This window comes from Neomonachus schauinslandi, chromosome 1, assembly GCF_002201575.2.
Source record: "Neomonachus schauinslandi chromosome 1, ASM220157v2, whole genome shotgun sequence".
Lineage (NCBI taxonomy): Eukaryota > Metazoa > Chordata > Mammalia > Carnivora > Phocidae > Neomonachus > Neomonachus schauinslandi.
In genome coordinates this window covers 202,695,087-202,819,149 of record NC_058403.1, presented here as the reverse complement: position 1 = coordinate 202,819,149, position 124,063 = coordinate 202,695,087, and the positions used below count along the sequence as shown (strand labels likewise).

The 124,063-nt window shown below is 52.4% G+C and overlaps 5 protein-coding genes across 6 annotated transcripts in view; 1 reads left to right on the top strand and 4 right to left on the bottom strand.

Moving 5' to 3' along the window:
• Window positions 1–834, bottom strand: part of CALR3 (calreticulin 3) — an 18,939-nt gene extending 18,105 nt beyond the window's left edge. Inside the window, exons 1-2 of the mRNA XM_021683157.1 lie at window positions 744–834; window positions 426–527 (exon numbers count right to left, since the gene is read on the bottom strand). Coding sequence (XP_021538832.1) covers window positions 426–527; window positions 744–834 — 193 coding nt within the window. The remainder of the gene's footprint in view (window positions 1–425; window positions 528–743) is intronic.
• Window positions 835–1,095: 261 nt separating this feature from the next.
• C1H19orf44 (chromosome 1 C19orf44 homolog) lies at window positions 1,096–16,179 on the top strand. Of its 2 annotated transcripts, none has more exons than XM_044921984.1 (9): window positions 1,096–1,177; window positions 2,314–2,498; window positions 3,811–4,576; window positions 7,108–7,417; window positions 10,428–10,501; window positions 11,223–11,625; window positions 12,670–12,765; window positions 14,149–14,315; window positions 15,699–16,179. In XM_044921984.1, the coding sequence occupies exons 3-9, from the start codon at window positions 3,812–3,814 to the stop codon at window positions 15,768–15,770; spliced, it is 1,887 nt and encodes a 628-aa protein (XP_044777919.1). In that variant the 5' UTR covers window positions 1,096–1,177; window positions 2,314–2,498; window position 3,811; the 3' UTR covers window positions 15,771–16,179. The 2 variants fall into 2 exon arrangements, with proteins under 2 accessions (XP_044777919.1, XP_021538953.1); XM_021683278.2 differs by having other exon boundaries at window positions 7,102–7,417.
• Window positions 16,180–17,010: 831 nt separating this feature from the next.
• Window positions 17,011–34,847, bottom strand: LOC110574566 (calcium homeostasis endoplasmic reticulum protein). The gene is given in 18 exon segments (XM_021683277.2): window positions 17,011–17,648; window positions 17,918–18,012; window positions 18,505–18,621; window positions 18,707–18,850; window positions 19,212–19,298; window positions 19,991–20,124; window positions 21,021–21,134; window positions 21,136–21,260; window positions 22,385–22,820; window positions 24,671–24,846; window positions 25,590–25,824; window positions 27,150–27,239; window positions 27,332–27,443; window positions 29,024–29,175; window positions 29,481–29,618; window positions 30,637–30,821; window positions 34,193–34,366; window positions 34,674–34,847. Coding segments are annotated over 18 exon segments (2,733 nt in total). The 5' UTR covers window positions 34,699–34,847; the 3' UTR covers window positions 17,011–17,454.
• Window positions 34,848–39,002: 4,155 nt separating this feature from the next.
• Window positions 39,003–58,733, bottom strand: SLC35E1 (solute carrier family 35 member E1). Its single transcript, XM_021683156.1, has 6 exons — window positions 58,316–58,733; window positions 57,853–57,923; window positions 55,620–55,757; window positions 54,272–54,397; window positions 42,547–42,792; window positions 39,003–42,112 (listed from the first exon to the last, which is right to left on the bottom strand). Exons 1-6 carry the CDS (start codon window positions 58,731–58,733, stop codon window positions 41,882–41,884), a joined length of 1,230 nt encoding a protein of 409 aa, XP_021538831.1. The 3' UTR covers window positions 39,003–41,881.
• A 2,413-nt stretch (window positions 58,734–61,146) lies between these two features.
• MED26 (mediator complex subunit 26) lies at window positions 61,147–114,487 on the bottom strand. The gene is made up of 3 exons (XM_021683155.2): window positions 114,370–114,487; window positions 64,488–64,562; window positions 61,147–63,861 (listed from the first exon to the last, which is right to left on the bottom strand). Exons 1-3 carry the CDS (start codon window positions 114,439–114,441, stop codon window positions 62,209–62,211), a joined length of 1,800 nt encoding a protein of 599 aa, XP_021538830.1. The 5' UTR covers window positions 114,442–114,487; the 3' UTR covers window positions 61,147–62,208.
• Window positions 114,488–124,063: the final 9,576 nt, after the last annotated feature.

Genomic DNA, 124,063 nt, shown 5'->3' with positions numbered 1-124,063 from the left:
GCAAGGGGGACCTCTGAAAATGTTCCCTATCTTGACCAGGGTGTACAGATGTAAACACTCATCTTTCTGTACCCCTAAGATCTATGCACCTGACAACACGTACCTTTTATCCTCATTTTTTCCTTCTTAAAGTGAAAACAAAAATGAGAAATATCCCTTAACTTTCTTTCCTTTGCAGGTCAAAGATCTGGGGTCTCCAAACTCATGCGACTAGTTGGTATACAATGGGGCAATCTTGGGCAAGTAAAGAAAGGAAAGAAAAAGTAGTGCCAGACCTTATCCAAGCCTTCCTTAGTCTCCCCATCGGTGAAACAGCTTTAAGAGATGTTGGGGTGTGCCACACCTACCTTGCAAGGTTGCTATGGTGGTGGGGGGGGGGGGCTGTGGGACACTTAGCTCGATTTCCTCACCATTCCTACACTAACCTTTGTCTTTCTCTTTATGACCATAAAACTTCCCCGACGAGAGTCTAAAATGCCCAAATTGAGAGTCATTGGTGGACTGCACCCATCGGTTCCTCCAGCGCTCTGTGGGGGGAAACAACACGGGTTAGGGCTGAAACTGTTCATTGGAGTCATGGAAGGTGTGTGGGGGGGCGGGTAGGAGGCGGAGGCTCGAGGCTTCGAAGCGTCGAGGCTTCGCCACCACCGATCCCGCGGCGATGAACCGGGGCAATGGTGACTCGGGCTATTGGCTGGGCAGCTTACGCCCCCACTCCACCACCACGGGCGTCGCCTCTTCACCTCCGTCTAGAAATTCCTCTTGGAAGTAGACCGTGGCTAGCGCCACCCTCAGCATGCAGACCGCCCAAAGCGGAACGTGAGCCACAGCCATGGAAGGCGCGCTGCACTTCTCGTAACCGCCCCTTTGCTCCCAGAGGTCTCCGCGGCGTGCCGGGCCGGCCCAGAACTACAACTCCCGTCACGCCTCGCGATTGTGACCTGAGGCACCATTGGCCCCCAGCGCGCAGTGCACGCCGGGCCCGTCCTGGCACTACCACTCCCATGACGCACCGCGATAGTGACCTGGTGTCCCATTGGTCCCCTGAGCGCGGCGCGCGCCGGGATATGTAGTCTCTTCCGCCCTGGCGCTGTTGCCGGGGGCAACGGTCCCATCTGGCCTGAGTGGCTGGCCGTATCGCGGTGGCGGCCTCTGCGGATGGACATCGTGGGAGGAGGTTGGCAGGGTTGGCTGGGCTGCCGAGGGCTTGGCTGGGCTGCCGAGGGCTTGGCGTCCGGACTCGGGAGAGGAGTTGCGGGGAAAGGGGAGCGTTCTGTGAAGCTGGGCTGGGAGGGCGGCGGGAGGGCGGCCCGGCGCCTCACGCCTGTTTCCCCGTCGGGGCCCACTTGGGAGCGTGGTCGGGAGTGGGTCGCTCCCGGCGGTGGGGAAGAGCCCGATGGTCTGAAGGGAGTCAGTGTTTTCAAAGTTAGCTTTACTTATTTTTAACAACTGGATTGAAGATTCGTTTACGTACCATACAATTCACCCCTGTTAAGTGTACAATTCAGTTACTTTTATTTATAAGTTTACCGAGTGGTGCGGCCATCACCACGATCCGGCTTTAGGACTTCTCCGTCGCCCCAAGGATATCCCTCCTGGCCCTTTGCAGTCCCTCCTCGCTCGCACTCCCAGCCCCAGGCAACCACTGAGGTGCTTTGCGACTGTGCAGATTTGCCTTTTCTGAATGATCCTTATGAATGGGATCATACAGTGTGGGTTTTTTTTGCATCCGGTTACTTTCCCTTAGCATGATGTGTCCGAGATGCATGCGTGTTGTGTGTATCTGTATTTGTTCTTTACAGATCGTTTCGTTTATGGATGGACGTCAGTTCTCATCCATTCATTAGTTAATGGACTTTTGGGTTGTTTCCACTTCTTGTCTACTACGAATACTATTATGAACGTTTGCATACATTTCAATCTTCTTGGGCTACGTGGGAACTGCCAGACTGTTTTCCAAATTGGCCCCTGTACCATTTCACAGTCCCCAATGACAGTGTATGAGGGTTCCAGTTTTCTCACATCCTCACCCACACTTGTTATCTGTAGTTTTGATTGTAGGCATTCTAGTGGATGTGAAGTGGGATCTGGTGGTTTCGATTTGCATTTGCCTAGTGGCTAGTGACATTGAACGTCTTTTCATGTGTTTGCTGGCCATTCATATCTTTTTTTTTTCAGTGCAATGTCTGTTCATATCTTTTGTCTATTGGTTTATTTTTAATTGTGTGTTTTAAAAATAGATCAGCTTGTAGTAAAATGGACTTGACACAAAATTTGCCTCTTTAACCATTATTGATTTATTTTTAAACCTAGGGAAACTTGCAGAAGAACTAGATGCCCGAAAACCTGGCCTGGTGGTCGGGCTTTCCCTCTGACCCACAGAATGGCCAGGGCCGAGTCCTCTCCTGAGCTTCAGTTACAAAAAAATAAAGCTGTCGATGTGCCAGTGTGCTCCACTTCCTCTTTACCACGTCCTTCCAGCTAAAAGCCAGTTAAAAGTATGTATTCCAAACATTACTATCTAAATCTTACTATTTATTCCTGCCCTACAATGACCATAGGAATCCTGTGAGGGTCATAGTTATTACCACCTTTTTAGGATGAGCAAGCTGAAGCACAGAGTGGTTAAGTAACTTGCCCAGTGTCACACAGGCTAGGAATTCTGCACTGTTTCTGCTGGGGGTGGTTTTGTATTCACTGACCCCTATGGTCAGGCCTGTGCTAGGTAGGTTAGTTAGTACTGTTAGTACCCAGCTCAGGCCTTAGTGCCCCGGTGGTTAAGATGGGGACAAGCAGGCCAGCACACTAGGCAGAGAAACAGAGAGTAAAAGAAAAATAATTCACTCTTATACAGAATCTTAGGGCTGGGTTAAATACTTTTCCTTGCACAAAACATTTGAGTTCAGGTTTGGAAGGCGCAGAAGACATAGGCTTGCCAGATTTAACAAATAAAAATACGGGACACCCAGTTGAATTTGAACTCCAGATAACCAATAAATAAATTTTTAGTCTGAAGGTGCTTGGAACATACTACTTTCTAGTATAAAAATAATCTGGGTCGGGGTGCCTGGGTGGCTCGGTCAGTTAAGCATCTGACTCTTGATCTCGGCTCATGTCTTGGTCTCAGAGTTGTGAGTGCAGGCCTGTGTTGGGCTCCGTGCTGGGTGTGGAGCCTACTTAAAAAAAAATTAGGGTTATACTCATATTTTAAAAATTATTTACTATTTATCATAAATTCAAATCACTGGGTGTCCTGTATTTAATTTGGCAATCCCAGTGAGCTCGTTTTCCAAGTGGACAGGGATGGGAAAAAAGGCTTTTTTAGGTCTCACAGTGAGTTAAAAAAAAATAATAATAACGCATGGCCTTGCTAAAACATTCAAACAATATGGGAACAAGCAATGGTTGAGCATCTTGTCTTTTCTGCCTCACATAGTATTATGCTGGCCACGTTATTATGCACAGATCTCCCTCATTCCTTTTAACGGCTGCATCGTATTCCCTCATCTGCATGCGCTCTTCTGGATCGCACCAGGTCTCTATGGATGGGTTGAGGTTTTTGACGAGTACAAACAATACTGCTGTGACATTCCTTGAACACACATCTCTGTGTGCGTTTCTGGGTGTAACTGTAGGTAAATTCCCAGACGTGGAATTGCCAGGTCACGGGGTCTCTGCCCAATGCGGGACTCGATCCCAGGATTCTGGGATCATGACCTGAGCCGAAGGCAGCTGCTTAACGACTGAGCCACCTAGGCGCCCTTAACGTCAGGTATTCTTACTCTACATTTTCCTTTCTTTACTCCCTAGAATGGCTTCCATAAGAAGAACCAGCCATCCCGTGCGCAATATTTTTGGTGATTTTAGTGATATTTCCTTAGAAGATTCAAAAATAGAAGAAATCAGAAACTTGAAAATCAGTAGAAGTCTTACCAAAATAGCACCCGCTCATAGCAGATTTCTAAAAGGAAACCAAACCATGGGTGTAGAACACTCACTTCTGAAAGAGAAGGCTGTTGTGGGGGGTGGGCACAAGCTCTCCTCAGGGAGACCCCCGACCATTGCCTCGAAGCTCAGGGCCAGCGCCGCGCTCACAAAGCTGGCTCAGATAGAAACCAAGATCATGAATCGGAAGGTGAAGATGGATTTGTCTGACATGGAATCTGACCTGAAGACCTCTGAGGACAGTCTTCCAAAGAGCACAGACACAGTCCTCCCCAGGAGTACAGTCAAACTTCCTTCACACAACCTGGATAAAACCTCCCAGAAACAAGCCCATGAAGTCTCCATGGCCAAGAGCAACACACGGAATGGGAAGGTCAGTAGGTTTCTAAAGAGGAGAGAACCACCCGTTGAAAATACCTTCCCAGAAGCACATTTTGGAAAAGAGAGGAATTTTCAAACACCCAAAGAGAAAAAACCTACTAGAAAACTAGATTGTCCAGACAGCGATGAGGAGGAAATGAAAGAGTTGCTGGGAAGCTTCCTAGAATCTTCTAGAGAAAAAGAAACACACACGAATCAGTGTTTCGGCAGCCCCAAAGTCAGTGAGAAAGAACAGACAAAACTGTTCTCGGTAAGGTTTGCGTGTACTTCTTATTTATTTATTTATTTATTTAGATTTATTTATTTATTTGAGGGGGGAGGGGCAGAGGGAGAGGGAGGGAAAATCTTCAAGCAGACTCCCTTCTGAGTGCGGAGCCCGACGCAGGGCTGGATCCCACGACCCTGAGATCATGACTTGAGCTGAAATCAAGAGTTGGATGCTCAACCGACTGAGCCACTTATTCTTTTTTTTTTTAAGATTTTATTTATTTTATTTTATTTTTATTTCTTTTTTTTTAAAGATTTTATTTATTTGACAGAGAGAGACAGCGAGAGAGGGAACATAAGCAGTGGGAGTGGGAGAGGGAGAAGCAGGCCTCCTGCCGAGCAGGGAGCCCGATGCGGGGCTCGATCCCAGGACCTGGAATCATGACCTGAGCCGAAGGCAGCTGCTTAATGACTGAGCCACCCAGGCGCCCCATGATTTTATTTATTTTAGAGAGAGAGAGAGATCACAAGCAGGTGGAGGGGCAAAGGGAGAGGGAGAGAGAGAGAATCTTAAGCAGGCTCCATGCCCAACGTGGAGCCCGATGTGGGGTTCGATCTCAGGAAGCTGAGATCATGACCTGAGCCGAAATCAAGAGTTGGACGCTTAGCGACTGAGCCACCCAGGTGCCCTGCATATACTTATTCTTACCGAAGCCTTGCGTCTGCTCTTCAGGTCATGGCGCTAGAGACTTGACAGCAGCCGTCTCCCATGGGCTACTAAGGAAGGGGTTTGACAAGGAACGGTTGGGCTCCAGCCAGTCTCGGCTGCCTGTTTTGGGGCCTGCTCTGTGGGTGACAGGATTTGGGACGCATTAGGCAGTTTATAACACCTGGAGGAAGTGTGTGCACCTCGGGTCAGCACTTGGTGTGACTGCTCGCCAGTGCCGATCCATACGTGCTCGTCAGGGGCCCCACACGGGAAAAGTGGTGGAGCTGCACTTGCATTTTTTTTCAATTGAGATGAAATTCACATAACCAAAAAGTAACATTTGTAAGATGAACAATTCAGCACCATTTAGTCCATTCGTGATGTGCAACCACCACCTCTGTCTGGTTCCAGAACATTTTCGTCAGCCCCAAAGGTGACCCTGTACCTGTTAAATAATCACTCCTCGTTTTCCCCTCCCCCAGCCCCTGGCAACTTCTAATCGGCTTTCTGTCTTTGTGGATTTGCCTGGTGGGGATGTTTCATATACATGGAATCATCCAGTATGTGACCTTCTGTGGGACTGGCTGCTTTTACTCAGCGTAATGTTTTTGAGGTTCATCCACATTGTAGCATGTGTCAGAGCTTAATTCTTTTTTACGACTGAGTGAGACTCAATTGTGTGAATATACTACATCTTATCTCTCCACCATCCATTGTCGGGCATATTGGGTCTTTTCCACCTTTTGGCTATTTGTGAATAGTGCTATTATGAACATTTGTGTACACATACCTGTTTGAGTCCCTGTTTTCAGTTCTTTTGGGTCTGTCCCTACGAGCGGAATGACTGGGCCCTCTAGTAATTCCATGTGTAACGTACTGAAGCAATGCCAAGCTATGTTCCACAGCAGCTGGGCCATTTGCATTCCTGGCGGCAGTGCATGAGGGTTCCAATTTCTCCACATTGTCACCAGCACTTGTGATCAGAGCTAACACTGGTGACTAGAGCCATCTTCATGGGTGTAAAGTGATGGAAAGGCTGCATTTTAAGGGGAAAAAATATCTGTATATACATTTTGGTTCTGTTGAAGGTCCAGGCTATCATAGACCATATACTCAGGGGACTTAATTAATTTTATTTATTTATTTATTTATTTATTTATTTTTTTTTTTTTTTTTAAGATTTTGTTTGTTTATTTGAGACAGAGAGAATGACAGAGACAGAGAGCACATGAGAGGGGGGACGGTCAGAGGGAGAAGCAGGCTCCCTGCCGAGCAGGGAGCCCGATGCGGGACTCGATCCCGGGACTCCAGGACCATGACCTGAGCTGAAGGCAGTCGCTTAACCAACTGAGCCACCCAGGCGCCCAATTTTATTTATTTTTTAAACGATTTTATTTATTTATTTGAGAGAGAGGGAGAAACAGAGCATGAGTTGGGGGAGGGGCAGAGGGCAAGGGAGAGAATCCTTAAGCAGACTCTGAACTGTGCACAGAGCCCAATGTGGGACTCGATCCCATGACCCTGAGATCATGATCCCAAGGCAGATGCTTAACAGACTAAGCTACCCAGGTGCCCCTCAGGGGCCTTAATTTAGAAAAGGTGTAATTAACAAAATTTATTTGAAAGCCAAGTGATATTTCTGATTACTTGTGGAATATTTCTGGTCCCAGTATTATCTTGTTTAAATGTGGTAGCTTGACTCCTAGAAATGAGGGGAGAGGGAGAGAAAGAGGCACAGAAAGAGAACTATTTGGTTGCTGATCCTTGGCCTCATGCCCCACTCCGGCCACATTGTTCAGTGGTAAGGACTTCATTGTCACCTGTTTGGTAATTAATTTCATTTATTTCCGCCAAAGTAGGATCAGATCCCAACGCAGCCAAGAATCCTTTCGCTACCCAGTGAGGAACTTTCCAGCCCAAAGTCATTTCGGACATCACCTCTGCCAGCCTCACAGTCCGCAGACGGGACCCTTCGCAGCGTGTGCTCGAGAGCTCACTCCTCACAGACTCACACTTCAGGGGACACAGCTGTCCACACGGCATCGCTTTCCATCCCTGGCCCCTCTCCAAAGTCAGCCTCGATGGTACGGCATGACAAGTTCTCCTCCCCTGGAAGGAGTGAGGCTGGGCCTCGTGATGAGTCGCTCTCAGAAGCTGCTGATGACAGCCTGAACGGTAACCTATGGCCCTATGCCCAGCTATCACCCTGGGCAGGAAGGGCGAGACCACCTGGAGGGTCCCTGGTGGGGTGGGGCGGGGGGGCAGTCACTGGGTATTGCCATGGGAAGTGCGTGGCTCACGCTACGCCCTCTGCTTCCTGACCTTCTTTCTTGGTGGAGGGGCCAAGTCAGATTTTTGTTCTATCTCTAATGTCTTCATCCAGTAACCCTGACCAGTGACAGAGCAATAACCCAAAAACAAAATCCTAGAGCCACGTACAGCAGAAGGGCGATTCAGTGTTCGTTTTGGTGAAAGAGAAATTTGCCTCCTTTCTTTTTTAAATTCGGAAAAGGAAGTAAATCTCTAACCAGTCACGCTTAGACATTTCTATTATTTCAACATTATTCGACATTGTTTTTATCTTTTTTAAAAAAGATTTTATTTATTTGAGAGGGAGAAAGAGAGAGAGCATGAGCAGGGGGTGGGTCAGAGAGAGAGAGAGAGAACCCCAAGCCAACTCCCTGTTGAGCACAGAGCCCGAGACGGGGCTCCATCCCACAACCCTGGGATCATGATCTGAGCTGAAACCAAGAGCCGGACGCTTAACCACCTGCGCCACCCAGGCACTCCAACATTATTTTTATCTTAATATTACACGTATTTAAAAAAGAAAGGAAAAAAATGTGCAGCCAACTCTTCCATCTTCTGTCTGGGGTACTACATCATGAGATCCAAGTAGAACTGTGTCCCGAAGGCCCAGCGGGCACCGGGAGGCACCAAGTGTTGTGTTTGCAGGAGGATGATGGCAAACCAGGCCCACGAGCGCCCTGGCCCCTGCGTGCTGGGGGACCTGGAACTTGTGACTCAGCAGGAGGGGAGGGAAAATCGCTTTTCCACGGTCCCGGCGGGGGCCCTGCATCAAAAGACAGATTCACAGAAGAAAAGCATGTTAAATAAATGTTAAATAAATATCCAATATTAGTTTTATGTGACACAGGAGCCTTCATAAGGAAATGAAGACCCGAAGAAACAGTTGTGTGTGAGCATTTTTATGTTAGGCCTGATGAGGAGTGGAAAGTTGTGGGAAAACGTGATAGGACAAAAGGCAATGAGCTAAGGGTAGTAAAGGGGCACACTTAGTGAGGCCTGCTGGGATTCCTCTTGGTGTCCCTCCATCTTGGAAAGAGGAGGCTCCTTTCCTGCAGGTAGAGGGAGGGCACTTCTCACTCGAGGGTCTTATGAGCTGCTTCAGGGGAGAAGGGCGGCTACCTCTTGCAGCACCTGCCCTTGCTCAAGTTCCTTCAGCCTGAAATATTCAGTATGCCAAGGTGCCGAGTGTCGGGGTAGTGTGTCTCGAACCCCATCACAGACTAACCTGGGTGTGAACGCCCCAGTAGGGGCAGCAGCAGATCTGCTGAGGAAGGGGGGAGTGTTGTCAACAAAGGTGCCCTCGTTAGGGCTGGAGAATGCAGGGGGCCCGGCCCCAGGCTGCCAGTGTGAGAAGCCCCTTTGGGCCCCCTCAGTGGCTGCCATCTGCTGGATGCCACGTGGCACCTCGCTAATCGTGGTTCTGATCCTTGGGCCCGAGAGGCTGGTAAGTGGGTGTCCTTGCCCTCCCTGGCTCCATGTCACCTCCCTCATGTGGATGGGAAGGTGGGCGTAGGCTGGCGGGGCAGCGACAGACCCAGGTCCCTGCCCTTCTGCCCTCTGTCCTCACTGCCGGCCTGGAGGGGCCTCTGCTGGTGGCCAGCCCCTGCCCTCGTCCAGATGTAGCCTCAGAGAGGGAGGCAAGCTGGGAGTGGTGAATACGTTCTGAGTTTAGGGTCTGACGTAGCTGGGGTGGACGTCCTGGCCTCACCTCTTACTGGCTGTGCAGTCTGGGGCTCTCTGTGCCTTGGTTTCCTCATCTCTGAAGTGGGGGCAGAGCCATGCCTGTGAGATCATGCCTGTGAAGCGCCTCGGCTGGTCCTCCGCAGGAAGGTTGACCGACGTGACAATGACATTGTTCCTCAGCCACTGCCAACACTGTTCCAAAGCCCTCAAGTCCAGAATCACCCTAGTGCCTTTGCTCTGGGCCGGCTGGGAAGCCTTTTAGTTCAGAGGCTTTTCCAGGGTTGTGTCTTTGGACCTCCCCGCCATGTGAACTGTGGTGACCGTCAGAGTAAGAGGGCTCGGAGGAGGGGCGAGCCCCCAGGACTGCAGTGATGAGGGGGAATCACTCTGGGGCTTAGGACCATCAGGTGTTGAGGGGCAGACCCCTCTCACCTCCAGCTCTGTCCCTGCTGCCCAGAGGGCCCTGCTCCCTCCCGTGCCCGCTGCCGGGCACTCTCTCCCTCTCCCTCTCTCCCCCTCTCTCTCACCACACCCCGCCCCGCTCCCATGCTTCAGGGCCTGAACTGAACTACATAATTGAGTTCCTGCCAACGTTGGCTGATGTTCACTGGCCGTCCGCCTAGAGGCGCGGGCTCGTTTTTCAGGTCCAGAGAAATCTGGAATACCAGAACTCCGCAGAGGACTCTGTGCTCCCAAGTCTCCAGCACTCACGTGAGCAGGCACTGGCGACGGGCCATTTGGCATGCCCAATGCTGGTTCACTTCAGGTTCCTGTGCCCTTAACTTGCTTTAAATGGGAACTTAGGACACTTCGGGTCTAGTCTTATGTCTGCCTGAGTTGTCCCCCATCCCCACCCCCCGTACCTTGAGCACACTTGACACCACGCATCCTTCACTGCGTTGCCATCATCAACTCATCTGGCCCAGGGTCTGTTTTTATAAATAAAGTTTTAGTGGAACACAGCCACGTCCGTTTGTTTTACACACGGTCTGTGGTGGCTCTTTGCACCGTAAGGACAAAGCTGGGTAATTGTGATACAGGCTAGGATACAAAGTGGAAAATATTTACTATGTAGAGAAAAAGTGTGTCAATCCTTGTGCTGGCTTATGAAGGACAGAGACTGCACGTTTCTGGTAAACACTGTGGAGGAAATAAATGAGTCAATGTTGCCATGTTGCATTTTTGATTACAGATTTTCGAATCAATCTTTTGTCCCTTGATGATCTGGCTCCAGCTGTCAGCGAGAACTCAGACTTAGAACAGAAAGTAAGTATAGCCAACTTCACTTTTCATTGTCGGTCATGTGGAGAGGCTTGCCATGGTGGTGCTTCAATGAGGCCCGTGGTTCTTAACCCCCAGGGGCCACTTGGCATGTCTGGAGACGTTTTTGGTCATGACTCGGGTGGAGGGCACTGCTGGCATTGGGTGCTGGGGCCGGGGCTGGGGGTGCGGTGGCGGCCAGGGACACTGCTCAGGGTCCCACGCAGCACAGGATGGCCCCACTGCGAAGAAATGTTTGAGTTTCAAATGTCAGGAGCGCCCCGGGTGAGAGATCCTGATTTGGGTGATAACAGGAGAAAGCTACTTGATGTAGCAGATGATTGAAGCAGGTCCCACTTAAACCGCCCCGAAACAACACCGCGCTGACCTGTGCTCAGCCCAGTGCCCCGTTGTGATTCTTGCCACATTAGTAACCTCACTCCCGAACGCACGTTGTCGTGATACAGAATGATGACACTTCAGCAGAGTTCGTCCATGTGCCACCGACACAGGCTGATGCCATCAGTGTTCAAACGGGGCAGCCCCGTGAGGCTGAAGCGTCTCCCGCGTTCCGCTCACAGTCCGGGGCCCGCCCCAAGCCGCCGAAGGACCAGTGCGGACCCTCACCTGCTGGGCTCCCTGGGGACCCATTCCAACACAGTGGTATTTTGAGCATGCTGATCAGGCAAAACCACTTGCCAGTTACCTCTGTCATTCTTTGTTTTAGAAAGAAGGCCAGCGGGAAAAGGCATCTAGCCAAAGCTCCCAGGCTGGAGGTCCCCCCACTGGAAGCGAGGTCTCAGAGTGCCTGAGTGAGCCGTCGGTCTCCTCCGCTGGGCCTGAGGGTGCTTCCAGCCCGAGGCCAAAGTCTCGAGAGCCCATGGCGAGCGCGGTGAGCTCAGCTTACTCGGAAGATTTTGAAACAGCATCCGAGTCGAGGGCCCATTCTGAGGAGTCTCCTGACAGGACGCCGGACACTTTGTCAGAATTCTCTGCAAGCCTGCAGCCAGACCTTCCCCTGCCAACACTCAAGCCTTGGAAGAAGCGGGTCAGGGATGTTACGAGAGTCCTCATGAAGGAGACGGCCGTGCAGACCCTCGAGCCCACCTTCACCTACCAGTGGGCAGAGGGTAAGCAGGGGGGGCCCCCCAAGGGAGGCGCAGGCTCTCGCAGTGTGCCGCGGGCATCCTTGGAAGCACGACCAAGAGCTGCAGGGTCTGGAGGTTCGGGTCATCATCGTTAGGCAGCTCAGGGGGCCGTGGGGCACGTTTCCTCTTCCGAGGATGAGGGGCAGCAGCCCCAGGCCGACATTTCTCTTCATGCCCGGTGTGACCTTCCAGACGTTTCTCTTGGCCCCAGCTTCAGTCTTGGCCCATCTGAACGGAAAGGTCCCTTTCTTTTAAACCTTCCCCCGCTCTCTTTTCTCGTCTAGGTGGACACCCACAGTGTCACCAGGGCTTGTTCCTGGGCTGCGCAAGGGGCTGTACCTCTCACCTGCGGTGTGCATTTTGATTTGGGGGCGCCTAGCCGTAAATCAGCCTGGGCTGCACACCGGGGCAGGGCATGACCATTCTCTTGCTTCTCGGGGAGGAAAGTCAGGCAGATGTGCCAAGTGCTAGAAGGCGTTCAAGGCACTGGGAGCCCGGTTCTGTGACTCGGAAACCTCCGCGTTCCTCTCCACAGCCTCGTGCTGCCTGACCACGTAGCCGGTTGTCCCATGTGGGCAAATGTGTGCATTTCTGTATTTTTTTGAAATTTCAAGGGAACTTTCATAAAACATAGCTGATGCCGTTTTCCTAGACTAGGCCTGACACTGAAAGGAGAGGAAAACACAGCCTAAATAAACTGGCTTCTTAGAGTCCAGGGCACATCCCTAAGCCTGCTCATGGCCCGTAGATGGAAGGCCGGGGTGGGGAGGGCCCGATGCCACCGTGACCAGCCGGTGTGACCGCGGCAACCGCTTGGGCCAGCTCAACTGACTTGTACCAGGAGAAGCCAGCAGAAAGATGGAGGCAGCCTTGGGGAAATTTTAAAAGGGAAGAGGTTGACAAAGCCAGAAGGGTGGCTGTCCTTCAGAAGAGAAAAGATGAGATTCGTGTAGCCTGTTTCATGTCCTGTCCGCTGATGAAAGGCATCCTGCCCACTCATCCCCTCCCCCTCTGTCGCTGGGACAGGGGCCGGCGTGGCGGCCATCGGGCCTGCCCTGGGAGGTGCCTACGTGGACCCCGTGCCCATTGCCAGTCACGTCGTCAGCGCGGACTCGATAGAAGGTAACAGCCCAGCTCAGTGGGTCCTGGCAGTGAAGGCGCAGATTCACAGCCACCCTGGGAGGGGCGGTGCCCCGCATTAGTGCTGGGTATGGGGGGGTCTGTTGGTGAGATTGTCGCCACAGGCAACTGCCACGGTTCCTAGGATCCCGGACGACAGACTGAGTGTCCGAGAACCTTCGGTCTGTCTTGCCAAAGGACACCCGTGTCAGATAAAACAGGGAAGTTGTGAGTAACACAACTCTGAGCCCTCCACCCCAGCCGGGCTATTCCTGTGTGTTCCCCCGCCCCCCCTGCCCTGTGCCTTTGTGTCCAGAATCCATAGTAGTTTTTCCCCCGAAGACACTGAGCCGGTACTGAGAGGCAGCCAGCCCAGCAGCCACGGGCCTTGGTGCCTTGCCGAGTCCGGGGAGTGCCAGGGTCCCGGGCGGCCTGGCCCGCGGTGGGGGAGGCCCCGGCAGCTGCCATCGGGAGCCCAGGCTGCGTCAGGTCCTCACAGTGGGCCACTGACCACTTGAGGGACACAAACAAGGGTCCAGCTAGTACCTCTTATGTTTTTGCCCTTTTCAGTTTTTTTAAAGATGAAGATACTAAAACACACTGGTTGTAACCACGGGATTGTTTATATCCTTTCAAAAAACTCTCCCGTTTAGCTATCACCCCCGAGCTTGTTCTGTGTTGTTACGCAGCCTTCCAGTGATCCTTTCGAACACTTACACAACTTCCATTTTTCAATATATTTTGAATTTAATGAAAACTTTTTTATTTTTAGTTTTATTTTTAATTATTTTAGTTTTGTGTTTAAAAACACAACATGGGGCGCCTGGGTGGCTTTTAGACGGTTGAGCATCTGCCTTCGGCTCAGGTCAAAATCCCAGGGTCCTGGGATCAAGTCCCTGCTCAGCGGGGAGCCTGCTTCTCCCTCTTTCTGCTCATGCTTTCTCTGTCTCTATCAAATAAATAAAGTCTTTAAAAAAAACCCACATAAGATTTACCCCCTTAGCTATTCCTTAGTGTCCAGTTCAGTGGCGTGAAGAAGGTTCCCGTGGGGCAGGTGTACCGCTGGGGATGCCGATTGGCTAGACTTCGTCCTGCGGTCGGACGTTAAGACTCAGGTTTCTGCCTGGGCGCTGAGCATCCCACATGAGCAGCTCCCGAGAGTCCCACGCCAGCCCTCAGAAAGCAGCTTGCTCACTCCAGGGTGGAGGCCTTTGGTACTTCTGGGAGAGGGCAGGACCTTCCAGAAAGCATCCGCAGTGGCCGCATGCGGGTGCTGCCGAGCACAGGGGCCCAAGCAGCGGACAGGTGCCCCCCCCTGCTCCGGGGGGCACCCGTGGGGAGGCGGGCAGGTGGGTGGGCCGGCCGGGTGACACGGAGCCGGTGTAGCCCTGACAGCTTACAGCCCGGCCGTGTTGGTGCTCAACGACATGCTGAAGCAGCAGCTGAGCCTGACGCAGCAGTTCATGGAGGCCAGTCGGCACCTGCACGGGTCCCTGCTGCAGTCCCTGGACCGGGACGCGTTCCACTACCACACCCTGGAGGAAACCAAACAGGTGACCGCAGCACACCGCCCTTCCCGGGAGGGGGCAGGGGCCTCGCTCGTGGAGGGGGACGGGGCTCAGGCCGGGCAGCGGGGACACTGTGGTCGCAGCAGAGGGAGCCTGCTTCTGACCTCAGGGCAAAGGCGGCGGGGGGGGGTCCTGTCCCTCCACAGACCCTTCCCAAGCTCTGTCCCCGCGGGGCTTCTCTCCTCAGTCCTGGGAGCTGAGGCACCAAGAATGTTACACTCACTTTTCTCTCCCCAAATTTAATTTTTGTCTGATTATAAAAAATTTGTGCTCGTTTTATAAAAATTTTGTTACAGAGAGAGGTAGTTTATAAAGCCTTCCATAACTTCAGAGATGATTATTACCAACTCGATGTTCTTTGGATTTTCCCCGTGCAAAACATGAACTGTATTATGTAGAGAATTACAGTGTTGTGTGTTATTGTATATTATCAAATACATGTTACAATGTAATAGATGTAACATTCTATCTAGTGTGTATTTCTTTATAGAAATGGCATCATACTATATGAGCTGTTCTGCATGGGGATTTCTGTCCTTTTATCTACGTCAGTCCGTAGTTCTCAAAACAAAGGACTTTTGAACAATATGGTCACGATACCATGATAATCCCGAAACCAAACGAGCTTTTCCTAATATCGCTGGATATCCAGCGTTAGATTTCCACTTGTCTCGTGAAGGTGTACATTTTGTTGTTTTTTTTATCAGAACCCAGACAAAGTCCATACATCAAGACTGTCCGGGGTCTTTTTGGCCTCCTGGTCAGAGCGGCGGTTCTCGCACATACCACGGGGGTGCCCACTTTGAGAACCGTGCTCCTCAGGTTTCCCCTGCACTGCCCCCCCCATCTCTCTGATGTCTCCTTGTAGTTTATTTGTTCAAGGAAACAGGTTGTTTGTTCGACGGTTGCCCCCATTCTGGACTGTTGATTGTACCTCTGCAGTCCTTTCACTTTGCTTGGTCCTGCACGTTGGTTGATGGGATGCAGCTGAAGCGGTCTGCCCACGTCGCCTGCCTGCAGCCCACCGTGGCTCCTCGTGCCCGCACTGGGCCCACATCCTGGGAGTGGCGCCCGGGCCCCGTGTGCTCTGAGGGCCCCCCGGGCAGTGCCCCTTGCCGGTCCCACCCCCAGCCACGGCTGCTCTTCCCTCTCAGACCCAGTCAGGGCTTGCCCCTTGCAGGGTGCCCTGCCGGGAGCCTTCTGGGCTCATCTCTCGTTTCTACAGCACTGTCACGTGGCATCCCGCCTCTTTTTCTGTCCGCCTGTCCAGGAGCCAATGGGGACAGGCGCCACCTCCAACACCCCAGGCCTCAGTAGACTCAGTAGACCGAGGCAGCAGTGGTGACGTCTCTGTCCTCTGCCCCACAGTACATCAGGCACCACAGGCCCGCGCCGCTGTCCATGGAGGATGCCCTGGAGGAGGTGAAGAAGGAGCTGTGAGTACCAGGAGGTGAGGCGGGGTCCGTGGGCTCGAGCTAACACGCTGGGCCAGCACGCCGGCTGTGACGCCCACACGTTGTTTTCCAGGGGACAGTGGTGGGAGGTGGCACCCAGGACTCACCTGAGTGGAGTCCTGGCTCCAGCCTTTCCCAGATGAGGGGCCGACCGCTCCCAGCCTCCTCCCCCGCCCCCACCCCGGGCTGCCCAGCGCCCGACCCTAGAGGATGCGCAGGCCGGGGGAGCCGGACCCACGGGCAGCTCGGTCCCCGCTCCCGGTGGGATGGAGGGTGCCCGCCTGCCTGGAGCCCTGCGGGGCGGCCGGACTGGCCAGGGGCTGCCTTCCTGGTGAGCGGAGGTAGATGGAAGGGCCGAGAAGCCCCGTCTGCTCCACAGGAGCCAGCACCAGATGCCCAGGCCGGGGACGCCGACGGGAGATGCCAGGACACGGCTTCCGACCAGACTGCACAACTCAGACTCGCACACCGGGCACAGCCCCTCCTGACTCGGCCCGAGCGCGCTTCTAACTCAAACACACAGAGAAAAAGGTCTTTAAAAAAAGTTTTTATTTGAAGGCAAAACAGTAAAATCCACAAGAAATCGTTAACAGCACGTGTTTACGTTTTATCCTGAATCAGACACGTTTGAACAATTCACAGCTACAGGAAATCTAGAACAAAATCAAATTATTTTATCACATCAGGTTGAAAAATTGGGAGAGGATTCTGCATTTTATTGAAAAGAATTTTTCAAAAATGTTTCTGTACAAAGAGACGGCACCGCACGAGCTGCCCACAGACGCCAGGCGTGGCAGTCCCCGCACCGTCCCCAGGGCGGTGTCTGCCGCCCGCCCCCCCCCCGCCCGGCCGGGCCCCCCTCACCGGCAGGGTGGGGCGGGCTCGCTCTCCCCACCCCAGAGCGGAGCGGGCCGTCCGCGTGAGCGCTGGTGTTGGGTTCCTCTAAGTGAGAAACACACGCAGAGACACTAAGAGTGCAGGCTCTCCGAGGGCGTCACTCCGTGACCTGAAGATGCCTCAGATCAGCTTCCTTAGAACCTTTGTTTCTGCAGGGACCGCGAGTAGCTAACGTTTGGGGACAAAATTTCAACTCAACTAAAGTAACTGAACTACGGGGCCGTGAGCACGTCTTAGAGGAATCAGGTTTCAAATTCTCACCTGGATCCTCTGAGACAACATTCCCTTCTCTAAAACTAAACATCTAAAGTAAAAATGAAAGCCCTGTGTAACTCTGCCAATCAGAAAGGGTCTGATTTTCTGTTTGTAACCGGCGCCTGGCCCGGGGCCCGTCCTCCACACGCTCCTCCTGGCCTAGGTGGCAGCTCCGAGCGGACTGCGGGGAGGTGCGAACAGCCGTGTCTTCAGGTGTCGGGAATTCGTATCCAGGGGTGGAGGGTCTCGGGTTTCTCACTTCTCCGTCAAGGGAAGGAGGCTTGTGGCTGGGCGGCCGGGGCATCTCCGGGTGGGTTCCGGCTTCTACGGGAGAGCTGGTTTGCAGGCGGGGCCTGGGGCCCCCCACGCTCTGGAGCACGGCCCTCTCCCTAGGCATGCTGTCGTCTTCCTTCTCTTCTGTCGCTCCCCAAGGATGGAGACTGGCCACCGAGCCGTCCCTACCATCTGTCACTGCCAGTAAGCCAGGAAGGTCCCAACGGCTCCTGCCCGCGGAGCGCCTACTTGCACTCGTCCCTGGCCTTCATGCGGGCAATGAAGGAGTAGCTCTTGTTCCGGCGGTAGTTCTCGTAGGGGTCGTCCAGGGCCACGCCCACACCCTTGTACTGGTCCCACTTGTCCCGGACGTCCCCCCCCTTGATGGGGTCCTGGATCCCTTGCTCTTTCACGCCGAGGCCACCAGATCCACTCCAGCCTTAAGAAGAAAGGGGGGAGGGCAGTTACAACCCACGGAAGTCGAAATTTGGCCCATTTATCCATGAACTTAAGCAAGACTTCACATGCAGAGCTGAATGACACGCGCCCGTGTGGTTTTACACACGTGAGGCGGCTGCAGTGAGAAAGAACGTGCAGCGAGAACTCGGCGGGTTCGCCCTTGCTAGTTCTGGCAGCGAGCCGGAACCTTCTCTGGCTCCCCAGCCCCGAAAGCCCAAAGCGGGTGGTGGTTCTTCCCAGGAACCTTACCCATTTTCACCAGCATCTGATGTCCTTTGTTCTCTTCCCCGAGCCTTGAATCAGGTATAGGAGGTGCTGAATTAGAACCCAGACCAGCCGAGGAACTAAAATTAAGACAGGTTACGTTTTTTAAAAAAGAGTCGATACATTTATTGGAATGAAAACTCTGAGAACATTACAGCGTGTGGCGGACGTGAACATTCACCAGCGTTAGAGGGGCACGCGGGGACACACACACATCCCAGCTCTCTAGCCGCCTTCTCCGTCATCTTCGGGTGCCAGGTAGGGGAGCTCCCTCCCCTGGGCCCTGCCCCACACCGAGCAGCAAGGGCAGGTCGCACGGAACCCCCGACCGGCTCAGAGACAGCCCGGCTGCTACCTCACGCTTTACGACATTACCATCAACAGGTAAGAGCGAGGTGTGAGACGAGGAGGCGCCGCTGTCACTGGGCTAGGACTCGGGGTCCCTGAGGGGCCACCTCAGCACAGGCCCCCGGGAGCGCATCTTCCAGCGACAGGTCTCCACACTGACAACAAAGCGTCAGAGGGCTCCGGCGCGACCAGCGGTCACTGGACAGTTAAGACAGAAATCTTACGGCGGGGTGGGGCTCCTGGACCGCGACCGACGTCTCCTTCCTGGGGAGTAGGACTTGGAGCGCGAGCGGGAGCGGGAGCGGGAGCGGCTGCGGGACGAGCGGGAGCGGCTGCGGCTCCTGCGGGGAGGACAGAGCGGGCGGTGGGCGGCGGCCACGGGCGCCCCACAGGGGCCTCGGCGGGCGCGCGCGGCCCCCCGCCTACCTGGAGCGGGAGCGGGAATAGGAGCGCGAGCACGAGCGCGATCTGGACCTGGAGTACGAGCCCGATGACTTGGACGACCTCGAGTTGGAGCGGGAGGAAGAGCGCCCCCGGCTTTTGGATCTGCTCCGGGACCGTGAGGGGCCGCTGCAGAGAGAGGCCTGGTGAGCGGCAAGCCCCGAACTTTCCGGAAGACCCCAGGTGGGCAGGGCTGGGTGCAGACCTGCCTGGTCCCCTCAGAGGACCAGGCTCCCAGCGCGCGGTTGATCACGCACGACAGCAAAGCTCTCCTGGGCTGGCGTCTTAGGCGTTAAGGGGGCCCTGCAGGAAAACCCACCGCAGACCCGAGCAGAGACAGGACCGTCCTCCCTCTGGCCCGGTGGGGGAGACAGGACAGCCCGGGCATGGCTGGATGGCGGGTCCGTCAGGGCGTCTGACGGTGGCCCGGGCAGGGGCCCGCTCTGGCTGGGGACGCGGGCCCACCGCGCGCAGGAACCCACGTGCTCACCTGTTGCGCTTTTCCTGGCCCTTCCTCCGCCGCGCCCGCATTTTTGCTCGGAAGAACTCATAGAGGCCGTTCTGCTCCCAGCCTTCGCTGTAAGACAGGGGCGTTTCCTGTGTGACCCTGCCCGCCTCCCTCCCGCCGGGAACTCAGGTGCAGGTCAGCAGGAGTAAACCCCAGCGGACACGTGTCCGGGCGTGCAGCCCCCCTTCCCTCCCGCCCTCGCTCGGATGCCCAGCGGGGTCCGGCACCGTGCGGGGAAGGAGAGCGGCAGGGTGCACGCCTGGCTCCTGTGCCTTTTCCACATCGATGTTTCCCAGAATAGCTCAGATGGCTCCTACGGCCTGTGATCTAACTAACTGGGGCAAGGAGCTCTAACTCCTAGATGGACAGGCCTGTGAGCCAGCACCAGGCAGGAGGCGGTTCTAGCCGGACTGGTGACGAGTCCGCTGGAGGGTGTCCTGAGGGGGGCTCGTGACAAAGCCTGGAGCATGCGGCTGCCAGCTTCTGAAACACGCCACGCCAGAGACGGCAACTTGCCCCAACGTGTCCCCACCAGAGAGGCCCTCCACTGAGAGCCGCCGTACGTGGGACACACGTTACCCACGGCCAGGGGAGCGACAGGCCCGAACTCGGCCTGGCTTTACAGGCCGCCCCCTTCCTCACCTGGGCCTCCCACCACCCCGGGTCCCCGGGCAGAAGGCACCCGTGGGCATGAAGCAAACTCGGGGGGAGGTCAGGCCAGGAGAGGGGACAGAGGCCGCCCCCCCCTCCAAGTGCCGTACCTGTTCCTGGGCCTGTCGTGGGAGGGGGGGCTGTAAAAGGCCTCCACGGCCGCCAGCAGCCTCTCGCTGGGCGGCATGGGGGGCGGGAGGCGGATGTCTTTTGGGTCCAAAGGCTTGTACTCGTGGTCTTCCAGCTGCAGTGGGGGAACACAGCTATCAGCGCCCCCCTGCCAGAGCCGCCCTCAGGCCCACCCGGGGTGCTGCAGCGACCGAGGAGCAGGGCCGGGGGCACACAGGGTTACCCCACGCCCATGATCTGACTCCTAAGTGAGGCGGCAGAGGACTTCCTTGGGGCCAATAAAGGCCTCTCCAGAAAACACGTGAGACACAGCCTCCAAGCTGAGGTGACGGAAAGACCCCTCGGTTTCCTCAGACACAATACGGGTCCCAGATGCCGCCACCCGCACACTCTGCCCCGTGCTCCCGAGTCCTACCCCGGGACCCCCACGCAGGGAATCCGCTCGCCAGAAGCCAGCTCAGCTCGCCCTGCTGCCCCAGCGTGGCCCTTCTCAACCTCCGGTCTGATGGCGGCTCCTCCCTCAGGTCTCCGGAGCTGCTCCCGATCGGCCTCGCCGCCCTCGCCGCCCCCCGGCGCTGCCCCTCCCGTGGCCCCCGTAGGCCCAGCTCAGAGGCCGCCCCCTTCTCTGAGAAAGCCCTCCACTGTCGGCCCTGGACACGGTAGCTTCCCAGGGCCAGGACCAAGAGGGACCCGCACCTCGCACCCGGCCCGGCCCACTCACGGCCACAAGGCGTGCAGCCCACCGGGAGGGACGTGCGGAGCAAGCGGAGGAGACACAGGCCTTGCTCATTTTGCCTCAGGAATTCAAGATGAGGAAGAGGCACCGGCTCAGACGCATTCCCACTGACTAGTCATGTTCGCTGGGCGTAGCAACAAGCGGGAAGGGGACCTGGGAAGCAGCGTCTGTCCCCTGCCGGGAAACAGGCGCCACGCACGAACTTCTCACGGGGAGGCCGAGGAACCGGCACGAGTGTGTGCTATGAAGCTGGGTGCTCGCCGTGGCGACGTTACCTTCACGAGGGGGGCCATGAGCCCCGCGGGCAGATCGAAGTAGGGCACGTTGGGCACCAGGCTAGGGTCGTCATGGTTGATGTGGGGAGGGCCCTGTCGCCGCATGTGGGGGGGGCTGCCCATTGAAGCCATGGGGAGGAGGGCCGAAGTCGGGGTGCTGGGGCCCACCCCAGGGTGGGTGCTCGTTGATCCCAGGATGAGGCATGCGGTGGCCAGGGTGGTGGTGAGGGGGTCCCATCTCTGCAAAACAGAAACTCCTCTCAGGCCTACCGGGCAGTCGTGCGCTGGGTGGTGCCCATGGCGCAGTCGAGATGTGCAAGGGGCCGAGTGCCCGGGCAGGGGGCTTCGATGAGGGGGCCCACACCTGCCTCTGGGCAGTGCTGTCCAGCACTCCTCTCCCGCTGCTGCTCGCCGCCCGGGGTGATGTAGCCAGGTGGGGAGGGGCCGGGCCTGGGCGGATCTGTCCTGCACCCACAACACGACCCAAGGTGGAAGGAGGAACAAGGGAAATCACAAAATCTTAAAGTAGCAACATTACGGGCCGAATCGGTATTGCCGTATTTGGAGAAAGGGCATTTTAAAAAGGTGATTCGCTTGAGGTGAGATCCCGCAGGTGGGCCCCGATCCGACGTAACTGGCATCCTGCTAAGGGGCACGGGAAACCGATGCACCCAGAGGGAAGAGGATATGAAGATGGGGAGAAGACCCCATGGTCTCAGATTCCCAGCCCCCAGAGCTGGGGGGAAGCCGCCCGCTGGGCGCTTTGTTACCACAGCCCCGGGAAGCGCGTACCGGCTGTATGTGTGCTCACTGGTCTCGGCTCAATTTGTAGCCGAGAACGGAGTTTAAAGTAAAAATAGAAGCAGCAAGAGAGTAGAAACGAATTTTTCTTGAAAAAAGAAAAATCAAAAAGTCTAGAGATCCTTCAAAGAAAAGCAATGAAAAAAGCTGGTGAAAACAGCGAGACAGGGAATGGGGAAGGGCCCCGCAGGTGCCGTGGGTCCTGAACCCCCTGCGCTGCCCGCCCGTCCGCTGCGGGGCTTGCGAGCGACTCTCCTTCCAGAGGGCCCTTATCCTTCCCCCTCCCCGGGTCTGTGGGCAGCGGGAACGGGACCTCACCTCTAAGGCCGCCCAGTGTGTGCCACATGCCTGCACCCAGACTGCCCGTCTGTCTCCCCACTTTCCCCAGGGCCCGGACGGGGCTTCTACACCATCCCAGGACCCCCCGCCCCACCCCGCCCCTGGCTTGTCACCCTGACTCAGGAGACCTCCCAGGTCCCGCAGCGATGACGTGAAGCAGCACCACCCGGGGAACAAGGGGCAGGACGGGGGCCGGTCCCCGCGGAGGGCACCCTGGCACTCACCAGCAGGGAAGTCCCCCTGGGGGTAGTCGAAGCGGTGAGGGTAGGGCGGCCGCTCAAAGGGGTGCCGCGGGGGGAAGTCGTCCTGCATGAAGCGGGGCGGGAAGCGGTTGAAGTTGTGGGGGTGCGGCGGCTGGTTGAACTGTGGGTGCTGCTGGTGCGGCGGGAAGGGGCCCCGGAAGTGCGGTGGCCGCTGCATGCGGAAGGGCGGCTCACGCTGGCCCCCGCCCCATGGCGGCTGCTCGTGCTGGCTGTTCCAGGGGCCCTCGAACTGGCTGTTCCAGTTGGGGTCAGGCTGGCTGTTCCAGGGCGCGTCGCGCTGGCCGTTCCAGCCGGGGTCCCCGCGCTGTTCGCCCCACATGCCCTCGTGGCTGTTGTTCCAGGGCGGACAGTGGGGCGGCCCGCCCTGATGGTGCGGGTAGGGCGGCTGCTCAGGAGGCTGCAAGGCAAGGGGCGGACGTGAGCCCCTCCCGAGGCCTGGCCGACCGCCGGCCACACATCCGTGGTGTGGCTCTCCAACCGTGGAGGCGACCTGGCCCCCGCCCCGGTGCTGCCTCCTTCGCTCTGCCATGCAGCAGGGGCTGGGGTGCCTGGGCTCAGACACCGAGGGTTTCCCGTGCCCACACCCGAGCTGGGCAGGCCCCCAGCGCCAGGGATCCCAACACTCCCAGCTCGGCTGCCTGATCCGGAAGCTGCCGGGCGCGCTCCGATTCCCGCGCCCCTGGGTGGCCGGTGCAGAGGTGCATCCCCCACGGCCTGCAGAGTGCAGGGAGGAGCTGGGCCCCAGGGACCCACATGACAGCCCCTTCCCTGTCACGTTCCCCCGTGCCCTGCGTGGTCTTCTGGGTCACCTCCCATATTGACTACTTGCTTTCAAATCCTGTCGCAGGAAATGTCTTTCTGTGGGTGGGAGAGAACATAAGCTCTGGATCTCAGCTGCTGCTATGAGACTTAAAACTGGGATTTTAACCCCAAACTCAGGGCCAGGGTGGGATATGCCTAGGAGTGGATCACTAGGGGACCCATCTTCAGGGTCACAGCTGGTTGGCCCTGTGGAATGCCCACAGAGGCGGGCCTGGGCCACACCACACCCTCAGGTCTTTCAAGAAGTCAGAAAGCCAGATTCTAAATATGGGAATTATTTCGGAGTGCCTGGGTGGCTCAGTCGGTTAGGCATCCAACTCTTAATCTCAGCTCAGATCATGATCTTGGGGCCGCTGAGTTCAAGCCCTGCACTGGGCTCCACGCTGGGTGTGGAGCCTACCAAAAATCTAATCAAATCAAATCAGTAAGTCAATATTTTAAAAATGTTACTTCAAAATGTGTAAGATCCCATGTGGGCAGGCCAGGCCAAGAGTACCTCTGCCCCAGGGCAGACCCTCAGCGAGGGCACCCTTGTCATCATGAGCCCATCCCACAAGCCCCCAGAAAGAAGGCTGACCTTGGAGACACCTACACAAGGGGTATGAGAACTGTTCCCTCATCAGACGGTGCCCATAAAATGCCTGATACCACATGGCTCACAACTGGCATTCATAGGTGGAAGCTGATTTTATGGGTATACCCAATCTTTTGTGAAATTAAGTAATCTCTTCTCCTGAAGCTCAGGTTTGGGGCGGGGAGGGGTACAATGGGCAACTCAAAGCCATAAGCCCCATTTGTCAGTCCAGAGCAGTCTCCCTCCCGCCCTCCCCAGTCACCTGGCAGGGCCGCAACCACTAGGCCCCGTCAAGGGGAAGGTGGACGTCCAGGAAAGGCCCGGGCTGTGCCCAAAGGCTCCACTGGATCAGATCCAGTGGCCAGAGAGCAAGTGGATGCTTCCAGCGTTTCCCAGTCATGCTAAGCTGGATGAGATGACCCCTGCCCTGGCCTAGAAGTTTCTGACCCCAAAGAACCAGAGGGAGTGACCAGCATCTCTGCCCCAGAAAGCACCGCCAGCCCTACATGTCCGACCTTCCCTTTCCTCATGCAAGCACAATGTTCTTTCCAGGGAGACAAATGTTGGCCCCATGCTGGCTGAACCAGTTAGAAAGTGGACGGAAACCGCTCACCTTGCTGTATTTGACCCTTTGAAATTGCCCATCCCTCACAGGAACACAGGAACCAATGTTCCTAAGAGGTCCGGGTGGTCAGCACTGGTCGGGTGTGAAGCCCTGACTGTCCTGGCCTGCCCCCACCCGCCCAGCCTGGGCCCCGCTGCAGAAATCTCCGTTTCCCCAGCAAGCCACTACCAGCCCGCTGACCCACACAGGAGAGGGTCCACCCGCCCCCACAAGTCTGGGAAAATACCTGCTGCTGGCCCCAAGGAGCAACGGGATGAGGCTGGTCAAACCACGGGGGCTTGTTGGGTGGGATCTGATCGTGGGGCCCAGGGCCCCGGGGGCCGCCAGACGCAGGATCCTGGACTCCTCCCGAGCCGTCATACTCCGAGGAGCCGGGCATCTGGATGGGAGGCTTGCTGTCATCTAGAGCCAGGCAAGAGGGTGGTTAACGGAGGCAATGGTCAGCGAGCACCGCCTGAAACCATGTTCGACAGCCATCCAGGACCAACCCAGGCTGGGCCTTTACGTCTCGGGAAATCCTTGCTGCGTGAGCCCACCCGAAATTGATGGCCTCCAGGACGGCGGCGAGCGGCGGGGAGGCTGACCTCACACGGGGCACGCCCCCTTCTTTGAAACCTTAACTTACTCTGTACCTATTCTAGCTTGCTCAAAAATTTTCATTACTGAATTTTATTAAAAACCCTTTCCGCGTCTACTTGAAAGATCATTCTTTCCCACCTCATTTGTCTTATGAGACTTCTAAGTGCTAAACCATCCTTGCACATTCCTGGGGCAAATTCTCTCTCATCATGGTGTATCTTTTTTAATGCTTTGCTAGATTTCAGGTGTGAAGTATTTCTGCATCTTTGTTCAAAAGGGATACTGCCTGATATCCATACTTCCTTTTCTTTGTCCATCTGGTATAAAATTAGCCTGGTCTGGAAAGCTGATTTGGGCAGCTTTTTCTCTGTGTTCTCTGGGATGGTTGTACAGGAAAGGAATCCCCTGAGCTGTAAGGTTTGGTGGCATTTGCCTATGAAATCCTTGGGCCTGGTGTTTGGGAACAGGTTAGAATCCGGCCCTAGAACCGGGCCCACAGAACCAGAGCCCTTGTTTGGGGGGGAGAAGGCTGCTTTCTTGGAGCGGCCCCCCAGGGAGCCCCGTACCAGGCTGGGTGGTTGGCGGGATGGCAGGAGCGGGTGTGGGGGCCGGCGGTGGGGCAGGTGGCGGCGGGGTGGCCTTGACCTCAGCCTCCATTTGTGGCATCTGAATTTGCTGCTGCTGCTGCTGGGCCAGGCTGTTGACAAACTCCTCGTGCTGCGTCTTCAGGGTCTGGATCTGCTGCTGGAAGGCGAGCTGCACCGGCTGGACCACCGAGGAGTACTCATTGATGAGTGTTGCCTGGCAGGGAGAGCGGAGAGCGGCCGGCACTCGGGATGGACTCTTCGGGGCCTGCTGCCGAGTCCCACCCCTTCTGGAGCCACTCAGGGAACAAGCCCTGGAAAGCCCGGGGAGCTCGGAGCAGTACAGTCTAGACAAGCACAGAGCATCTCACTCCAGCCCAAAGCTGGTCACGAGAATGCTAGATTCAGCGAGGTTTGGGAGTCCCTGCTAATGGGAAGGCGCGACGACAGCCACACCCTGTCCTATCACACGACCGTCACAGACATGACCTGGACAAGCGTTCCAGGCTGCCGTCACGGGCCGTGCCGCTCACTCGCCACCTGGCTTTGAGCAAGTCCCAACCTCGCTGAGCCTCGGTTTCCTCAGCTGTAAAATAGAACAGTAACAGGACCCCCCTCCAAGAATTTTGGAGGAGAACTCAGTGAGGTAACGAGAAGGGACCAGGGCAGCTGAGTAAACATGAGTGGCGGTCACCAACTCAAGAGGGACAAAGCAGTTCACACCACTGTGATAGGCTGCAATAAGTCTGCTGCTTTATTTAACAACAAAGGGGGGAAAATTTTAAAAGCATAACACGCATGTTCCTCGCTGGCCTGAGTATGAAAGCTTCTCCCCTGTGGGGAGGGGGGTGTTCCAGACCATCACAGAAAAACGGTCAACACAGCTTCCAACATTCAGCCAGATCCTTGCAGAAAAAAACGACCGCTCTCAGGCTGAGAAAAGGGAGCATGAGCTCTACCTTTTCTTCTAGCAGCTGCGGATGGGGCCATGATGCCGGCACCACAGCAGAAGTGACCAAGGAGACCTGGCCGGCCCCCCACCCCCGTCCTCTGAGCAGATGCCTCCCCGGAGAGAAGGCAGACGTGCACACGGGGAACGCTGCCTACGCACAACGTGACCGCGGCAGCCTAGACGACACCGAGGCTTGCTTACGCTTCCATCGTGCAGAAGCCAGCCCGGAGGACCAGAGCCGACGGGCCAAAGACACCGCCAGTAGCTGTACCTGGGCAGGGCAAGCTGGCCACAGGGGCGCCAGGAAATGCAGTCCGGCAGGCTCACCTGGGAAGGGCTCACTGGTCACGGTGGATGGGACAGGAGCCCCCAGAGGCTGCTGCTCACCACCAGTCCAGACACAGGTGGGAGCCTGTCTGGAAAATGCTACCTGGCCTCTGAGCTCACCAGCCCACCAGCCGTTCCCAGCCCCTCAGGCGGGGGCTGCAGGCCACCTGACTTCCGGGAGTGTGCTGTGGTGGTGGCCGCCACTCCCTCTGCAGATAGCCACCCCGGTCCCAGGGCGCCGTGCAGGTGGGGAGGGCACCCACCTGGTACTGGCCGAGCCCCAGAGCCGGGCTCTGTAGCTGCTGGATGATGGAGTCGTCAAAATAGCCGTTCTTCTCCCAGAGCTGCAGGAGCTGGGTGTGGGGCAGGAGGGGGAGGCCGCGTCAGCAGGAAAACCAGCATGCCCCGTCCCCCCCGCCTTCCCTCTCCCGGCTGCCCCACGTACCCGGGCGATCTTTTGCTGCTTGTCCTCCTCCACGGCCAAGAAGCTGGTGCAGTAGATGGGCACCACGACTTTCTGCAGGGCGGCCAGCAGCTCCCTGGCCTGCTTGCGCTGGCTGTGAGGGAGAGACCTTCCGCGCGTCAGGGCCCTGGGGCGGGACCCAGCCACGCGCCCGTTACCACTGCGGCTCCAGCCACAGCACCCTCTGCCTTCTCGGGACGCGGGCTGGGCTCCCTACAAGACCTGTGCTGGCGCCTGGGCCCAAGGGACAGGCCGACAGCAGTGGGAGGAGGCAAAGAGCAGCCTGGGGACCTTCAGAGCAAGGGCTATCACCCTGGTCTCATCAGAAAAATAAGCCTTCCCTCCCGGGGTGGCGCAAGGACGCACGAACCCACGGACCCGAGGCCTGTAGGAGCCCCAGCTGTCCACGTGGCCTCCCTCAGCCCTGTCACCCCCTGTGCACAAGACCTCGGCTTCAGCCCCGCTTTCGGGAGGCAGAGGGAGCGTGCGGGCACGCCAGGCAGCCTGCCCTCCCATCCTCCTGGGGGCGCTGCAGAGGCCCCTGGGGCTGTGCCGTAAGGCGACAGAGGCCGATGGCACGCATGTGGCCTCCTGGAGGAGGATGCGGGGTCGGAGGTGAGCAACCCAGAAGCCCTCCCAGCACCAAGCTCACCAAGGGTGCTCAGAGCCAGCAGTGAGTGCAGGGCTGGAACGCCGGGACAGGGAGGGGAGGGGGACAGGGTGAGCGGCACGTGGCTTCTGGGCAGAGCACAGCTCAAGAGCGGCATGGCTGGACAACTGCCAGCAACGGGCCATGGCCCTGCATAGCTGCCCTGGTCAGCAGAGCGGCTGGTGGAAGCAGGAGAGCCAAGAAGGTTCTGAGCAGCTGCTGACCTCCCAATAGCAGAGAAATAGAGGGACGAGGCAGGGAGTGGCCAGTGTGGCACAGGAAACGGGGAGCAGAGGGGCGGGGACCCGGGCTGCGCACACGCACAGCAGGAGATGGAGCAAGATGGGGGAAGGGTGGGGGAGAGGCAGAGTCCGTTTCTGCTGCTCTCACGGGAGCCGTCCCCTTTGGCCAGGCCAAGCTCAAAGCCAAACTTGACAGCCAGTCCGGACGGCTGAGCGCCAGCCTCGCGAGCAACGTGCGCTTCCGCCGGTCCCCTCCCCGGGCCTGCTCTGGCCCAGGTGTCTGGGTTTGTTAAGTGAACCTCTATCATAAGGGACCAGACGCGGCACAGGAGCAAACACCAGCCTGGCCTTGGGAGGGCTGGGGGGAGGTGGGCGGGGGGCTGGTCTTAGCGGGGTGGGACAGAGGGTAGCAGAGAGGACCCCATGGGGGGGGACCCTGCAGGAGAGTCAGGTGACAGGGCGGCGTCTGTGCGTAGATCACGCGAAGAGAAGCTGGCACTGGATACAAACGGATGCGGAAAGACACCCAGAGGCTGCCCCAAGGAGAGTGAGGAGGGGACAGTGGCCCAGGTGAAGTGAAGGGTCCAGGGAAGAGGCCAAGATGTACTGGGGTGGGCTGTCCTCCCGACGGAGAGCTCCTGGCTCAGACCAACCCTCCTCTAGGGTCTTTGGACAAGTGGCCCCCACAGTCCCAGGACAGGCCAGGCTACTGAGCACAGCACGGCAGCCCAGTAGTGGGCCAGAAAGAGCGAGAGGAAAGGCGGGGTCTGGCGGGGCCCTCACCAGTGGTGCAGGACATCGTTGATCAGGTAGATGAGGTGCAGCCGCAGCTCGAAGTGCGCCCCGTCGGCTGTGATGCGGTTCCGGAGGTGGCCCGCCATCAGCTCACAGTGCGGGGGGGACTTGGCATTGCTGAACATCCAGTTCTTCCCGGCCTGCAACAGCCAGGCTGACGGTGAGCCAGAGCGTGTGCAGGCGCCCGGGAGGGTGAGGGCACACCCCGAGGGCGTGGTGTCCCAGGGCTCAGGGGCACACCGAGGCTGCCACCTGCCTCCTGGCTCCGTCTCGGCCCCGCGAGCAGCACACCTCGCCCACGTGCTGTCCTGCCCACGGTGCTCACGAGGGAAGGGGAGGGACAGACAGGGCTCCCCTAAAGCAGTCCCAGCCTGCAGCGGGCTCCCCCCTCAACAGGAGCACCAAGTTCTGGGAGCACCCCCCCCCAGCCCCCACCTCCCCTCACCGAGATGGCATCTTTGGTACATGTGTCGATGATGGGTTGCAACAGGTTGTCAAACTCATTCATGTCCAACTGGGTCTCCTCCAGGAGCTTCTGCATCTGCTGCTCTACGGCGTGGGCCACAGCCGCGGTCACCTGCTCCTGGGAGGCCGAGCAGGATGGAGACTGCGTGAGGAGGGACCTCAGCCCAGGACTAGCCTGGTCCATCTGTGCCCTGCCTCCCAGCACCAGGAGGTCACACTCAAAGCCTGACACAGGTATCTGGGACAGTCATGGTCACGGCCATGGACACAGCAAGCAGAGGATAAAGCAAGACAGGACACAGCAGGAAATGACGTCTGCCCCGAGGTGACGGATAGAAAAACGAACACCCAGAAGAACGAGGAACCTCAGCAAATCAATTCAACAAAAACAAAAAAAACCGAGGGATAGGTGTGGACAGACAACATCACTGAGAGGACATCCAGACTGTCGCCAGTCAAGGGAAAGGAGAGCCACCGCACTAGCCATCAGGGACACGGGGCCCCGCACTAGATCCACGCACTGGGAAGTGGCCGTCGGGCCTCCCGGTCCCCCATGAGCTGTGTGTGGAAACAGAGGGGGAAACGGACGGGGAGCTTTCTAGAAGGTTTTCGGCAAAATCACGGTAATCTTACATCTGTATCCAGTAATAAAAGCGCAGCTAGTGTTTCAGAGATCTTATTTTTTACTTGTTTTGTTTTTCTGGCAATTCATCCTGTTGCACTCGGCCAAAAACTCAGACGATGACAAACCAGGACAAAAGGGTCCTTCCGCACGACAGCATGGGGCGACCTAGCGAGGAGCCGGAGCCAAGGGCACCAGAGGCCACCTGGACTTCACTGTTACACAGTTTCCAACGTGCGCCACCCCCCCAACCTTGGGTGTCCATCCCCGCACAAAGGGTGTCGTGCATCAAAGAGCTTGTGGCATGATTTCACCCACAAGAAGCAGCAACCCGTGCCCAGCATCAGGGGTCGAGCTGAACACACCACACGTGGCGGCAGCCCCGTCCTCCTGCTGATGAGTGGTGAGGAACTCTTCTGATGTACGAGGCAGGCTCAGGCTGAGCTCCAGGTAGCCAGCTCAGGACCCGGAGGGGAAGCGGGAGGGGAAGCGGGGAAGAGGAGCGGGCCCGTACCTGTCTGAGGGCTAACAGGTGCTGCTCCTGCTGCTGCAGGTTCCACTGGCTCTGCTGGATGAGCTCGTCCATGGATGGGGCTCCCTGGGCCGGTGGGATGGGCGCAGCCGGGGCCAGCGGGGGCTGCGGCAGGGGAGGCAGCGCCGCGGCCGGCTCCAGCTCCGGGGCCTGCTGCTTGCAGATGACTGGCAGGAGAGGAGGAAAGGCGGCCCCCATGAGGAGGTGGCCCCTCGGCTGCTGCTCAGGCAGCTCCAAGCCAGAAACTGCCCCTGCCGATCCTCGCCACCCACAAGAGGACCCCGGTGCCGCACTGCAGCCCCCTCGCTCTGCGCCCGGCCCCCCCACTCACAGGGCCCAAGCCCTGGACCCTTTCCGGTGGGATGTCACCTTGCCCCTCTCCCGCCCACCATCTGGCCTGGCCCAGCGACCTTCCAGCTGAGACCAAGCCCATCCCCCTCCACCCCTCACCCAGGCCGGAGCCTCGGCTGAACCCAGACCACGGCCACTGGCGGACAAACGGCCCTCCCCAAGGGTGTCTCTCGTGTCCCGTCCCCGCCACCTCCTCAGCAGCTTCTGTCTGTAAAAACTCTCCCTTTGCCCCCCGGCCCTCTGGCAACGGTCTTATAGCTGAGACTCATCTTCAATCCTTCAGCTCCCGTTTAGGTCGGCCCATGGCCGTCTGGCTGTGCATCCCCACCCCGGGTCACTGTGGACATCCTTCCTCAGCCCCGTGGCCCCGTCTCAGGTCCTTGTCTCACGTGGCCTGTGTGGCCACCCCCAGGCCCCTTTGTCTTCCTCTGCCGGACCCCTGAATGCGGGGATGCCTGGGCTGCCCTCTCCCCTGGGCCAGCCACAGGGCAGTGGGACACAGGAGCTGCGAGGCGGCAATTACTGTGTGCGAGCCATGCTCCTTCCTCTACCGTCTCCTGGAGTCCTCGCGCGATGGATCTGATCATGGACCAGACAGCCCACCCACCTTCCAGAGGCACCGCACACAGGCCCGCGTGTCCTCTCGCCACGTGCTCCCCTCCCCACGGCCCCTCCCGGCCCCCGTGGCTGGCACGGCTATGCCCACACCCGGAGCCCAGAAGGTCTGGGCACTTCTTTCTCCCTTGCACCTCGCACTAACAAGCCACCCCGTGTAGTGAAGTCAGGCTCCTAGATGACACTCCAGCCTGTGTCCCTGCCGTCCCTGCCGTGACTCTGCTGTCACCTGCATCACCCTTGGAACTGATCTCCCTGCATCGGGTCCCGCCCCTGTACTTCTCAACAGCACGGCCGGAGGCTGCTGTTTCACGTGCAGTCTGAGGGCCGGCCCTGGGCAAAACCCGGACCAGTCAAGTATAGACGTGCCAAGGGATCCTTCTGGCACCTTTATAGCAACTCGATGTTTCACAGATCATGTTTTATTGTATTTTGCAAAAGTGTACTTTCCACAACAGGTTGGAAGTTCTATAAAACGAAAAATAAAAGCTAGTCCTTCACTGGACTTTGCAAAGCGCCATTCTAGAAAAGCCTCGGGGCTCACTCTTCTCAAACTACCCAGGTGTAGCGCCAGCTACAGTGGATAAGCCCGCTCCACGACCCAGTCCTGAAATCCTCCAGGGCCTCCCCAAAGCTTCCGGGAGAACTCCTAAGTCCTTGGCCAGCCAGCCCTCCCTCCTCTGCACCCTGGCCTCTGTCCACTCCAAGCATCCCCCTTTCTCTGGACTTTAGCCACTCGGAGCTATTGCCCCCCACTCCCAGCCCAAGGCTCTTTCCCCGGCCTGAACACTTTTCTCTTCTTTGTTTCCATGAGAGGGGGGAGGGTCAGAGGGAGAAGCAGACTCCCTGCGGAGCAGGGAGCCTGATGCGGGACTCAATCCCGGGACTCCAGGATCATGACCTGAGCCGAAGGCAGTCGCTTAACCAACTGAGCCACCCAGGCGCCCCTCTTCTTTGTTTCCATCTGGCTAATTCGGACACATTCTTTAATCTCAGCTGAAACATTGTTGCCTGCAGAAGGCATTTCCTGAACCCCCATCTCCCCCTGCTAGAAGCACCATATCCTTCCCCCCATTACAGTACCAAGTCCTAAGTGGCGTCTGATTTCTGACCCTCCAAGGAGGGAGTGGGCTCCCCTTGCAGGGAAAACAGCGTCTTACCTCACGGTCATGCGAGCCAAAGTCTTCCTCTGCCCGGTTATGCCACCCTCATCAATATCCGACTGATGCCCCAGTTAATGAATTCTACCCCTTAACCCCACTTGCCCCCATGCCCACTCCCTCCTACTCAACCTGCTGACCTAATTCAGACCTTACCGTCAACGGCCCTGTTCATTCACCTGCAGACCTCCCCGGTCTGCAGCCTCCACTCACGCCCCCTCCAGCCTGTCCTCTACACTGGCCACACAAACCTGACCCACCTCTCCCTTTTTCAAACTCTCTTGTGGCTTTCCACCGCCTATAGCAGCAGTTTTCAAAGTGATGTGCTGGGGCTAAGGAATGGTTGCTCCAAAAACACTTAAGTGCATACAACAATTTGCCTACAATTTTAGGCAAATCTCCCCCACCCCCACCTCAAACCTAACTGGGCACCAGACGAAACCCTAGACTGTGGGAGAAAACCCGAACTTTCCCCCTGGCATTTACCACTCCAGATCAAACCCTTCCCCCCTCTACACACGTTCTATGCTCCAGCCATGCTGGGCCTCTCATGATTTCTCTTACCGCTCCCTAAACACATTGTATTTATTCAAACCACAGCACTTTTGCTGTTTCTCACAAACTTTTTATTGAACACCTACTAAGTCCCATGTAGTAGGGCACAACAATGACCCAAACAAGGTCTGGTTGGCCTCAGGGAGCTTGTAGTCTAGGAAAGATTCACCTTTCAATGCCCATCTACTTGGCAGCCCCCTGCTCATTCATTCAAACACTGTATCTAGAAATGTGGTATGGAACAAGGCAGATGTGGGCTCTGCCCTCAGGGACCCCACCACCTGGTGACTATCTATTATTCAAATGCCAGCTGTGATTCTTAAACCCACCTTAAACTCTTTGAGGGCAGGGCTGGCATCCTGATACCCAACCCGGTGAACATCGATAAACATCTGACAAAAACTAAAACCCAAAGAACAAGTCTTTTGGGTCTGGACTGCAAACACCTGAAATGCACAAAAATCTTGCTAGACCATCTACACAGAGAGCTCACAATGGGTGCTGGACAGTGCCTGCCAGGAGGGTCCCGGTCCAGCTTCTCTCATTTCCACCCTAGAAAACACCGAAACAGCCACTCTACTGCTGACCTAAGTCATCACATCTGCAAAAACTATAAAGAAATCCCTGATCCGGAGCCCAGGAGAAGGATCGATAACCTCATTCTCCATTACACTCGGGCCCAGCAGCCGCTAGGTGCAGGGCCCTGGGAACAGCGGAAGGCATCAAGAAGGCCCAGCTGCCCCATTTTCAGAGACAGAGCATGCGGCCCACAAGAAGGCGGTTTGTGGCAGAGCCCGAACTGGAGTCGGAGAAAGGAATCGCTCGAAGGGACGGCCTGAGAGCTGGAGAGAACTCACGCTGCTGCTGCTCCAGCGCCAGCTTGCACTTATAGTAACTGTAGAACTCGCCTCCGAACAGAAACGAGAATTTCGGGTTGTCCTTTTGCTTCTCCATCGTCATCTTCTCAAACTCGGGCCCGTTGCGAGCCACGAACTGGGCCAGCTTGTCGATGACATTTCGAAGTTCCTGGTCTGGAGGACGGAGAAAAGGCCACGCGGGTCGTCAGCGAGGACCGCCCAAATCCGGGGGCCCTGGTGTCCCAGCCCCCGTCCGCCGGGCCGGGGTCCCTAGGGTTGGGCTCCAGAGAGGCCGCCCTTGTACGGGTCCCGATAGGGGCCACACGCGCGCCGGGGATGCGGGGACCCGCGGGAGGCCGCAGGCGAACCCGGGAGGCCGAGCCCCGCCCCCTCCTAGGCCCGGAAACCCCGGAAGGCGGGGAGGGCCAAGAAGGGATTCCAGGGAGAGAGGAACGGTCCCCGAGCCCAGGCTGGGCCTCACCGTCGGGCGGCAGAGGCATCTCCATGGCTCCGGCCGCAGGGAACGTCCTCCGGCGCCTCACGATCGCCCACCAGCCCCGTCTGCGGAAGCCGGCCGGAAGTGGCGCGAGGGAGCCGTTTACGGCTGGCCTCGCGGGCTGCTTCCGCCCTCCACTTACGGCCGTCGCCGGGAAACCGCGGAAGTGAGGGCAGAAGGCCCGCGGGAAGAAGCCGCGCGAGGCCGGGCGCGCGGTAGGGGCTAGCGATGCGCACGCGCAGGGGCTTTCCCGCGCTTGCGCGGGGTGGGCCGATGTCGCGCTACGCCCCGGAACGGCTGGAACGGCGCAGACTACCGTTAGCCACGGCCGCGGCGTCGTCCCCGCCTCACGTCGTAGACGGAGGGCCTGGCAGGCCGCGTTCTCCGCTGGACCAGGACTCTGGGGAGATCCTCCCCGCGGGGCTGCGGTGAGAAGACTACGAGGTGAGGTGCGTCCGGAGAGGCTCCCGGGCCGCGACGCCGGGAAGTAGAACCGGGAGGCGACGGGCGTGGAGGGGATGGAACTGGGCTATTGAGGTTCCCAAGATCCTCCCGCTCAGTTTCTTTCGCTCGACCCAACGCTTTGGTAAGGAAGACTTTGGGGCGGGGGACCTCTCCACCCCTGTCGGCCTCACCCTGCGTCCCCCTTGGGACTCGCTGGGCTTCGGTGCAGTCATTTGAGCGGCGTGGAATGAGCGCCCACGACCTGCGGGTGCCCGGCCTTCTAGACTGCGCGCCCAGAGCGCACGGCGCGCCTTCTTCAGAGATGCAGTCACATTGCTTCTCAAATGACGAAGCGAACGTGTGCTCGTGGTGGGGAAAGAGAACGATGGCAAGCCGCAGTAAATGTTAGCGTAGACTGGACATCCCCGTAATCCGACCTTCCTGAGATTGCCATTGTTAACACTTGGTTGGCTATACCTCCCTATTTTTTCTACGCAAATAAATGTCCATATATTTCAGATACATTTTTTCTTCTTTTTTTGGCTCCAAACTTACTCATTTGACGCTTATGGATTGCCTCCTGTATGCAAGATAATGCCTTAGGCCAGGAATTGACACACTTATTCTATAAAGGGCCAGATAGCAAATATTTAGGCCATGTGGGCCAAGAGGCAAAATTGAGTATATCATGTAGGTACTTACATAGCCGAAGAGAAAAATACCCTTGATATTTTTTATTGGTGGCATTCAAAATCTAATAAGTAATTTTTAAAATACAGGCCTTCTAAGGAGAAGAACAGAATGCTTTTTTGCGGTTCTAAGTTGGTCTTTCCTGTCATTAATTGATTGCAAATGTTCACTAGTAAAGACTATTCTCGGTTCACAGAAAAGCAGGCGGGGTGTGGTTTGTGATGGAGTTGGGCCTGAGCTCTGCTCTCCTGAGCCTGTAGTCTTGGGTGGGGGGTGGAGACCTGTAAATCAGTAAACAAATACGTCATTACAACGGTGTTAAGGAAAACAGGTTTTTGATAAGGGAGGAGGGTGGGGTCTGCCCCTGGGAAGTGAGGTTTGCACTGAGATCCTAATCAGGAGCAAGCTACGTGATACTCCAGGCAAAGGGAACATGTGGGATTGATCTGTTTAGTATAAAGCTCAGTAATGTGGATAGTGTGGGTATTTTTCCATGCCAGTAAAGATCTATATCGGGGTTTTAATTTGTGATCTGCCTTGGGTGGAATTCAGAGATAGCACACTGTTGTACCTGTATGTATTTTCGTGAGTTAAAGATACATGGCATTTTTCAGATTCTTAAAAGGATCTGTGAGCCAAAACGGGTTAATGAATCTGTGTGGTCATTTTTAATGACTGCATAGGACAGTGTGGTGTGGATGTACAGTAATTCATCGAAGCCAGACTCTGTGGAGTTTCTGGGGTTGGTTCCATTTTTAGGCCGCTACTAAAAGAGTTTTAGTGTAGGATGTGCACATTTAATACTGATAATACTCAACTGTCCCTTCAAAAGATTGTAGACTCATGACCACTTTATATATTCATGTCTTAATGTTTAAAACACCATTTATCTGAGACAAAACACCATTTATCTGAGACTGAACATTTAAGCATCATGTGGCCTCACCCAGACTCATTTCAGTGGGCCAAATTAGAATCCACTGGTCCGAAGAAAGCAGTAGAGTTGCCAAAAGTAGAGGCTGCTGCACAGATGGTCTCCAAGAACCCGGAAACACAACTCTTAAGGAAACAAGTAAAATATACTCTCCTGGATGGGATGAACTTGCTGAAGTTCAAGAGGCAAAATGGAAAGAAGTTAAAGCCATATGCATTCCCGCTTTGATCTGCAAACATGCTGTGAGAAATTTATCCCAAATCAGAAGTATGGGCTGCACTGTGCATGGCAAAGTTATTCCATAAAATGGTGTTTAAATGTGCAGCAATAGGGGTTGGTTAATTACAGTGTATCCCTTTAGTAGATTACTACAATATCATGTACACAGACACACAAAGTCAAGAGAGAGTATTTAATAAGGGGAAATGTTTTTGGCACATTTTTTAAAGCAGATTATAAAATAATACGCATATGCCAGTTGTGAAAAAAACGTGTATATATCTTCAGGGGCAACTGCTGTGTCCAGTCTTTCGTGTGTCTTTTCAGAAATAAACTGTATTCACAAGCACATTTATATAGCAATATATTTTGGAAATTGTTCTCTCTATACATAGACCTAATTCTTTTTGATGTCTGTATAGATATGTCTTCTAGCTTTAACAATTACTTTCAAATTTGACAAATAGACAATAGACGTTGTTATTAGAAAAAGTCGTGGGTGACAAGGAACTCCAGGCCCATCCAGACCTGTGGTCTCAATAAAGGCAAAGCTTGGTGTGACTGTCACCTTGTTCCTACAGTAACAGAACCCCCTGTGGTCAACTAGCTGAAGGCACGGCGGAAGGAATGATGTGGGAACAGAGAAGGTCCTGTTCCATCCTGGAGCAGCACCATTTCTCGGGCCTGATCACGTCGCCGAGCAAGCCTCTGGTCACACAGGAGTTGCCCTGGGGAGACAAACAGGAGTATTCTCGTCCTTGGAGAGGACACTCCCAGGTATGAGTTGGGACTGGTGTCTGAACCATGGGGCCACACGCAGCGTGAGCTCTTACTCTCTGCAGGAGCAGGCCCTGACTTGTTGGAGCTGCAGGGCAGACTACAAAGCCACCTGGTCGCCCAGATAGGGTGGGGCTCCTTCAGGGTCTTAAACCGTAGTGGTGTGGCCCAGGCAACTGAAATGAAAGGATACACCTCGGATGGCACTGGCTCATCTTACAAATATATGACAAAGGTGAGGCTAAACAAAACCGCTCACTTTATCTTGGCTGCTTTGCAGGGCAAAGGGCCCTGGCTTGGGGTCAGACACTCCTGGATTGCAGCCTTGCTCCATGGGCCGAGCGGGACCTTATTCCCATTTCCCTCTAGAATGGAGCTAATATCTCAGGTGCTGATGGTTAAATGAGATGTATATAATACCAAGTATGCAGATAAAATATCCTGAGAATCCTAAGTGCAAATCAGAACATTCTGCTCCCCTCTGGACTTCCCTTAGCATGTTTCACATACCTCCAAAATAGCACCTATATACCACTTACTTAGTTACAGATCTCTAAATGAAGCCAAGCGTGCTCTGAGGCTTAGGTATTTCAGTTTCCTGTACTTGAAACATATTAAATGTCAGTAAATGATTGAACAAAAGGATTATGAATTAAGAGGATGTGGGCAGTTGTTTTAGCAGAAACTCCTACCCGTCAACTGCTACTGAAGGAAGTTCTGTTGGGACCTGGTTTCTGAGTCACATGGAGGGGGAAACGGGCTCTGGAGGCAGACTTACTGGGTGAGTCCAGGCAAGTGACACCCCCCCCCCGCCCGCCATGAGCCTCGTTTTCAGCTGTAAAATAAGGTTAATAAAGCTTAAACAAAGGGATTATAATGATTGTGAGAAACCTCCCCACCCAGTGTGTTGGGCCTGCAGTAGGTCCTCAGTATTAGCTAGTATTCCTCAGAAACAGGCTTCGTAAGCGTAGCTGCTACACCTTCTTGGGTTTTCCGTGATAATTCTGTTCAATAAAGGCATGTCATTAACTGCTGAGTTGTGATTCTAGTTTTATTCTACCATGTCATAAATTTACAAACCACACGTCCTAATTTTTGGCTCCGGAAAAAAATAAAAGGTTGCAGTTTACTCTGATGTGAGAATCAAGTTGGTTTGCTCTTTCTATCTATCTCTCATGTTTTGTTGCTGGGCACGCTGAAAACAGGGTCACTCAGAAAGACCCTTATTGACAAATTAAGACCAGTCGTGATTCCCTGGAGACCATCGTTTATTTTTGGTAAATGCCATCAATGAATATACACACAGTATCATTCCCACAAAAGTCTATAGCATTTAAGTCTTAAAAACAGGTGACAGTTGAAAAAAATTAACTATTTTCAGTTCCTTGAATAATTTAATGTTCTGTCCCCTTAAGGCTGTGAGACCTTAAGGTATCCAGGCCTGGTTACGTCCCAGCAATAATAAAGGTCCTGTTCTATAATGTATGCCAAATACACAGCAAAATTCAGAAATCCCAAGTGCTTCTTCACTTCAACATACTTGGCTTCTCTCCTTTGTAAAAGGGGTTTGATTTTCCCTGTAACAAATGACTTAAAGTAAGGTGCTTAAAAAGTCCACACTGAGTCTCAAATAGTGAACAAACACTTCAGAAATGCCCTCTGAGCCTCAGTTTCCCCTTCTGTAAAATGAAGGAGTTGGGTTCGAGTTAGTATCGCAGGCAAGACCATACCATGGATGGGTAGACTAATTTGCTACCACAAACCCCAGCAGGGAGGAGGGTGAGGGGAACAGAGCTGCAAATGTGAATGTGGGAGTGGGGCGGGGGTGGCGGACCAGGATCAAAGCGGCTGGAAAACTGGCCTTCAGGAGTTCAGTGTCAGCTCTGAACCTTCAAGTCTCAAAAGTATGTCTTTGTCTTTTGATCTGATGATTTGGTCTAATATGATTGTCTCATTCATTCCAGTGTATGTACTTGCTGTAGATTTATGTACAGAATTAAATACCCCATTTATTAATTTATAAACTGTAATAAAACCAGTCAGTCATTTCCCCTCGCCAGCAGATCTTGCATTGGAAAAGGGAAACAAATTAATATACAAATTTTAGCAACATCAGAAATTTCATTAAACCTGAAAAGACATGTAAATTCATTTTGGAGTTCAATTATCTGTCCAAGGAATCAGTTACTATAATCACAAAGATAACTACTGTAATATCTTTGTGGTGCAAAATTATCCCCATTTGTTGCTATTCCCCAGTGAGAAAAGTTCAGCTACGGACCATAGAGCCTCTGGTGGAGGCACTCAGCAAGCTCTTTTCCCAGATCCCCTTTGGGATTTCTCCTTCCCGTTTTACACAGCAATTGTCTCAAAACTTGGGACCAAAGTAATTATAAAGCAAATGAACGGCACAGGGACCTGAGGCCGGTGGTGCATAAACTCAGGCCAGAAGGGGACCAGGTGACCACTCCAGGAACAGCCCATTCATAAGCTGACAAAGTAACAAAAACCAGGAGTCAATCATAAGCTATGGTACTTCCTCTGACGGGAAAATGCCTCACTCACCAGGAGGTAAAGGTGACCCACTGTCCCATCTGCTGCTCCCTCCAAGTGCCTATTCAAGAGGTAGGCACGGTGCTGAAGGAGGAAGGCAGACGTCACCGAAGACCCCACCAGCAGAGCCAGTGGTCCTCTCTGTGAGGGCAGAGTCCTCTTGTGATGCTGGGGAAGTTGGAGACCCTCACCTGAACCTCGGCACATGGGCTACCTGCTGGGGCCATGTAATTTTCCTGATTTGATTTATCCAAACCCAAACCACAGCTTGGTGCTCACCCCTTCTCCCCTTCACCAGGACATGATTCAGATCCTAACGCAAACACCACCAGATCAGGTCATGGAATCAAAGTGCTGTGGTCTTGTCTATTACACAACCTACTGAGATGATGTGCTTGATTCACTCGGCCTTCAGCAGCTGGGGCCATTAGAGAGGAGCTCGAAAACGCTTCATCGCTTCCTACTAAGGCTGAAATGTATCAAGACAGGCATCACCAGTAGGGAGCTTTTCTTGTTTTTAAACATTTTAAGAACAAAAAGGGTTTTCAATCCATAAGCCAGCCCTCCCTCATGCGTCCCCCCTACAGGGGACCGAGGCATAAATACAACTACAAAATATTCCCTAGAAAAATGCAAGATCCTCATGAAATGAACATCTCCCCACCAAACATCCTACTAAGTCATCACAAGTGGTGAAGACTCATCAGACAAGACAAAACGAGTATTACAGAAATAGAGCTCGAAACACTGACATGATTTCCTAATGCTCCTTCTGACAGCCGCGGTCACTTCCTCCTCGCTATCCCCAGAGAGGAGAGCCGCCCTGCTCCTCTGGCAAGGGAAGCGAGGGCACAGGAGTGCAACTGCCCTACCTCTGGGTCTGGACACACACCAGCTCTGACGTGCAGGTCAGAGAAGTAGGCTCCAAGAATTCAAGGCTAATTGCAGGAGCTTTTCTCTTTGGGACATTTGCCAGTAACTGCAAATGGCCATGGGGTTGACCGGAAACTTTGTTCTGGTCCATCTTTGTTGTCGGAGATGCTTTTGAGAAACTGGCGCTCCTCTGCTCCATGCCTGCCTCAGCCCGTCGACCTATCTGAGCAGCGGAATGAAAGAGGCTAGTCTGTCGTTCTCAAGCACCACCCTACAAGTCCCTTCCTTGGCGCCCAGGAAACCCTCTGGCCTGCTCGGAGGTCTGCATCCACAGCGATCCGGCCTTTCCGGAGAGTTATCTGGAAATATTATCTGGAAAGCAGAACAGGAACTCTCAAATACATGACTTGGGGAATAAGTCCACAAAGAAAGGTAAAAACCTGGCCAAGATCGCCATACCAACACAGCCCTCAGATGACAGACTCCAGGAAGAAAGGGCCTGGAACACCGGAGCTCGAGGGCAGTGGTCCTTACCACGGGGCAACGTCCTGCGGCCGCCAGGGGCCTGGGAAGCCCGGGGTCTGCTGATGGTTATGCACCGTCCCCTCGGCCGGGTTGTACATTCACTGGTTGTCAGAAGTTTCTGGTACTGCTAGGGAGTGGGGGGAAGGAGTCACACAATGGTACCGCCCTGCCCTCTAGACTACACGTCATAACGGTTCAAACTGTAGGAATTTGGGTAGCTCTGCCGGCTGTACTGGAAGTGATCTGTCAAGATGTTGTTGCGACCATACTGATAGTCCTCGTGCTGGGGAAAGAGGATGCCATTGTGGGGTTTTTCCAGGGGGCTCCGATGGTGTTCCTTACTGCTCAGGTCCCCCGTGGTGACTGGGAGGAGGTGCTTCCGGGCTTGCTGATTGGCATCGTACTTGGTCTGCAAGGTCAAGAGAGCAGTGAGACAGTTGGCTCCTTCCCTGGGGCCCGTGCACAGGGCAGAGGCGAGCAATTGGCAGCCGAGCAGCCCTTTGAGACCCACTGAAGCATTGACCCAGGCAGGCCTCAGGCATGGCTGGCCCTCCCTGTTAGCCACCCGTGTCTTTGCACTGGACCAAACAGAGCCTTCTCGAGACAGTGAAATCCCTGACAAAGCCTCCGTGGACCCAAGAGCCACGAGCCACGGCTGGAGTATGACATGGGAAAAGGAAGGCCAGGCTGGGTAGGGCCACATCACCATAAACCAGTCTGTGACAAAGCTGGAGCTGTGGCCCCAGCCTCTTAGCTCCTGCTGAGGTCCCTTTCTTCTCCCCCCACCACCTCTTGGTGCCTCCCTGGGCCTCGAGGGGACAGCCTCCCCCACCCCAGACTCACTTTGTTGTACAGAAAGACCCCCAGGATGGCTGTCATCATGCCTAGGACGTTGGTGCTGGTGACTGGGTTTTGCAGCATGATCAGGGACACCGTGATGACCATGATTCTCTTGGTGGCATTGGCGACAGAGTAGCTCAGAGGGCTGATGAGGTTGAGGATGCTGAAGGCGATGACATTCTGGGCGAAGTTACAGAAGCCGCTGACAGCCAGGAGCAGAAGCGTCCAGGGCCACTGGGACACATAGGTCTGTAGAGACAGGGAACAAGAACAGTGCTGGGGTCACATGCCGGCCTTGGCAGAGGTGGTGCAGGGGCGCAGAGGGGCTGACTGGGGTCAGTGCCGGTGGGGAGCAGACCCAGCTGTGTGATGGGTAGTAACCGGTGCTTGATCCGCAAAACCTCTGACGGCCACGACACGGCACGCGTGGCACAATGCCGATGACAGCTTCATTCCTCCTGAGGATGAGGAGCCTCAAGAGGCGAAGGCAGGGGGCCCAAAGTGGGTAGAGCATGATGTGAACTGAAGCTTCCCTTGTCCCTAACAGCGAGGACTGGGAGCTCTGGGGTTAGCAGAGCAAGGTCTGCTTACTGGACGCTGTCTCAGTCCAGTCGAGCTGCTAGAACAAAATACCACAGCCTGGTGGGGGGGGGGGGCACTTATAAACAATAGATATTTATTTCTCACAGTTCTGGAAGCTGGGAAGTCCAAGATCAAGGAGACTCAGTGTCTGGTGTGAGCTTCCCGGTTCATAGGCAGGGTCCACTCACTGTGCCTTCTGTGGTGGAAGGGGTGAGAGAGCTCACTGGGGTCTCCTTTTATAAGGACACCAGTCCTCTTTGACGACGGCTCCACCCTTAGGGCCTCTCAAAGGCCCCACCTCCTAATACCATCATCAACATAGAAATTTGGGCGGGGGGGAGAAACAAAAACATTCTGGAGCAGACATAATGCCTTCTTACAAGATGGGGAGGCCCTGGGGAGGCAGTCCCAGGGGGAGTATGCAAAGAACCTGGTAATACAAGAGCCCCGGGTTAGGGGCCAGAAGCCCTGGGTCTGCCCTGTCACTGGGACACCCCTCCCACCCCCACCCAAGCCACCTGACCTTTCAGATCACTTTCTTCCCCTATGCAACAGAAGAGACTGAGCCCTGCTGAGCCTGCACAATGCTGCTGCTGAGAGTATCAAAAGGGATCTCTGCTGTGAAAGTGCTTTAAAACAACCCCAACCCAAACGCCAGGAGATGTTATCAAAACTTTAGTAACCATCTGACCCTCACCGGAATGAAGCATTCAGATTAAGGGGGCCCAGAAGTTAAGAACCCACAACTAGCAGACATCCTGACCACAGAACACCCACCCCCCATCCCCCCGCCCAAGAGCCTGGGCTGATCCCAGAACAGGAAGGAGGCAACAGTCAGGTGGGTGCTGCCCTGGCCAGGCAGCCGGGGACGCCCAGCACTGAACATTTATGGACATCTGTTCAGGGCTGGGTACCAGAAGGCATGCGGCACCACTCCCATGCCTCCCCAGCTCCCACAGTCCCACCTCACTACCAGTCCTGGGGAACCAAGAGGCTGCTTTAGGGCCGGGCTGCCAGGCCAGTGGAACGACCTCAGGAGACAGTACACCAGACACGGACAGCTCCAGCGTCTGTCCTAGTCTGGAGTGCTGGGACAATCCCCGTGGCCCTGCGCTCTGAGGACAGAGCAGCCTCAAGACCCAGTGTGGCTCAGTTGCAGGAGCAAAGCCACAGCTGCTCGGTAGCACCTGCTTTTTGCATCCCAATTCTCAGGCTGCATTGGTATTGGCCACAGGAGGACACAGCCGGGTCCCTTCAGAAAGGTGGCATTTAGTGGCCCTGCCAGGATGGGAGCTGGAAGTCTTCGAATAGCTGCCTGATCCCACCTCCGCCACCCTCTGAGACGGAAGGATCACCAAGTCCTCTCAGAGGAGAGCAAGATACACTTAGGTGACCTGCTCAAGGCCACCTTGACTTTTGCCCCTACTTGGGATAACAGCCTCTGTAAGGCACGTGAGCCCACCAAAATGCTTTTGTGGTGAGCTGGCCTGTCTTCTCAGTCTTTCCCTGAGGTGACCGGTATGGACTTGGAAGCTATTTTTACGAACCAGCAGCTTGCATAGATACCTATCTTTCAGAAGAGGAACCCAGCCAATCCAGTTTTTTTTTTTTTTTAATTGACTTGGAATAAAGTTGTGTTTCTTCCTCACAGTGCATAATTCCATGTGTTTTAACACATGCACTGATTCACGCAGCCAGCACAATCGGGATTCAGAACCGCTCCGTCGTCACCCCAAAACATTCCCCCAGCCTTCTTTGTATGAATCCGCTCCCCCAATCCAAGCAACTACTGATGTGTTCTCCTTCACTCTAGTTTTGTCTTTTTTTTATTCCATTCTATTCTATTTTAGTAGGCTCCACGCCCAGTGTGGAGCTCAATGCAGAGCTTGAACTCACAACCCTGAGATCAAACCTGAGTTGACATCGAGAGTCAGATGCTTAACCAACTGAGCCACCCAGGAGCCCCTAGGCTTGTCTTTTAGAGATTGGCCTACAAGTGAATTGATACAGAACGGAACCTTCTCGGATGGGCTTCTTTCACTCAGCAATAATGCCTCTACCATCCATCCAAGTTGTCATAAGGAATAATAGCTGATGACTTCTTTTTATTGCCAAGTAATGTTCCATTGTATGAATGTACTACAGTTGGGTTTTTTGTTGTTGTTTTGTTTTGTTTTCCACTCACTTGTTGAAGGACACTTGGGTTGTGTCCAGTTTTTGGTGGTCATGAGGCCATGCGTAGAGTTGTTACGAACATTTGTGTATAGGCTTTTGTGGGAACCTGAGTTTCACTTTTCTAAAATTAACACCCAGAAGTGAGATTGCTGGGTCATACGGGTAAGTGTGTTTAACTTCAGAAGAAACTCCCAAATGTTTTCTAGAGTGGTTGTACCATTTTGTATTCGCTCCAACAATATATAAGAATTCTAGCTGTGCCTTATCCTTAACATGATATTGTATTTTTTTTTTTTACTGTAGCCATTCTAATAGGTATGAAGTGGTACCTCATCATGCTTTTGTTCCTTCTAGTGACTAATGATGTTGAACATATTTCACTTGCCTATTTATATACCACCTGGACAAAATGGGAAAAAAGTCTGTTTAAGTCTTTTGCCCCTTTTTAAGTAAGTTGTTTTCTTACTACTGAGTTTTGAGAATTCTTTACATACTCAGAACGCAAGTCCTCTATCATTTGTAAATATTTTCTCCCTGTTGGTAGCCTGTCTTTTCTTTCACTTAGTAGTGTCTTCACAGACCAAAAGTTTTAAATTTTGATGAAACTCCATTTACAAATTTTTTCTTTATGGACTTTGCTTTTGGTATAATGTTTAAGAACTAATTCCAAGTCATAAAGATCTTTTTTTTTTAAAAGATTTTATTTATTTATTTGTCAGAGAGAGAGCACAAGCAGCGGGGAGCAGCAGGCAGAGGGAGAAGCAGGCTCCCCGCTGAGCAAGGAGCCCGAGGCGGGACTCAATCCCAGGAACCTGGGATCATGACTTGAACCGAAGGCAGACGCCCAACTGACTGAGCCACCCCGGCGTCCCTCTCCTGTTTTTTTGTTTGTTTTTTTCCTAAAGGTTATTATTTTAGCTCTTAAAAAAATTTTTTTTAAGTAGGCTCCACACCCAGCGTGGAGCCCACTGTGGGGCTTGAACTCACAACCCTGCAGATCAAGACCTGAGCTGAGATCCAGAGTTGGATGCTCAACCTACTGAGCCATCCAGGAGACCCTATCATGTCTGCTCTTACATTTAAGTCTAGAATGCACTATGAGTTAAGTTTTGTATAATGTGTGAGGTCTAAGTCAAGGCTCAGATTTTTGCATATCGATGTCTAATTGTTCTAACACCATTTGTTAAAGAGACTTACCCTTTCTCCTTTGATTGCCTTTGAACCTCTGTCAAAAATCAATTAGGGCGCCTGGGTGGCTCAGTTGGTTAAGCGACTGCCTTCGGCTCAGGTCATGATCCGGGAGTCCCTGGATCGAGTTCCGCATCGGGCTCCCTGCTCGGCAGGGAGTCTGCTTCTCCCTCTGACCCTCCCCCCTCTCATGTGCTTGCTCTCTCATTCTCTCTCTCTCAAATAAATAAATAAAATCTTAAAAAAAAAAATTGTTCAAAAAAAAATCAATTATGCAGATTTGTGTATGTTTAATTGCACACAATTCTGCTCCACTGATTTCTGTGTCTCTCCCTTCACTAGTATCTGTTCCTTTATGCTAAGTCTTAAAATTAAGTAATGTGATTCCTCCAAGTTTATTCTTTCTCAGACTTATTACGACTGTTCCAGTTTGCTTGTCTATGTAAATTTTCCAATCAGCTTTTTTTTTTTAAAAGATTTTATTTATTTATTTGAGACAGAGAGAATGAGATACAGAGAGCATGAGAGGGAGGAGGGTCAGAGGGAGAAGCAGACTCCCTGCCGAGCAGGGAGCCCGATGCGGGACTCGATCCAGGGACTCCAGGATCATGACCTGAGCCGAAGGCAGTCGCTTAACCAACTGAGCCACCCAGGCGCCCTCCAATCAGCTTTTCTATGTTAAAAAAATGTAATATGTATCTATCTACACACACACACACACACACACACACACGCAGAGGCATACCTTGGCGATATTGCAGGTTTGGTTCCAGACCACTGCAATAAAGGAAATATTGCAATAAAGCAAGTCAAGTGAATTTTTTTGTTTCTCAGTGCATATTTGAGTTATGCTTACATTATACTGTCGTCTATTAAATGCACAATAGCATTATGTCTTAAAAAATGTGCACGCCTTAATTAAATCTACAGAACTTTATTACTCAAAAATGCTAACCATCATCTGAGCTTTCAGCGAGTCATAATCACTGATCACCACGACAAATACAATAATAATTAAGAAGTTTGAAAGGTTTGCGAGAATTACTAAAACACAACACAGAGACACAAAGTAAGCAAATGGTGTTGGAAAAAACGGCACCAATAGATTTCTTTGATGCAGGGTTGGCACAAACCTTCAATTTGTAAAAAAAATGTAGTATCTGTGAAGTGTGATAAAGCTAAGCACAATAAAACAAAGTATGCCTGTATAGACTACCATATCTCAATTTTTTTCATCACCTTTTCCAAGGAAAAAAGTTAAATTCAAGCAATTATTTGTAATTAAATTAATGCTAGAGAATAAGATTTTGTTGGTTAGAGAAAATTTTATTTCTTCCTTTCAAATCTATTTCCTTTATTTCTTTTTCTTGTCCTATTGCAATGGCCAGGATGGCAAGTATAATGTGGAATAGGCATATTGAGAGTGAACATCCTGAACTTATTCCTGAATTTAGCAATAAAGCCTCCAGTCTTTCATCATTATGATGTTAGCTATAAATACCTTTGATTAGGTTGAAAGAGTTTCCTTCTATTTCTAGTTTGTTGACTTTTTTTTCATGAATGTTGGATTTTGTTGAATGCCTTTTCTGCATCAGTTGATATATGTGATTTTTCTGTTAGACTGTTACAGATTACATTGACTTTCAAATATTGAATTAGCCTTGCATTCTTGATTTAAGTCCCATTTTGTTGTAGTGTATTATGCTTTTTATACATTGCTAGTATTTTAATTTTATTTTATTTTAAGATTTTATTTAGTTATTTGACAGAGAGAGACACAGTGAGAGCTGGAACACAAGCAGGGAGAGTGGGAGAGGGAGAAGCAGGCTTCCCGCTGAGCAGGGAGCCCAATGCAGAGCTCGATCCAAGGACCCTGGGATCATGACCTGAGCCAAAGGCAGACGCTTAATGACTGAGCTACCCAGGTGCCCCACTAGTATTTTGTTAATGACTTTTGCCTCATTGACTGTGAGGAATACTGGTTTGTTGTATGGCCCAAAGTGTTCCCTTGTCTTCTGTTTTCTTTTTCTTTTTTTTTTAAGTAGGTTTTTTTTTTTTTTTTAAGATTTTATTTTTTTGACAGAGAGAGAGGGAACACAAGCAGGGGGAGTGGGAGAGGGAGAAGCAGGCTTTCCGTGGAGCAGGGAGCCCGATGTGGGCTTGATCCCAGGACCCTGGGATCATGACTCCAGCAGGTGACTGAGCCACCCAGGTGCCCCTCATCTTCTGTTTTCTAGAGGAGACTGTACAGAATTGGTATTTATTTTTCCTTAAGTGTTTGGTAGAATTTGCCAGTAAAACCATCTAGGCCTGTGATTTCTTTTTAGAAGGTTTTAAACTATGAATTCCATTTCCTTAATAGCTATGGGACTACTTAGGTTTATCTATTTCATCTTGGGTGGGTGAGTTTTGGTAGTCTGTGGTTTATGAAGAATTTGTCTATTTCATCTATGTTGTTGAATTTATGTATATAGAGTGGTCAGTAGTGTTCTTATCATTTTAATGTCTGTGAAGTCTATAGTGATATTCCCTCTCTCACTCCTGATATTTGTAATGTCTTCTTCTCCTTCTCCTCCTTTTTTTTTTTTTTTTTCGGTCAGTTTTGCCTCAGTTGAAAATATTTTGTTTCCCTTGAAGCTTCCTCTTTGGCCCGTGGATTATTTAGAAATATGTTGCTTCATTTCCAAATGTTTGGAGATTTTCCTGTTACCTTTCTGTTATTGTGGTCTGAGTATATACTTAGTATGTTTTCAGATCTTTTGTTAAAGTTCGTTTTATGACACAGAACATGGTCTATCTTGGTGAATGTTCCATGAATACTGAAAAAAATGACTATTATGCTGTTGTTGGTAGGATGTTCTATAAATGTCAGTGAAATAGATATCCAGTTGGTTGATGATATTCCGTTCTTTATTCTTGCTGATTTTTTATAATTCTGTTGGTTCTGGAGATTCTATATTGCTGGATATAAAATTATGTGTTAATAGTTTCAGTACTCTAAAAATGTTATTTCACCTCTTTCTGGTGTTCATGGTTTCTTTCTTTCTTTTTTTTTTAAAGATTTTATTTATTTATTTGACAGAGAGAGACGCAGTGAGAGAGGGAACACAAGCAGGGGGAGTGGGAAAGGGAGAAGCAGGCCCCCCGCGGAGCAGGGAGCCCAACACAGGGCTCGATCCCAGGACCCCGGGATCATGACCTGAGCCGAAGGCAGACGCTTAATGACTGAGCCACCCAGGCGCCTCTCTTTCTTTTTTTTTAATTAAAGATTTATTTATTTCAGAGAGAGAGCAAGCAAGCAGGGGGAGGGGCAGAGAGAGAGAATCCTGAAGCAGACTCCTCACTGAGTGCAGAGCCCAACACAGGACTCAGTCCTAGGACCCTGAGATCACGACCTGAGCCGAAACCAAGAATAGGCTACCCAGCCTATTATGCCATCCAGGTGCCCCTGGTGTTCATGGTTTCTAATGAGAAATCCACAGTCATTCAAACTGCTGTTCTCCTATAACTAATGCATCATTTTTCTCTGACTGCTTCCAGATTTTTTGCTCACTTGTGTTTTAATCTTTTTTCTCTCTGTGGGTCAAACTGGATAATTTCTCTTGATCTATCTTCAAGTTATTGACTTTCCTCTGTCATCTCCATTCTCCTATTGAGTCCATCCAGTGACTTTTTGTTACTGTTTCTAAATTTACAAAATTTCCATTTGTTTCTATTTTTCATTCTTCCCATTTGTTTCAAGAGTATTCACCCTTACCTCTTTTTTAAAAAAAGTTTTTTAAAGATTTTTATTTATTTGAGAGAGAGTGAGAGCAATCACGAGTAGGGGTAAGGGTAGAGAGAGAAGCAGACTCAATCCCAGGACCCTGGGATCATGACATGAGCCGAAGGCAGACGCTTAACCAACTGAGCCACCCATGCGCCCTCCCCCTTACCTCTTGGGACAATATTATAATCGTTGCTTTCAAGTCTTTGTTCCATAATTCCAACATCTGTGTCATTTAAGTGTTGGCATCTGTTATCTTCTCCTACAAGACTTGAAATATTCACAGTTCTTCATATGCCAAGTAATTTTGGATTATACCCTGGACATTTAGAATATTATGTTGTAAGACTGTAGCTCTTAATTTAAATCCTTTACGGAATGTTGATATTTTGTTGTAGTAGACTCAGTTGGGTTTAGACTACAAGCTTGACCAGCCTTCTGTGGGTTGGGGTTCCACTGTGAGTTCTGTTTTCAAAGACTTTCTGGTGGTATGTGGCTCCATCCTGAGTGTGCACTACCCAGTGGTCAGGCTAGGTTCGCGGCAGTAGTCTACCCCATAGTTCAGTTTCAAAGACTTTGGTATGCTATTAGGATGAGATCCTCATATGTGCAGCCCACGGGTGAGCCTAGGACTTTAGGATGTTTTCTGAGGTCACTTTCCCAAGTTCCTCCCTCTCCATGAGTACCTTGGTGCCTGCCATTTCTTAGAGTTCTCCTTTTCAGTCCTCTAATCAGAGACCTGGGGCTTAATTACCCCCCTCTGCTGTGTCCTTCCTACAACTGCACCTCCACTTGGGACCAAGCAGTGGGCGGAAAAAAAGAGAAAAATACTCAGTGGGGACTAATCCCACTCTCTGACCGCAGAGGGAGGCTGCCCTCACTCAGCATCTCAGGTGCTGTGGGACCCTGCCGCCACCACCACCACAGCATTGCCAGGGGCCTGGGACACAAGAGAACCAAGAAACAAAAATTACAGAAATCCCCAACAGGGCATTTCCCCTACTCTGAGTGTCAGGAATCCCCTTTCCCATTCCCTGATCCAGAAGGAGAGGGCTTCTGGCTCTGTCTCACCCAGTGCCCACTTCTGCATTTCGGGCTGCATCAAGTCCAGGTGGGACACACAGGAGGCAAAAGAGAGGCAAACTGACTGCTGACTCAGCACCACTCCGAAATCTTGTCTTCAACCCCAGCCTGTCCGCTGCCCTTTACTTTCCAGTTCTCAAATAGCTGCTTTACTCATCCTGTCCAAGCTTTAAAACCGGGCCACCTGCTCAGAGTCTAGCGATCCCCGCCCAGCTTCAGCCAGGCCGTCAGCAGAGGGGCTGCCTGTGTGCAGGAACTACCCACTGGAGCCTCTGATTCTTGGTAATGTGGTGCATCATCCTCTAGGAGATGCTCTCCTATCTGACCCTTCCCCCTACCACTATAAAGCACAGGACTGGGAGAGTTTAGCTAAATCACCTTGCATCTGTGTGGGAGACATGGGGCAGAGAGGAGGAGCCCAGAGAGATGGGCACCCTGCCTTCAGACTGCAGCACCGTCAAACAGTGCGTGCTCCTACGGCTACTATTAGAGCGTAGAAGGGCCCCATGAAGGTAAAAAGTATCTATGGCCTCAAGAAAGGGAACAGGTTACTAAAGGTATTCCAAAGAAGGTAATCACTAGAATAAAACTAAAAAATGTCCTAAATACAAATAAAAACAAAGTGCCCAGAGCACACCCTGTAGGTACGTATTTGTGTGCATGTATTCATATAGACACCAAGGAGCTGTAACATAGGATGGATTAAGAGAATTGACACCAAAACTATCAGCAATATTCTGCAGTCAATAAAAAGAATGGGAAAGACCTAAATATAAATATGTTAATAGGGAGTCATCCCCAGAAAATGTCTGAGGGAAAATAGCAAGGTGCTCTTTTCTATCTAAAAAGTTACTTTTTGTGTAAGGAGCAGAAAGGTAGGAATATATACAGATTTGCTTACACTTGCCAAAAAAAAAACCACTGAAACCAAGAGCATAAAAATGACTACCTATCGGGGAGGGACAAGAAAGGGGGGAGGTGACAGGGACTGAAGCCAGACTTTGACAAACTTTCTCATATCATCTGGCTTTGAAATATAAAGGTCTGATAAATTCGGTGTGGAAAAGAAAAGCAATGCCTAAAAATGGAAAATAAATGGAATGAAAAGAACCCAACTGGGCAAGTTGGTGATACAGGCACACTGTGAAAACAATTATTTCCGTTGCCCTTAGAACAGAGCATTCCAGGGGCGCCTGGGTGGCACAGTCATTGAAGCATCCAACTCTGGATTTCAACTTGGGTCATGATCTCAGGGTCCTGGGACCGAGCCCCGAGTCAGGCTCCGCCGGGCTCAGCGTGGAGTCGGCCTGGGATTCTCCGTCTCCCTCTGCCCCTCCCCTGCTCGTGCTCTCTACCTTCCTCCAAAATTTAAAAAAAAAGAGAGAGAGAACACAGTATTCCAATTGTACATCTTTAGTGGAACATGTCCTAAGGACAAATAGAGCAGCAAAGAAACCTTAAACTTCTCTCAGTATCCTACCCGCACTTGTCCCATGGGGATTCTCACTCTGCAGTGATTATGCGTGTGTTCAGTAGAATCCCGTACATGAATAGTTGGGGTAGGATAAACAAAGAACGAATGTGGCAAGGAACCAAGTGTACCAGAGAAGATATAAATTTAAAAATCACAGCAGTTGTAAGTCCTGTAATGTTAAACTGGCATTGGAATGAATTGGTGTGAACTCTCCCCTCTGCCCCAATAGGACTTTCCTAGCTTGTCACCGCAAAGACTCAGAAGCAAGGCCAACCCCACAGCGGTGAGCACACACGGCGCTCAGGCTGTGTCTGCGGACAGCACTCTCTATTACAAGCAACCCGAGTTTCTGAAAGAGTGGATGACTACAGGTCTGGGACAGGAGAGGCGCAAGATAAGAAAGAACATCCTGCTGGACCAAAAGCTACCGAAGGCTGACCTGTGCTGTCGAAAAGACAGGGAGCCAATGGGAAGGACGCCATTGACCTGGACAGGATAATTTGAATATGAAAAGAGTAAGATATGCAACTGACACAGGAGTCCACAATGATATTGGAAAAAAAAAAATAGAAGGACCCTCCTTCACCCCCCCCCCCCCACAAACCCCCCCCCCCCCCCCCCCCCCCCCCCCAAACCACCCCCCCCCCCCGACAACTCACTAGTTAACATTTGCAGTAAGCTAGAACTTCTCTCTGAAAATTGGTAATTGAAAAAAAAAAGAGAAGCACTGAACTTTCATATACTTCAAGGTAACAAATGAGTCCTGGTCGATGCTGGAAAGTTCTTTGCAGAAAACTTACAGCTGATCAATACAGAAAGGAAGCAAGAACAGAGCCAGTCTCCCCAACTGGAGCCTGGAGATAATGTGCACTACGCCTACAGGTGGTGCTGAGGATTGAAGACCGAAGTCAAGAACTCCATCAGGCCTCACTGAGCCCTGATATACATTTACTCCCCTCTCTGTAACTCAGGCTTGGAAAAACCACACGCACCTTCTCCTCATCACTGTCACACTGCGTGTGAGTTTCTAGTGCGTTGTCTGGAGGCTGGCCCTGCAGGTGGTGGGAAGATTCTCTTTCCTGTGCTCGGAGAGCCAAGGATCCCTCCACAGTAACGGGAGTATGGGCAGAGAGGACACCGAGAAAGGGATCCAGCAACGCAAGCGCAGTGTGGACAAGTCGAAGTGAGACCTGAACCAGACTGTCAGGACAGGAGTCGCCCACGCTGGCATTTCTCAGCAGCTGTCGACACCTGAGACCTAGCCTGCTGGAGGAGGAAATGCAAAGGAAGCCGACTTCCTTGACTGCATGAGAAATGAGTCATGACAAAGCTGAGTGTTCAAGGGCTGGCTGCGAGGGGCCCCAGATGTCCCAAAGTCAACACAGGTGTAACTCCCCGACAAAGCAACCAATCTGGAACTAATCAAGACAAGGGTGTGTTTACCGCGCTGGCCAACTCACCAGGTCGCTGCTGACTAGGAAAGCTGAAAGGTCCACCAGGACCCACGTGGGGATCATAAAGAAGACAGCGTGGCAGCCCAAGATGTTCAGGAGCCGGAGATGGTGGATCCGTGAATCTCTCAATACCTAAAGAAAGAAAAACCATCTTAACGGCCAGTTGAAACTCTTAAGTGGCAAGAAGGGCTCCAGTTATCCAGGTCCCAAACACAGTGACTGTACATGAGCCCTGACATCCAATCTTGACCACCAAACCTACAAGTGCACCTGCAATGAGACAAAAATGCCCCAGACAAATAATGAAGGACTGAGAAATGAAAAAACCCAGCAACACTCAGTCCTGGTGAAGCTGCAGTGAAACAAGCACTCTGAAATCCCGCTGGTTTATGTCTACATTGGCATACAGCTGTTCGAGAATACAACCAGGCCAAGTGTATCAGGAGCCGTAAGTATCTCATACACTCCGACCCAAGAGCGGTAAGCCTATGTAGGGAAATAACTTGACAGACAGGAAAACATTATGCACAGAGATGTTCATTACTGCATTACTTATTTTTTTTTTTTGAAAGATTTTATTTATTTGAGAGACAGGGTGAGAGAGAGAAAAGGAGGAGTGGGAGGGGCAGAGAGAGAGGGAGAAGCAGACTTCCCGCGGAGCAGGGAGCCCAGATGCGGGGCTCGATCCCAGGACTCGGGGATCATGACCCGAGCCGAAGGCAGATGCTTCACCGACTGAGCCACCCAGGCGCCCGCCCCCCTACGCCCCGTTACTGCATTACGTATGAGGAAGAGTTGGAAACAGTCTGCACTGCAGTAGGGAAACTGACTGCATTGACTGTGGTGTCAGAAAAAGAGTGTGTATTACAGGATTTAGAGGAGTATTTTTTAAAGATATGGGAGAATGTTATAAATAGTAAATGAACAAAGCAAAATTTTGAAATGTATAATATTACAACTCTAGAAACTGTGCGAAAAAGACCCCTAGCATTAATAGCAGTTCTCTTTAAGGGACACTACTGTGACTTTACTCAGCACGGGACCACCTGGGCAGGGGGCCGGTCTCTACTATTACTCATTTCCTGCACCCACTCTGGTGCCTGAAAACATAGTAGATGCTCAGGAAGTTTTCTGATTTGGGGGGGAGGGGGGCCTTTCTCTATTTTTTCACACTGAGCATATGCTAATTTTATAATAGGAAACAAACTCTTGAAAAAAACGAAACAACAAATACAAAACCAGTAGAAGGGCACCAGGATTTTTTTTTCGTTCCAACACCACAGAAATCCCTATTGACCACTCTCTCATCCGTGCCACCCCCCAATCAGACATTTCCCAGATGGTGCCCAAATACCTTTTTGGAGAAAATATTCTGAAGCGAGAAGCACAGTGTGGCAGCAAGGGCACTGATGAGCCCCCACATGTCGAAGGACAGCTCGGTGACGGTGGCCAGCAGGACACCGCTGATGATGGGGATGAGTGACAGGTACACCTGCGGGAGGAGGGCAGGAGGGGCTGAGGGCCGGAGTTGAGCCAGGCTGCCCGACACAGATGTGTGGAGGAAAGCCTCGGCTGCTCTCCCCTCCCTCAGCAAAGGGACCCCACCTACCCCCTGGTCAACAGTGTTAGCTGTGGCAGCGATGCTGGAGGGGCGCAGGGGGTGGGGCAGACGGGGCAGAGTCCCTGGGGGCAGGGCTGTGTCACTGCGCGCAGCCCCACTCCCTTCACAGTCACTTCTCAGGGCCACAAATGGGGGCTGGCCCTAACAGCTCCATCCAGCTGCTGCCACCAACACACCAAAGTCTAAAACCCCGATCGTCCGAGAGGCTGGCCAGGGCCGGTCTCTTCCAACAGGCAGTTACCCTTGGCTGGGACACTCCCTGTATGCCTTTTCTGGCTAGAGACCGCCTTCCCCTCTCAGGTCTCAGTTCACAGACCAGGAGAACTTTCCCCTCCCCCCGCAAGACCCCATCAGGTCCCTGTGCTGTGTGTTCTGGGGCGGTGTTCTCCACCCACTAAAAGGGCCCATCTGCGTCCCTGTGCTCTTTTAGGGCAGGTCCTTGTTCACTGCTCTGTCCTGTGGCGGTGCACTGGCTGAAGGAAGAGTGAGTGCCGTGACGAGAGGCTTTCTAGAAGGTCCAAGCTTCCCAAGGCCTAGTGTATGCAATGGTTCCTGAGCTCGGGCGCCTAAATGGCTCCAAACTTCCAGAGAAATAGGATCCATTTTTGACATCTAGCTTTTCTGACTCCCAGCTCACCCTCCTCCTACAAAGGACACTTGAAAGCACTGCAGAAATTTTAGGAGGGGTTGGCGAGGCTTCTCATCCAACCCTGGAGGAAAAAGCAAGGGCTCTGGACTGGAGAGGGGGGGCTCAATTCTAGCTCCCCCACTACTGGCTGTGGGCCTCAGGCACTTGACTTACCCTTATGTCCCATTTCTTCGGCTGAGATCAAGAATGACAATTACCTACCTGCCTTATCTGTCTCATAGGGTGGGTCCATACATATTCTGCCTTTATCATTAGTCTTTGCCTAGGCCATTCCTCAGTCCCTCCTCACTGAGGTGCCAGCTCCTTGCCCAAGCTGGGTACAATGTCCTATACAACGGGGAAACCTGATAAACATGATGTGATATCGAGTGATGAAGCTGCACACCTCCGGGGCAACTCCGACCCAGGGAGACAAGTCACACCTGACATCGCCCTGAGGGTGGGCTACAGAGCACACCCAGGTCTTGCAGAGAAAAAGACAGACTGAAACAAAAAATCAGCCAGAGGTGGCCCAATTTCCATAAGCCGATCCAGGGCAACGCCACTCTGGGTTACATAAAATACAGGATGCCAGAAACCAACCACGTAAAAAAGAAGTGCTCTGTCCAGCATGAAATGGATTCCAGCTGGGACAACAGCAGTCCCACTTCCACTTAAGGACATGGAGCAAGGCTGTCTCTGGCTGAAGCCACAGCTTCTCTCGCCCCAAGCCAGGAAATACCCTGGCTTGGCATCTTGAACAGACTCTGGATTGTGCCCAAAGCATCTTCCTTATGCAGTCCTAGGCTCTGAGCGTTGCTTTTACTTCCATTCCCAGACACAATTCCTGGTGGTTTTTATTTCGAAGACTTTGCTGGATTTTGCCAAAATCAGACTGTTTTGACTGGCAATCTCACTTCTGACCCCAAAAGTCCCCAACCTGACCGCTGTCACTTGCAAAGAAGTGAAACTTTGTCAGAGTTCCAGCAAGGCATCAGATGTTCTATCCCTAGTCACCCTGGAGGGGCACGTGGTGCCTGGTCATGATGGGACCAAGTCATTGCCTATCAGCAATCACACGTAGGGAATCAAAACATGAAGGCAAGTTGGACCTGAGAGGGACAGGAGCGTACCTGAGACCACAGACCAGAAGCAACTCAGGGACACACACCAGTGCCTCCAAAGCGATTACAGAACATTAGCAATAAAAGGCCACCAGAAGCCTCTAAGCTGACTTCCTGATTTGAGAGGAAGCCAGGAGCCTGGACCACGTCACCAGCTGGGCACCAGCCAGGAAGCCCTTGGGGCCCCCACCTGCCCAGAACCCTCCTGGGTTACCTTGGTGCTCTGCTTCTCCTTCATGATGATCCGGGACAGGAGAACCACCCAGATGGGCATGGTGGCCTTGACTGCAAAGAGAGGCAAGGGGCTCTCAGGGAGCCGCCCCAGTCCCCGAACCCACCCTGGGACCCTGTCCCAACTCCACTAGTGCGATGGGAGGGCTTGGCAGCCCTTCCATCCTCCTCAGCCCTTCTGCGGGGCTTCCCCCCAACCCAACAGTTGTGATTCGCCCTGCTCAGCTCCCAGCCCTCTTTTTCAGCCACTTCCCTCCCCAAAACCCTTGTGCGAGTCCCACCCCCCCCACCCGGCTAAAAGCCTTGTTGGCCCCCAGCGCCTTCCTGACAGAAGTTGACTTCTCAGGCCGTCGGGCCGCAACCCGGCCAGCGTACTCCTATCCAAGCGCCGAAACCCCGGGTGGCGCGTCAGGGCCGCCGCCCCCCAGGCCGGCCGCGACACCCACCGGTGTGCGCGTAGGACACTGGCACCTTCCAGATGCTGACGTGCGCTGACACGGACGCGAAGTACTTGCCGAACGCGAGTGGCAGCACGTAGCGCGGGTAGAAGCGCGGCGGCAGCAGCGGGCCGGGAGACGGATGCGGCCCGGGCCCAGGGCCCGAGACTGGGGGCGCGGGGGGCACGCGCCAGGCGCGCAGCAGCGGCGGGAGCCCCGCGCACAGCGCCAGGATGTGGCACAGAGACACGGTCACGGGGAACGGGAAGGCGCTCAGGATCACCTTGTTGACCACGTTACCACCCGCGCTCAGCGCGTACCACAGCAAGCACAGCGCCGCCACCCGCGCGCCCTCGCGCGCCCCGCCGCCGCCGCCCGCCGCTCCCGGGCCCCCCGTGCCCGCACCCACCGCCGCCGCCGCCGCCATCCTGCCCGAGCGGCCACCTCTTCCCGCCCGTCCGACGGCCCGACGCCGGGCGGGGGCGGGGCCGAGTAGGGGCGGGCACGCCGGCCAACGCCGCTCCCCATTGGTCGCTGCTGCCTCGCGTCACCGCCTCGCGCCGGCCGACGCGCCCGCCACCACGTAGCGGGCGCAGGCCCCGCCCCTCTGGTGGATTTCCGGCCGGGGCGGTGCCTATCGCGGAAGCGGAAGGTGGGGAAGCGGAGACTTGCCTAGCGGGGTTTCCCCGGCGGAGGGTTGGCTTGGAGGACCCTGGAGCCGCGGCTCGAGCTGAGTGGGCAGAAGTGCAAAGGCCCTGTCTCGTCGGCGTCTGTGAGCGGGCCATCGAGCTCGGGAGTCAGACCTCGATTCCCACGCTACATCGGCGTCCTCCAACCATACTCCCGATGCGCGGGCGACGGCGGACACCAAGGATAAAAGACCAGACCTTTTCGGAAAAGAAACCAAATTGTGAAAAGCTTTCCATAGGCTAAATTTTTTCTGCAAAAACACGAGAGGGACTTCCATGGCCGGACTCCAACAGAAGGGCTAGCCCGGAGCGCCCGGTCTCTGGGGGCTTGTTCTGGGAACCACTGCGACGTGTACTGTGCGGTAGGTGTATGACCGTCTCCATTTCACAGACGGACAGACCGAAGCCCAGAGAAGGGAGGCGACTTGGCTTAGGTCCCCTGGCCAATTCGGGAGCCGTGGCCATGGTAGCCTACTCCCGCACCTGTCTCCAGGGCTCTTGCAGGCAGGAGAGGTTGCCGGGCCCTGACTGCTGATGCCCAAGGCCAGGATAGCGCAGCCCCAGACCCCAGCGGAGGAAGACAAGATGGTGTTTTCAGCGAGATGGTTTTATACTAAAGGACTTTGATTTGTTCCAAAAATCATGTACGGACAACTTTTTGGGGGAACGGGTGGGAGTTAAGATGCCCTTTTACAATGTCTTTACTTGGCAAATTAGTGGCAACCCACTGATTTCAAAAATGTGGGAGGGAAATCTTAATTTTGTGTTCTCAAAAGCAGGCAGTATCTTTATGCTGGGGCTTACTAGATACTTAGACGCAAAAGTGGTCCTGCAGGTGGGGGCAGGGAGCAGGGACCTGTCCTAAAGTCCGGGTTTGAGAAAAGGAGATGCTCATAAGATGCCAACCTGTATCCTAGTATATTCCAGCTGTGGTTACGACCCTTTGTCACAGAGTAAGTCACTTCCTGGGGACACCCACACAGCTGCAGGGCTGGCCCACATTACAGGCACAGTGGATTTAGGAAAGTAATTAGTTATTCCATAGCACAAAGGGTTCTACTGACATGCTCCCCCCACCCTTTTTTTTTTGGCTTAAACTCTGTTTAACTTATCCTCACAGCTCTGGAGTAAGCACTTTCATCTCCCAGATAGAGACATGTGTATGAGTGAAGTGATTATCTTAGAGCCATACAGCTCATAGATGGCAGGTCCAGAGTCCAACCTCAGCCTGTCCTCAAAGCCACTTCATCCACTGCCCTTATCTTAGGGTGGGTGTGTCTTGCACTAACACCATGTCAGAAATCCCTGCTGCTTCTGAAATTGTGGTTCTGGGCTGACTCAATGGTTCTGGACCCCCTGGTTCGGCCTATGGGACTGTCCCTCTTTTTTTTTTTTTTTTTAAGATGTTGTTATATTTGTCAGAGAGCGAGCTAGCGAGCGTGAGAGCACACAGGCAGAGGGTGTGCCAGGCAGAGGGAGAAGCAGACGCGGGACTCGATCCCAGGACCCTGGGATGATGACCTGAGCCGAAGGCAGACGCTTAACCGACTGAGCCACCCAGGTGTCCTAGGACTGTCCCTCTTAAGGGGTAGCTGCTTCCTCATCTGTGAAATGAAGTAGGTACATCCAACATGACCTATTCTGGACTGAAAAATTTTGAAAACCATCGTCTTAGCTGACGGTTTCAGGGGTGAGGGAGAAGGAAGTATTATCACTTTTATAGTCAAGGCAGAAAGTTATTTTCTAAAAACAGCACCTATCAGATACTGAGACAACCCCAGGCCTGCATGGGGAGCTAGCAGCCTGGGGCCAGAGCCAAGGGGTGCAGTGCCAGGCGTGGCTCTGGGCCATGCCCTGTAAAAGCTAGATACTTTGTGGGGTAAAACAGGTTACCAAGACTTGGGACATGGAACCCCTTTGGAGGGCTTCTTTCTCTGGGGCAGATGGGGTAACGTTCCTTCATGTGGACCTTCAGTCTCTGTCACCCAAAGCTAGTAGGTGACCCCGGAGGCGGAAGAGGCAACATGGCCCTGAATGAGTGAAAGGCAGGTGGAGGTCAGTTTTCATGCAGAACACTAATAGGCTGGCTTGGCCACTTTGCCCTGCCCACCTCCCTGCAGTCCGGCCATGGAGCCCAAACCTCAGACACGAAAGGCTGATATGACTGTAAGGGATCAAATTAGTAACGATTCTGAGACTGGTTTGTGCAAATGGTTTTTTTTTTTTTTTTTTTATTTCCACATTTATATCACAAGGTGTCCACTTACTGGACCAAATAGCAAAGTTGCTCCCTTCTGCGTCTTGAGAACACAGAAGTCTAGGTACTGTACATTCACTAAGGCTCCTTGTTTTTGCAGATCGCGTTTATGACAAATAACCATAAGGCAAACGAATCTAAAGGAATGGTTATGAGTGTTTCCAGCGTACAGACAGGTCTCCTCTTGCCCAACAATACAGCTTACACACCAGTAGCACCCGCGGTTACTTTTGTGTTTTCTGGGAGGGGACTCTAGAAAGGTGAGATTTTCAAGATATGCGCAGGAAGGGGAGGGGGAAACTTTGAAAAGAGAGAAAGGAAAATTATTTGGCTGGTGGTCAATGGAAGAGGGGGATAAAATAAACTAGAAAACTTAGATTTTTGCAGCATTTTCTTCAAAACTGGGTTTTAACCGAAACCAGATGAGAACGTGTGGATGCCCATGGAGCGCAGGGCGTACTGGCTGGCCAGCCGGGGTGCGCGCAGAGGCCGCGGTGTGGGCACAGCCCCTGCCTCAGACACTCAGGGCCAAACTTAAACAAGGAAAATGCAGAGAGATGAGCTGCGTGCTTCTGTTGCTGTTTACAGGTAACCTCTCCCCCAGGTTGTCTGTGCCTGCCTGCCACTGAGGTCCCAGCTCACGGGTGCTGGGAAATGTCCGCACCTCTTCCGGGGTGGGGAACTAACGCTTTTTATAGCTGGTTTGCTATAGAGTTCTGAACTCACTGTGCTGGCCTTCCTTCCACACGGTCCTTCCTTTGCAATTTTGTTAGTAAACTGGTAGCAGCATTTCACAAAAGAAGGAGAATTTTGAGGGAAGAGCACGGAGAGGCCTCGAGACTCCCGCCCCCTCCCTCCCGGCCCGGGCCGGGCTCCCCGGATTCCCAACCGCCGGAGGCTGCCCGCCTGCCACGCCAACTGCAAGGTGGGAATGCACTTAGAGGCCGACAGGCTGCTCAGTCCAAGCAGACATAAGGCAGAATGTTCAACCGCCCGTCGTCCCCATGCGGGTCGAGCGATATGCACTGCGTCCAGTCATACCAGTTACCCTGTGTGTCCTGACACCCGTTCACCCCTGGCCACTGGTGGGCCTGGATTCTGTCCAGGTCGTCCTGCGTGACCTCGCGGTTCAGCCCCGGGAGGTCCGAGGGCGCGCTGTGAGGCACCAGCACGTGCGGCTTCCGGGCCCCGCGCCGGGTGCTCTCCTCCTGCTTCAGGTACTCAGACATGAAGTGGTGAGCCCCTGGGGTCTGGGCGCCTGACGACGAGAGCAGGCTGCTCTGCCGGCTCAGGTAGGACTGGATGATCTCGTTGCGCGACAGCTCCTTCCAGTTCGTCTGTTCAAAAGGGCTCTGCACGCTGGCCTTGGCCTCGGGCTTGTCCAGCTCTGTCCTGGGCTGCTCTGTGTGCACGGGGCTGTCAGCCCGCACTGGCTCTTTCTGGGTCAGAGGTTTGATCTGTCTGGTCATGGGGTCAAAGGTGAGCTTCCGCTCTTTTAACCGGACGGGCTTGACACCCGCCTCCGCCACCTGCCCATCCAAGTTCACCGTGTAATCACGAGGCCGGTACCTCTTCTTCTTTTTGCTGTCCGAGCCACCAGACGAGGCGGCGTCGCTGTCCGCCTTGGAGGAGTCCGGGGAAAAGCCCGCCCGGGGAAGGAGGGGCTCGGCCGGGGGCAGCCCCCCCTTGCAGCCCTGCCCTGCCAGCCGCTGGTGGCCCTCAGGCTGCTCCAGCCAGCGCACCGGGCTCTCGGCACTGGGCAGCAGCTCGAGCCGCCTGACGGGTGGTGTGGACGGCCGAGCCGGGGGAAGTGGCGATGGCACCTGCGTGGCCTCAAGCGCCTGGGGCCGTGGAGAGGGGCTGGCCAGGGAGCCCTTGGGGGTGTACGGGCTCCGCTGCCGGGCAAAGGAGCCCTCGTGCCGTGAGTTCCGGGGACTGAGAGAGCAGCGAGGCGGCCCCTTGGGGTGGGGGGGCCCCGGAGTCTCGTCCACCCGGTCCAGCTGCTGTAGCACCGCAGCCTTTGTCTGCAAGCAGGGGCCCGGGGGCTTGCCCAGGCCCGGGGAGCTGGTGTGTGGCCGCACAGCATTCACGGGAATCTTGCCGCTGTGCTTGTCGCTGTCGCCGTGCTCCAGGCGGCTGCCCTCGGGGCCCGCGTGCCCGCTGCTGTCCAGGGCGCCAGGAAAGCTCTCGGGGCTCCCGCCGATCCCGTTGGTGGGGAGGGGGGATGAGTTGGGTACCAGGGAGTCATGGCTGGCTTTGGAGACCTTGGGAGGTGGCCCAGGGTGGCCGAGGTCACGCTGATCTCCCCGGCGCTTGCGGCTACCCAGCCTGTCCAGCCGCTGCCCAGGCAGCCTCTGGATGTCATTGCGGTTCTTCAGCTCATGGATGCTCTTGGGCGCGCCGGCCGCTCCCCCCTCCGGCCGGCAGTTGTGAGCGCCCCCGTTGGCAGAGCCGGTGCTGCCCGCCAGCCCTCGCAGCGCCGCCTCATTCTGGTGCACGGGCTCGATGAGCTTCTGCCAGCTCCGCAGCAGCTTCTTGGCCCGCTTGGCGAGCTCCTCGTTCTTCGTTTTCTTGCGGACGTCGTTGATGAGCTTCCCAAGTCGAGTTTCCTACAACCAGAGAGAGATGATGACGTGCTTTTGGGACAGCAAGTCCCCCATGAAAAGGGAGCTGAGAACCCCTGGTCTTTGGATTAATCCCACTGCCCCTTTAAACCACGGAGTTCCTGGGTAACAAAACCCATGGGGATTTGGGGTCCTTTGTGACATCTAACTTCTCAAATCTAGTCCTTAAACTTCAGGGTCCCAGGGCCACGGGCGGCATCTTCAGAAGCACCGTCCCGCAGGCTCCTGGCACCTAGAGGCTGTGGACCGTCCGGCCAGTGCAGAGACACTGTGCCAGGGAAGCTCTTTGGGTGAAAGCACACTACGGCAAAGGCAACAGCAAACGGAAGGCCTGAGCCCGCATCCCTCACTGGAGCCTCTCCCCCCCGCCCCCCAGGCAAGCCTCCCAGCCCTGGGACTAGAGCTACCCAATTCCTGCAGTGACCATAGGAAGATGTTGCTTTCGGCACAGCCTAGGCCAGGAGGGTATGTACACCGCTCACTCAGCACTACTAAGTCCTTACCTGGCCAGTGAGAGCAAAGGCTCCAAGAAGCCAGGAAGGACTCGGGTTGGGGAAGCCCAGGCCCTGCCCACCCTTCTCTTCCCAAAGTTGGGTCCTGGGGACACTCACCTCCAGTGCCTCTTTGGTAATGGGGTATTTCTCCAGGCTGGAGATGACTTCCAGCACCGCCACCATGTTCCGGATCTGCAAAACGAGCCACTTGTCAGACCTCTGCCCTTCTCCCTGTTCCAGCCCACTCTGGGCCTCTCCCTCCCAAGAGCCAGTGGAGTCGGCAACATCAAAGTTCACCCCATGCCATCTCCTACCTGCTCCTGAGGCCAGCAAGGTACCCAGTGCTCACCCTCCCGTCCGCCTCCTCTAGTGCATGGGGTGCAGTTGACCACGAGCCCGTCCATGGCCATGCCCACCTGCCCAAGTGGCTGTCACATGGCTGAAACCCATGACGTTCATGAAATAAGCTCTGCTCCTGATCCGGGAGAGGTATTCTACTCTACCATCTCATGGGGGGCAGGGTGCTGAAGGATTTATCAAATAAAACACACGGAGCTTAAAAGATAAATAAAGGCATACCTCCTTTTGTGTTCTTAGCTTTACTACACTTCACAGATACTGTGTTTTTTACGAATTGAACTGTGGCAGCCCTGCACTAATAAGCAAGTCTATTGGTGCCATTTTCCAACAGCATTGAGCAGTGCTGTGTCTCTGTGTCACATTTTGGTAATTCTCATAATATTTCAGATTTTTAAACTATTTTATGTGTTATGGTGATCTGTGATTAGTGATTCCTGACGTTACTACGTGACCGCTTTGGGGTGCCACAAACCGCCCATGTAAGCCGGCGAACTTCATCAGTGCTGTGTGTGTCCACTGCCCAGCCACTGCCCTCTCCCCTCTCCCCTCTCCTTGGGCCTCCCTGTTCCCTGAGACACAACAGTGTTGAAATTAGGCCAAACTGAGAACCCTACAATGGCCTCTACGTGTTCAAGTAAAAGGAAGAGTCACACACCTCTCACTTTATATCAAAAGCTATAAATGACTTACATTTAGGAAGGCATGCCCAAAACCAAGATAGGCTGAAAGCTACGCCTCTTGTGCCAAACAGTTAGCCAAGCTGTGAAGGCAAAGAAAGTTCTTGAAGGAAATTAAAGTGCTAGTCCAGTGAACAAACACGGGTGATAAGAAAGCGAACCCGCCTTATTGCTGATGTGGACTAAGTCTGAGTGGTCTTGCTAGATCAAACCACCATACTCCTTTAAGCCAAAGCCTAGTCCAGAGCAAGGCCCTAACTCTCTTCAATTCTGTGAAGGCTTAGAGAAGTGGGGAAGCTGCAGAAGGCAAGTCTGAAGCCGGCAGAGGTTGGCTCATGAGGTTTAAGGAAAGAAGCCAACTTCATAACCTAAAAGTGCAAGGTGAAGCAGCAGGTGCTGATGTAGAAGCCACAACAAGGGATCCAGAAGATGTAGCTGAGATAATTCATGAAGATGGCTACACAACAGATTTTCAATGTAGACCAAACAGCCTTCTATTGGAAAAAGATGCCATCCAGGACTCTCATAGAAGTCAATGCCTGGCTTCAAAGCTTCAAAGGACTGGCTGACTCCTGTTGCGGGCTAAATGCAGCTGGTGACTAAGTTGAAGCCGATGCTCATTTACCATTTGGAAAATCCTAGGGCCCTTAAGAATTATGCTAAATCGACTCTGCCTGTGCTCTAGAAATGGAACAACAAAGCCTGATGACAGCACATCAGTTTGCAACATGGTTTATAGACTATTTTAAGCCTACTGTTGAGACTTACTGCTCAGGAAAAAAGATTCCTTTCAAAGTCTTACTGCTCGTTGACAATGCACACGGTCACCCAAGAGCTCTGATGGTGACGTGCAGTGAGATGAATGTTGTTTGCATGCCTGCTGACACGACATCCGTTCTGCAGCTCATGGACCCAACTTTCTTTTTTTTTTTTTTAATATTTATTTATTCATGAGAGTCAGAGAAAGAGAGAGAGAGAGAGGCAGAGGCAGAGGGAGAAGCAGGCTCCCTGCCTAGCAGGAAGCCCGATGCGGGACTCGATCCCAGGACCCTGGGATCATGACCTGAGCCGAAGGCAGACGCTTAACCATCTGAGCCACCCAGGCGCCCCCCCCATGGACCAACTTTCAAGTCCTATTCTTTCAGAAGTACATTTTGTAAGGCTACAGCTGCCATAGATGGTGATTCCTCTGATGCATCTGGGCAAAGTAAATTGAAAACCTTCTGGAAAGGGTTTACCATTCTAGACGCCATTAAGAACATCTGTGACTCATGGGAAGAGATCAAAATATCAACATGAACAGGATTTTGGAAGAAGTGGATTCCAACCCTCATGGATGACTTTGAGGGTTCAAGACTTCTGTGGAGGAAGTAACCACAGGTGTGACGGAAACAGCAAGAGAGCTGGAATCAGAAGTGGAGCCTGAGGATGGGACTGACTTGCTCCAATCTCATGCTAAAACTTGAACGGATGAGGAGCTGCTTCTAATGGATGAGAAAAGAGCATGGTTTCTTGAGCTAGAATCTACTCCTGGTGAAGATGCTCTGAAGATTGTTGAAATGACCACAAAGGTTTAGAATATTACAGAAGATGAGCTGACAAAGCAGTGGCAGCATTTGAGAGGACTGATTCCAATTTTGAAAGAAGTCCTACTGTGTGTCAAATGCTATCAAACAGCATTGTGTGCTACATACAGAGAAACTGTTCGTGAAAGGAACAGCCAATCGATACAGCGAACTTCACTGTTGTCTTAAGAAACTGTCACAGCCCCCCCAGCCATCAGCAGCCACCACCCTGACCGGTCAGCAGCCAGCACCAGGGAGGCAGGACGTTCATCAGCAAAAGATTAGGATTTGCTGAAAAATGAGATAATGGTTAGCATTTTTTTAGTAATGAAATCTTTGGGTTTGTTGTTGTTGTTTGTTTGTTTTAGAGAGCAGGGGAGGGGGAGGGAGAGAGAGGATCTTGAGCAGGCTCCATGCCCAGGTGGAGCCCAACGCGGGCTCTGGCTCACGATCCAGAGAGCATGACCTGGGCCAGAATCAAGAGTCGGACGTTAACTACATCATCACCCACGTGCCCTAATAATAAAGTATTTTTAATTAAGGTATATACATTGTTTTTTTAGATATAATACTATTGTACACTTAACAGACTACAGTATAGTGTAAACACCACTCTTACGTGCACCGGGAAACCAAAAACTTCATTTGCCTCGGTGTATCGTGATAGTCGCTTGGTGGTCTGGAACCCAACCCGCAGGATCTCCGAGGGATGCTTGCACACAGTAATCCAATCAATTTGGCTACATTAACAAGACCTTTAGAGTTCATCCCAAGACACCAGAAAGTGACAATGTGGGAGAAGACAGATGCCACAAGGCCCCGAGGATCCGTATGTGTCCAGAACACAGAAACTCTGGGCCAGCAGACAAGAAGAGGCAGCAGGTGAAAGAGGAGACGGCAGCACCTGTGCTCAGCTCTCGCAGGCATCAGGGAACGCAGACGGAAGCCAGGAGCGGCTACCCTGCGGACATGCCCACCAACCAGCAGAACTGGCATCTGACACAACCAGGGAGTTCTGGGCCCAGCGAAGTCTCGGAAGCGACGGCCTTTGTTTGGCAGTCTCACGTGTGCACACCTGCTGACCAAGCCACTCCATCCCTTGTCCTCTGCTCGCTGTGAGCCAGGCCCTGCTCTCATACCATGTGTTTCCATGCGGCACTACTCTGTGCAATCACGACGACTCCATGGGGAAGGTGCTATTATCACATTTTACAGAAAGGAGACGGCACACAAGGTGCAGGTCATGTAGTCCAATGTTACAGGGACACCAGTGTCTTCCAAGAGTCAAAGGAGCAGAACGAAAAATTCAAGAGTAACAGAAATGAGCCAACTGTAGCCTCAGTGCATCAACAAGCAGCAGCTCAGACCACGGGAAGTGAAGAAGCTCAGACCACAGGGAGTGGAGTCACAGAAAACACAGACTGCATGATTCCATTTACACCAAACATCAGAGCATACTCAAAAATTAATTTAAAATCAGTCACAGACTTGGCCCCTGGCTGGCTCAGTCAGTAGAGCATGTGACTCTCAGTCTCGGGGTCATGAGCTTGAGCCCCACGCTGGGCGTAGAGCTTACTTTAAAAAAAAAAATCTATCTATCTATCCATCCATCTATCTATATTCATTCCTAAAATCAATCACAGACCTGAATATGAAAGCAAAAACTCAAAGTCTTTTAGAAGACACAGGAGAATATCTCTGCAACCTTGGGGTAGACAAAGATTTCTCAGGAACCCCCAAAGCAGTAACCACCCAAGAAAAAATACTGACAAACGAGGCTTCATGAAGATTAAGAACTTCTGCTTACTACAAAAAGCAAACCTCAGCCCGGAGCACGTGCTGACAAAGCATGCCCAGTGAAGGGCTCGGCTCCAGAAGAGATAAAGAGCTCCTGCGGCTCAACAACCCCCAGCAGATGCAGGTTTCCGTGGGCTGACAAGACGGGAGCCCGCGCCCTGAGGAAGGCCCCCTCACCCCCCAAGATCACATAGTGAGCACATCACACGCCCACACACACTAGAACTGAGTTCTGCAGGCACGCAAAAGGGCACAAGGTACATCTCCCACCCAGCCACTGCAAGTGTTTCCCTGTATCTTTTCCAAAAAATATTCCTTGCATATAAAAGCTTGTGTACATACTTATCATGCATTAAAAAAAAAAAAAAAAGCAAAACATGATTCTATGCCTTACTTTTTCTCACTAACATCAGAAACATCCAACATCAGGGCGCCTGGGTGGCTCAGTTGGTTAAGCGACTGCCTTCGGCTCAGGTCATGATCCTGGAGTCCCGGGATCGAGTCCCGCATCGGGCTCCCTGCTCAGCAGGGAGTCTGCTTCTCCCTCTCCCGCTCCCCCCTCTTGTGCTCTTTCTCTCTCTCTCTCTCAAATAAATAAATAAAATCTTTAAAAAAAAAAAAAAAAAGAAATATCCAACATCACAGACCTCCTCCCTTTGCTCTTCCTTCCAGTTGGGGTGGGGGGAGGGAGGCCCCACTTGAGCAGTGCTATGTCCCTCCTTTTCCACTTACTGTTACAAACAAGGCTGCAACCTCCACCTTTACTAGAGGTAGTTCTGGGCTAACACACAAGCTGCTAGAGGGGCTGTTGGCACCAAGGCCATGAATGACTGTAATGAGCCGCCGGGGAGGCTGCTCCCATTCCATGCCCACTGTAGGAGAGGAAGGTGGGGAAGCCCGTTTCCCACATCCTTGCCAGCACTGTGATGTACTGATTTCCTCTGCTGCCAAAATGATCACACAGGATCACAAACTGAGTGGCTTAAACACCATGCATGTATATATCATGTCAGGTTCCGGAGGGCAGAAGTGTGGTTCGGGTCCCCCTGGGCTGAGATCCAGGTGTAGGCACACTGCCCTCCTTTCGGGAAGCTCTCGAGGGCCCTTTCCTATTCCTTCAGGTGTTGACAGAATTACTCCTCCTTGCTGTACTGAGGGCCCCCTTTTCTTGCTGGCTTGGCTGTCATCTGAAGGCCATTTCCAGCTTTTTGGAGGACGCCGCATTCCCCAGCTCATGGCACCTCAGTTCACCTCCCAAGCCAGCAGCAGGGCCGAGTCCTCACACTGCACCTCTCTGACCCGGCCAGGAAAGGGTGTCCACTTCTAATGATTTGATGAGGTTGGGCCCACCTGCACAATCCAGGTCTGCACCCTTAGTCACACGTGCATCGTCCTTTTGCCAATGTAAGGTACCACACGCACAGGTTCCGGGGACTAGGATGTAGACATTCTTGGGGGCTGGGACTCTGCTGGCCACGTGTATTCCCAGCTTCTCTGCCTTATTTCCAGCTGAAGGCAGCTGTCACCTCCACCCGCCACCCCAGGTTCTCTGTGTCTCTTCTGAGTGTAAACTGCGGTGACCACAGAGCACCAAGGTGGCCCTCACTCTGCCCGACAGAGCCCTCACAAAGCTGCCCCTCTGTCAGGGGGCCCAATCCACACCTTGGCAACAAGGCCTCCCCTCGCAATGTTCTCATTCAGGGCTGTGCCTGAGAACACACACCCAGATGGCCCCAAAAACCTACTCCAAGCTGCACTGAAGGAAGGGGTCTGAGAAGAGACACATTCCATCCTTCACATACCTTTGACATGTCACGGACAGGGATTCGGCGCAAGAGGAGACCACATAGCGAGGAGGCCAGTACCACAGGGACAGCGAGGCCACCCACTCCTTGTCCCCAGCCCTGGGATTCCAGCCCCAATGGGGTCCTGAGCTTGCCACATGGCCTGTCTCCACCCCAGTGACCTCACCCTGTTATATTTAGAGCCCTGGGTCCCCACACACTCCCAAACCAGAGTCCCTGCAGAGCAAGCTCGGCAGCACAAACTGTCCTTGTCCTTGGGCAGACACTGTCCCGCTTCCAGATAGGAGGGGGGAGGCAGAACACCTGGGCAACCCGAGGCTGGTAGCAAGCTAGCACCAGAGACCTCGCACAGCTGGAGCCGCTCCTGGAAGCTGTGCGGGAGAGGGGGTTGGGGGAGGTCTGCAGGCCCCACACCTGAGTGCCTGTGCAGACTTTGGCTTGGAGCAGGCTCTCCGGCTCTCAGCCCTGTGGAAAATGCTACATCTGCCTAACCTCTTTCTGCCCTAGCTGCCTGGAAGTTCAGGACCATCCCAGGGGCTCACTCCTCTGGCTCTGCCCCACCCCGGAGTCATGACGGTGAGGGCACTGAGCACTATGTGAGAAGCACCACCTGGGCATTCCAAGTGCAGTCAGTCCCCTGAGGACCAGGAAGCGGACCCCGAGAAATGTTCCAAGGAGTCTGGCCCTGACACTCACCACACCCGACAGGCAGGAGTCTGGGAAGCACCAGGCCCGGCCCGGCCTCTGGCCTCAGACCCAGTAAAAGCAGTGTCGCCCCAGCCAGCCCGTGGCTCTGCAGGGGTTGGGCACGCCAAGACGGAAGGCTCCTGAGCCAGCCTTCCCAACACACCCACCCACGCAGAAGCGGCAGGCCTCCCGGGATGAGATGTTCATCAGGAGGCTCCCAACCAGGTTCCAGGCCTGCAAAGCCCAGCACAGGGCCCTCAGGCCAGGGAGATCAGTGTCAAGTGGAAGGCAGACCAGGCATGTGGACGGAGAGGGCAGCACCTGAATGGAGCCTCCCAGGGTAGAGAGCAGAGGTCCTAGCACCTAGGGAGATGGTGACATGGCACCAGAGCTCTGGAGAGGGGAGACAGGCCCAGGGTGAAGACAGTGGCACGAGCGAGGATGCCAGGAGGAAGAACAGACAGCGGAGGGGTGAGCTGCCTCCTACACAACCTGCTTTCAACTTTGGCCACCGTGGGAGCTCAACTGCCGCCCTGACACCAACAGACCGCTTGTCTTTGGCCCGTTCTGGGTCCCTCTTGGCACCCATCTGTAGGAAAATATACTTGCTCACAATCACTGCACAGACACTGTTCTGCTCCTGTACAGGGAAGAAGCCTCTGGGCAGCCCCCCCAGTACCGCCCTCATGGGGGGCTGTGGGCACTTCGGCAGGCCAGAGTCGCAGGGCCATGTACAAACCTCCTGCTGTCAGAAGAGCCCGGTGCACTGGCTATCTCCCTTGGGATTTGTGCTCAACAAGAACAAAAACAAGAACGCCTCTCAAAACCAAAGGGCTTTCCCCAAAGGGACAGAATTCACAAATGAAGGATGCCTGAGTGCCCAAAGTCTCTCATTTTCTCCTTAGGCCTCCTTCAATAGATGCAACTTAATTTGTATATCCTTAACACTTAACCAGACCAAGTGTCCCCTACCCTTTCTACCAGTGAGGCCTTCCCATGTGAACAGCTCACCATCTCAGCGCACTTATTCTCCATTGGACTGCCGTCTCCGTTGGAAGTCATTAATCACCTAGCCAAGGAGCCCACAGGGTGGTGGTGTGCCCATGGCAACTGGGCAAGGAAGGTGTCAGGAGAGGGGGAGGACCACTCTGGAAATGCAGGGAGCAGACAGGGCAAGAAGCCAGCAGGTGACTGCTGGTGGAAGTGGCTCCTTGACTACCTCACTGAGGGCTTTCAGAGCCTAGACTGGAGGCTCATGGGGCATGAGCACGTACGCTCTGGAAGACAGCAACGTCAGCACCACGCGGGCAGCTCAACCAGCCAGCGTCTCCAGCATCGAGCACACAGGCACCCCCTGGCTCTGGCATGGGGAGAGAGCACATCCTCGCTCACACCTACGGGACACCCCAGGGACACATGCTCCTCACCACCAACCCAGTGCCCAGGGCTTTTAAGGGGTCTTCCTACGACAAGAGAACCAAGAGCAGGCACAAAGGAGGCAGACAGGCCTTTGTTCCTGGGGAGACCCTCAGCGCATGCTAAGTCACTGCTCCAGCCAGGCTAACCAGTGGTATTTGCTGCACAGGAAGAAGGGGGGCTGGACGCACCCAGGTGACAGCACAAAGGAGGGGACGGCACCCCACAGAAGCAGCCCGAGCACGATTCCGCACCACGCAGCACAGAACGCTACCACACTGCGGGCGCGCGAGGCTGGTGACATCCCCGTCTCCTCATCCGCCAGGCCAAGCGGGGGCACAGCCCGTGCGGCGCCCCATGGCACGCTGCGCTCTGTGTGAGCCGCTAAAGGTGCACTGCTCACCCCCCAGCTTTTAATGACACGTTTCAGAGTGTTTACTGGAGAAACGCTGCACTCGGGTGTGGGTGGCAGAAGGGGGCTAGATGAAGCAATGCTGATTGGCTCTAAATTGGTTTCTACTAAAGCCGGGGCATGGTTACGTTATTCTCTCTACTTTTATGTTTGAAATTGGCCACAAATCTAAAAGGTTACAAAACACACCCATTTCCTCACATGTGGATGGGCCATCTCTGTCACTGGAGGTGGAATGAGATGGCAGCTGGTAGCTGCACAGAGGTGAAGTGAGCAAATCCCTGTTTTCCAATTCTACACGGTGGCTTCTCCCTATACCATCTGGTACCTGCGTGGGGAGGGAGGCCGAGGGCCGGTGGGGCGCTGTCTCCCTCCACAGTGAGCCTGTCTCTGGCCCCCTCAACCTCTGATTCAAACTACAGGGCATGTTCTCTTTGGCGCAACCTTTGGAGCTTCTCACCAAGCCCCCTGCAGGCTGCTGAGATGCTGCTCAACAGACTCAGGGTAAAGACTGCCCACACCCCTGGGGTGGAAACGGATGGGGGCTCTGCTCTCTGAGGCAGGTCCATGCCTCCTTGCAAAGAGCCCACAGAGAGCTGGACCCCGGGCCATGCCTGATTCCTCATGCTTCTAGACCTGCTCTTTGCCCTCAAATAGGGAGGATGCCACAGGTCTAGGAGGGCACCCACCTAGACAGGGGCCAAACAGCTTTCTGAAGGGCTCTCCAGAGAGCTGGGGATGGCTGCACCCACGGAGAGGGCAGGTTCTGTGGCTGGATTCCCAGAGTGCTGAGCCCAGGGAGGGAGAAGGCAGCACCCCAGGCTTCTGACATGACAGCAAGCCCCAAGCCACACCAAAGCCCTCACCCGTCTGTGGAGGCCAGCATGTTTGTGTTCACACATGCATGAGGTCAGAAGCCAGGGGAAGGTCGGTCAGAGTCTGGGGGCATCTCACAGTGGGTCCCAGCTCAGGTCACCCTGTCCAGGGAGGGTGGAAACATGGTAAAGAGCAACAGTAACCCAGGAAGGGACAGCCGGCCAACAATGCCCTGTGGCAGCCCTCTGAAACCCAGTGACATCACTGGCTCCTCCGGAGTCCAGGACACCAGACTGGCCTCAGAAAACCTGCCTACAACAGGGTACGTGGAATCATCTTTAAAACCAAACCCATCGGAAAAAATATTTTAACTGGCCCTCATCACATGTCTGAAAGTTGCTCTGTGAATCGGATAGCTAGTCTCATCTTGGATCCGTGTTCAGAGCTGAGGCCAGCGCAGTGGGGTACACCTGCCACTGACCAGCCTCCCCCTCCCCTATTTCAGGGGCAACATAGGTAAACCCCAGGCCCTGAGTAATTACCGCCCTGTGGGGGATTTCCAACTCCACGTGAAACAAGGAACCGAGACACTGAGCTGCAGAGTCTGTGAGGCCTGTTGCTCACTGTTCTTTCCTCCATACTTCAAGGGTTCCCACCCTGCCCCAAATCCCCATTCTCTCAGGAATTAAGCTGGATGTGTGCAGCCATGGTGGCAAAGGGGAAACCCTGTGCTCCTTGAGGTCTGAGCACTGGTGGGGCCCACGGTCAGTGAGCTGGGTCAGGCCCACCTCAGCCTAACTCTCACAGGACCACATTGTTGGGTTCCTCCAAGAGCTAAGCTCTCTAGCTTTTCATTCTTGCAAGCCCACTTTACAGATAAGGAAAGTGAGGGTCTGGGAAGGTAATGGAGATCCAGGGCTCACCACACTGCTAGAAGGTGGCAGAGTATGGTCTTATATTAGCCTGGCATAGGCTCTATCACATACAGCCCAACAGGTGCTTTACTAGGTGGGGTGAGGGGGGGCACCCAGATGCCACCAGGCTGGTGATGTTGGCATTCCGCCCACATACTCTCTCCCTGACCTGCCACAGCAGGTAACTGCACAGGTTACAGAGTTTCCTGAAGCCACAGAGGGCCCATGGCTTTGTGCCTAGCACATCTCTGGGCTGCCTCTCCCTTCCCTCCAGGGCAGCCTAGAGCCAGGGAGACCCACATACCTACCCACCACAACAGGGGCTTCAGCCCCCCCAGTGCTCGCCCTAAGCAGCAGGCCACTTGGTAAACAACAGCAGCACTGGAGCCTGCTCCTCGCTAGGCCCCAGCAATGGCACACACCACAAGTCTTCCTGCTTCTGATGAGCAGCACACATGTTCCCAGGTGGGTGCCATTCTTTCTGTATCTCAAACTGCCTCGGCTGCAAGATGGCGCGAGAGATGGCAGCACCCGCATCCCCCCAGAGATCCTGGCTGAGCCCAGCCCGGGTCCCACCCCGTCTCCCTGAGTAAGGAAAAGAAATCAGTGTGGCCTGATCCTCCCTCTTGGCTCTGGAAGGTGCATCCTCCTAGCCCTGCTCTGCCCTGCCCGGTTCCACAGCCAGACAGGAGCAAGAGGAGCCTCCCTCAGGTTGTACCCTCAGCCTGGCCAAGGTGCCTTCCGTTGCAAGGACCCCAGTGGGAGTCTCCCACCCACGGGGTCAAATCTCTCTCATTCATGGCTTCTTAGAGGAATAATGACACAGCTGGCGGGGAGGAGGCTGGCACTGGTGCCACGTCCCAGCTGCAGCCACCAAGCTCACCACTTGCAAAAGCACAAAAGCACTTCCTCATCAGAGGGGCCCATATGCTCCCCAGGAACATCCACAGCTGGAGCATGGCCACTGCCTGCATGGCCCTGACTGCCACACTCACAGCCCACAGAGCACCCGTGGCTGGCCGGAGCATGTAACTGCAGCTGCAGCTCGGCCCAGGGGAAGGAAACCCCAGCCTGAGCCCAGGGAGCAGCCAGAGCCGCAGTGCCTACATCCCACGGGCGGCACAGGGCAAGAAGAGGAAGCCCAGGGCGGCGCGCAAACAGCAGCAGAGCTATCGGCTGCCATCCTTCGTCACCAAGAGGCTAGCAGAAGAGGAGGGGGATGCGGGGGAGGGGAGGAGAGGAGAGGTAGCACTCCCCTGCAGCTCCAGCCCCCAAACTGTCCCTCTCTCCCTCCTGCTTTTTATCGAAGCAGCTCTTCCCAACAAAACTATGTACTTAAACTTTCCTGACCTCTGAATCAGGTCAACAGGACACACACAATTCTCATTATAATCCGGCCCCTTCTGAGGACACAAGAGCTCTCAATATGTCATCTATGAGCTGGTTCATTCCTGCAATGATCCAACCGCAAACTCAGAAAGCCAAGCAGAGCATTTTCTATCTGCCACACATGCTCACAGAAGGGGCTGGCTAGCAGGGCATCTGATGACAGCACTTGTGGTCAGGTCAGGGTTTCCCCCTCCCATCCGCACACTCCTGGAGGAACAGCCAGTAAGAATCCCGGCTGGGCGAGACAGAAGGGCCCCACCAAGCCTATGGGAGGGGCACACACAATGCTCGACCCACATGCATGCGGAATATAGGCAATCCAAAGTGAGAACCGACCAGCTTTTTAGGAACTGACAGGGGCCAACCTCTGAGACAATGAAGTAAAACATGGAGGTGACAACGGTGCACTCCTGTCCCACCAAATGAAACACCAGTGGTGGGGCTGGGCAGAGAAGGGCCAGGCAGCAGAGCTGTACGAAGATACAGTGGGGCCAAACCTGGCCTCTAATGCTGCCCACCTCGGACTTAAGCAAGACCAGCCCCTGATTAGCCCAGTTCCTCCTCCATGAGCAGGGAAGCCCGGGTGGAATGTTGGGAAAACCACAGACCATCTCTGTAGATTCTGAATGGCGCTCTGACCACCGTCTTGAGAGACTCTGTGCCCACAGGGCCCAGGTCAGGTGGGCCCTGCAAGTTCACCAACAGCCTGCTCTGTGGTCTCTTAAGACCCCTTGAGGCAGCACAGTGCCCAGCATGGAGCCAGGCTACCAGTCCACCAACCTGGGCTGCTGTAAGATCCTGGGAACCAAGGATATTCCAGAATTCCCCTCGAAAAGTCACCAAATGCTTTCTGAGCACCTACTGCAAGCCTGGAGTATGCAGGAAGGCATGTATGGCCCAGTCCTGAGGGATGGGTGGAGATGGCCAAAGGCAAGGACAGACACAACAGGGGGAACACCACAACTGAGGCTCAGCTGAGCTGCCAGGAGCCCTGGTGCAGGGAGCCCAGAACCATGGCAACATCCAGCAAGCTCTTTTAGAAGAGAAGGATTACAGGGTAGGGAACCAAAGACACACCCCTTCTCAGAGGAACTCAAGGCCAGAACTGGCCCCACAACCTGAGGCTGCCATGCGACACAGGGTAAAAGTGACCACAGCACAAACAAAGTCCAGGATGCCCCTGGTAAGCAGCACATGTAAATGACATGCAGGCTCTGGTAGCCCTCACTTTCCTGAGCACTCCCACGGGGTCACCACGTCCCTTCTGAGCTGGGTGGACACGAAAAGAGCAACAGGAACCGCCAGAACCTGGGTGGGGGCCGCACTGGTTAAGTAATTTGCCAAGTCTCAGGGTTAAGTATCAAGGAGCTCTTGTCTCCTTTTAAATAGGAACCTGACAGATCCGCAAACTCACCAGGCCCTAAACGCAATTAAGGGTGGGTGTGCCTGTCCTACACGGGGTGGTGGCCATCTGCTAGGACTCCCTATCGAGTGCTCCAGGGCATAAAGCACCAGAGAAGACTGTGCACCAGAGGTCAGTGGATGGCTCTGGGCCAACCCACCCACCCAGCCCACTCAACTGTTCCCTTGGCCACTAAGTGGGAGGATGACAGAGGCTTCCTACAGGCTCCTACAAGGGGAACAAGAGACACACATGGACACCCAGGATGCTGCCTGGCACACAGTAAGCGCCCAGAAAGGAGTCGCCTCCTACACCTGGGAGGGATCAGGCCCGAGGCCGCCCCTCCCCCCACCTGCTGCCCAGCAACTCAAGGGCTCTGTCTGGAGCTGGAGGAACCCCAGTGGGCATAGGGACTCTCTCAGTGGGCATTCCTGTAACAGGGGCTACCGTGGAGAGAACCAAGGACACACTTACGAAACAGGAAGGAGAGTCTGTACATTCTGTGTCAAACGTCGTAGAAGGATGGACACTCACACCCCACGACCCAACAATTCCACTCTGAGGCACACAACCAACAGACACGTGAACACCCGTGCATGGAGACCATATGCAGAACAGCCCCAACTAAAACCCACCGGAATGGCCATCACCAGCATCATGGGTGACTAAATCATGGTCTGTCCATTCAGCACGGAATGACACAACATCAGAGATAAATCTCAAAATAGTGTCTGATGAAAAAGCCAGGCACTAAAGAATACATTCTGTACTGGACTGAAAGCTCACAAGCAGGCAAGACTTCTCAGTGATGACCCAAGTCAGGGAAACTGGGGGTGGCGAGCTGCTAGGAAAGGGGGAAAGAGTGGCTTCTGCGGAAACACTCTACTCCTTGCCCTGGGTGGGGGGTTACTCAGGCATGTTCACTTCATAAGCATTCCATAAAATGTAAAGCTCACAACTTGTGCACTTTTCTGGATGAGGCCATCCCATCCTAGAAACAGATGCCAGAGCAGCTGGGGTTGAAGAGCAGGAGACACTGGCGAGTCACTGTGGCTCCCACACAGTGGCACAGACCCTGAGGGTCCCACAGAGAGGGCTGCACGAGCCCAGGCTGCCTCCGAGACACGCAGCATGCACTGTGCTTCAAGGCTCACGGGGAAACATGTCCACACACTCCTGCCCTGGGCAGGGATCAGGTCTGGGGAGGACAAGGGTGCTCTGTAGGTTCCAAGGAAGATGCACTCAACAACTCAGTGTTCTCAAGAAGAAGTAAGCTCTAAACTTACTGAGAGGCAGGCAGGCAGGCAGCACCCACTGCCTGGGCATTGCTGGCCAGCACTGTGCTGGGCACCTGTCTCTTACCATACCATAGTCTCTTCTGAGACCACAGACCCCCAAAGTAGTTATTATGCTGTTTCTCCAGCAAGGAAGCCAGGGCACCCATTAAACATTTGGCCACCGGTTCATTACTGACCTAAGCTGCTAATCTTACGTAGTCAGCCTAAGCCTGACTCCACGCAATAGGCCATTAACAAGTCATACTGGTTACTTGGGCAGAAACACACCGCTGGCTTGAAGGAGGGCAACAGAACAAGCCTAACCCAGGAAAGAAGCTATCAAAGAAAAGGAGACTAGAAATTAAAGTGGGGGAGGCAGATAACATTTGAAAATCAATGTAATTTGTCCTATTATGAGGGCCGAAAATGAAAAAGGCTTATGATTGTTCCAAAAGATAGGGAAAAAATGTTTGACAGAACTGGGCATCTCTCCCTGATAAAAACTTTCAGCAAACTAGGAATAGAAGAGAACCTCCTTGGCCTGATAAGTGCTTCAACAATACCCATAGCTGACATCATATTTGATGGTGAACGGCTCCATGTTTCCCCCTCACAGGTGCAAGACAAGGACAGGTGCTCACCACATCTGTTCAGTCTTTGTCAGGAGGTTCCAGCCAATGTTATAAGGCAAGAAAAAGGTGGGGGGGGGGGGGAGATATCCAGACTGGAAAGAATAAAGTAAAACTGTATTCACAAGTAACAGAATAGGCTATGTAGAAAATCTTGTAACATCTATAAAAAAGCTACCAAAATAAATGAGTTTAGCAAGGTGGCAAGATACAAGTTCAATAGGAAATTTGACTATATTTCTATATGCAGGCAACAAACATTCAGAAAATGAAATTTTAAAAAACCAATTCCATTTATAATAGCAATTAAAAATATTAAGTACTTAGGGATACATTTGACAAAAGACATGAAAGAGTTCAACACTAAAATGTGCAACAATGAAAAGTGCAAAACATGGCTGAGAAAAATTTTTAAAAAAGCATCAATGGAGAGAAATACTGAATAAATGGACTGGAAGAGTCAATAGTGTTAAGTTTCTCCCCCAAACTGGATCTATACAGCTTCAATGCAATCCCAATGAAAATTCCAGCAGGGTCTTTCAGAGAAAATGACAAGTTGATTCTAAAACGTATATGGAATCACACAGAGGTCCTAGAACAGCTAACAAACTTGGAAAAAAAGGAAACCAGAAGATTATAATCAAGACAATCTGGTACTAGAGTAAAGACAGACAAACAGATCAATGGAATAGAACAGAGTCTATTAACAGACCCACACATTCATAGTCAACTGATTCTTAACAAAGGTGTTAAGGCAATTCAATGGGTGATGAATCATCTTTCAACAAATAGTGCGAATAATTGGATAGCCATATGCAAACAACAACAACAAACAAAATCCTTGACCTCTGCCTCACAAGATACACAAATAATTAACACCAAATGAATCATAAACCTAAATATAAGGGTTAACTAAAGCTACAGACCATCTAGAAGAAAAACAAAGGAGGAAAATCTTAGTGACCTTGGGTTTGGGAAAGACTAAAAATATGACAGAAAAAGCACAGAATTTAGAGAAAACATACGCTGTATTTCATCAAAATTGAAAATCTTTGCTCATTAAAATGTGACACTTATAAAAAAAAAAAGCAAGCCACAGACAGGGAGAAAATATGTATGAATCATGTATCTAAGAATGGACTTGCATCTAGAATACATTAAAAAACTCTTTCAACTCAATGATTAGGCGAAGAACCCAAGGGGAAAAAATGCAAAAAATGGTTTGAAAGGATATTCAAATCTTTCAACAAAAAAGAGGGATGCACAGCAAATAAACACATGAAGAGATACACAGCATTATTAGTCATTAGGAAAATGCTTAAAACCACCATGAGATATCACTACATACCTATTAGAATGGCTAAAATTAAAAAGACTGACCATAGCAAGTGCTGGCCAAGATGTGGAGCAATTGGAATTCTCATACACTGCTGGTGGGAGTATAACATAGTACAATCACCTTGGAAAACCATTTTGGCAGATTCTTAACCTGAAAGTCCATCAACACATGGGTCGATAAATGAATTGTAGTATATCCATGAAATGAATATACTATACTCAGCAACAAAGAAGAATGAACAATTGACATACACAACATGCATGAATCTGAAAATAAATACACTGAATGAAAGAAGAGCCCAGACCAAAATAAAACAAAAAACAGTACACAGTGAGTGATTTCACAAAATTCTAGAAAAGGCAGGCAAACTCTATAGTGACATAAAGCAGATCAGCAATTGCCTGGGAACGGGGGTAGTCCTGGAGGGAAGATTAGAGAGGGGCAAAAAGAAACTTCTGGAAATGATGTATATGTTTATTACCCTGACTGTGGTGATGAAATGTTTCTCAGACGGATATAGGTCAAAATATATCACATTGTACACTTTTAATAGGCACAGTTTACTGTATGTCAATTATATTTCAATAAAGCTGTAAATAACTGTGGAGGCCAATGATATATGCAACAAGAGCCCAGAAAAAGAAGGGATGGCAGTCAAAGAGTAGGAACACTTCTTTGTTGCAGGGAGGCATCAGACCCCCACCTGGGCTCAGCCCTCCTTGGGAGTGGAGGATGAGACCAAAAATTCCTTCTCCCCTCAGTAAAATGAAGAAGACTGTTGTGCCTGGGCATCCCAGAGGTATCATGAAGACTGAACAACAAATTCAATGTTGCACGTAACAGCTCCAGCAGGCACCAATAAACATCAGCTTTTCTTTCTGGGACATTCTACATGTCCCCGCAAACACCTGTGCATCCAACAGACTGCGCATCTAAACTGTGGCTTGGAATAGGTGATCTGTAGCTTAGAGCTGGGCCCCAGCCCTCAGGAAGACATGCTATGGCTGAAGCTGGGTAACACTGTCTCATAGGTTATGAAATAAAATGCTCACCAGCCATCAAAGGCTGAACTTAAGGACATATGCCCTCCTCGGCGTGCCCTCACAGTTTTGTCATACTTTTACTGGAGACCCCAAGAGAGGAAGCCAACTTCCCACGCTCACGTGAGAGAGAGACCAGTGGCCACAAACATCTACAGAAAATCTTAGGGAAATGGAAATCTTTTCTTCCCCCAAACAGCGGTGTAAGCAATAACCTGTATCCACTCTCCTGACACGAAAAGAGCCTCCATTTGTCTGATAGCTTCTTTTCCCTCCTAGTTCTGCATGATTTCCAACCGGACTTAAGCTCCTGTGAATGAATTTGTCTGAAATCCTGACTTTCCCTCCAGACAGCTGAGCTAGACCCTTAACACTACTCTCAAGTGTGACCTGGGACTCAGTAGCACCAGTGTCACCCAGAGCTGCTTGGACGGGCACAATCTTGGGTCCAGCCCAGACCTCCCAGATCAGAGATGCATGTGAACAAGCTCTTGAGAAGATTCACACATAGAGAGAGAGTGGACAGAACCACCCTTCCCAAGGCAGAAGGTTCCGCTTGACACCTTGTGCCCAACCCATTTAGATACTCCCCCGCAGTAATGCCACCAACACCACATGCATCGTGCTTTCCAGAGCACAGGGCTCCTCCAATCCTGATGATAACCCTAAGTCTGGACAAGGATGTGATGTGCCCAAGTTCACACATCTGCAGGCCAGACAGGTCACTGTACTGCCCCACCAGTGGTGGGCTGCAGAATCCACAGAGCCCACCGGGCCCAGCTGTGGGACCTGCCCATCCCATGCCAACCCCAGAGACGGCCCTGCCCAGATGTGGTGTGACGGGGTCCAGTTGAACCACCACAGGACGGATGGACAGTGAATGGCCAGGCTGAGGGGAGGAGGGGGATGTGCGGCCACCAGCCGGCAGTGGTGGCCATTGTCAGAGACGATGGCATATGGCAAACGTAGGCTGCAGGGCCACAGAGCCCTGTGCATAGGTAGTCCTCCTCAGCGAACATTAGCAAATCATACCACACATGGCCCTTCCAAACAGGAGCCCAAGAGCAGCAAACCTTACCGACTCACCCCACAGGACACGTGGAACCTGTCACCACCAGCTCCGCAACCTGTGGCAGCCCCCGCCACCCCCCAAGGGCTGCCAGGACCCAGCCTCATCCACTCCCAGAGCTCCTGCCCCAAAAGGCACCTCCCCTCTTCCAAACCACAAAGCCAGGGTTTCTGAAATAATTCTGCCTCAGCTCTAACAAGGAGCAAGTAGCTCCTGTGGCCTGGGCTGATGACCAATTACAACATTGGTGACATTTTCTAAGGGGAGACGACACTTTCCAGGTTCCAGTCAACTGCCTTCCATACCACTGCCTTGGAGGAACATACCTGTTTCAAAAGTTAGCAGCTGTGAGAATATCACCAAACCCTCAATTAAACACAAGTCAACTAAAATAAAAACTCGCACACACCTCATACTCACAGCTGAACCCCTCACAGGACTCGACCAGTCAGCCCACGCCGAGCTGGTGCTGCCTCTGCCACAGATTCCTACCCATCCAAACTCTACCTATTGCCAAGTCCCATGACCCGCAAGGGGAGAAAGCACAAGTCCTCAAAGAGGAAAAGGACTTCGGGACGCCTGGGTGGCTCAGTCGGTTAAGCGTCTGCCTTCAGCTCAGGTCATGATCCCAGAGTCCTGGGATCGAGTCCCGCATCGGGCTCCCTGCTCCGCGGGGAGCCTGCTTCTCCCTCTGCCTCTGCCTCTCTCTCTCTCTCTCTCTCATGAATAAATAAATAAAAATCTTAAAAAAAAAAAAAAAAAGAGGAAAGGACTTCAACAACCCTCGGCAACACAGATCCAAGAACCTGGTGCCAAGGACCTTACCTGGAAGGGTGCTCCTCCCCCAGCTGTGCAGAAAGTAAGGCCAAGCCACCACCTTAACCCTGGCCAGGAGCTTTGACAAGCTTGCCCTTTCCTGGGAGGGTAGCTAGGCAGGGGAGAGCGAGCTCTGTGAGCAGCCCACATGCTTCCTCTGTCTTTCCTGAGCCTTCACCTCCCACAACATTCCAGCGTGTTGTTCACTGTCCTACTTCTTGTCCGCAGGTGTCCCCCCACCTGCAGGAAGGCTCCACAAGAGCAGGGACCTTGGTCTTATTCACTGTCACCTCCTCAGTGCTTAGAACAGTGCCTGGAACAGAGCAGGGACTGGAAAAGTGAGTGACTGAATGAATGAGTGAACAAACGAACAAAGAGATAGATGAATGAGGTCCCGTTTTACTATCCTCAGTTAAGAGGCACCATGTTTCTTCCAATATTACAAATATCTCAAAGGTCTCCCTTTGTGGCAAGTTGGAATCTGCTGTCACCAAGTTGGTGTCCAGAAAGCAAACATGCCTTGTCCCATTTCTAGCTGTCACCTGCACTGGCCACCCGCCTCCCAAAGGTCATGGGAAGAGGGAGGTGACTCTCAGTGGTCTTCACACATCCCTACGAAGAACAAGGCAAAAGGCACCATTGTTTGGGGATGTGGGGGGTGGGGAGTGGGCAGAGGGAAAGCCAAGGCAAGAGCAGGAGGCTGGCTGTTCTTGTCCCCTGAGGCTGTGGCTGGGTTGGCACAGACTTTGTTACTCCTCCAGGCAAAAATATTTGCTCAGCAGGACTCAATGGCTTTGGGGACAGTCTTTCATTTTCAATACAGTGGCCTGGAAGTTACTACAACCACAAATATTTTCTCCAACTTACCTTCTTGGCAACCCTGAAATTATTCCAAAGGGTTACATAAGGAGGGAGAAAAGAAGCCATGTGAGGTTTTTGCAAAGCCAGACATAAAAGGAACATGGAAACCAAACACCACAATCCACCATGGTAACTCGAGTGACAGCATTATCTCCAAGGTGGTGGCCCCGCGTGGCATGGCAGACGAGTGGAAGGTTGCTGGTAGAGGATGAGGGCACAGTGGAGGGTCCCCACAGCTCCCGAGACCACTTGCACCAGGAACCAAATCAACTGCTTCCTCCCCACCTTCCCTGATGGAGGCCTCAAAGGGGAACGCCGGAGGGCTCAACAGCGGCCCACAGGGCTGGAGCAGACTCCTGCAGCACTTCCTGCCTCGCTCCAGACTACCTGCCTCTCACGGGAGGGCAAGGGGCAGCAAAACTGACCCTGGGGCCAGAAGCCTGCTCCAGGGCTGAGTGTCAGAGGACAAAGCCCTGCAGTGAGCCTCGAGGTCCCCTTTACCAAGCAAGGTCCAAGGAAGGCAGGGGCCCCGGCTGGGCTCCCGGAGAAGCCCTACAGCAGCTTTTCCTTGTCTTAAATGCTTGCAGGTAAAGAACGCTGAGCAGCAGGGGCGCCTGGGTGGCTCAGTTGGTTAAGCGACTGCCTTCGGCTCAGGTCATGATCCTGGAGTCCCTGGATCGAGTCCCGCATCGGGCTCCCTGCTCGGCAGGGAGCCTGCTTCTGCCTCTGACCCTCCCCCCTCTCATGTGCTCTCTCTCATTCTCTCTGTCTCAAATAAATAAATAAAATCTTTAAAAAAAAAAAAAAAAAAAAAGAACGCTGAGCAGCACTGGGAACAGAGAGGATTTCGCTTTTCAATGTATTTCCTTCTACGTATCATTTGCTAACATTACTTCCTCAATATTTTAAACCTATTTTTTGACATGTTGTCTTAAGTCTGTTTTTTCCCCTTTTCATCCTCACCGTACAGCTGGGTAACCAAACACAGTTGGCCACAGCAAGAAAAAATGCAGTAGTGCAACTAGGGGAGGAAACAGAAGGCAGGATTTTACTACAACCTATGATAACATTAAAAAGGATCTCTACCTGTCACTGCACCAAAACGGCTCTGCCTGGGAAACCTGTCACCAAAGCCTAAAGCCGAGGAGCTGTCAGCCCGGCCGCCTCTCATCTCTCAACAGCAGTTCTTCTGGGCAGCCCCCCCGCAGCCTCATCTCCCTCCAGCCAGCGATCCTCGAGCCCCGGCCCCACATCCTTCCCTTCTGTCCCCACTTCAGGGAGTCCCTGACAGTCCCACCTCAGGCAGCTCCAAATCTGCACTGCAAGCCCAGGTGCCACATCTGGAGCCCACCCGCCCACCTGGTGGCTCTTCTCCCCCATCTCCGAGGCACTCAGGGCCACTGGCCAACTCCCCCGCCCATGACGGACCCTGCTCCTGCAAGGCTGTGTGCTGGGAGCAGCTGCACGGGCGGAGCAGACGAGCCTGAAGCCCATTAGCCAGCCCCCTTTTCCCTCCCCTGCGGCAGGCACCGCACCTCCAAACAAACTCACCCACGCTAACCCCTAAGTGTGTCTTCTTTACACTCTCATTTCAACCCCGATACGGCGGGCCTGAGCCCACCTCTAGCCAACTGTGACCGGTGCTCTGAGCATGCCTGAATATGGCTCCATAACTCTTCACGCCGAGTCTCCTCAACCCCTTTGGTTTTCCGCTCCTCTGAGAGCCTCTTCTGAGCCCCCATCTTTGTCACATGTGTGTCCTCGAACGCCCAATAGCCCAAGAGGTAGATACCAACATGGCTCAGGTCTGACCCCAAAGACCACACTCTGCAGCACTGTCTCCCCTGATCCCCTAGCATTCCCACTGACCTGAGCCATGGCAACATTTCTGTGGGTGACTTTCCCAAACCGGCCTGGAGCAAGCGACAATTAGGCAGTTGAAACTGCATTATAGATGCTATTTTCTCTTTTCGTTTAACCCTTACTTCCTCCTGTTGCTACATAATCTTTATAATGATGATGTTTATTTTCTTTAATTTTTTTAAAAAAGATTTTATTTTTTGACACAGAGAGAGACAGCGAGGGAGGAAACACAAGCAGGGGAAGTGGCAGAGGGAGAAGCAGGCTTCCCGCCGAGCAGGGAGCCTGATGCAGGACTTGATCCCAGCCAGGACTCTGCGATCACGACCCCAGCCAAAGGCAGACACTGAACGACTGAGCCACCCAGGCGCCCATATAATGATGAGGTTTAACAGCTCAATGTTTCATCAGTGCATCATAATTTCCTTGACCTTCTCCAACTGCTGGACATACCATCTCCTTCCGGGTTCTCCTACTGCAATCAATGTTGAAATGAACATCTTCACACATGCAACTTCCTTCTCTCATTTTTCTCCCAGGTATTAAAATTTGCTCCAAGGGTCCAAATACTTCAATGGCAACTGGTATTGCCCAACTGTTTTTGACTCTCAGCTTACACAATGCGATGAGCCCATTGCCAAGGGGAGGAAGAAAGCAAAGGGTCCCAAAGAGGTGGGCCCAGCTGCCTGACAAAGCCGCACGCAGGTTGTCAGGGCTGTCATCCTGCTCTCGTCATCCACCCATCTACTCTGCATGAGTATGGCAGTGTGTCTCCAGATGTTGATGGCCAGAGGGGAAAGGAAAGAGGACCCAGTGCAGGCGATCCTCCAGGTCTGGCACTGAAGCCACCTCCCTGCACAGACATACAGAGAGAACTGGGCTCCCACCACCCAGCTGCTAGGGAGACAGGCACGTTATCAGTGAGACTGTCCCTCTACCAGGAGGGCAATGACATGCCTGCACGGACACGATGGCACAGGGCTGGGGACAGTCCTGGGAATCTGGGCAAGCCAGGAGGCTTGAAGCCGAAGTAACAGAAGCAGATCTCGCCTCACCCTGACATCACTTTCTTGTACCCCTCCAAAAAGGAATGGAGGCAAGAGATCTGTGGTGGGATTTCTAGAGACTCTTCTGGGTGTCTTGGACAAAGTGAGGCCCTGAACAGGGTTATGATGGCTTGCTGTCCCTTCCTGCCTACTCCACCTCTCGGCCAGTGACCCCTGTGTGGCACACCATGCTACAACCCCAAACCTGAAAACAACTAGCCATGAACGGAGCCAGCCTAAAGCAGTGCAGACTCAAACCCCAACACATGGTCTGCATCCTGTACACTGTGCACCAAGAGGCTGGCTAGCCCTTTCGTGCCCACGTGATGGAGGACGTCAGAGGTAACAAGTACCCCCAGGCCCATGAAGATAGCTAGCCAAGAGCCCTTGAGCATGTCCACCAGACATCGCCCAGACGGTGGCAGCGTCTGGCTCCCCTTCTCCAGGAGCTCCGAGTACCTTTAGGACCTGCGTACAGTAGGTGAGCCAGAGCCTGGGACGACAACCCTGGCCGCTGTTCCCATCTTTGTGCCCAGCATTACCAGCTGGCGACCACAATCTCTATTCAGAGCAGCCTCGAATGCAAGTTTAATTCTCATTTCACAGATGAGGAGACAGAGGCTCAGAGAAGTAGAAGAACTTGCGCGAGGCCAGACGAGGTAAAGCCAGATCTGAACCCACAGCCATCTGACTCCAAACCCAAGGGCTCTCTCTGGCGCTGCGACCCTATGTACTGCATCCTGGTATAACAAATTTGCTAATGCTTCTACTTGTTAAAGTCTATTTTGGCAATCTATTTCTTTGGAAGCAAGACGTCAACTTCCCACTGTTGTTTAATGTCCATATATTTAAGATTAGAAATTGGAAGCAACCAACTAAGATAATCACACACAGGCAAGCATTAGGACAGGCTCCTTTTCAAGAAGTGACACTGGAAAACACTGGAGAAAGCACACTGAAACTGCCTCCCCTGAGTCAGCCCTCCCCAGTTCCCACTGGCGCACAGAGGTGCCCCTGACTCCGTGAGCTTCTTGGGGCCCTGCAGCCATCATCTGTCCCATAGTCCTGTGGTGTCACCACACGGCCACTTTCTGAGGCTGTTTTCAAGCTGCCTCCTTGGAACGACCAGAGCCCAGGCCCGTCCCAGACCTAGGCCCAGGCCAATCCACACACAAACTATCCCTTTTGATCCAGGTCCCATGTGGGTTCTGGGGACACAATGGTGAGGGGGCCCTGCCTGCCTCATAGTCTTCATTAACTCAGCAGCACCTGCTGATAGTACACCCCACACCAGAACCCTTGTTTTTCTCTCTCCCAACACAGCAAATAAAATTCACGGAACTTGCTATCACTGAGAAGTCACATCAACAATAAGCATCCTCTGCACACCTTCTGACAGCTGCTGAACTATGCAAGCTGCATGGCACTGGACAACAGTCCCAGTCTCCTGGGCTGTTCCAGAGCTAGGCCCCTGGCTTGCCGCCCCACAGCCCCATGGGTCCACAGCCCCCAGGCCACCTGCAACACAAATGATGAAGATGACATCACTTCGGACACCAGCACACCAGGCCTGCCAAGCTATGTTGATCATCCGTAATAAGCACTAGAACTAACTGTAAGGGAGAAAATGTGCTAAGATGACGAACATATCAGTACGAGTTCAGCAGTAGCTGAAAACTCGGGACACTTAATGAACAGAAATCTAATGACTGCAATAAACAAAACAGAAGTAATAAAAAATATGCTACACCGACTGCAAAAAACAACTGATACCAAATCCTGGGTCCCACTCAAATTTCCTGAGCCCCACACACATCCCCAGAAAGCTCCTGGAGGGGGGTCCGTGCCCCCCCCTGGACCCTGAAGCAGGAAGAAGCCTTGGAGAGAGATCGCTCTAGTCAGGCCAGGGTTCCAAGTGCCATCTGAAGGCTTACCCTTTACACTTTTCCCACTTCACTCTTGTCCTGAACAATAGTACCTGGGCTTTAGGAAGCACGTTATATTTTTTCTAGTACCATTACAATAAATGCACAGCTATCAAAATAAAACATGTTCGGGCGCCTGGGAGGCTCAGTCGTTAAGCGTCTGCCTTCAGCTCAGGTCATGATCCCAGGATCCTGGGATCGAGCCCCACATCAAGCTCCCTGCTCAGCAGGAAGCCTGCTTCTCCCTCTCCCACTCCCTCTGCTTGTGTTCCCTCTCTTGCTGTGTCTCTCTCTGTCAAATAAATAAAGTCTTTAAAAAAATAAAATAAAATAAATAAAACATGTTCACCTCCAACAAACCCATAAAGCCTCTCTCCATGGCGGGCAATACTGATCCCCCAGCCCACAGCCTTTATTTATTGGCGGCCTCATCAACTCACAGAGGAGCTTGAGTCTCTGCCCCTCCAAAACAGATGCCACATATCTCACAAAAAAGATCGTAAATATGACGCAAAGTATCTCCAGGCCCTGGAGGAAGCAGAAGAGCGGGACTTCTTCTGGGCAGCAGCAACGGGAGGGAAGAGCAAGGCCATGCTTATATTAAATACTTTTTCTGACCCTAAACCCCACATTAAGGTGAGGAGAGCCAGAAAAGAACCAGTCAGACACTGCAGCATTTTTGCTTCTGCCAAACTCCTGACCAGGGGATCTTCCCACTCCTCCCTGTTTCACTAGGACTTTGGTTGGGGCCTCCTGGGCGGGGGAGGGGGTGTGTGGAAGGCATTCATCTGATCCCCGTTCAGCGCCTGCTATGTGCCAGATTCTGGGTGGGGGTGGGTGGGGACTGTCCTCAAGCCCTGGCTCAAAGAGAACCATCCTGGTGGTGGAGACAGGTGAGTGTACCAGCAGGGCCCCAGGGAAGGCACTACAAAGAGGTCTTCATGAGCATGAGGCTCAGGAGGGAAGAATGGGGGGTGCAGAATCATAGGCAAGCATAGACACGGAATGGGGGGAGGTAAGGGGGACTGGGAGGCCAGGAGAAAGAGGCAGGCAGAGGCCTGCTATGCCAGACATTGGTTTGGGAACTCCAAGCTCAGCCTGCCTTGTAGAAGCTGGGTTGCCCCACGGGTATGCGGTGGAGGGGGATGAGTTGAGCTGCAGTTCCCATCACCCCAGAGGAGTGTTCTGAGCCCATCTGAGTCCCTTGGCCAAAGTCCCTACTGCCCGTCTGTCCCCAAAGCCCCTCCACGTGTTGCTGGCACTGTTTCCCTTCTCCCTGTCAGCCTTGGGCTGGAACTGGGGTTCTGCTGTAGCACCCTGCCACGGGACAGGGCCAGTCACTTCAGGCCTCATCTGTGCCTTGGGGGGACAGTGCCATCCAGCTCATAGGTGCTCTGAGGACTGCAGCGTGTGCAAAACCCATGCCCTAGGGCTGTATGCGGGAGTCTCTCCACCAAAGGGCACTAAGCACCACTTGCCAAAGGGGCACCGGCTCTGTTTCTGCCTCCCTCTTGGGTAACACTGGATTCCCACAAAAAAAAAAAAATTAAAAACACTGGATTCCCACCAGGCTGAGTGAAGGAACAGCAGAAACACCCTGCCTGCCCTTCGCTGATCACTGACCAGGGCCCCTTGCTCCTGAAATTGGATCTGGCCTCACAATCTTCTTTAACCCAGAGCTCAGGGCAGGTAGACCACTGAGCACTGGCGTGCAGGGAGAGCCTGGCCTAGCCTCTTCAATTATACCCAGCGATCTCCCCCGCCCCTAACCTGAGTTCCTCTAACTGCACGTCTGCCAACAACACCCAAAGGGAGCCCCTGCCTCTCTGAGTGTCTGACCAAGACTCTGAGACACATAAACACTCAATACCACACATGCCACATACATACACACACACACACACCAGACCCCAGACTCTGAGACACAAAAACACTCAATACCACACATGCCACGTACGTGTACGTGTACACACACACACACACACACACACACACACACACCCAGACCCCAGAGGCCCTGTCAGGAAGTCCTGGCCCTGCTTTCTAAGCCGCAATCAGCTCCCCAGGTTTCTTGCTTCCAAGGCCCCTCCTTCTCACTGCAACTCTAATAGTGCTCCCCCACCAAGCATGAGGTGGTCTCTGGGTCCCCACCCCCCAGTCTGTCACTCCCAATGACAAGCCTGCAGGCACTGCTTATTGTGGGAGCTTTGTCTGGAAGAGCCTCAATAAGGCAAATTAGGCACTACTTGATTAAGAAATTCTTACTACACACAAAAAATTAAATTAAAATTAAAAAAAAAAAAAAACAGAAAAAAAGAAGAAAGAAAGAAAAGAAATTCTTACACACATAGCTCTACAAATTACTGTCCAAAGGTGTCAGGCTCCATCAGCCCCTTTTTAAAGGGAGGAAGTTAGGGCACAACGAGGTCACCTATTCTACCTGAGGTCACACAGCTGGGTTGGGGCCCCAGCAGCCTGGCAACCAAAACCTGGCTCTTCACCGCATGTTCCACCACCTCTCCCAGAAATACACAGATAAAGCGCAGCGTGGCCTTGAAGGCACTCCCAGTGCAGCTGGCTGGGCGGGCGGGTGGGCAGGCGGGGCTGTGGACTGTTCAGGATATTCTGAGGCCTCCAAGGAGCGGGATGGAGGGCGGCTCTGAGGAGACCTGAAGAGTGAGCAGCAGTCTGTAGGCCAGACCAGGAAGGCGAGGACTTGTCAGGTCAAGTCGGGAGCAAAGGGCAGGGGGCACAGAGTAGCAAAAGTACAGAGAACAGCAGATGAGAGTGAGAGGAGGGCCATGGCAAGTCACATAATGGACCCCAGGCCACACTCAGAGCAAGGAGCAACACGGTCAGATCAGACTGCAGTTTTAAATAGCTGGACCCAGCTGCCTGGCGGAGAGCTCAGAGCTGAAGCAGAGAGAAATCTGTGGGTGCTGGCCGGCCCCATACAGTGAGATGGTGACAGGCAAGATGGGGTGGATGTGAAATGAAGGGGGACCCTGAGGCAGGACCCAGGGGCTCAGGGCTCATCTGAGGAGAGGGACAGGGCAGGAAGGGAGGGCCTGCAGTTGGATGCCAGGGAACTACTGTGGCACTGTCCCAACGACGTGTGTCCCTTAGCTCACTCACTTCCCAAGGTTCTGAGCACAGACTGCTCATGGGTCACATTTCACCCACCCTGAGATGCACCAGTGTATCACCAACCACTGAGACACAAATGGTGCCAACTCACAGCCTGACCCCAGAGACATTAAAATGTGACTGAAAGGAACACACCTCACTCCTCAGTCCTCACACCCTGAGTGCTCCGAGGCGGGCAGAGGTACACGGTCTCCCTCATGCCCAACGTAACATCTGGGACCAGGTGCCATCCCCAGCCATCCCCTCCGTTCAACCATGTCTGAACAGATCCCAAGGCTGGCATCTGGGATCCTCCCACCGGGGCTGGGGTAGCAGCTGCCACACCTAAATGCCACATCTCCCAGCCCAGCCCGCCCACAGCTCCACCAGCAACCTTTCCACGCTCCATTCAAAAACAGCTCTGGGGCCCTAGTGAAAGAAGCCTCAGCATGCCTGAGCTCCTGGGAGGTCCTTCTGCCTGGACTGCCCTCCCTCCAGCCCTCCCCTCTGGTTCGCCCCACCCACCTCATCCACTGGCATTCCTCCGCTCCTCTTGTGCACTGAGCCACTACACCCTGTCACCCTGTCACCCTGTTCATGCTCACACAGCATGGTGGCTGACAAGTGCCGCATATGCAACTGGATGGGGCAGCCAAAGGAGTGAAGGGGCGGGGCATGGAACCCAGAACCTTCTACTGTAAGGTCATCAGCTTCTGTGTCTCTAAAAGGGAGCACTCGCCCTCCCATGGGATTGTGTGAGGATCTGCCCAGTGCATGGTCAAGTGCTGGGCAGCTGGGGGGTCCTGATCTGTGCAATGGGAATCATTGCAATCACCACCTCTCCGGACTCCTGCTAAACCAGATGTGCTCCTGAGTGCTTGGGGGCTTTCCTGAATGCTCAAGTGACATATGACAGGGGCTGCAGAAGATCCAGGGCAACAGACCTCAGCAGTCTCCCCGTGGATAAACAGCAAGGCCTTAACACTGGCTGCTTCTGTGTGTCAGGGACAGACATGACCTCGGGATCCACCCCACACCTGCCCTCTTGCACCTAAGCTCAGCTTTTGAGAAAGAGTAGGGGAGAGGGATGGCTTGGCTTCAGGGAAGGTCTTGGGCCCAGTGAGGCTCCAGGCAGTGCTCACAGGGCCCTGTGGTAGTGCAGGATGCTGCCTCTCCCTGTTCCCCATCCTTCCAGCACCAGCTCTGAGCAGAGCTATGGAGGAGGCTGCCCACTCTGCCCTGCCCATAGGGGGTCCCCGTGGAAGTTGCCCCATCACATCTGCCACCGTGAAAACCAGCACTCCACACGTTCACTCTCTGAGACTCAGTGGAGACACGCACACAAATACTCCCATAGCACTGTTTTATTAATAAATTCTGGGAGCCAGCTCCATGACAATGAAACAGATACGGTCACAGAATATTATGCTGCAGTTAAAGGAATGAATTATACTCATACGTAACAAAGACAGAGAGCTGGGACATGCTGAGGGAAATGAGCTGCCTTCAAAATGACAGACTTGTGTGCCAGCATTTATTTAAAAACCATGCATGGTGTTCTAGGATGTATCTCTACACACCAAGATATACTCCAGACTCATGACAGTGGTTCCCTCCAGAGTGACAGAAGAAACTGCATCAGTGACAGAGGCCAAAGTGGCCTTAGCTGTAACCCAAACACTTAACATTTTAAAAGAAAACTGTATTTATTGCTTGTGTACTGACAGATCAGTGAAAAGAAAAGGAATCACAACATTTTAGGCAGAGGATAGGGCGAAGGAAGGACCAAGAGCACAGGCCACACCTGGATGTGCAGGCTGGGGAGTTCGCCAAGGTTCTGGGGGGCTCTGAGTCGCCAGAGTCTGTTCTGCAGAGGGGACATTCTGGATCTGCAGGGGCTGCACATGGGGACATCAGCTTTCAAAGAGAGACAGTAGGGCATGGAAGGTGACCCTAGACCCGGTTTGCCAGAATACATGTTTACACCTGTTGTCCAGTGTAACTTTTAATAGTGTCTCGTTCACTCTAAAAGTGTCCCGGTATGGAGAATAAGAAATACAGTCACCCTGGCTCTCGGGACCGGGAAGGAATCACAGCTAGGCCTCCTGACCTAGACACCGTCCACTACCACCTCCTGCGTTTACTGCAGGCTCCACACTGTGCCACCACTCTAGGGGCACTGTCCCACAAGTCCCAGAGCTGCACTGGCGTAGAGCATTCTACAGATTCAGCAACGGAGACTCAGAAACAAGATTCCTGCTCAAAGTGACACAGCCCACACAGAGTGTGAATCACCAGCATGGGCAGGACTTGGGCCAGGCCCTGGGGTCCTGAGACTGAGAGGCAGCCTGAAGGCCACAATGACCAGCTGAATAAAAAGAAGAAATGGATGTAAAAGAGAGTGCCCAGAAGGCTGCCTTCACAGGAGGAGGTACAGGAAATTCCACTGGCCTCTGCCAGCACCCATCTGCAGTCCATGTCCACACATCCCCCCCAGATAGCGAGCAGCCGCAGAGGGGACTGGCACGGGGCATCAGCCTTGAGATGGCACCTCCAAGCTGCCGAGGCAGTCCAGGAGCGGAGTCTCTGTGCTGGCGCCGGCTGGCACTACCAGAGAGGGGAGGGGCTCAGAGGAGCAGTGGGGACGGAAGAGACGCCAGGGTGACAGAGGAAGGGGTCAGGTGGAAGAGGCCCAGGGAGAAGAGCACCAGCCCAGATTCCACAGTGCTGGGAAGGATGGAGCTACAGGGCTCATCCTGCCAATGAAAGCCCCTCGGAAAGAAAACAGCGCATCAGGCTCCCTGCTCAGCTGGAAGCCTGCTTCTCCCTCTCCCCCCCCCCCAAGCTTGTGTTCCCTCTCTCACTGTGTCTCTCTATCAAATAAATAAATAAAATCTTAAAAAAAAAAAAGAAAACAGCTGAAGGCTGCACGGGGCTCTTAGTGACAAAGCACCCTTTCACATCTGTCTTCTTACCCAAATCTTAGCAAATCTGTCATTCAGTGGGGCCAGCTCTCCTCCTTCCTTGCTCACCTAACTCACATACACACTTCTTCACTTCCGTCTCCCTGCAAAGGGATGGGTGTCAGATCACCAGCCCAGCAGGCAGCTTGACAGAGCGCACTGGTGACTCCACCTCATCCTTAGCGGGTCACCAGGGCTCTACAGGCCTGCACCCGCCTGGGCGTGGGTGTGTCTGGAGACAGCAATGGATTGGTTTCTCAGAGGCTGCTATTGCTCTCCTCCCTACAGGACCAGGGATGTGATGGCTTTGGGACTGGGTCCCCAAAAGCACAAACACCTTCGTCTAATTAGGAATGACACAAGTCTGCAAGCTGGGCCAGTCCTGCCATCTCACTGACGTGGCAGCATGACTCTCCGTAAAGCTGGGATGCGAGGGGCCCCGCAACCAGCACGGGAGAGACCACTGAGCCTCTGGACTCTCTGAAGCTGTCTGGCCCTGTCAACGAGGCCCGCACCATCGGCACACAGCAGTCTCAAGACGCACTGGGTTTAGGTTTCATTCTTTCCTTTTTTGAGGGAGTGGAAACAAATATAGCATTAGCCACGCTGAAACCTAGAGCAACTTTTATGGCCCAGTGGTGAGGTTAGCAACAGCGATTCCTTGATCTGGGAGGAGAAAGTAGCCAGAAGATGGAGCTGCTCCTTTCCAGTGGGGAGGGCACCCCGCACACACCCAGAAGGAACGCTTGTCTCTAACATCAGGGAAACCTTGGACGCGGAAGCCCAAACCCATCTGGACTGCACGTTGCCAACTGCAGCAGCCAGCAGAAAACAGTCACGAGCGTTCACTCAGCAGCTATCTATTTACGGGGAAAATAAGATGTATTGCACACGTGGTGAGGAAGGAGGAAGTCAGGGAACAGACAGCTTGTGGGACTTCCACACATGTCGGGGAAGGCCGACAACAGACAGGCGAACAGGACAATGTGAGTGTACCAAAAGCTAAGAAAAAATAACCATGCAGCATGTTACAGGAAGGCTTCTGCTGACCGCTGGGCCTGGGGAGGTGGGCACCTCAGCCCCAGAGGCCACAGAGAAGCAGGACGGCCCTGCCCCACCGTCAGGCAGCTGGCTCACCACACGCCCCTGAGGGGCTCCCAGCACAGCCTCTGACCCAAGAGAGCCACGCCAGCCAGCCGCCCGCTGCAAAGGCAGTAATGCCAGCTTGGACCAAGAGCCTGTGGCCTGCGGCCAGGGTCCACACTGGCTAGGAGGGGTCCACACTCACACCAACCCACGAGAGCCTGGGGTGAAACTTTCTGGAATCTTGGGGGCCAGCCGTTAAACACAGCCACTGTGAAAAATGCAATGACAGAGGCTCACAATGAGCTGTATTGAAAACAAAGATGAAATACTCACAACTCATCACTTCCTACTTATTTTGCCACATTACTATTATATAGGTTTTTGAGTTTATTCATGACTACTGTATCCAAAGGGAGAAAATGGTGTGCTACTGAGGCATCTCTTCCCAACTCCACATGTGGTGACGCCATGTTAGTGGCTGGAAACCAGCCACAGTGGAAGTATTTACACCGTGGAAATTGGCAAACACTACAAATAAGGGCTTCAGTACTCCTGGGCCATATCCAGTCCAATGTCTGTTTTTGTAAATAAAGGTTTTTTTTCATTTTATATTATTTTTTATCAAGATAAAACTCAAATAACATAAAATCAGCTATGTAAATAAAGTTTTATTGGAACACAGTTATAACCATCCATTTCCATATTGTATATAGCTGCTTCTGTGCTATAAATAACGGCAGAGTTGTGACAGACTCTATGGCTCAAAATATTTACCATCTGGCCCTTTACAGAAATAGTTTGCCAACCCCTGGGTTTAGATTTAAGAAAGTGATGGAGAAAATGTTAATAATGCAGATTAAATTTAAAAGTGTGTCATGCCTGTAGCCATTACGTTAGGATTAGCACAAAGGAACAAGGAACTATCCTCTAGTATTTGAAAACTATTATCTAATTCAGCAGTAACATAAACAAAACTATCAATCGACATTCACGTCAGAACTACACTCATAAGCTGACTACAGATACAAAAGATCAAAAATCAAGGAAAGCAATCTGTGAAACAACTGGTACACAGAATTGACCTGAAGGAGTCTAATGGCCACAGACCCGAGGACAGTCATGAATGAGGGACAGGGAAGTACACATTGAGCATAGAAGGAAAGAAGGGTCCAAGTCACAGAGCACCTGTAGGTGATTATAATAAGGAGTGGGATGTCTGAGTGCACAGGATCTTAACTGGCAGAGTGATGAGATCTGATACTGGTTTGGAAGGAGCAAGAAGGAAGTTTCCCACCAGGGAGATGGCCAGGCACACACCAGAGATAGAGAAGAGACAGTCGGCGGTAGAGCCACTAGGCCTTACAGATGGACCAGACACAGTAAGGTGGCAAAGAGCAGGAAGCACGGACGACACCAGGAGTTTACCAGAGCCACAGGCATGGCTCCACTGACTGCGATGAATAAAACCGTGACTCCACGCACGTCCTCTTCGTCCTGGTAGGCTGGACCCCAGTCCTCTGAGAGCATGAAGAACAGGACTGGTGGCCCTGACAAGGGCAAAGCGTTGCATGCCGCTGCTCTGAACCTCCCGGATACGCATGAGAAAGAACTCTACCCTCTCTGCTGGTTGCAGTACACACCGCCCCACGCCCACTCCACATCTGATTGCTCTCAATAGTTCTCGAGTACTCTTCAGGCTAAAGCAGTCTACTTTTATTTTCATTTTTTTACTGTTTAATTAAAAAGACAATGGAGCACACGAAAAACAAAAACAAAAAATGTTCCTACTGCCCCAACACAAGTGTTCTCATTTTATCCAAAGCTCTAGTTTTTGTGCCTTTCCTAGTTGTGCTTGGCTGACAAAAATACTCCTTTTCTTCATCATGGCAACACTTGCCCATTTTTCCACGGAGCTTTCAGGACTGTCCTTCACAGCTCTATGCTACTTGTCTCTGTAGATGCACCGTGTTTCCTAAGCTTCTCCCATGCTGTTAAATTGATGACATCAACAATCATTATTACATGAATATATCTATTAACATAGTTATTAAAATTCATCGTGTACCTGTTAATAGATTCCTAGGAGCAAAAGGACTAGACCAAAGGACACCAACGAGGCTATGCCTTCTCCCTACATAAAAACTTTCCAAAAGGGTGAACTATGAAGTAGCTCCTGGATCCTGCCAGCAGGGCGGTGCGAGATGAAGCAGGCAGAGTGGGAGACAGATTCGGAGATTTAAAATAGCAACAGGATAGCTTGAACTTGAGTCTTGATTCCCTGCCAATGCCATTCTTCCCACATGTTTGAGTACAAGGTATATTTTCTGATTATTAATCACATCAACATTTCTCTGTCCGGTGATGTCTCTGAGATCTTAGGACCGTTAGTTGTGAATACCCTCTCCATACAGAAAGGACGTTGCTTCCTAAAGGCAATTTCATTCACAAATTCGTATTTTGATCACCCTCGTCTGCAAATGCAGTACAAAGGGATTCAGAAAGGCCGAGACAGGTTTTAATCCTGACTGGGAGTTCCAACTGAAGCACCTCTTCCAAAGAAGTGTGCCTTTCGTTCTACAAGTCTGAGATTTTATGCTACAACCTATTTCTTCCTGTTTCCCACCCCCAGGGAGCTTTTAGAAATGTGTAAAATTATGCAATGCTGTCTGGTAACTGCTCACTGCTCACACTAACTAAAGGGAAGACTATCTTTGAGAAAGAACAGCATCTGTGAAAACCAAAGTTAAATATCTACAAACTCATCCAGGAGAATAACTGCTCCTGCCCCCATTCCCAAAGAGGTGGGGGAGGGGCTTGCGCATGCCCAGTGCCCGACGTGCCCTTCAGTAGGGTAGGGCTTGTTTGGTTCTCACCGTATAGACAACAGCAAATTTGAGATTGAAAGCAAATATTTGATGTGATTTGTCCAACGACAAACATCTCAGAGACTGAGCAGTAGAGATTTGAACCCAGGTCTCTCCAAAACCCTTGAACATTAAATACTGGTTCTTTCTTTTTTTACTGTCTGTCCATCTCTCTTTTTACTTAGAAGGGAGGCTCAAAGAATTTCTCTTTGATTGTTAACTGCATTCATCAACCCAGACTTAAAGAAATGAGAAGGCTTTCTTCTCCACAAGACAAGAATGGAGCAGATATGGCTCAGAGGCTCTAGAGACATTGGAAAAACCAGAGCTGTCTGGCTGGGGAGGGGTTGAGATGAGTGGGTGGCAAGGGAGGGACAGAAGCCCCATTCTGCACCCCTCTGCTAGCCCAGGTGCAACCATCTCTCCCACTTCCCATGTGGAAAAAGACAACACAGCCCCAAGCCCTTACCCAAAGCACAAGTAATCTGAGGCCCCAGAAGTATGCTAATTCAGGTGGTCATTAAAATTAAATAGAAATTTAGATGTCAGTTCCTTGGTCTTACCAGACACACGTTAGGTACTCGCCACCCATGCGCAGCTCAGAACTACCACACTGGAAAGCACAGACAGACCATCTCCATCACCAGGCAGTTCTCTGAAAGGAAGGAAAGACCTCCGCAGGGATTCTCACACACCCCTCTCCTCTCTGCAGGCTCGCAGTGTTGTCTCAAAGCAAATGCTCTGAGATCAGCTATGCAGTGGCCAGTTTACTAGCTACCTCACCCAGCTACACCTTCCACTCCTCTATGAAATGAGATTAATACCTAGCAGAGAGAGAGAACACCTTAAGAGCTGCTGCTCTTGCCCTCCTATTTCTTCTATTAAGGCCTGAAAATTAAAAAATAACCTTTATGAACTCCATCTGCAGGTCTATGGTCACTGATAGGATTATTCTCCCCTTTCTGCATGGCCTCCAGCAAGGACAAACTCCCTCCCTCTTTTGTTCACCTATCACACAGATAGTACCCATTCCCTCACGGTCATCTTGGTGACTCAACAGAAGCTGGGCACTGTACCAGGCACCCACATGCTCAGCCTCTCAGGACACCGCCACCAGGTAACGGTAATGGCTCCAACAGCCCCAAGCCACAAATAAAGAGACTGAGCCTCAGAAACAGGAAGTGATTTGCCCCAAGTCCAGGCAGACAGAAGCAAGAGAAGGACCTGAAGCTGCTGCTCTCACTGGCTCTCAGCTGGTGCTCAGTGTTCAGAACCCCAAGCAAGGGGGATTCATCCTGGCCGGGGCCTCACCCACAAGAGGGAGGAGGCCAGCTCTCCTGCAGGGCTGGGCCTAGAGGGCTCGCCACCTACTGAAGGGGCTACATAAGTACAGCAACACCTAGAGCGCCCTCCCCTTTCCCTGCGTCCTGTCACTCGCCTCCAGAATCCCCAGACTCCCTAGAACTACGGGACACACATGGGACAGGCTCAGTGCCTGAGTGCTAACTATGCCACTATGGTTCCAAGAGAACCCACATACCACCGAAGGACCCCGAAAGGCTGAGATCTGGAGAGGGCCAAATAGTCCTAACAGGAATGAAGAGTCTTCCAGGGAACCAGCCACCCCAACCCCGATACTCGTGAGCTGAGCGGCTGCCCTGCCCAGGCCCCACCAAACCTGAATTTTTACCCTCAACCCAACTCAACCCTCCCCAGTTAGGCACTGCTTGTGCTTGTCTGTAGTTTGAAATCAGAGATGGACCCACATCGGTTCATAAACTGGTCACTGACCCTAACAGAACAAACAGGCTCACTATGCACCAGCAGAAGAACCAAGGTGGGTGGGGGGTGCAATACAGGCATGTCAGGTTAAAGGTGCTGTGGGAAAGATCAGACCAGGACGCCAGAACAGCCAGAAGACGGTGCTCCTGAGATAGCTGGCACTGGCCTTGCTGGGGGAGGCACCCTGGGCCCAGAGCCCAGAGAGGCAGGTAGGAAGTGAGGAGGGAGGGGAAAAAAGAGGAAGGGCGGACCATCCAGGTGTGGGTACACTAGCAGGTCAAGAGCTGACTGATGAGCAACTGAGCACAGCTGGAGCAGCGGGGTAGAGAGGACACCTGAGCCACAGACTGGAGCATAATGTGCTTGGCTGATTCTGTCTAGACTCTCTTGATTACAAGTAACAAAAAAGCCAGCTCAAAAGGGCCTCATCCAGAAAAGAAGCCACTGGCTCACTTAACAGAAGTTCGGGCAGGGCTCGCCTTGGGCCAGTCAGGCCATGGTGACTTAATCCTCCCTCAACTCCCTGGGCTGGTCTCACTCCTGGGCAGGTTGTCCCCAGGCAGGAGACCCTAGCAGCAACCTGCTCATATCCTCTCCCATTCATGTCTCCACCCCAACCACACCAGCAAAGTGCTAAAACTTTCACAGGCTCTGACTGGGTCATAGGCCCTCAAACCACTGGCCAGGAAGATGCAGCCCTGTGATTGGCTAGTTCCCAGTCACTAATCATCCAATAGGCATGGACCAGAGGGTAAGGACAGGAACTGGCAGCTAGAGGGGCTGCCCACTATGGGGCCTGTGAACTGTTGTTAGCTGCCATGTATGTCGATACCCAGGGCACTTCAGGACTGGGGCCACATTCCATTCTCAAGAGCCTTCCGAAGCAGCGTATGTACATCCTCCTGAGAAAATGAAGGCTGAAAACCTGACCTCATCCAAGGCTGCAGAAAAAAAAAAAAAGATTCCAGTTTAGTCCTGTCTAATGACAAAGCCCAAGTTTTCCACCCAGAGAAAGACTGTCTTCTCCACTATATGCTACCTCAAGAACTCAGACTTTACCCAGCCAGCCACACAGCCCCAACAGAGGGGATGAAATGTCTGTGTTTTGGGACATTCACTCTTCAGCTGGTGTGGAGAGGAGAGCAGGAGGCCGACCAGCTGCTAAGCAGCTGCACTAGACCTCCCTGGAGATCCCATTTTGCAGAAAGGGGGCTGCCACAGGAGGGGGACCCCAGGACAACTCTGAGGTTGCCTGCAGAGTGGTGGCACCACCAACCACCACAGAGTAGCATACCAAGGGCAGGAGGAAAGAAGGTGCCTCCACTCTAGAATGGGCTGCTTGCACATCCAGGACAACAGTCAGCTGGAGAGAGAGGGTTCAGGTGCTGCTGGAAGCCATGGCTCTTAAGAGTACCTGGGAAAAGCCTGAAAGGCAGACAGGGCCTTGGTAGTGCTAGGCAAAGCCAAAACACTCAGGGATAAGGAGGCCCCATGGGCATAGAGTTTGGAGAGAATGGAATGGCCAACACAGCAAGGTGCAAGGGGAACGGTGGATGATGGGAACCGATCAGTGTTAGGCCTCAGGCCTCGCTCACTCCTGCAGAGGTGCACTTAGCACTAACCCTATAGTGGGGAACTGAAGACAGCACGATGACCCAGGAAGACAGCCTGGAGTGACAAACAAAAGTACATTCTTGGGCCCAGGGTCAGCTCATCTCACAAAGCAGATGATGCCACTTCCTACTTCCCAATTTGGGGGAGCCCACCTCCCAACAGATAGAAAACGATGTTCACTGTAATCCTAACAAGAGTGTCATCCCCAGGGCGACAAGCAGGTGCCCACTCCCCTCTAAGTGGAGCTGACGGACCGGTTCACAGAAACCCTAAGTCAGTCCCAGCCCCGACCAGTGTCCTTACCATTTCTGTCCTGCCACATGGGAGAATGACAGCAGGCTGGGGGGCACCTATTGTTTTTGTCTGAACCGCAGACCCTGCTTCTACATGCTCCTCCCTGACTTCCTGTGGACACTGCCATTTTCTTACAAGGCCCCCTTCACCCTCAAACCAAGCCAGAGTGATTCTCGTTTTCAAACTGGAAGCGAGAGAGCAAATCCCCTCTTCTTCAATGGCCTACCTGTCAAGAGGTCAAACTTGAGCTGCTGCATTTCCCACCACGTGGAAGAAGTCTGTCCATAAGACAGAGAGACACACATGTGCTCACAAACACCACTCTGACTCCGTGATGGGGTGAGGGAGGTTACAAGCAAAGGAAGGACAAGCTCACATAACACCTGGGAGGGTGATGTTTCTGCCCTTTGATGAGAAGTTAAGCTCCTGCATTCAGTGGCAGCACTGCCTTGTCACCAACCTTCAAACTGAGAATTGTAAATGCTTGAGAAGCTCCTCTAAAATAGAAGTGAAAGTGAAATATCCATTCACAAACCTTTCCTCCCATGGTCATACCAAAAACCTAACATGTGGCCCACTTCTGTCACTGCTAGGCTACCAGCATCCAGCAAGGCGAGGGGCTGGGGAGCAGACATCATCAACTTCAGGTTGGTGGTTGGGGGTGGTTCCCCGCCCCCCAAACAAAGGGAAGGAAAAATGGAGAAGGCCGTGAAAGATCATCTGACCCTACCTTTCTCAGTTAACCTAAGGGGAAGAAGCCAGGCCCGGAAGTGCAGGTAGCAGTTTCCGGTTACCCAGGTTAACCAAGGGCAGAGGAAATGGGCAGGACAATCAGCTCTGAACAGACCATCCAGTGCCCATCCATTCCTCTGAGCCAAGAGGACAGAAGTGTGGAGAACTCAACTCTCGCCTGTTCATCGGGGCTGCTTCCGAGCTACAGGAGGGCTGTGTGAATCTGGGCCTCTGGACTGCACCATGTCCCCCTGCCTGGGCTGGGTGCAGCACCAGGAGAGATGATGGGGACTGGGGAACAAGCAGCACTTGTTGGCAGGCTCTCCAAGACTCCCAAAGTGCTCCTCAGCCCAGGACGGGATCAGAAGCTGCACCCCAGCACTGGCACTAACACAAGGTAACAGCAAAGTACCCAAGTGTGACTACAGGCAAATCAGGGTCTGCGGGTACAACCAGGAGTGGGTACTCAGAACCCCGTGCTGTGACCTCATAACATCCAAATCATTCCATTGCTTACTCCAGACCTTACATTTTAGTAACACCCATTTTTGTATCTGGACCCAAGTCTCCCAGGCCAGCACCATGCCCAACTATTTGATGGTATTATCACATCAAAGAGATGATTAAACTGGCATGCATTCAGGGGCATTGTCAGATTGCCCCCCACCCCATTACCCCCTCTCACCAACAGGACCCTGATGTTTCCTGGAGGAACCCCCTCTATTCTGGGCCGGTATGGGTAGAACTACACCATGCCCAGATTTAGGGGTGCACCAATCAACACTAATTCCATCAAAGGCCAGAGAAGGCACAAGGAAATGTCTGCTGAAACTTCTGGAAAAGGATCACCTTCTCTTCCTTCCCCTGGATGATGGTCAAAGAAGGCGAATCCCCAGCTGGGGGAGCTGGGAGGAAGACACCCCACTGTGTGAAGGGAGCACTACAAAAGAGATGGAGTGGGCGCCTGGGTGGCTCAGTTGGTTAAGCGACTGCCTTCGGCTCAGGTCATGATCCCAGGGTCCTGGGATCGAGTCCCACATCGGGCTCCTGGCTCAGCAGGGAGCCTGCTTCTCCCTCTGACCCTCTCCTCTCTCATGCTGTTTCTCTCTCACTCGCTCTCTAATAAATAAATAAAAATAAAATCTTAAAAAAAAAATAAAAGAGATGGAGCAAAGCCAGGTCCTCACCTGAGAACAGACTCACCTCTGAGCCTCTGAGTGGCACAAGCCAATCAGCCCTTTTGCATTTACGTTCCTGTCATAAGCACAATACGACCCTCCCTCTAGGGTTGGCTGGCCAAAAGAATTAGTAGAAGTAGAAGACAAGTGCTCCGCTGGCATCTATCTAACTGAACACCTGAAGGAAATAATGTGAAACAATTGGCGAAAAGGGTACACTGTTCCTACTGTATACCCTACACATCGGTGTCGCTCATCCACAGACAACACTAAAAACTCAGCTTGCCAACTGTTTGCCTCGCACACCTGCAAGATGCACTGGGTAAATAAAGTTGGAAAGCGTCTACCTGAAGTGGATTCCAGAAGGGCTGGCCTTAAAAAGAGGAGGGCAGTTAGCTACCTTCGCAATCACCTGGGGAAAGAGAACGTGGCCACGGCCCCATACTCCAACCTGAGCTGAGCCAGGGACCTGATGGCAAGAGGGGTCAAGAGAGCTAACAGAACTGGGGGGGAGGAGGACAAGAAGAACCCAGCCCCCAGGTGTGCAAGGAGAGCTGTGGCCAGCTTGGTGGATCAGGTGGCTACCCAGAACCAAGCGTGACCAGAGGTGTGGGTAGGGGATGGAGCCGAAGGTACAAGTATGGGCAGGGCAATGGGGCTCCCAGTGCCTGGAAGAGGGCTGCCAGGCCGCCTGCTGAGCTCTCAGTGTGAGCCGTAGTCACATATACATGAGTCTTCCGCGAGAGGACCACAGAACCACCACCACCACCCCCACCACAGAGTCAAGGCCGGCCACAGCCAGCCACCTATGAAATCACTCTGCACACCGTGGACAGGTGACTGGCATCTCCACAGCAGTCATGAGCTGACCCACCACAGGATATAGCCTGGAAGAAGCATCACCCACTTTCTGGCCCTGATGAAACCCAGGGGAGAGGGGTGTCCAGGAAGGGTCTGGTTTGTCATGGGACCAGAGAGTCCCAAGGCAGCACTTGAACAGTATCTCCAGGGTCCACAGACAGTCAGGGATCTAAGATTAAGAGTCAACTTTTCTCTGTCAGGGGTGAAAAATGCCAGCCAAGAGACAGGAAAAAAACACCTCACACCTTTCCCTCAGCCAGTTCAAGAGAAAGCACAAAGCATTTCAGGTACAACTTTCCTCCCAGCCTAGCATAAAAACATACCACAGACAAATCCAGCATGTGGATCCAGACTCGGGCAAGAGAGTGGAATGCCTACCTTGTACCTACTATGCTCTCTGAGGTGACATGGGAGGTGGCAGCAGGTGGGTGAGGCCTGGTGGGGGGTGAGAAGAGGAGGATTCCCAATCCCAGTGTGATCCCTTCTAGCTGTGTGTCTACTAAGCCTCAGTTTATGCACCAGTACCTCCTTCCCTGTGTTGCTGTACATACTAAATGTTTTGAATTTGTGAGAAACACTGAAAAGTACCAGCCCCTAGTACCTGCTAGGTAAGTGCTGACAGCCAGCTCCCAAGATCAGCCCTTTTCACAGGAAGATCAACAAGCTTCTGAGCACCGGCTTGCTATGTAAGTCCTAGAAACATGGGGATTAACTCATGCTCCACTACCAAGGAGCTTGCAATCCCAAGGAAAATGTAATCAACAAGACCTGTTATCAGCAGGAATGTAGGGTTTTTAAGTTATGTAGAGTGCCTGAGGGCAACTGTCTGGGATGAAAGCAGGAAAGGTTTCTGGAAAAGGAGAGCAGTAGGGATGACAGTAGGCCACAAATGTGAGTTGCAGAGGGTCCCATCCTAGGTGTCACACACAAACAAGGACGGTTAGCTTGCAGATTTAAGTGGGGGCTGTTTTGATGATAAGACACAACTTCATTTCAAAGCATGACTAGATTAGGAGTAGCTTCTTTCCTTGAATTTTCGCAAAAAAACCAGCTAAGAAAAGTACACTGTCATTATGTGGAAGCTCCTGAGTATTTCTGATCATAGAAATGGATCCTGACAGGCAAAAAGGTTAGGAGCCAAGGCTAGAAGATTCCAAAGGGAGAAAGGTTGTGGGAACTTCGAAGGAAATGGAAACACGAAACTTAACATTTAAAAACACTTTGTAGGGGCGCCTGGGTGGCTCAGTCGTTAAGCGTCTGCCTTCGGCTCAGGTCGTGATCCCGGGGTCCTGGGATCGAGCCCCACATCGGGCTCTCTGCTCAGCGGCAAGCCTGCTTCTCCCTCTCCCACTCCCCCTGCCTGTGTTCCCTCTTTCGCTGTGTCTCTGTCAAATAAATAAATAAAATCTTTAAAAAAAAATAAATAAATAAATAAAATAAAAACACTTTGTATTTATGAGGTTAAACCTCCAAAGACACAGTGGAGTCCAAATTCCCTGCTGGGCGCTGCTTATGTGGGAGGCAGGAGACTGTCATTAAGCCCACTACTTTTGAGCCTACCAGCGCCGGGTATAGGCCCATAGTGTCCTCTGCAACACTAGAGAGGTCATTAATCTCTACCCTCCCCTAAAATGAAGACGGAGTATCTACCTCTAGGACTAATTCAGAGAACAAACCAGTATGCAAAGTGTTCCACACTGTACCTGGCACATATTAGGTGCTCTGTAGGCTGCGGCTGTCCATTTTACAGCCTCCAGTGGATAGAGACAGGAAACCTCATTGCAGTCCCAGGAGTATTCAAAGGCTTTTCAGCCCCACCTGCCTGGCAGTGGCACATCACCTGATGTGACCCTTCTCCTTTTTTAGTGGGCTCCTCACACAATCACAGAACCTCCAGGAACTCATGGGCAGGAGTCTGGGGGTCCAGATGGAAGGCCCAGGCATGTCTGCACATCCACTTGGCACAGTGGTTCTGGATTGTCTCAAGCCAGCTCTGACAATGATCAAGAGCTCCCCCAAGTGCAGCAGGGCCTACCTCCCAGGACCTCCTTCCCCTTCTAGGTTTGCCTCAGAAAGCCACACAGAGCAAACCTAACCCCAGGGTACAAAAGCTCTTCAACTACTTGAAAGCAGACCCCAGGCCCTTCACAGAGCCTGACGCTTGCCCCCTTCCCATCCCACTGCTGAGAAGGCAAACTATTCAAGGATTTGCCAGCCATCCCTCCAAATTGTTTCCCTCGGGTCAGAGACGAACCAAGAACAGACTTCCTGCATCTGACTCTAAAACTTATCATTCTGAAAACTCAAATTATGAAGTGTTCTAGAAGTCATTTCATGCTCCTCAAAATTCTGAACTACCTCTGAATAAGACAAGCGAAGAACTGTTCCATTTAGACCTAAGAGCTGTAGCCCTGTAAGACCACCCCTGCCCACCCCCAAGCTCTACCCCACCCCAGACTGCCCATGTGCACATTCTCTTCCTGTTCCAGGTCCCTCGAGGGCAGGGGCTGGGCACCTCCAGGTCTGAACCCCCCACAGCCAAAACCATAAGCAATTGCTAGAAATGTTTATTCAACTGCTGAGCCACCTTTTTTAGTTTTACCAGATTTCTCCATAAACAGTGTGTATCAGTTGGTGACTGAGATGTTAGTGTATGGCCTCCCCAGACCTGGAATTCAGAGACCACTACTAACCTGCGCATGCAGAATATTGGTATGTCTTCCTTATGCAGGAAATACCCTCTAGTTCATGGAATCCCCACGTCAATACTTGCTCAGTTCCACATATGTGCCCTGAGAGTGAACAGGAGGAGTGTGGGCACTAGAAAGGCCAGGCTAAAAATGCACTGCCTATGCAGTCACTCGCCAGACCACAAACTCAGTCCCCCATTCCAACAACCAGCTGAGGGGTCCCAAAGGGACCAGATAGACTAAGGACAGCACAAGGGGGGAGAAAAAGGCACAACTTCTACTGACAGAGACAAAGCCCCCAGCTTCCAGAAGGCGATTTAGGGTGGGGGCTAGGCAGAGACCTGCCCAGAGAACTGCAGTCACCTAGGAATCGGACTGAGTTCTGGTTCTGGTTAAACTGGAGCTCTGTCTGAGAAGATGCTTAAACAGACACCAAAACTGAGGCACCGCTCCTTCACCTAACCCCAAGGCTGGCACCCTTGAGGTGCATGTCCTGGCACTCACAGCAACATCTTGAGCCCAGGTGACCATGGAGCCTTTTCACATCTGTATCAAGACAAAGGCCCCTTGGGCGCCTGGGTGGCTCAGTTGGTTTGAGCGACCGCCTTCGGCTTGGGTCATGATCCTGGAGTCCCAGGATCGAGTCCCGCATCGGGCTCCCTGCTCGGCGGGGAGTCTGCTTCTCCCTCTGACCCTCCCTCTTCTCATTCTCTATCAATATTCTCTCAAATAAATAAATAAAATCTTAAAAAAAAAGACAAAGGCCCCTTCCCACAAGCTGACCTTAAACAGTCCTCCAGGCCTCTGTGACTTCCAACCAGGACAACATTCTCTGATTACAACTAAAGCCACTTCTGAGGACCACCGGGAGACCTCTGCGAAGACAGAATGTAAAATCCACCTTCTTCTGAGAAAGAGAGTGAGTCAGAACAAGGACTTACACCTGCTTCACAAGTGACACTTGTTACCTGCCTGTCCCAAAGTCATAAAATGCCACACTGCTCTTTTCAGACATCCTGGCCACATATAAAGAGGAAAGACAGGAACATCATTGCATCTGGGCAACCAGAGTGATCAGAGAACATACACACGTTCAGATTTTTTCTTTTTTTTTAAGATTTTATTTATTTATTTGAGACAGAATGAGAGAGAGAGAGAGAGCACATGAGAGGGGGGAGGGTCAGAGGGAGAAGCAGGCTCCCTGCCGAGCAGGGAGCCCGATGCGGGACTCAATCCAGGGACTCCAGGATCATGACCTGAGCCGAAGGCAGTCGCTTAACCAACTGAGCCACCCAGGCGCCCCAACACACGTTTAGATTTTATATGCTCTAACATGTTGGAGAGAATTAGAACCTACAGCCTTCCTTTTTATAATTTTTAACAATCCTCCTTTCGGCAGGATCAACAGTATTTCAAGTTAACATCATAAGTGTTATAATCTTGAAGCAAAAAACAAAACTGGCATACAAGACTTATGAAAAGTTCCATTATCAGTTGGCAGTTGCCACACCACGGTATGGTCTGGCCCAGGATTCTGTCCCTGCCAGAAACCTTAAGATGTTTCCAGGACAGGCTAATATCATCAACCTGTTAGATCTATCACAGGTAAATCTAAACCAATTTGTAATCTCATATAAACTTATGTGGGACAGAAAAGGCTCCCCGCATCTTTTCTTACCAGCTCAAGAACACTGCCTCTCGGGCCTCTTTTGAAGCCATCTCTCCACCTTTGAGGGCAGTGTAGTGACATTAAGAGTTAGAAACAGTCCGTTAAACTTTGGGTAAGTCCCTAACTTTAGGGCAGTCACCTCAAATGAAGTCAGCAGAAACAAAAGCATCTTGTCCTCTCCTGGCCACAGGAGGCACCCACTAAACAGCACCGACTGTCATCATGCTGTTGGCTTCTGCACCTGCAGGAAGGGGAGACCGGCTGCTCACTCCACCTCCCTTACACGGCTGCTGGGGGGAAGCAGGAGACCCTGTTGACGTGCTGCAAAATCACGTAAAGTATATACCTCTGTGTCAAGTTCCGTTAGAATTTTGTTATTTTAAGAAGTTCACAGAATACACCTTGCATTAAAAGAAAAAACTTTTAAAACAATTCATGTTAGAATCTGAACCCTGGATCTGGAAGGAGCTTTATGGGTGCACATACCAGTTCCCAGTCCCACTTTGCAGACAAGGACCCTGCAGCCCAGAGAAGCTAGGCAACATCTGAATCTTCAAATTCCCAGGTGGGAAAATTATCATTCCTTGTGTGTCTCTCTGTAGAGGCCCCTTGGCCTCTGACCACCTCCCATTTGTGCCTGATGTCTGCATAACTGTGAGAAACAAAGTAGTTTCTGAAGTTTCCTGCTGGAGAGCCTGACCACTGGGAGGCCTTTATACAGACATCTTTGGCAAGTTCAAGTCCCTTTTTCCCCTCAGTGCCTTCTCTGGCCTCTCTCTGGTCTGACTGCAGAGATGCTCACCTGCTTTGAGCAAGGCCTGCCTTGTGCCATTATTCAACTTGTTATGGGGATGCAGTACCCACTCCACCGTCCGTCAGACCTATCCTCAGATGCCAGACTAACATCTGTGTCCTTCACGGTTCTAGAGAGTTCTGAATTAGAATACCCCAAGACTGAACTTCAGCACATATAAAAGTCACACGGGCTTCACAGGCCCAAGAAGGATTCTAGGGTTCAGTCAGTTTAACCAGCACTTAGCACTCTAAAGCACCCAATCCTTCTGCTCTAGAGAAAAAGAAACAAACCATGCTCATGAAGCCCACATTTTGGTCAGGAAAACAAAGCCTGAACTTCCATGAAACAATGAGTGTCCAATACAGACAAGAACCTAACCATCTGCTGAGGAGACTGTGCTTGGGTGGACGGACTCCAATTTCTGGGCAGAAGGAAGACACAGCCCTCAACTCTATCCACCAAGATTAAGCTGGGACAAACGCACAAACTGCACTTCAGAGATTTTCAACACCCTGGCTGACATAGCCACAAGGAGGGTAAGGCTTAGATTGTTCTGAAAAAACTGTTAGCTGCTTTTTGAAAAGGAGTGTAGAAGATTTACTTTATTACTGAGTTGGCAGAAATTATTAACTCAGAGCCCTGCTGTTACAAAAATTCAAATACTCTAGAGGCTCGAATTGAGAACATAGAGACAACCTTCCTCTCAAGAACTCCTTTGTCAAGGAGATGATCAGTTACTTTGTTACTTCGATAACTTCTCAGATACTTGTGGATATTAGGTCAGCTGCCTGACATTGATTTTTCAAGCAAAAGCTAAGTTTGTTAACCATAATTGCATGCCCATAAAGGTAAGCATTACATGACACAATTCTCTGTCGCTTTTCTCAGAAGAGGTTTAATTTTAGTGTTGGCTCTTCAACACTGTCCCCGTTTTTTTTTTTTCCATGAGCATCTTAAATATGTGTCAACTAACTATCCCAAAGTGGAGTTCACAATTGGGCAAGGTAGAGAAAAGCAGCTGTGCGCCAGCAATGCCTTCTTGGAGCTACCTCACTCTCGCCTGAGCCCAGGTCAATCCAGATAAACTGCAGAACTATGGTCGCACCACCTCTGCCAGTAACCTGTTCTGCCATGGCTCCAGTTCCTATATGGGGTTTGCCACACTCCTGTCAAAAGGTTCTTAACAATGCTCACGGATGGTTACTGGCAACGGCGGCATTTAAAGGAGGCACTTTCTTCATCGCTCATATTCAGACAGTTTCCCAATTCCATCCACCACACTTATATTAGAACTCTATGCACACCCATTAGTGATGGAGTCCCCCAAAACAAACCATATGAAATGTGAACCCCATGCCACGAAAACAACCATGGGCTTCTATGAATGTAACATATGTGCACACACTAAAATACAAAAACCTGAGATTTGTTTCCTTCTCCCTCTTCTGGCTAACCCCCCTTCCTCCTCTCCTTCCTCTCCCCCTAGGAACCCTTTAGATTACAGCCTACACAACACTGGAACCCCTGAGGTCACTGCTCCACCTAATCTACAACATCGTGACCGCCTGTCAAAGCGACTCCTGATCCCAAAGCTCTCCTAGGTGGCATTAAGAATCAGTGCTAATATCTCAGCAACCTCTCAGATTCTCCCGAAGGCAAACAAGCACGTGGAATTCAAGAAGTTATACTCTGGACAAAAGATGGAAAAGTCACCCAGGTTACATTTCTCATGTCACTTGTTTTATCCTCTAATATTTCAATCTTGGGAACCGCGGCAGCACCAGTTACTGCAAAAAATTCGGAAAGGTTTTATATAGCTTGTGTCTACTCCATCCCCAAAGTCAAAACAAAAACGTACACGTTTGTTAAAAACAGTTACCACTAAGTTAATCTTAATGGGGCCTGAAGACTAAGGATAAGAGGATTACTTGTGATACAAAAATCAGAGTCTTACAAAGACCATAACTCCTCAATTTCTACCAAAATTGTACAAGCCAATGTGAGTTACTCCAAAAATACCAAGCTTAAAGCATAGTGCTAAGAGTAATTAGTCAAACTCACATAAGGGAAAACAAAAACGCTACAGTGAGAGATACCTGAGTTACCTGGCCCAAGACAATTTTTTTCTTCGATCCCAGCATATTAAAAAGTGATCTCAATGGCCACTTCCTGGTCTCCCAGCAAATGCAGGGGCTCACTTCATACCTGGATGCCACAACATCTTCCTATTGCTCAACCTGCTCCTGCCACAGGGGAAAATGACCCCTACTGCCAACAATCCCTTGGAGAAAATATGAGAACACCATGAGTCTTCCCCTACACACACGAAGGGGGGCAGAGGAGATCCCTCTGCAAACAGTAGCCTAGGTGGAGGGCCATCTGAGAAAGCAACAACCTGGGGTTAACCCTGACCGTCTAGGTGACAAACCACCAAGCTGGGACGCTCAGGTAGGGGAAGGGAGAGCCGAAGGAGAGCTCTTGAAGGAACAGGAGACAAAATAATCACCTCTAATTCACACCAAAAAGCGGGGCTCTGGGTTGATCAGAGACGCAATGAGCATTTAGGCCCAAAAAGGTAACAGGAAGGATCCCTCCCTCCCCAAAATCATCTACCGTCAGCAGCGATCCCAGGAGGGATCCGGCAAAGGCATGTCCACTCCCAGAACCAAGGAGGGACTCTCCACGCGCCCTGGGCACCCGGCTAAGGGCAAAGTAACCAGGGGGGTTCCCTCTGAAGCCAGGAAGGTGCTTCCAGCCGGGAGAAGAGGGAAGGAAGACTTCCCTGATCACCCAGAAGGCCGAGACACAGGCGGCACAGGCTCCCGAGTCATACCCCGGACACCAGTTGCTCCACAGCCTTTCTCCCTCCCCTCCCCCCACGCCAGGAGGACTTCCCGGGGGTCGCGAGTCCCCGGGGAAGGGCAAGGCGGGTGAGCTCCGTCAAAACTAGCAAGGGTCGTAGAGCTGGAGCAAGAAAGAAGGGAAAGCTCTGGCCTCAGCTCCCATCTGCTCCCTCCGCCCAGGCCGCACGGAAGCCTCGGCCTCACGTACCGAGCGCCGCCAGACTGCCCGACCTGCCCCCGGCTCGGGCCCGTGGGGCGAGAGACCGGGATGGCAGCGGCCCTCGGGGGTCGGTGGGCGTCGGGCGGGTTCCCTGGAGCCCGGCGGGCGAGGGGCATTAGGGAGGGGGAGGGTCCCGGGCCCACGCGGCCTCCGTCCCGGCCCGCGCAGCGGGTACTTACGTTGCTCTGGGGGTCGATGGCCTGCAGCAGCCGGTCCCTGATCTGCTGCGGAGACGCCGGAGCCGCTGTCATTGCCTGGGCGAGGCGGGGGGGAGCGGCCGGGCCAGCGGGCGGGCGGGCTGAGGCGGGGGACGGGGGTCACTCACTCGCCGGCCTCCGGGAGCGGAGCCTCATGTTCCCCGCGGCGCCGGGGGAGGAGGGGGCGCGCGGGGTGGCGGAGAGGGGAGCCGGGGCTCGGGCCCGGGGCGCCACCGCCACCAGAGGAGGAGGAGGAGCCACCGGAGCCGCCGCCGCTGCTGCCGCCGCCTCGAGAACCAAACTCCAGTGAGCTGCTCCCGCGCGGAGCACTCTGGGTAACCCGCGCCGCACGCAGCGTCGGCGCCACGCTGAGGAGGTTGGGAGATGGGGCGGGTGGAGACGCCGGGTCTGGGCGGGGCCGCGCGCGAGCCCCGCCCCGCACCCTCACGCATGCGCGCGCATGCGCACAGGTCCACCGCCCATCCCGCCCACCCCCGGCGGAGGGAGCCGTTGGGAGGCGGTTGGGCGGGGCAACGGCCGCCGCCGGGGGCCCCGCCCCCGGCTGGGCCGTGGGGAACTGAGGTTTCCGACGGAAACGCGCGGTGCGCGCCGAGTCCTTGAACCTGGGCGCTCCAGGCGGCCGCCTCAGGGTGGGGGGGGCGGCGGAAGGTCTCCTCATTGGGGAGAAAAGCCTTCCCCGTACCGACGGAGGTGATGGGAGTCGCGGGAGAAGCTGCCAAGTTTTCCGAGCCGGAGGTCCTCAGCCCCTTGATCGCCGTTCCTGGGGGCGAGGGAGACAAGTCCATGTTGTGATAATGTGCGCGGAAGGGTCATCTCAGGGGCGCGAGGGGCCGCTCCACCCTTCCAGAAGGAGGGGGTGCAGGGCAGGGGTCTGCAGCGCTTGGCGTGCTGGGATCACGAAAATATGAGACCGCAAAGCGCCTCTCGGGGGAGCCGTCACGCCAACTTTGGGGAAAGCCCCAAAGCCAGCCCCGTGAGCCCACCGACCCCAGGGTTGCAAACCTGTGTCAACGCCAGGGTTTCTCACCCTGGGCACCAATGACATTTGGGGCTGGATCACTGTCGCGGGGGCTGTCTTGCGCATTTTAGGATATTCAGCATCCTGGGTCTCTACCCACTAAACGCCAGTAGCACTCTCCCCTTCATTCAGGTCAACCAAAAATGCCCAGTCATTGCCAGATGTCCCCTGTCGGGCAGAACGTCCCCTGTTGAGAACCACTGGTTTAAAAGACCCACCCTGCTTTGCGTGGAGGTTCTGGAAAACTGAAACCCTCACTCTCTGAACAAAACCTTTCACAAAAGGAGGAATTGAGGCCCAAGGTCACCCAGAGTTCTAGGTCAAACCCAGAATTGTTAAATGTCAAGCCTAAGGAGCCTCCTTCCCCACCCCCACCTTACTGCCCTCTTCTACTGCTCTCCGCTCCCTCTGGAAGCCCTGTTAGGAATACTGTTATGAGAAGGGGTGAGAAGGCAGGCTGAGTGGATTATTAGCTGCAGCCTCGGGAGAAATAACTTTTTTGTTGTTACAGGAAGACCTAGATTTAAAACAGGAGGGAGGCAGCTGATGAGAACCACACGCGCGCCTTGGATCTGTGCTACACCTGTTAGTCTTGCATTTGTCATGCTTCTGGGAAGCATTTTTATTTGCAAAAACGGCTGTTTCTGCACGTGGTTGTGGCTGCTTCCTTCTGGACATGTGAAAAGTTTTACATCACACTTGTAGGAGAAAATAAACATGGGCAAAATACTTCTCTTTAATTTACTCACTAACTCTCCTAGAATGAGGTGCTTTGTGTACATGGTCCAGGTTGGAAACCAGCCCATTTGGAGATACTCTTTATCTCACTTTAGATAAGCAAAATAAACAAGCTCTCCCCCAAGCATATTCTGGTCCTGCCTTTCTTTTAATTTCTAACTCAAGTGTTCAAGATCTTATTTTTTTAATCAAGGATCACAGACAGAAGCAATTTGTTTTGCATGGGTCAGGTCATTTAAGAAAGATTTGGAAAGCACTCAACTTACCTGCTCTTTTTAAACTAAGAAGCAACATTACGATGACTGAGTTCTGCATGGCCAGCTGTATACACATACCCAGACATAGGTATGCAGTTCAGCTCCATAGATGTGGCACAAAGTGGGGCTCCATAAATATTTAACAAATGAATGAAATATTAAATATACTGTATAGACATTAAGATGCACATAGACACAGATATATATATATCTAACACTGTGTCTACATGTGTGCCCTGAGAGTGTGGGCACTAGAATATAGTTTTATTCCACATTTAACATATATATATGTAGTGGTAAAAACTAAATCACATCGGCATTCAATGGGAGTCTTGAAAACGTTAGCTTTTCTTAGATGCAGGATAGATAACTGCAGTTCACCTGGCAAGACCTTCTGCTTCAAGGAAGAGATACTTGAAATGGCACCTATCAGTTATACAAAGGTGGGGCTCAAGGTAAATCCTCTTGTTGTAATGGTTCTTCCCCAGCAATGTGCCCTTTAAATTAGCTAGGTTCAGAGAACATCCACCCCCCTATCCTGAAAGGACAAGATATTTTGTCCCTGAAAAGGCTGTCTTACCTCCTAGTGAGGTGGCCCCCCAAAAGGTAAGAGGCTCTGAGTGACTTGGCTCTTGCCATGGGAAGTGGCAGGAAGGTAGTTTTAGGAGCCTGGGTGCAGAGCATCCTCAGCAGGCTTGGCAGTGAGGGTGTGGGCTCGTTCTCCCTCAATGAACTGCAGTGGCTCAAGCCCAATAGGCAAGGGCATCACAGAAGGAAGCTGTGAGCAGGCCAGCTCCCACAACTGCTTAGGACCAGTCTTCAACAGCGACACCACATGGTGGCAAGGAGCAACAGCAGGGACCCACCAGGCAGACTCATTCATTCAGAAAGTGACCCTTTAGACACCTACACCCCTGGGAGTTGGGCAATTCAAAGGCGAGAAAGTGACTGGACTTACCCCAATAAAGTATGTGAGGGCTTCGATGACTAATAGGAAAAATGAAGGCGAGCAAACCACCACCCCACTTTGACCAATTTGTTTGCTCTGAATTTAACATCTGGTGGGAATTTTTTAAAAACACTCTCATATATTAACTCATTCAACCCTACTGATGATCTCAGATGTACCCAGAGATGGGTTTCAGAGTTCCGCTTGGCTCTGCAGCAAGTCCTATTTATTCTAAAAGCGAAAAAAATTTCAGTTGGTTTTGAACAGCCCCTGAAACGTCACTGCTTTTAGGAAGGGCTCCAAAGACAGACAAGAGAACTCAAAATAATTTTACTGTGTCTTCAAGTAGGGGGATACAAAGGCACATTAAGAGGCACAAAGTCTGCTCCTGAGGATCTAGTTCTGAAATTTCCAAGCACTGGAAACAGGTTGGGAGCCCAGTAAGACACTGCTGTAAACTGTATTGTCCAAGCAGTGCAGATGCACCAAGGAGGGCAAAGCCACTCTGGAGCCAGGAGTACCAAGAAAGATCTTTGACAGCATTTCCGTATGTTCATACCCTTTGCCCCAGTATTTCCCAACTTCTAGAAATTTATCCAAAGAAAGCAATCAGATGCAGACAAACGTGTACATACGGGGAAGTAGACAGCAGCATCATTTGTAAGGGCAAACGATTGGAAGCAACCCAAGTGTTCAGGAAAAGGAAAGTATATAAATAAATTAGGGAGTCGATTCGTGCAAACGGGAAGGTTATGGACAGGAAGGGACCACAGGATTCTATAATTCCACTTGGGTAGTGGTCTTGTCTTATGGGTGTACACAACATGTAGAAATTCACAAAGCTGGACATTATGCTTCAAAAATACATAAATAAAAGGATCTAGATATAGACAGACAGATGATAATTTTAACCATTGAAATCAGTATTGAACAACACAGAATGCTCCCAATTTCGTATTAAATGTTCAAATGCAGTATATAAACCATATACATTATGATCTTAATTTTGGTTTTATAAAAGTATGTCTACTTAATGCACCTGATGCATAGAAAAAATACTGGAAGGAAAGCAGCCAAAATATTTACAGTAGTTATCACTGACAGGCAGGATAACAGGTGATTTTTCTTCTGACACTCATCCCTGAAGTTCCACATTTGCTAGAATGAACACGCGGCGCCGCCTCCTCTTCTCATCCAGTGCTGGGGTTATTCTGACCTCTAGTAGCCTCTAGTTGTCATCTTCTGACTTGGATACTGCTAATCTGAAGCGTGCCCATAATCTCCAAAATCCTGAACAGGGATTTGCTGTCAGGCCTACTGATGGATGTCCATCTAAGTCCTAACAGTCTGTGTTCTACCTACTGCCCCAGTTTTGTATTATTCTTAGTAATAAAGAGAACAACATTTATTGAGTACCTACTGCGTGTCAGGTTGCATGCTGAGGGCTTTACCTGAGGACCCAGATGAACCCCTCTGGGCAGGGCGGTCAGGCCCTTGTCAGCCTCTCCTCTTGACTCGGTGGGTAGCGGGGGGCTACAATTTGCTTTAGAGAATGCAGTGGAACCATGCTCCGCCTGGTCCAGGCTGAAGCTTCAAGAAGGCCTAGCTGTTACCACCCAATTCAGCAAATCCACTCCTATCAATCTCACCAAGAAAACTGAACACCTACACTCAGAGACTTGTACAGGTAAATGTCCACAGCAGGACTATTAATAGGTGCAAGGTACAAACACCAGATGTCCATCAACTGGTGCACAGATGAATGAAATGTACAACCACAGGCTGGAATAGTATTCGGCGGTAAGGAATGAGAAGAAATGAAAGAAAGAGCAGCAGCCTGGCAACATCCACCTTTGAAGACCTGGGGGCAGGGAGCTACCATGTCAGAATCTAGTGACAGTGCTGTACGGCCACTCAGAAAGAGGTGGTGGCCCCAGGCTTCTGTGAAGGAGAACAAGGTTCCCGGCGACAGAGAACCCTGAGCCCCATATGCCTAACCCCAGCAGGCTGGGACGCCCTGGGTGAGGTGCCAGGCATGCAAGCTGAGAAGCCCTTAGGGCTCAGAGCCAGCCCCACTTTGACCCATCCAATTTCCTGCCCACAGAACTGTGACTCAATAATAGAGGTTTTAAGCCACTTCATACTGGGGTCATTTGTTACTCAGTGCTAGCTAAGAGAGACGCAGTTGCTAACATAATCCTCAAGTGACACACGAGAAGACCCCGAGGTCAGACAGTGAGGAGACACACACGGCCCCTTCGCCCCAATGGTACAGCTGGGATTCCAGGCTGGATCCTTCTGATTCTGGACCATGCTCTCCCGCCCTCATGGCTCCTTAACTCCTGGGCTCCTCCCGCCTGGTGTTTGTCTTTGGCCATGTGTCCCATTTCTGTCCTCTCCTGAACCCGTGCCCTGTCCCAACCTTCTCGCCTGCTGACAGTTCTCTCCTCCGATCTGCGGCACACACATGTCCAGGCCGCTTATTTTCTTTTAAGCTTTAATTATCTCCTGTATTATGCTGACCTTCAGCTAAGTACAGGGGTAATGAATTATCATACATAAAAACAACACAGCGCACATCATCTTAACACACACACACATACACACAAAGAAAATAAAGGATCACTCTGTCTCTCTTTTGATTCCACTTCCCCCACTGTGGCCCATGCTTTTTTTCCTAGTAGCTACGGGAACATTGCTATCGATCTCTTTAATTTTCAGAAGACAGACCAGGTAATACGGTTGGGAAACTGTAAAAGCAATTTTGTCTGTTTTTGGTTTGTAGTCATAAAACTATTCTTCTTGCCTTTTTTTTTTTTAAAAAAGACCTCCAAAAACTTGCTAAAGTAGTGTTTTTGAAATGTTCAAATAATCTCATCATTCAATCAAGTGATCTAAATCATTATTAGATTAGAGGCTATTATTTTGCTTAATGAATTTTTATGTTCACACAGTAACCCTTATGAAGCAAAGAAATAAAATCAGCAACTGTTCTAATTCTCTAGTGAATGACTTTGATAAACATTTTATTTAAACGTCTCCAGAAATAAGATAATCCTTTCCTCCTCAGTAAAGGAATTGCAGGATAAAGTATCAATCTCTTGTAGCTTTTTCTGCTCCAGACAGCTCTCTTGCTGACACGGTTTGGATCTTGTCCCCTGCTCTAAAAACTCAGGGGCCTCCCACTTCATCTCACTTAAGCCTTTGGCCTTGTGAGGCCCCCTTGTCACACACCACACATCGCACGCATACACACTGCCCATGTTCCTGGCCAGCCTTATTCCTCACCATCCCTAGGAGTGAGTTTCCTCCCCTCCTGTCACACTGCTCACCTCACTACCCAACCAGGTGACCTGGTCCTTGTTCCTCAGAGGAGGGATCTGGCTAAAGTCATGTGACTGGATTTTGGACAGGATGATGACTCTGGCCCACAGCTCAGGGTTCCCAGACTGGCAGAGAGAACACATGAACCAAATCAGATACAAGCCATTTCCCCAAGGAGCAGACCAGGGCCAAGGGACTGATGTCAAAAAGCCACCAGGAGCCGACAGAAGCAGATAGGAGCCACAGTAAAAGGTCCCCAACTGGCCAATGGAAATGTCTCAGAAACAAAGGCTGTGTTGTAGCCTCAACACAGAAAGTGATGTGAAGAGAGGTGATATGATCCAGAAAGTATTTCCTACAAACACTACAGGCTACACAGAAAGAAGTGGTGTCAGCTCCTGGCAACACTGGGTCGGAAGCCATCGGGGTCGCAGACAGAGAAACTGCTGCACAAATAGGAGCAAACACCTGTCCCCAACATCGCTGGCAAGTGAGGGACAAGGCAGGGACTCAGAGCGCAGGCCCACGACCCCCTCCCCGCCGTTCCCAAACCCCACAGCTCGAAAAGGCCAAAGAATTTCTTTAACTTTGCATCAGACCCATTTGGTTGGCAAAGCTTGTCCGAGGCCGTTCAGTCTCTGCTGGCCCAGCTCTGTTGCGAACGTTAGGCTGGGTTGCTGCAGCAGTATTACTCTGACGAGTGAGCGCTAGCCCAGATGCCTCGGGCCGTCGTGGCATATACAGCACGTGCTGCTGGAAAGCAAGAGAAGTTCTGATTTTGGAACTGGCTCTGGTGCCCCAGGCTTCTGGACAGGTCTCCCAGGTGTGCTGGGCACGAGCCACATGCTTTTGTAATCCACGCCAGCAAACGGGTGGTAGAGCCCAAATAAACGTGGGAGTGCGGCAGCATCGGAGAAGAGTCAGGGGACCAGGCTTTCGTGCCAGCTCTGCTGATGACCCCGGGGACTTCGGGCAAGTCACTTCCCTGGACTGGCCTCAATTTCCTCATCGGGAAACATGGGACAGCGGCGATACTTTGGTCACCCCTTATTGTGCCAAAACATCAAGGTTATGCGTGGAAAGCCCTGGCACGAGCACTTTGACTTCTGTTCATGTAGCAAGAGATAAAGGGCAGTTCAAGAAAGAACCCGGGCGCCTGGGTGGCTCAGAGGGTTAAGCGTCTGCCTTCGGCTCAGGTCATGATCCCAGGGTCCTGGGATTGAGTCCCACATCGGGCTCCCGGCTCAGCGGGGAGCCTGCTTCTCCCTCTGACCCTCTCCCCTCTCATGCTGTTTCTCTCTCGCTCGCTCTCTAAAAAATAAATAAAATCTTAAAAAAGAAAGAAAGAAAGAAAGAACCCCAGGGGCGCCTGGGTGGCTCAGTCGGTTAGGTGTCTGCCTTCGCCTCGGGTCGTGATCCCAGGGTCCCGGGATGGAGCCCCACGTCAGGCTCCCTGCAGAGCCTCTCCCTCTGCCTGCCACTCCCCCAGCTTGTGCTCGCTCTGTCAAATAAATAAAGTCTTTAAAAAAAAAAAAACCAATCCCACCTCTAATGGCACACACACCACAGACACCACACGCCAGCTCCACACACAGCGTGGGTAACACACAACGCACTGCACACGGGCACACTGCACAACACGTGCACTTCACGCACCATCTCAAGCACACACACCACAGCTCCTAGAGCACATGACATGCGTGCGATGCACACATCATACACCACACACAACACACAGGCCACAAACTCAGCTGACACATGCCATAAGCATAGCCCACGTCACACGTACTTGTGCACACACGCCTCTCTCTTACACACACACACAAACACATATGCACAAGACTAAGCCATTTATCAAAATTCCTCCTGGCCTTTCCTGAACATGCAGTGTGCTCTCCTAGGTGGCTGAGGCCCACGGACTCCCAAGTGAGAGTAAAATCTGGATGCAAACTGGTAAAACCAGGGAACCATGTGTCCCCCAACTGCACCCCCCATCCCCGCCGTGGCCGGGGCTCCCTCCCCACATCACCCTGGCAACTACATAGTTCACCTGTCTTAACATGAATCTCAGAACTGGATGACTGCACCAAACCACTTGGGTGAGAGTTTCTTCTCTCCCTCAGTAAAGTGTCACAAAGAGAGTTCAGGAGACATGAGCAAGCAGATATCCTATTTGGAAAGGGTCTGACCGACAGACAGCCCATCTAACTGGAGCTGCCACTTGCCCTGAGAACATCCCGAGCTCTGCCGAATTCCCAGCTCATGGAAGAGGAGTACAGAAAAGGACAAATGTTCCAGAAGCTCTGTTTGTGCCTTTTTCCTTTTTAACCTCAAGACGTGGTGGTGGTGGTTTTCCTCACATTTCTAGATGCTCTGATGCTTCCATCTTTGTGTGTTTTTCTTCTTTCCTGATTACAAGAGTAATAGATGTTTGGTGTGAATAATCAGTCAAGTACAGCAAAGTATAAAATAAGATTTAAAAACCACAGCCTGATGCGTGCACGAGAAATCACAGCACTAGTCTACCTTTTTGTGTGTTCACAATTTTCCATAAGAAAGTTAAAGATGGGGCGCCTGGGTCGCTCAGTTGGTTGAGAGACTGCCTTCAGCTCAGGTCATGATCCCAGGGTGCTGTGATCAAGCCCCGCATCAAGCTCCCTGCTCAGCAGGGAGTATGCTTCTCCCTCTCTCTCTGCCCTTCCCCACTGCTCGTGCTCACCCGCTCTCTCTCTCTCTCGCAAATAAATAAACAAAATCTTAAAAAAAAAAAAAGGAAAGTAAGTTAAAGATGGAAAAAGAATCACACAACAAGCAAGGCCTGGTCGGATGTGTGCGGTCTCTGGCTGTTTTCACGCTACAAAAGCAGAGTTGCATGGCTGAGTAAGAGGCTGTGCAGTCCGCAAAGCCAAAAGTATTTACTGTCTGGCCCTGTGTTAGGCCGAGTAACATCACCCCACCCCCAAAGATATCCTGGCCATAATTCTTGGAACCTGTAAATAAATGACGATACATGGCAAGAGAGAACTGAGGTTGGAGATGGAAGTAAGGGTACTAGTCAGCTGACCTTAAGATAGGGAGATGATTCTGGATGATCCCAGTGGGTGGGCCCAGTGTAATCACAAGGGTCCTTTAATGGGGAAGAAGCAAGCAGAAGCAGATGGCATCAAGACAGAGACCTGCGCAACCACTGCTGGCTCGGAAGGTAGAGGGAGAGGCCGCGAACCAAGAATGCGGACAGCTTCTAGAAGCAGCAAAAAAGCAAGGAAACAGATTCTCCTCTAGAGCCTCCAGAAGAAACCAGCTCTGGCAACACCTTGATTTTAGCCCAGTGAGACCCATTTTGGACCTCTGACTACCAGAACTGTAAGA

What these genes read in the sequence shown, in the direction of transcription:
- C1H19orf44 (XM_021683278.2), top strand. Translation starts at nt 3,812, where the DNA reads ATGGCTTCCATAAGAAGAACCAGCCATCCCGTGCGCAATATTTTTGGT. An exon ending in AACAGACAAAACTGTTCTCG is followed by an intron (nt 4,577 to 7,101) that starts GTAAGGTTTGCG and finishes CCGCCAAAGTAG; the next exon opens with GATCAGATCCCAACGCAGCC. An exon ending in CCCTGGAGGAAACCAAACAG is followed by an intron (nt 14,316 to 15,698) that starts GTGACCGCAGCA and finishes TCTGCCCCACAG; the next exon opens with TACATCAGGCACCACAGGCC.
- SLC35E1 (XM_021683156.1), bottom strand. Translation starts at nt 58,733, where the DNA reads ATGGCGGCGGCGGCGGCGGTGGGTGCGGGCACGGGGGGCCCGGGAGCG. An exon ending in AGGAGAAGCAGAGCACCAAG is followed by an intron (nt 55,758 to 57,852) that starts GTAACCCAGGAG and finishes CTCCTCCCGCAG; the next exon opens with GTGTACCTGTCACTCATCCC. An exon ending in TCCTAGTCAGCAGCGACCTG is followed by an intron (nt 42,793 to 54,271) that starts GTGAGTTGGCCA and finishes CTGTCTCTACAG; the next exon opens with ACCTATGTGTCCCAGTGGCC.
- MED26 (XM_021683155.2), bottom strand. Translation starts at nt 114,441, where the DNA reads ATGACAGCGGCTCCGGCGTCTCCGCAGCAGATCAGGGACCGGCTGCTG. An exon ending in CCATCGACCCCCAGAGCAAC is followed by an intron (nt 64,563 to 114,369) that starts GTAAGTACCCGC and finishes CTCGTTTTGCAG; the next exon opens with ATCCGGAACATGGTGGCGGT. An exon ending in TTACCAAAGAGGCACTGGAG is followed by an intron (nt 63,862 to 64,487) that starts GTGAGTGTCCCC and finishes CTCTGGTTGTAG; the next exon opens with GAAACTCGACTTGGGAAGCT.